Below are 144,179 nucleotides of genomic sequence, written 5' to 3'. Positions count from 1 at the left end.
TATCACAGTATTGACAAAGGCCAAATAAGTTTCAAGGCCTTATTAAAGTTGATCTGTACACAGAGTTAGTAGAAAGACAATACCTGACTTAAAGAGCTTGCAATCTAATCAAAGGCTTATTATGAGAAAGCTTTTCCGCAAGGGGATGAAAAACCACAAATGGATACATAGGGGCAAATAGAGACAGCTTGTCTGCTCAATTAGATGTTGATTCAACATTCTCAAACCAGCCCTGAGTGAGACAAACAATGCTGGCATGGGGCCACTCTTGCTTGTGGCCAAGAATCAGATGAGAATGATGAAACAGTTTCTAAAATGAGGCCAAAAATGGAATGGACTTAGCAAATTTGTTGCAAGACCAAAGCAAGTGGTTGGTGGTTATGGCCAAATGTTTTAAACATCATATAACATCAAGGATCCAGTAAGCAGACTGCTTGCCGGTACAGTGGTGGTAGACAGAGTAATTATTTCCTCTGTTGAGGAGAACTGTGTCATTTGGCTAAATGACAGAATTTACTGTAAAAAAAGACTCTGGCATTCTTATTTTGCTACGTAGCTTGCAAATGCAACTACACTGGCTTGAACAACAGCTTGTCAGATTTATTTCATGATAACTAACTACGATTTGCACTTTAGGAACTTCTGATAAGTACCCGAAGCAATAGAAGCAATGCTGTGAAAATAAAAAGATTATACATTTTTCTGTACTGTGATAGAAATTGTAGCTCAATTAGAGCCCACATTCTTTCTTAAACTTCTTGGAAAATATTCATGGTAACTGTTTATGGAGAGCACTCCTTTCTTCTCTGGCTTACTTGAAAAACTAACTGAAACTGCAATGAAAACTAACCTGCTTTAAATGAATTAATGTTAATTGGCAGGTTGACATGATATTGAAGGAAACCTGAAAACTCAATTGACTACTTCATGAAATATCAAGAATTTCTAATTTTGCTACGTAAAATATAAATTTTGCAACTCACATTTTTAAAAGGTAAAGCTCTTTTACAAGCATATACTTGCGTATTGACATATTTGTTACAGTCATTCAAACTGATCTTTACCACTCTTTTTTGTGTGCTAAATACCTAGTGTGTTATAGAACAGCAGCGGATGTTTCTCCCCCTCTTGCCATAGTATTTTAAACATTTGTGTGTGTATATGAAAAAAATTAAGCTTTTTACTAGTCAATTATAATTCAGAACTCATCTAAGGACTGAAAAAGACAAAATTATTAGCAAGAGAACTGGGCATGCCCAAGGCTGATGTCCTGGTGAGGAGGGAATTATTTTAATAAGTGTGAGAAAGAGGTTTAAGAATCTAGCTGTCCCACTGGGAAAAGAACTGAGCACAGTATGAATCAAAGTTCTAAAGTAAACTAAGCAAGATAGACTGTTACACCATTCGGCAGGCCAGCTCCTTAAGTTATATTATCCAAGCTTTCAGAATGTAAAGGACCTTTCTTCAGGGATGAATTATGGATATCATGTTAAATTTATAACCCACATCCATTACAAAGACCTATTTTAGCCTCTTGTCTAATTATGATTTAGAAAATTGGTTTGGCCTGAAAATTGTCTGATTTACTCTAAAGGCAAAGGAGAATGTTTCCACAGAGTGCAAAGATAATTTATGGCACAGTTTTTCAGGCAGAGGTCATTCAATTATTTCCCTGATTTAAAATTTTGTCTTTCTTCTAACATTTCTTGGCTCCACCTAGGTCAAGAATAGCTTATTTTTAATCTCTTCAAGTCTACTTCTTTTTTATTGTTTGTTTTCTTTTAAAGTAGGAAGCTATTGAAAAATTGCAAATTATAGTTCATAAAATAATAATACATATTCATCATTATGTTTTTGTAGGTTGCGGTTTTCTATCACGATTCTACAGACCAGGGAAAGAAACCTCCAAGGAGAAGGGTTAGAATGAGGTTTTTGTAAAGAACAATGTGTATGTGTATGTTTTTCTATTATCTTATTGAAAATCAGAGGAACATACGAGCTGAAAATTACTCCAGTGCATCATGCAATTGCACACACTTTTATTTCTAGCTTTAGAAAATTTAGTCACATTTTAATACAGCAGCAGACATAATTATTCTGAAAAATTTTTGATAAAGGTAGTTATTTTAATGTGAGAAAAAAAATTCAGCTCTGCCTGAGGGGATCTGAGCTGTGTTCTTGAGCAGTAAGACTACATGTGGAAAGGTTTTCAGTGCCTGCTGTTGAATGAGTTCCTTATTTAAGGGACTAGGTTTTTTCCATCCAGTTAGAAAGAAAGGAACCCACAGGAGGAGGATAAGAAGACTGCTGGAAAAGAAGGAGAAGATTCAGACACAGAAGGGCGAATAGGTTCAAATTCCTGTTCTAGTAAGGTAACAATATGTATATATATACATATATATATACCTTAAATCTAGAAACAATCTGTCTCTCATCCACAGGAGGAGGATGAGAAGACTCTTGGGAAAGAAGAACATTCAGACAGAGAAGGGCAAATAGGCTCAAATTCCTACTCTAGTAAGGTAATAATATATATATATACACATACCTTAAATCTGGAAACAATCTGTTTTTATTTCTAGCTCAGTGGCTTTACAAGTTTAAAAGCTAGTTAATTATTATATATAATATTAAAATATTCTGACACATTAAACATGACATTTTTGCATGTGTAATGGAAAGAAAGAATTTGGGATACCACTGAAAGGTTATAAAAAAAACCTTAAGAATTTTTCTTTGTTTGGTTTTTGTTTTTTTTTTCAATCCTGCCCAGAATAAGAGAGCAACATACATTTTGGGAACTCTGGAAGCAGACAGCTTCTATCTGATTGGTAATTGTGAAGTTATGTGGATAAGATATTCTCAGATGTATGCAATGGAATTTTCATTTTATAAAATTAAATACTTCTATAAAGTGGGAGGAGTAGACCAGTACTATACACTTTATACAAAAAGAATTTGGAGCAAATTTTATGATATGAAAATTATCTATCTCCTTTAGGTGCTTCCTATACCAATACCAATCTTGCTCCAAACATGAAGCATGAGTTTGTTCCTCATTTTCAATCCTCCAAATTTGGATTGCATCTTCATGATTTCTCCAATCATTAGCAAAATCATTCTTCACCTGGGACCTCAGTACTCCACTGACAATGCTGAGACAAATGTTGTCAGAGAGGCTCCCAAAGAGAAATTCAGACTCTCTTAAAAGGCAAATTACAAATTGGAGACAACCACAAACTAACAAAAATGTAACAGGAAAATAGTTTTTCTCTGGTCTGTGTTTGTCTATGCAGCTAATCTAAGCTTGATTCAATAATAATACGTTCTATTTCTTATGGACAGTCGTTACTTGAAGCTATTTTTTGGGTGAACTCTGTCACAACTACAAAAAAAAAAAAAAAAGATAAAAAGAAAAATGTCTCTAAGGCTCTTAAACATAGTCTGCCAAGCAACCTAAGATGACAGATAGAAGAGCAGTCTTTCTACATAGGTGAAACCATACCATTTAATGCTTATATATACAGATATTCATGATGTCAGGTAGAATGTGAATTTACAGTATAATCTCTTTTAAGCTACTCCCATTAACAATCTCCCATCAAATTTCTGCTTGTAACCTCTTAGTCTGCTCTGCCTTTGAGTGATATATTGGAACATATAGGCATAAAAAGCACCTTTAGAATTGCTTAGAATGTCTGTAATAGGAGGTGGTGGATAGAGTTAGGACCTGCATTTACATCTTTCCCATGTTTTCCCTTAGAAAACTGTCTTTTCAACATTCCTCGCAAAAGGAATTTCTTTTCCAACAATCATTCCCATTATTCACACAGCTGCTGTCAAATTGTGAATGTTGGATATGAGTGACTTGAATCAACGTATAAGTGAGGCTGAAATCTGGGGGAGAGTGTTCACTGATTGAATTCATACTTTATAAATAATATAAGAATATTTGCAGGAAAAAATAAATTGTCAAGTAAATTAGAATTAAAAAAACCTCAGCCATGTCCTAAGGAGCAAGCATTTTTAATTATTATTTTTCCCTTGGTTTCCTTGCTTGTGGTGCCTCTGTGATAGTCACGATAAAAGTTTCTTCTAAAACGGAAAGTGTGAATGCTAAACACTTTATAGACTAAAAAGCACTGCTATAGTCCCCTTTTACAGCACAGCTGCCATCCCTTCTCTCTTAGTTCTTTCTCTCTTTTCTCTTAATCCCGTGCAGCATTACTCAGTGTAGGATCTGCCAAACAAGAGGTGAGAGATGATGGACCCCCTGAGGAATGAGAAAATGGAGAGGTTGACTGCACACATTGCACATGAATAGTAGGAGGAGATGCTATTCTACTCTGGTTCCTTTCTGCCATCTAAAGGTATCCTCTAAAGTAACTTAGCATTACATAGTGCTTTGAGCAATGAACTGTGAGTCGGGAAACCTGGGTTCTATCCCTCACTGCATAATTTTGAATAAATCACTTCCCTGGACTCAGTTTCTCAATCTGTAGAACACTCATTACGACTATCTTTTGAAAGCTACTTTATGATGTGTGGCTGGAAAGCAACCTAGAAGTGTAAAAATTCTTTAAATCATCTCTTCACTAATGCAGCAATGAAAAGCTGGGGTAACTGATGTGAGGGAAAAATGCATATAATTACAGTGCTTGAAGACTAGCACTGCTCCACATGAGAGTTAACTTGGACATCTCTCTAACCATTACACAGCTGCACATAACCAGCTTATCTGCACATTATAATGAATAGTTAATTATAGGTAGCTATGACTAACAAAATAAAGGGTGAAGGGAGAGGAGAGAGGAACAAGAACAGTTGCATTTTCTAAATCATGAGGGGAGTCAGGAACAGAAGTTTTGCTTGAATTTTGTACCTAACACAGTGCTTCTGTACTTCTGCTTCAGCAGTGGATACTGGACTCAATGACCAAGCAGTTTTTCTGGTCCCTATTTCCCTGAATCCCAAAATTTACACAGCCTCTAATCTACTAATTTTACTACTAATAAAGGTCTGCTACAGCATGTTCTTCTTCTAGGTTCATACAATTCTAGGATAGTGTAACGGAACACAGAACTCCTTACAGGTAAATGTATGCCTTAATGAGTAAAGCTAGGAGTGTGCACACAGAGGCTGCACAAAATTTGGGACTTAAGAAACAGCAGTGACTGAAAAGACAACTTTTCTGTCAAGCCCAGTACCAATTTCATCAGGGCAGAAAAAAAAAGAGTGTAATTCCAAGTCTGGGGAAGTCATGATGTCTTTAATTTTTGTCTTGGGTATCTAATTGATTGTTACTATTTCAAGTTAAATACAGTACCTAACTCCTTCTTTGGACTTTACTATTAGTCTCTCTGGCTACATCTGTTCTTGGATAAATCCACCCTACTGATCCCCTGGCCATGTGGCAGCCTGGCTCAGATCCATGCTACTCAAGTTTTTGTGCCCTACAAAAAGAATGCTTAAGGTTTACTGTGTCTTTACTGCATAACAGCAGGAATTTGTCATGCTGTTATAACTACCTCATTATCCTTTACTTGGCAATAGAGGTCCTTCTCTATACGCTCCTCAGTGACTCAGCTGGCAGGACAGCAAAGCCTGTGAAGACGTTGTTTAAGGAATCAAGTTCCCTCAGAGTGCCAAATATGGCATAGCTCATACCTACACTGTATGCTGGGTACACCATCTGGCAGACTGACCTCTGAACCATGCCTGGCAACTACTCTGAATGGGCTGCCTGATCCAAGCTAGACTGGAGCTGTAATGCTAGCATGTATGTCGACAAAGACACATGCATTAGAGGATTAGGCTCCTGGTGCAAAATGTACAATGAATAAACTTAACAGCATGCATGCATTTGCACTGACCCAGTGTCCCATTTCTGTAGCAATATAATAGTGCCTTCCTTTCTGATATGCTTGTTGGGGGGGGAGAAAACCTTGAATGGCACTGAAATGCTCAGAAGTCAATAACTTTGATTGCTAGTTTCATTGGGTTTTGGATTATAGATTAAAGGGTCAATGGAAGAAAACTAAGAAAGGTCAGTTTATTGTAAATGTCTTCCTAGCTATTATGAAGGGATCTGGTCCAGATCAAGAAGATTCTGCTCAAAAAGACAGAAAACTAGTACATAATATAGACTTGAGCTGAAAGCAGTGCAAACCCACACATAAGAAGAGTCTTAACTAATTTGAGAAAGGTGGAAATTAATAATAACTCAAAGAAGAAGCAGTAAGAATAACAGCTAGCTAGTTACAGTGTAATATTTTTATATATAATATTTTAAAAACAGTAATATTCAGTAAAAAATTCCCCCATAGACAACCTAACCATCACTTTCTCACTCATTTTTACTAAGAGATACAGCAGAGGTGGCTATTAGACAGTGGTACCTCCTTTTTTGATAAGTTTCATAAGAGTATTCCAAACAGAAACAGGAAGAAATTTAGCCTAAAATTTTTAAAACAAAGAAATGGCTTGTCTGTTTAACACACATGTAAGCAACACATATGCAAAAGCTCTAAAGCAGAGAAGAAAATATAAGAAGAGACAATCAGCCATAGAATCATAGAATCATAGAATAGTTAGGGTAGGAAAGGACCTTAAGATCATCTAGTTCCAACCACCTTGCTATGGGCAGGGACACCTCACACTAAATCATGCCACCCAAGGCTTCATCCAACCTGGCCTTGAACACCACCAAGGACGGAGCATTCACAACCTCCCTGGGCAACCCATTCCAGTGCCTCACCACCCTCTCAGTAAAGAATTTCTTCCTTATATCCAATCTAAACTTCCCCTGTTTAAGTTTGAACCCGTTACCTCTTGTCCTGTCACTACAGTCCCTGATGAATAGTCCATCCCCAGCATCCTTGTAGGCCCCCTTCAGATACTGGAAGGCTGCTATGATGTCCCCACACAGCCTTCTCTTCTCCAGGCTGAACAGCCCCAACTTTCTCAGCCTGTCTTCATACGGGAGGTGCTCCAGTCCCCTGATCATCCTTGTGGCCCTCCTCTGGACTTGTTCCAACACTTCCATGCCCCTTTTATGTTGAGGACACCAGAACCGTACACAATACTCCAAGTGAGGTCTCACAAGAGCAGAGTAGAGGGGCAGGATCACCTCCTTCGACCTGCTGCTCACACTCCTTTTGATGCAGCCCAAGATACGGTTGGCTTTCTGGGCTGCGAGCGCACACTGCCAGCTCATGTTCATTTTCTTATCGACCAACACCCCCAAGTCCTTCTCCACAGGGCTGCTCTGAATCTCTTCTCTGCCCAACCTGTAGCTGTGCCTGGGATTGCTCCAACCCAGGTGTAGGACCTTGCACTTGGCATGGTTAAACTTCATAAGGTTGGCATCAGCCCACCTCACAAGCGTGTCTAGATCCCTCTGGATGGCATCCCTTCCCTCCAGCATATCAACCGAACCACACAGCTTGGTGTCATTGGCAAACTTGCTGAGGGCACACTCAATCCCACTGTCCCTGTCACTAACAAAGATGCTGAACAAAAATAAACAGATAAAACAGATGAACTTCTATGGCCTTACAAATTATACCAAGATTATTTATACTTGGACACTGAGAAAAAGGTGGAAGAGGGATTTGACAGTGAGGTTAAACTGGCTGGGGAAGCAATGAGGAAGATGCCTTCATCAGATGTATCAGTAACTATGCACTATGCACGATATCAAAAAAGTGCAACAAAGAACAGTGAGTGGATTGTAATTCACCCAGATGAGAATAATAATTTGGTCCAAGTTTTACTGGCATGTGAAGGATGCAAAAAAATAGAAAATATTGTGGGAAGATAAAGGGAGAGAAAAGAGTATCCTCAAACAGCTTAAATGTTCAGGGGAAATGTCTGAGAGGAGATCTACTGTTTTTGCCAAAACAGAAGGAACAGAAGTGGTGGCCAGTGTCACAAAGAAACAGGAAGATTATAAAGGAAAACATAGATTATATTAAAACTTTTATTATGTTTATGCAAACTGGATGATAGAAGTGAAAAGAAACCTTTACTGAGTAGATGTTAAGATTTATTTGGATTACCAGACTGCAGATGTTCTGTAAAGTCAAGAGATTCTGATTGTCTCTTTAGTCTCTAGAGGAAAAGCTGAAAAGTGTTGCTAAAACAGATTATTGTATTCCTCTTTCAAGTCAGGATGGGAGAATATAAAATTTATAAGCACAGAATTGTTCTAATAACAAGAACTCGAATGATTGCAGAAAAATAAACTGTCGATGGTTCCCTTGCAATCACATCTGTTCTGGAGGTGGTGCTTATGACACTTCAGAAAAAAATCAAAATTCTAGCATCGCCATTCACAATGTAAGCCCTCTAGAAAGGATGAATATCTGAAAAATTACTAATGTGATTCTCCATACGGAACTATCCTCTGACACTGCTGGGAACAAGAAAAAAATTTACAGGTTTGAATTATTACACAAACAGTAAGTTATGAAGCTTTAAACATGGGTAGGATTTTAATCACAAAGTTTCGGTTCAGACCACATTCACCAAAATATTTTCAGTCTTTAAAAGACCCTAATAACAGCTTTACACAAACCTGAGTGGTTTATAGTGTAGTCAGAAATCTCCAGAAACATGTTTTGATGTACAGTCAAATAAAAATCAGCAATTTTAGTTATTTTTTAATCACGATAAACCTGAAACTCAAAGAAAAACTCAGGCTGAAATATTATAAAATTAGATACTTACACACTTCTTCTTTTCCTTTCTATCTCAGATGCTATTTCAGACTACAGTAGGAAATAATCAATGGTCATTACAGAAAAGGACTGCCACCTGTTGTTTTTATGTATAGTGACCAAAATACACAAGCAAATCAATTAATGTAGTGATGATGGATTAGGTTATCAGGTATGGTTTTCTGTAAAATAGGATAAAGGTGTTTCCTCACTTTTCTGAGGTGTCAAAAGGAAGACTGAAGCATCACAGGCTAATAGGGGTTAAACAATCACCTAAAAGAAGGTAGATTAATCCCTAATCTCAAAAGTGCTCTGTACAGGTGGCCCCTATGATCAGACTGAGTATCATGGATTTTAATGTTCCATATAACTGCATAATGGTAGGTACTAACTATAGGTGGAAATCTTTAAGATACAGGCCAGACTGTAGGCTGATTTATTCAGATCTTGCCTTCGTTAAGGTTACCTAGTCCACTGACATTCATATTGTTACTAATTAGGCCAAGTAACAATCAGCAACTATGCATAAAGCAATGATCCTATGTTTGGTTCCTGTTGAGCTGCATAACTTTTTACATGACACTTTTACTGTAGTGTGAAAGTTTTATGTGTATTCTTCTTGTGTGTGCCAAAGTTGAACTGACTTTCTCAAAGTTTATCAATGAGAAACAGCTTGTTTAGCAAATGGAGCATCCTCTTCCAGATTATTTTAGTGTTGTACTGTGACTAGTGCTATGACATCCTTTAATTCTTATTTCATGCATAAAATTTAAAATTAGATATGCTCAGGAAGTTGGCAAGAATTTTTCATTTTAAATGTTCTCTGGATTTCCTTCTGATAAGCATAGTAAACTTGCAGTTGGGACTGCATCTTAAATGGCTAGAGGGCACACTTTCAACATTTGACTGAATTTGCTGCTAGGATAAGGAATGGCCCAGCAGCAATTATGAAAGCCACATTTCAGTATCCTGGGGGAAAGGAACATGTCTGGTCATCTCCATTTTTGTTGTAACTGGTGAAAGTAGAACCATTTCCATCAGCTGGCATGTACAGCTTTTATGTTATGCAATAATAAGTAGTGCAGAGAACATATAATAGATGTTTATATCTTTATTTACCTTCAAATAAGGAAAATATACTCATAGTACCATATTAAAAAGTTCATTTTGTGAATTTATTCTCTAAAACGAACTTTCAATTAGAGTAGTCAGTAAATGCCACTGAGGTACTCAACGAAGTTTCAGTTATAAATACTTTGTTTCTTTCTCATTACATAGGTACTTAAGCATTACAGCGGGTGGGCAAAACATACTAATTACTTTTGTTCCCTATTATAAAGTATGTCTAAAGAAGAAACAGTTTGTTAGTCATGATTCTCATGAAAATGTCAGAATCAACTGATACACAAATGAAACATTCTGTTACCTACAAGCACTGATTTTTCAGTTGATGGCTATAGGAAAAGAACCTTGTAATAAATTTTTGACCTTACAGATTTAAAACCATTACATTTACCTTGAATGATAATTTTAATCTTTGGTGTGTTTTGAAAAATGAAGAAATATTAATACCTGGGGAATTATGTAACCACACTCACTAACATTATTATTAGCCTTAGTCATTCAAACATCATTGCTGTCTTCATGTGGGTATTGCCTCCAATAGCCAAGCCTTTACTCATACCTGTTTGTGTCCATCTAACAGCCCACAGCTGTCTCCACAGAACTGCCCAGTGCTAGTCTGCACTGCACAAGGGGAGTGAGGTGCTGGTATTTCTAAAGTAACAAAGGCTGCCCTAGTTCTGGAAGCAGGTGTTGCAGAAGCACCATACTGCACCAGAACTAATCAGCCATTTTAAAAGATGAGTGGCTATACAGCCTTGAATTCAGTGCCTCATTGGTATGGGAAAATATTTCTCTGAAATATGGGAGCTGAGTAGCTTTGAGGGCATCAATGCAGAGTTTTCACACGCTCGTATGCTGCCTACAGAGCTATTTGGGAAAAGGAGAGAGGCTCCAATCTCACAGTAGGCTGCTGGAGAAAATCGAGTCATCTGGACCAGCACTAAGTCAATTCTCCCACATACCATACTGGAAACATAAGGAAAGATTATTTAATACTGTCTGAGTTTAGACATAAGGGTAGACATGGGGCCTTAAGGAATCAAACATTATGAAAAGCAGTGAAATTCTGTTTGTACACAGAGGTAGAAGATTAGGCTTCCAAAGCATGTGATTTTACACACAGTGGCATGGCCAGTTAATAAGCTCCTGCCCACAGACCTCCTCCCGCTCAGATGTTGCCTTTTCTGTGTCAGCATAGCTGTGTGCGCATCACATGGAAATGCAGTGTGAGGAAAAGGCATGGGCAAAAAACAGTCTTCCCTTGTATCCCTCTGTCTTCAGCTCCAGCTTCCTAAGCTAACACTGTTGCTTGTGGGAGAGCAAAAAAATCATTCCTTTCATATGGCTAGCAAACCATTTGATAAATATCTTACCAGAAATGAGTTCATTAGAAGTCAGAAATAATTGTTAACTCTTACCTTGTGAATTCACTCCCACAACGCAGCAGAGAGAGGAAGTGAATAAACTTGTTTTAGAACACAAACCTCCTTCTGTGCTTCCCAGCTGCTCACAGCAGGGGTTTCTGCTCCTTGAAACTACTTAGTACTGTCTACTTTTAGAGGCTAGTGGCTCAAATCACCTTTTCCTCTCATGGATATGGATGGGTTTTGAGTCAAATGAATTAACTGTCTTTCAAAGCAATTGAAAAGCTTGCAGACCCCTGGTGATCTGCAATGCATGGTACGTTTGTTACTGGCTAATCTTATTTTAATGGACTTTAATGGTTCTTGCTCTTTATTTTAGTGAAATTACTTATTTTGTAATTATGCTAATTGTTATGTTTTTTAACAAAATGGAAGTCATCATTTTACCTTGCACTGATATTATGTTCTGTTTATCCTGTTCAAATCAAGAACTTATTAATCAAACCTGATGAGACAATGGTATGTTTTTTTCTATTTACTTTCCCAAATCTGTTTGCACTAGCAGGAATTCTTTTTTTTCTTTCCCATTTCTGGAAATAGCACAAATATAAGCCAAAACCACACACAAACAATAAAAGAAGATATGCAAAGGACTTACAGCAAGTTCTTTAAATACATTCTTTTGATAATATACAGCCTTCCTTTCTCCTTCATTTATGCTGTATGTCACCTCTTGAAACATTCTCTCCTGAGTATTGAATGCTTTTTAATGTTTTCATATGGCAATCAATAATTATCAATTATACACTTAGTCATATAGTGCCAAACCCTTTCATTTAATACTTGGTTCATCAATTGTTCATATATACATTCTGTCAAGCAGCTTAATGATATGATTGAATTGTCTGCTATTGATTTTCTATCTGTCAAGTTTATGCAGGGATTTGGAAATACTGGGCCTATACACTGATGTAATTTCCTTGACTTCAATAGAGTCATTATTCTGCTGGTGTAAGGGACTTGATAATCAGATTGCCAAACATCAGGGATGAAAGACCTTTTTGGTGAGGGTATAATATTGCCCTCTACAGTCTCTTCACCTAGCAAGGTTAGGTTCTTGTTCCTTTTAAAACGAAAGGGATTATTTTGGCTATACTTGATTACATTTACACTATTTACACATGTAATCTAATCGTAAACTAATCTATATGAGCCTTCATTGTTTATATATATATACATTAATCATGAGAGATGGGCATGCTGGGATTCTGTTAAAAAGATTACATAATCTTTAAAAAAAGAAAATAAATCACAACCTGGACAGGGACAGCGAACTGAAAACGTGCAGATCACTGTGCTTGCACACGGTATTTGCAGTGGACCTGAGATGATACACTGGATTAAAGCTAGTCAGTTCACTCATTTGATACCTATTACAAGGAAATTAGTGAGGTCAGTTAGACATTACCTAGACAGCAAATGTAAGACTAATGAGACTTCGGAACAGTCCACACTTCTTACAGCTCTATATTCCTAGTGCTGTTGAAGTATTTCCTTAATAGAATGCTCTGAAATAGTACCTTTCAAAAATAATACAATGTTTCTTTCCCTCCTGCATTGTGAATTTTCTTAAGAAAAGTCAAAAAATGGTAAATATAAACTCAAGTAACTGAAAAAGTAATGTAAATACTAAAAAAACAGAGGAAAAACGCTGAACATCATAGCTATTCAATGGTGTCTTGCACACATATATTCTAACAAAACTAAAAATAATTTCTTTCTTGGATACCTCTTTATTGCCTGACTTGTTAACCTTCTCCCTTCCTCCTGCCAGGAAGAAAAACCTACAACAGAAGAAAAAAAAAAAAAGGCAACAAAACCCAAAACAAAACAAAAAAGAACCCACAAAAAAAAACCCACCTCAAACAAACATAAAGAACCCCTCAACCTCTACATAACTGACAACAAATTTGAATGACAGCATGTGGAGCAAAGGATATATATTCAATCATATTCAAATAAATGCCCACTAATAAATACCAGAATCATAAATGCATCCCACAGGAAATCTCATTAAAACTTATTCATCCCATCCTTCTATGTCCTCTCCAAATGTCAAAGATAAGATCAGCTTTATAGTACTCCTGGAAGATTAACAAGAATAATTTTTTTTTGAAGCAGTTGGGCAAGTAAATCTTAGTCAGGAGACTTTCCTAACAAGACCTCCTTCTTATTTAGATTATAGAAACTAGAACTTAACTAGCAGCTTAAGTATTTTCATCTTCATAGGGTGATGCATATAGAAATGAAATCTCTCAGCCTGATAACAAGCTATTAAAGGGCTACAAAAATCAGGGTTGCCACATACCTCAACTGACTATATTTCTTCAATGGAAATGGGAGAAGGGGGAAGTTATTCCTGAAACTAACAAAAAGAAGAAACTTTCTGAAGAATCTCCACAGACTGTATATACCAGGGAGACCTATTTAAGGACTGAGGAAATAGTCTGACCTCATAAACATTTACACAGCTGAAGGGGAAGCTTTAGAGAAAAGGTGCAATTCCACTGAAGTATAGAATCAAGTATATATTTAAAGGCAGAAATTCTCTATGAGGCAAAGTTAACAAAATAATACAACCTGAAAAACTGTGGATTCAAACTCCAAGCTCCCTTTCTTTTTGTTTTCTCTTGACAGATTATAAAGCAGAGCCCAAACTGTTTATTAAGACCACAACCACTTGTATGTTATTTTAATTTCTCTTAAGTAATTTATACCCTATCTGCATGAGTTAGGCATATCAAGGGGGATACGGGATTAGAGGTGGTCTACCAGATCTTGTATGTTAAATTGTCACTGATTTATCAGTATAGTAGATTTATTTCTAAAGACAGACAGTTTAAGCAGGTAATGTAATATGGCAGCACCAAATAGTGTCAATAAAGGTTGAAGGGATTTTGGAAGTGAAGAATTTAATTGACCTTTGAAAATATTACTGAATCATTGCTTTTTTTTTTATGTATGTAATTAGCTAATTTATGTCACTGGTATTTTACTAGTCACTTTCAACAATAAACATGTATACCCAGGACAAAGGGCATTCCCAAACTGCTGTCAGCATTATAAATAAAGTTATATAATTTGCTTTGAAATATAGTGAACATAACTGCCTGAAATTAGAATGCAAATCTCCTAATAAAGTCTATCCTATTGTTAGAAGTATTGGCTAATTGTAGCTGGATCAAAAGAAAAATTTTCCTGCTTTTTGCTCCTGTCTGTGTCTTAAGCCAAGATATGTAGTAATTGCAAAAAGGAAAAAAAATCCCTGGTTTTCAAAAGAGTAAAATAATGGTTTTGAAAGGCAATGACTTGGCGGATCTAAAAATTGATATTCCTTTCATAAAGCATCGTGTCTTTTAAGAGTCTAAATTCACTGCAAGTAGGTAACAGATACTTTCATGAATCCAGGACTATGTATATAGGAATTCCAATACACCCGTGCAAGTTTCGCAGTTTTACCTTAACTATGAGTCAGAAGTGGCTGCCTCCAGAGCAGCAAGGAAAGTCTGCTTCACTGTGGTAGGAATTCTGAAATAGAGACATGCAGTACTGTGGCATCTCTGAGTTGAGGCTACAATAAACAGCAAAAGCTTTCGGTCTCTAGCTGTTCAGTAACAATTTTAAATCAAAGCTCTAATCCCATATCATCTCCATGCTATCACTTGACTCCTTGCCCTATAATGTAGAATAAGTTAATTAATTCTAGAAATGTCATATCCTGTGGCAAGAAATACAGTAAAACTACACCATTTCCAGTTCTGGTCTTTCACTAAACTTTCTGACACTTCCAAGAAACTTTTGCTTGGTTTCATCCCTCCTGCCCCATGTTTAAAATCTCTTGTTACAGAGTATCATCAATCAGAACTTGCATCATGTTGAAATATGGGAACAAATCATGGCAAAGCTATAGAATTTCTAGCAACTTCAATTAAAATGTAATATCATGTCATCTAACTTGAAATATTTACAGCTAACATCTATATACGTCCACTGAAATGCATGTTAACATCTTTCATTGCTTCTAAAGCGTTACAAACATGAAACATGCTTCCAATCATGGTCGCTGCATGATTATATATAAAAGCTGTGCTTGTGATAGGCATCTCAATTTTAAATGTCTCCAAGAATTCAGCATTTGAATAGCACTTGAAAAATACGTGTGGAAGTCTAGAAAAATCATTCAGAGTGCTGACACTGAGGATTACTTGAATACGTATCATTGCTAGACACATATCTTCACTAGAACTCTCCATTTATGTCTAGAGAACACCTCACACAATACAAACTCGAAAGAAAGTTGTAATTCGCTAGTTTCATAAAACCAGCTTATCTCTTGCGCAAAATAAAAGTGTAAAATTTAGCCAAATTTTGTAAATGAGAATGCTGAAATGCTTAAAAGCTTAGGTCTGTGAAGAACATAGGTCCAAGTAACAAAACCACTAACCTTTACTAGTATACTCTCACTTAAAATATCTACAGATATCACTAGCAGGAATTTAAATACCAGGGAATGTTTTTGACTTGAAAACTCAATTCAGCCCCTTTTCAAGGTGATATATGAACAAATAAATGCCATATAAATATCTCTGTCAGTTGATTAACTGTTCCCTGTAGCTGCAATACAACATTTGTCTCTGGTATTAATGTACTTAATCTATCTATCCAGTCTATCTATAGATTTTTTTTGTAATTATTCATTGCAGATTTTCTGCAACATTGGCATGAGATTTTTAAATTTGAGAGTTTCCTGTAAACACGTGGCTTATATAGTGTTCCAAGCCAAATGCACTGTTAAGTGCCAGCTGAAAGCACTATTGGGAAATCTTGTTCACCGGGACAAAAAGATGAAAGTTAAAAATCACTAGCAACATAGACAAGCTAATTCAAAATCTTTTAGTTTCTTTCAGAGCTTTTTTTTTTATTTTATTCTAATTTTCCTGCTTGTAACTCAATGTGTAGAAAACAATTTGTAGAGTTGTGTTATCTTCAGACAAAGTAATTAGAGTAATGATGATGGTGAGAATTTAAAGAAAAGATCTGTTGCATTAAGGTTACATAATGGCACTATACCATTCCATCTATTTACCGAAGAGAATCTTAGAAGTGCTTGCCATGCAGTGAGTCTGCAGGTCTTTGGGCTTTACCTGGAGCTGTGCAAGTAAAGATCTAGTCCCAGAGCTTGTTTTTTGATCCCAGCTATTGAAATGCAAATAGCGTGGTAAGGAATGCCTCTAGAGTACTCTCATACAAATAAGATGTTGTTCATTTTTTGAAAGAACAGGCAACATTTCCATAGATTGGTGTACTTGAATCAGATTACTGGCAAATTAGATAGTTTGTTGCAATAGGCAAGATAATGCAATAGTTTCTCCCCACTTTGCCTTAGATTTGTTGTCATCCATAGAGGAAGTGGGAACTGGAGGATCATCTCTGATTTCTTCTTTGCACTACTCTTTGTTTTCTTTCTTTTCATTGTGACTAGGTCATGAAGGTGGTACTAAAACTAGTATTTGATCCCAGTCATGTTCAGTCACCTGATACTGCAACGAATACTTGTTCAAGGTCAGCCCCAGAACACATCCTTGTGCAGGAGATGCTGGGTTGCGTTATCAGGGCTGATCACATCTATACTTCTTCCACCCAGTACCAAACCACCTTGTAAAGTGGCATGCTTCATTTTACTAGCTACTTGAGTGTATATGATTACTGAACCAGCACAGGCAAACACAGAACCAAGATGTGTTCTTACTAAAAACTGAAGACCTACTGCATCATTTTTCTAATCTATCATCTAAATCAGACAACTTCCTTGTATGTATTTCTATGATGTCCAGTTTTCATGTAGGCCTTCTGTTTCATATGCAGTGTTTTTAACTGAATTATTGACATTGAGGTTGAAATCATAGGACAAATTGTGCATTAGAGCTATGCACTATGGTTTTTGCCAATATTAATTTAAAAAACATCTGCCCCATCTTCTCTGAAGAATGCCTCCTTTTGTAGATGTTACTTCAATGAAAAGATGTTCTGTTTGGCTGTGGTTTTGAATTGCTCATTTCTTTAGTCAGCTGCAGAATAGAGTTACCAGTACTTAGTTACAATATCAACTGCAACTTGATAACTGTTTTTTTTTTTTTTAACTTTCCTAATAGTGGCTCACATTTATTTGTAATGTTTCAACACCTTACAGAGTTACGTAAATCCCTTAGTGACTAAAAGGCACTACCAAACAAGAGAGGCTCAATTTCCCATGAAACAGGTTAAGTTTGTTTCTCATGAGGCACTCTGAGCTAATTAATACCTTTAAGGATCACTCAAGAAATGAAAGTGTCAGAATGTACACAGAAATTGAAAAAAAAAAAAAAAAAAAAAGAAAACCACATTTAGATTTGAAGCTGAAGAGAAGGCTGAAGAAATGTCTGTTGCTCATTCTGTACCTGCTCACTAACACAGTAGAAGATTTCTGTCTCTAGAACTCTGTCAACTTTCATGAACAAACTTCGCTTTTAAAAACTGAGCTACGTATTGCAAAGAGTTTCCTATACTATGCAGAGGAAAACAGCTTCTATTGCTAGCACTTCCAAAAATTTAAGTAAGAATATCTCTCATGAGTTGAATACAAACTTTTACCTAATTTCCTATAAAATTTAAAATTAGGGACATGATAATCTGATGACTGGCTACCATTTCTGTAGTTAATTTTTATTGAACCAGTTTCCTGGAGAAGCTGTGCCTAGTCAGTACAAGATCATTATTTATATTTTGCACAGAAGCACAAAGGAACAAGCCTTCAAGAAATGCTTGAATAGTACAGTAAATTTCCTTTAAAATGAAATCATACTAATATAAATAATATTGGCCATGTTCAAACTCAGACCTCCTGTATCTGGATGAAGATAGTCGGCTAGATGGCAAGTTTGACTTTATGTAAATTATACTGTAAATATGAAATATATCTATTAAGGGTTTTTAGTAATGGACTTGGTTTTCCACTGGTGTTGTGCTAGTGACTTCTAATGCTACAGAACTCATTATAGGCTGGTTTTCTAAACCCAGGATAGCTTGGCAGCTGGAGCGCAGCGGTACAAAAGAGTTGTAGTAACAAAATCTTAAATAAAAGAAGAAATTTTCATATTGGTCAGCCATGTCGTAAATCCCAAGATAACTGAAAGCAGTTTCCTTTATAGACTCTAGTGTTAATTGAAGCTGAAAACCTGTGAAAAGAGAGTATGTCTTACAGAATTTCCTGTGACTTCTACAGCAAATTCAGACTTGAAAGGGTATGATAATACAACATAATTCATATTCATATGAGCTTGACAGAATCCTGTATGTTGGTTTGAATGGACGTGTATTTCTGGTGTGAACCTACCAGAATACTAAGGAGAAAGTAACCATTTATTAAAAATAAAAAAATCTTAATAGCTTTATCTTGAAAAAACCTAATACGAGAACATTGTCTTAAATATATTTTGCCTCTTTATAACTTCCCTTATTTCCACCCCTTTCAGCTTCAGGTGAGTTTCTACTCAGTTACCATTTTTGCCTGCTGTATTTACTTTTATTCCAGAACAGAAGGTATTCTCAGTATTAAGACTTTGATGCTGTGACTGGAAAGACTATAGACATACAGAGTTGATCCTAAAGGAAGCAATCTCAAAACCTGGATCTTATCAACTTAAACTCTGTAGCTGCAGTAAGAAGAGCCTTCCAACCTGAGCTCATCCTGCCTGTTTTAAACTCAGAATCTGCATTCACATTAACTTGGAATTAATTGATAATTAGGTAATTCTAGATCATTTATCTATGAAAGCAACAGCGACCAAAACACACAGAATCATAGAATTGGTTTGCACTGAAAAGGGAACTTAAAGATCATTTAGTTCCAACACACCTGCCGTAGGCACGGACACCTTTTCACCAGAGCAGATTGCCAAAACCCCCATCTAACCTGGCCTTATAATATCCAGTTCTGGAAAATACTTTCTAATCCATCAATCAGCTGGCATTTTTGTTTACTGAGGAGACTGTATTGCTGAAGATATTGTTTTATTTGGACTGCCATAAACAAACCAACTAGAAATGATTAATTGAATCAATCTATATAATATTCATCAGGTAACTGCATAGAACAGACAACTGTTTTCATTCCCTTCATCAAAGTAGCATTTGGTTGATAAGGGTATTGGCAAAGGGTTGTTAAGTTTACTTCCTGGAAATGAGTTTGAGAATGGATACACAAAGTAAATTACAAAGCAAAGTAAGGATGACATTATTAAAAAAGTTTTAATATCCATTTGGCTTCCAATCCATGTATTAGATCTCAATTTAAAGTATACTAATTACCTGAACAACAATTTTCCAAAGTATAGTAAGAAAATTATGACAAAATCTCACCATAATAGGTTTTGGGGAAACAGATCGAAAAGCAGATGAAACAATACTAATAGAAAGTTTAGATGGAAACTTTTGAAAAGGGTTTCCAGGAGACTGTTAGGAAGCAGGCAGTGAAAAAATCTTGAAGAAATTACTTGGGGGACTGATCTTTCATCTCAGTTGACTTTTCATGGAAAGTTATAAGAAAGGATTATCCTGAATATCTTGAGCTCTTCACATGGCATCCATCAAATCTTTACTTCTTCCTTGGCATCTACACATTTTATCTGTACAATTTAACTCATTTTAAAGTATCTGACCATTAGAAAGACTAGTTTATGATTGATGTATCAAGCTACAATATTACTTTGCAAAGGCTGTTTCAATGTTTCTCATGTATCTTTGATAATATAAGGATCTTCATGCTATCATTATCAAAATATAAACTACAAAAACATTCTGAAAACTGGTCCCCAAAACTAGACCGTCAAATAGCTTTACTACCATGAACACCTTCCACTGAGAGAAGTTGAATAAAAGAATTTTATGTGATTCACTGTATTGGCTTGTTTTCTTGAGAAGAAATTTGAATGAAGACTTGATGCACATCAAGCAAACAGATTTGGTTAATATTATTGTATTACTACTGACAGAATAGAATGGCCTCAGTAAAGTATTAGTTGTGACAATCCATTCATTTTGTATTTGGTGTCTCAGATAATCTAATAACTTTATCCACTTTTATTCTCCCATGATTCAGTGTAGAAGTGATAATTCTTTGATGTCAGAACTCCTTTTCTTTTAATTTCAGGTCCTTCAGTATCACTGAGGTGAAAACATTTTTTTGTTGCTGTTTTAAGACAGAATGACCATTTGGTTCAATGTTTTATTTCATTTTCTCTTCTTTGAAATAAAAGTTTTCTACATGGCTTTATTTACATAAAAGTAAGAACCCTTTGTGATTATTTTCTGTGACTTAGTATCTACTCAACCTAGAACTGCTACTTTTAAATTAGGTTTTATACAGGTCGTTCTCTAGTACTAGCGAATAAACCATATTTTCCACATATTTCTCATTTAAAATGTAACCCAGAGTAACAGAAGAGCTCTAAGCAAAATATAACATAATAATATAATTACAGCCATTTTCAACAAGTCAGCACTTCTTTTAGTTTTTGTTTTCCCTTCTGAACAAAAGCAAAGCAGGCAATTATTTTAAACAAGGTTACATGAGAATATTATTTGTGCAACAAAAAGAGGACTTTTATTGTAATTAAGTTTAATGGATCTTGCTCTGGAGATGAACAGAATCACGTCCAAAAATACCAGGAACTCCAACTGCAGGTACGTTTGTAGGTTGAATGGCTACAGTAATTAAGTCTGCTGGTCAAGCGATAAGGGTAAGATGAGGCAGTAGTTCCTTACAGCTTTTTCACCTATATTTGAAAAAAAGGTGAAAATCTCCACAACCTCCTGTCTTTACCAAAATTACTTTTGGAAAAACTTTGATCAACTTGAATCATTGTGTTAAAACGGTATAAATCCAGCTGATTTGGTTTCTGAAGGGAAGAGGTTTATACAGGTTAAGTATAACTCTTTAAAATCTCTTTCTTCAGATAAAGATTATGTCTATATATGTTTCAGAATTTGTGTTTATTTTTTGAGTTTTTCAACTTCATTAATCCACTTCCTCTTTCTTCTTTGCTTTGGACAAATGTTTCAATGTATTAAATGCTGCTGCATCAAAGACATTTGACTGAAAAATTGCCACACTGACAAGGAACAATGAGTTCTGTATAAGATCACCAACACATAGTGAGTCAGGGGAAGCTGTAAGAGTATCTTACATAGAAAATATATGTAAGAGGATCTGGGCATTGTCTGCGTAACAGTGATAAACTGTGAACGTCCACCACAATACATAAACTGGACACAAGAAATATGATTCCCTTTATAGAAAGTGTCGGTAAAAATAAGAGATCAGGACAAGGATTTGAAAATAAGGCCCTAGGGACCATATCTGACAACTTACTATTTTTGCTGCCATAGTTCTGATACTTGATGTTCTTCTTTAAACTCAGCCTCTTCCTACTGAGCCATTCACTTTGCACATTTCTTGATGCTAAGTAAAAATAAATACAGCTAATTAAAACATAAAAAAAAAAAAGTCTCTTAACAAATTAAACAATCCCAGATATACTGGTTTTAAAATTTCCTTTATAACCTAGGTTCATCTGAACCCAGGACACTTTACCTTAAAATAATCTTATAATTGGAATGGCTCGTGGCTCTTTAATATGTTTCCATTTGGTAGTGCTAGTATCAGTAAAATGGAGTAAATGAAGCTCACGGAAAAAGAAATGTTAAAACACGAGGAAAAAATGAAAAACAAGCAAAAAAAGAACAGCTGGAGATGTTTTAGAGGGGAGGGATCCGTTGACTTAAACAGTATGAATTTTGGTGTGAGACAATAGAAACTGAGCAGGATGGTTAAGAAAAGGAAGAAAGAGAGAGCGGGAATTACAAAAATACATACACAGAAAAAAAAAAAAAGAAAAAGATGAGTAAGTAGGTACAGGTGATGAGGCTCAGAAAGAGGGCAAAGAATTAAACTGCATTTCTGGTAATGTTCTCTTTTCCCTTTGCAAAAAGCATGGTGAGGTAAAGGTAGAAAACAAACAAAAAAATTAACTTAAAATTTCAGTAAACAAACAGGGGAACAAACACAGACAAAGTTTCCAATATATCCAGGACATATCCAATAGAACTGATTAATCTAACTAGTATGTAAACGTGCCCCAGTCTGATCACAGAAAAAGAGTAAAAAATATTGACATGAAGGTAACTTTAAAGTCAGGCAGAACTTTAATGAATTGTGTTTAGAAGGTGCCTTTGGGAGCTATCATTGAAAATTTCTTTCTTATTGCTAAGCATTATTTTGCTTTTGTGCATAGGTATACTCAGGTCTTCTTTCACCCAAGAGATTCAGGCTCAATCTTCAAGGTGACAATCTGCGCTAGCTGCAGGGAAACAGAGATACTCATTCTAACTGATCAGGTTCACAAACCAGAAGTATACTCACATTATCATGGACCATTTAGCCGTATCATCTTAGTCCTGATGGAGCTGTGCTTTACTTATGATAGTACCTACATTGTCCAGGTAAAGCTAAAGCACGCATCTTTACTTGCCTTGTATATATGCCCTTAGAAAGCCCCTCCCAGGACCTGCATTTAGCATGGTTGCTATTAATCGCAGTTGCCATTAACTGATTTTATGTCACTGAAGAATCTTGCAGAATACTTCAGTAACACTTGCAAGGGTCATATTTTTTCTTATTCTGATCTAACTTTATTGATGCTCTCCTGAGAGGAACAGCACCCCTTGCAGCTTTATGGGACCATTCAAACAATCTAAGAATGATTTATATTAGCCTTAAGGAAAAAGACATCAAAAATTGTTACATGCTGAGATTTTCTCTGTGATCTCAAGCTGTCAAAATACTAAACACAAATCAGGATATTCCTGAGTAATGGAAAGCACTGCAAAACTTCATAGCATTATTAGGCTTCATGTCATAATTGGGTGATGCTTCCACTTAACATGCAATTTATTTTATTCAATATTGATAAGATTTAATGGATGATGTATTTAATTCAAGGCTTTGATAAAAATGTAGAGTCTTAATTAACAAGTGATATATATGATGCAGTGAATAATGCATCTGATTTAATAGAGGATGCACTATGTCTGCAGCTGAAGGTGATTGGTCTTTTTAGTGAGAGATTAATTCATTTCAGAAGATGATGTATCACTTTCAATATGAACTAAATCAAATTTATAATACTTTTTTTTTTCCGTTCAGTGTGCAAAGTAGCACAAGGAACAAGTTTGCCCTCAAGTGGACTTCAAAGGCAGATCATACCTCCAAGGCATCAGGAAGGTCAAATCAGTGGTTAATGCATTCATGCTGTCATAGGGGTGGAACCAAGTTTTAATAAGCCACTACCTTCTCAATCATATTTTGCTTTATTTCTAAGTAAAATCATACTGAAGTTATGTAATTAGAGATCCCCAAAAGTGTAGTAAACTTTGTATTAATAAGAACTGACAATAATACTTGAAAAATTCAGGGCACAAAAGCTATTTGAACTTGAGACATTGATAAGGTAATAGAAAAAGGAATGGCATCTTTACTTATTTTTTTTAGATCACAGAAAAAAAAAAAAAAGGCAAATTTGACAGTATGTGCTTTTATTTTATAAATTCATCTCGCAAATACCACTGGTTTTACACCTTGTAAAATTGGGAAACTGTTACTTATTTGCTAAATCATCAGAAAGAGTTGGTGGGAGAGCTTCAGTTTAGATCACTAGAGTTTTCAGCTCTTGTATACAGACAACTAGCCAGGCTTATATCATTGAAAACATAGGAAGGCTATGTGGAGTTGATATTTCATTTCCACTTTCTGTAATGTGAAACCTCTGTGTTCACATATTATTCTATCAAGCCTTTATTTTTCTGTTCACAGCTCCATAAATTCAATACTCTATGCTTTTAATCTAATTTGTTGACAAGTGAAAATGACCCAGGTTCAAGACACCACCAGCTAGTTTTTTTTAAATTACATATTTAGAACAAAAAAATTATTGACATGCATATATAACCCAATGACTACATAATGGCTGTCACACTAGTATATAATGTCGCTAGTAATTTAATTATAAACATCTGACTGTTTGGTGTTTAAACAGAAAATGAATGTTTGAGTACTATCCAGTTAAAGAATAATAAACCTTCTGGCATATTCTTCATTCACAATGTTACACTCAAAAAAAAAAAAAAAAAATAAGAGATTCACCAGCAATGAAAAACTACTCTGAAGTGAACTGATTTTATGCTTCTAAAGACACGATGATCTTACTGTTGCGTTTAGTGTGCATCAAAATTACAACCTAGAAGTAAACCAAGGAAAAATATTTTATCTTTGTTTCAATTTTTCACCCAAAAGTAAAACTTTCCTATTGATTCACAACAATGAATAGAACAGCCCTGATAAAAGATTATGATGACTTAAAAATATAACTTAAAATGAAAACACGGATAGTATTAAATTAGGTTTTCTACAACAAAAAGAAAATAAGTACATCTTAGAAAACAAAGGATAGTGTGAGAAGGAGGAAATATTTACAGGTCAGTTTTTGACAGTCTCTGCAACCCAAAGATCTGTTTTGTGAGATAAATCATTGAAAAGTAATTATAAAATTGTGTCTGTCTGGCCCATTTTAACACTTAACAGGTGATTTCAGATCATAAGAAACTGTGAGCTATCCACAACTTAGCTGCCTGTAAGTACAGATTCAAGCTATTACGCTCCCCTTTTCAGCGATCAAAAATATTAACAGCAAAGTTCTGAAGAATACTATGCAATGACAAATATATTTTCTCTATATCATACATGGTAAATGACTCGAGTGCTAGAAATTTAGAGTTAAGCATGTCTTCTTCCATTTCCCAATCCATGCTGGCAAATGTCACTGCAGGACTAAAAATGCGAAAAGATGGTATAGTAATATCTACTCTCCACTGTATGAGACACATAATATGAAAAAAGTAAATAAAGGTAACAATGTTTCCTGAAGGGTGATTTAGTCTTTCAATCTTGCACAAAGTGCTATTTGTTGTCTTTGTGTGGATAGGGAAGCACAAATACACTACTCTACACTGCAGATGATGTAGCCTAGTTTTATTTATCTGTGGGAGCCATCTACACAACTGCTCTTCTTGTGGTTCTGAACGACATTTTACTTTGGTGACGGATTACGAAAGTATGTTGAAATCTACAGCAACCATCTCTCATACCTTCATGCTGGAAGTTGCCCAACTAGTAGGCAGCTGCTAGAGCTCATAATTTCAAGTCACTGTTTAAGGTGATAATCCATCAGAAGTTAAGATGCAGTAGTTTTCCAGATACTGACTACAGAATCATAGAATCATTGAATAGTTAACTGTTGGAAAGGACCTTAAGATCATCTAGTTCCAACCACCTTGCCATGGGCAGGGACACCTCACACTAAACCATGTCATCCAAGGCTCTGTCCAACCTGGCCTTGAACACCGCCAAGGATGGAGCATTCAAAACTTCCTTGGGCAATCCATTCCAGTGCCTCACCATCCTCACAGTAAAGAATTTCTTTCTTATATCCAATCTAAACTTCCCCTGTTTAAGTTTTAACCTGTTACCCCTTGTCCTATCACTACAGTCCCTAATGAATGGTCCATCCCCAGCATCCCTATAGCTCCCCTTCAGATACTGGAAGGCTGCTATGGGGTCTTCACGCAGGCTTCTCTACTCCAGGCTGAACAGCCCCAACTTTATCAGCCTATCTTCATACGGAAGGTGCTTCAGTTGCCTGATCATCCTCGTGGCCCTCCTCTGGACTTGTTCCAACAGTTCCATGTCCTTTTTACATTGAGGACACCAGAACTGTACACAATACTCCAAGTGAGGTCTCACGAGAGCAAAGTAGAGAGGCAGGATCACCTCCTTCGACCTGCTGGTCATGCTGCTTTTGATGCAGCCCAGGATACAGTTGGCTTTCTGGGCTGTAAGCCCACGCTGCCAGCTCATGTTCATGTTCTCATCAACCAGCACCCCCAAGTCCTTCTCTGCAGGGCTGCTATGAATCTCTTCTTTGCCCAATCTGTAGCTGTGCCTGGGATTGCTCAGATCCAGGTGCAAGGACCTTACACTTGGCATGGTTAAACTTCATAAGGCTGGCGTCAGCCCACCTCACAAGCGTGTCGAGGTCCCTCTGGATGGCATCCCTTCCCTCCAGTGTATCAACCAAACCACACAGCTTGGTGTCATTGGCAAACTTGCTGAGAGCGCACCCAATCCCACTGTCCATGTCACCAACAAAGATGTTGAACAAGACCGGTCTCCAACACCGATCCCTGACGGACACCACTCATTACTGGTCTCCAGCCGGACATCGAGCCATTGACCACAACTCTTTGCGTGCGGCCATCCAGCCCGTTCTTTATCCACTGAGTGGTCAATCCATCCAATTGATGTCTCTCCAATTTAGAGACAAGGATGTCATGCGGGACAGTGTCGAACACTCTGCACAAGTCCAGGTAGATGACGTCAACTGCTCTACACCTGTGCATGATTTTGGTAGCCCCATCACAGAAGGCCACCAAATTGGTCAGGCAGGATTTCCACTTAGTTAAGCCATGCTGGCTGTCACCAACCACCTCCTTGTTTTTCATGTGCCTTAGCATGCCTTCCAGGAGAATCTGCTCCAAGAGTTTGCCAGGCACAGAGGTGGGACTGACTGGTCTGTAATTCCCCACGTCATCCATTTTCCCCTTCTTGAAAATGGGGGTTATATTTCCCTTCTTCCAGTCATCAGGAACTTCACCTGACTGCCATGACTTTTCAAATATGATGGCCAGTGGCTTAGCAACTTCATTTGTCAGCTCCTTCAGGACCCATGGATGGATTTCATCAGGTCCCATGGACTTGTGTATGTTCAGGTTTTTAAGATGCTCTCGAACCAGATCCTCTCCTACAGTGAGCCTAGGGTCTTCATTCTCACAGTCCCTGTGTCTGCCTTCCAAGACTTGGGTGGTGTGGTCAGAGCATTTGCCAGTGAAGACCGAGGCAAAGAAGTCATGAAGAACCTCAGCCTCCTCCAAATCCCGGGTAGCCAGTTCTCTCAATAGCTTCCGGAGGGGGACTACGTTGTCCCTAGTCTGTCTTTTATTCACTACATACCTATAGAACCCCCTTCTGTTATCCTTAACATCCCTAGCCAACTTTAATGCTAACTGGGCCTTAGCTTTCCTAACCTGGTCCCTAGCTTCCTAGACAACATCCCTGTATTCTTCCCAAGCCGCCTGTCCTTGCTTCCACCTTTTATAAGCCTCTTTTTTCCTTCTAAGTTTCCTGAGCAGCTTCTTATCCATCCAAGGAGGTCTCCTGGCCCTCCTGCTGCACTTCTAGTTGGGATGCAACACTCCTGAGCTTGTAGCAGGTGATCCTTGAATAACAACCAACAGTCTTGGGACCCCTTGCCCTCTAGGGCTATACCCCATGGAACCTTACTGAGCAGGCTCCTGAAGAGGCCAAAGTCTGCTCTCTTGAAGTCCAGGGAAGTGAGCTTGCTGCTCGCCCTCCTCACTGTCCCGAGGATCTTGAATTCAACCATCTCATGATCTCTGCAACCAAGGCTGCCCTGGAGCATCACATTTCCAACGAGCCCCTCCCTGTTGGTGAGCACAAGATCAAGCATGGCACCTCTCCTTGTCGGCTCCTCTATTACTTGCAGAAGGAAGTTGTCTTCCACGCAATCAAGGAACCTCCTGGATTGCTTGTGCTGGGCCGTACCATCGCTCCAACAGATATCAAGGAGGTTGAAGTCCCACATGAGAACAAGGGCCTGCAAACGTGAGGCTGTTCCTATCTGCCTATAGAGCGTTTCATCCACAGATTCCTCTTGATCAGGCACTCTGTAACAGATCCCTACAATAATGTCCCTCATAACTGTTCTCCCTTTAACCCTGATCCACAAACTCTCTGTCGACTGCTCACCCGTCCCCAGACAGAGTTCCATACTCTCCAGCCTATCCCTAACATAAATAGCAACTCCCCCTCCCCGCCTGCCAGGCCTGTCTTCTCTAAAGAGCCTGTAACCTTCCATTCCAACACTCCAGTCACAGGAGCCATCCCACCATGTTTCTGTGATGCCTATCATATCATACCCCTGTAGATGTGCACACATCTCTAATTCCTCTTTTTCATCCCCATGCTACGGGCATTTGTATAGAGGCATCTGAGCCACGCTCCAAATGAAGCTGGCTCATTGGCTGGAGCAGCTGCAATATCTCTGCATTGCTCCAAGCATTTATTATAGGTGCTGGGAACTGACTGGGTGTGTTGGGATGGAACGATGCTGCCCTCCCCCAACACATCTAGTTTTAAAGCATCCTTTACCAGTCTGGCAAGTCTCCTATCAAAGCCGCTCTCCCCGTTCCTTGTCAGAGCAGCTCCATCAGCCCCCAGCAGACCTGGCCTACTAACTTGGGTCCCGTGTTCAAGATACCCAAACCCCTGACCATGGCACCAGACTATGGAGCAACAGTAAGTTTTTAACGGTTACAAAGAAATCCCACTTACCACAGGATGCGTGCAAGGATTCCTGGATATGTGATCCTCTGCGTTGGTTCAGAACAACCCTCTCATATCATGAAAGGAAGTAATTTTTTTTTGATCCAAAACTGGCATCTCCTGAGAATATGCCTGACATCTCCTGCAATATGCCACATTTCTTAATTCTCAATAAGCTTGATAGGACTACTTACTTCTGAAACAAGATTAGTCATGAAAATGGCAGATATTCTCTTCTCTAATTGTCATTTTTTAATGATACTGATAGGATTTGAATTCGCCAGAAACTTTGTAAGTGAAGGTAGGCTATAGGCCACAAATCAACACATATATTTGAGTCCTATCTGGCGCCAATGGATGTTTGAATGACAGAGCTTGATGTCAAAGGCAAGACCAGGAGGCAGAGGAACCAAAAGACAAATTAAAACCAGAAAATGCATCTCTTATTTGAAAATGCATCTCTTATTTGAAAATGCATCTGTGATTTTTTGAAGTTACATACAGATCTAACACAACAGTATATGCCCCGAGGTGTTACATTTGAAGACAACTAGGGACATGAGATCTGCTGCCATAAAAGGCTGATGATTGTCACAGGTAGAATCCTGGCATACCCGATATCTACCTCATGCATTAGGAGCTGATAAAAAAGGCCAAAAGCCCCTAAGTTTTCTATCCAAAACTGACTAGTTGACTCACTCCACAAGGAAACCCATAATGAATTAGTGTATGCATAATCTGTATTATTAGTAGTAGAATATAGTTATATTATTATATATTTATATATAATTATATTATTATATATATTATAGTAGAATATACCTATATTAACAGTAGTGTATTGGGACTTGGGTGCAATACAGGGAACATGCCAAAGTGACACTACAAAAATACACGTAAAACCGACAGATTCAGCAAAACAGATACAGTATGTAACAAGAGATGTGGCCAAAAACAGAGTAACAGTGATCACACTAACTATGAACTAATTTGCCCTTGCTGATTTCTACCAGAAAGAAAAGTGAAAGAGATGAGATAAAAAAAGAGAACATGGGTTAATGAAGAAAAAAAGTCATCATGAAGAGGAAATGAGGGGAAGGAAAAAAGCTAGTCTGGTAATGCTCTTACATAGAGGCAGATGAACAGAATTCACTACTTCTATTTGATTTCTGTATTATTTTACCCCTCTCATTTCTCCAGACAGAGGGGCCAGAACACTTCATTGTGTGAAATCTATCAGTATTGCTTTTTTTTAACTGCCACTGTCTTGAAAAAGAAAGAGAAGAATATGTAACATATGCAAAACATAAGCCATTTATTTTCCTTTTTCTACAATTTTTTTTTTAGTTAAATAAGACTTTGCTTGAAGAATGTGTTTAGAGTGTGAGACTGATTGATTGATTGATTGATTGATTTGAGGGAAGGAAGGATTAGTTTATCCTTTTAAAAACATACATGAAAAATTCAAACTGAAAGTAACTTTTTTTAAGATTTATTTTAATAATCTAAAATTACACCAGGAAATGCAAATTAACTTTGTGTAGTGACCCATAGAATCATATTCAGCTTTTTCAAACAATACAGTGTTTAACAGAATAATTTAACCCAATCTCATGGTCATCTTCTGTTGATTTTAACTCCAAAAATCACAGGACCAGGGAAATGCATTTGAAGTCTGGGCAGAAAAGAAAAGCAACAGTTGTGGAAATAGAAAAGAAAGAAACTCCATATTTACCACAATGTGGGGGGTGTGGTAAGGAAAGTTGGCAGTAAAAGAGTACACGTACTTTTATTGGCTTCCCAAACTTTATACTTCTTTTGCCAAGAACTAAGCAGTGTTGGAATTTTTCAAGGGTAACTCCAATTTCTATGTCAGGTGTTTTTGAAGAGGAAAATAAAAATTGGCCTCAGGTCAGAGCTTTGAAAAAGGTCTGTTTAAGTTACTGAGGTATTGCATGGAGTCATTTCTGATGTTGAAGACTTAAGGGCAGCTGCAGAATGAGGTTCTACCTTCCTGAAGCTGTAAAACAAAAAAACCAACAAAATCCCAAAAGACTATATATCAAACTGTACCAGAGCAGATACAGCCAAAGGTCTTGGATGCAGCCTACTGACCTCCAGCAAAAGTTATTAAATACAGGATATGGCATGCTGGAACTGCAGAAATAGAAGCAGCATCATGAACATCCAGCAGTGGAAGTTCTACACAGTGATGAGTTCCTCTGCTTTGTGGACTTTGTTTCCTTTTTTTTCTTTAAACTGCTAGCTTACACTACAAACATTAAACCCAAACCAAAACAAACAACCCCCCTGCCTCATGCTCCTCTAGATCTTCTATTAAGGTTTTTTTTCTTCCTAAAGAAATAGTTAAGGTTTATGTTACGTTCATAATAACCAATCATGTAGTCCTTTACAGAAATAACTTTTCAATTAATACATTATCTGGTAAGTACTACAAGGAGTTAAAGAAAATTCATTAAATGAATGACATAGAAAAAAAGGATTCAAACATACAGAGACTTAGATGCATAAAATCTCAATGCAGTATGAATTAAATATTTCTTCTGAGTTCCTGCATACGGTCTATCCAGTAGAATTCTGCTATTTTGAAATGAGCTTTCCAACAACTGGTTTTCCATTTTTAAAATCCTTTATGCTGTGAACGGTTATAGGGAAAATTAACATCTTGATTGTGATTTTGATGAGAAGAAGGTTTCACAGAAAAACTTCCAAGTAGGCTGCTTGAGCAAAACCCATGCTGAAATTTCCAGTCAAGAAAACACATAAACACACATGCCTTTGGCAAAAATTAAAGTCCTTTTATGAAACCAGTTTGGTTTTGTAAATAATGTGAAAATATATTCTAAATAAGTCTTTTAGGATTTTATATAATATTTTAATATTAATTCTAAATCAGATCTTGTATTCATTGCAAAGAAATTAATAAAAATCTTAACAGTTTAATAAAAATTTAACAGTATTTTCTGATTTTTGTTCAGTTAGACTACAAACAGCAAAAAATACCTTACCATGAGGAAATGCCAAAACCATATCACGTTCTCCTCACTAAAGATCAGATAAGAAAACTACCTGTGCCATGAAACATAGGCAATTAGTAAAACTAGATTAAAAAAAAAAAAAAAAAGAGGTTTGTGGATAGTAGTATAACCTTCATGATTTTGTGTCTTCAAAGGAGTCATCAGCAGAGGCTCTCAGGCATACGGGAATCCTGTTTTATAAAACAAGATTAAAGTTATGTTAGGTGAAATGTTTTTAGAACAGGGTTACTAAGGGGCCTAAAAGTCTACGGTACCAGAAAATAGAAAAAAATAATTACTAAACCTAGAAAATAGTAACACTGGCAGAGAAAAATTAGAGTGGAAAAGATGGTCAGAGTGACCTGATGTTAAACAGAAAAGAAGGATAAGATTTACTTTAATTAATGCCATGCTTTCTTCAAGATAAAGGTTATGTAACATCATTAGGAACTCCTAATCCATAACTGTTGAATAGAAATGCTACAAAAACTGCTTTACTATTATTTTTATGGAGTTCACTTGATACATTTAGTTCCTACCTCAGGTGTCCCCGTCTGCCTTCAAAGTGAAATTAAGAAAACTGACACATTCCTCTTGACTTAGTCTTTCTTCTTTATTTAAAGAGGTAAAATACTACATCTACTTCCCCAGCCAAAGGGGGAACTTTGTTGCTATAGTTCATTGTGATTTCTTGGCAATCCACCAAAGCTGAGCCCCTCTCTGTAATCTTATTTTGTATTTGTTGAATAAACTCATTATTGCAACTGATACTGAGTATCAGAAATTATAGCAGGGCAGGACAACCAGGCAGTAACAAACAAATGAGAAACAAAATGCTGTGTGAAGAATACTGAGAAGAGTAAAGGTCCCTGATAGAAATTATTTGCTCTTGAAAGTACTATGATTATTGAAAACAGCCTGAACCAAATCCTCTCAAAGCAGACAAAATATTGCAACTCATTAATAATACTAATTATGAAATGAAAAAAAAGATAATTTTATCTTAAACTAAAACAACAGCCCTCTTCAAAAATGTATTGTAATCAATCTCTTTTGTGGATTAGACCATATGAGATAAAAACAGGCATGAAGACAGCCCTTCTAACTGCAACTGATGACTTCAATAAGCAGCAATTCATCAAGTAAACTTGGATGTGAACATCAACATAGAAGGATAGCAAAGCATTGGGAAATTTTATAAAAACTTCATGAGAGGCTCACATATTTATTTCAGTGTAGAATAAACACTAAACCTTTCTTTCCAAGAGCTATCTATTATCTTGATTGAGATTCATGCTGTCAAATTTAATCACCATTCCACACTATATGGACCTGAGATTATTCATCTGGTTGTACCTGATCTAACTGTAGTTTGATCCAGATTATCACTAGTTCATAGATTTTTATAGTCAAGTGTCACTAGACTTTCCTCTTTGTTTCTGTGGAAAATTTTGCTTTAACCATGTTGCCCCATTCCTCTACCAAAGAGAATTTGCTAGTTATTTTATCCAAAACATAAGTAACAGTCTACATGAACTTAAACAAAAAGGCTGTATTAAGAAATACTTATTTAGCTGATTACTCTCTCAGTGCTAATCAATTTGCTCCACTTAGGTATTTATTTATTCTCACATATGCATTTGCTCATTATCATACCACAATGAAGTCTTGAACCACTAAACTGAAATGAGGAGTCCAGGAAACTGATGATTTACAACCATCTTAAGGATCTCAATGTCTCTATAAAAATCCACTAAGAATTCTTATACAAACAGGTGAATAATGTTATGTACTACTATGTATGCAGTAATTCACTGTCTGACACATTCTTATGATCTGAATCAGACGACTTATTACATTGCAGCCCTTACTGAAACAACAACAACAACAAAAAAGAAAGGTTGGGGTGGGGCAAGGGGAAAGAGGGAGGGACGAAGAAAGAATCCATTAAATGGAATCAAAGGCAATGTCTCCAGGGTCTTGACATATAGAGCCAATTTTTGTTTCACTCTGGCAAAATTTGCTAAAATTTGTCTTATGAAAAAAAACTTTCCTCAGAAATTCTATTGTTTTCATTCAGTGTAATTTCTTTTGTCTCCCATGAATTTCAGATGACATATTTGAAATTTAAATCAAAAGTAAAAATGGATTAACAATTTATTGTTATATTTTTTTTTCATAGGAGTCATCTTAGACATTATAGTCTAGTCAAAATAAATCTTAAAAGATGTGTCTTTTTTCCATGCCTTCTGACAAATTCCATGACATTCTATTCTGGATTTTTTTTTCACATTCTATAATTTCTTGATGCTAAATAACCACATGGTGTGAAATACTCAAGTCTAAGAAATGTTATAATGGACAATTAAAATTTCACACTTCAATCCTGAAGGACAAAAAAAAAATACCCTCCTTTTGACATTATAAGAATCTTGTCCTCTCTTCCATGTATAACTGCAAGTTTTAGAGTTTATGGTGTAAGAAGTGCTACAGTAAGTGAGGTTTTATCACTGTTTAATTATGCTAAAGTATCCCAAATGCTTCAGTCTTTCAGGTATTAGCATGTGCTCATCATTACAATAATCTCACAAGTATTCATTTAATTATATTATTTAGGAATCTTAATGTTATTTAAAATTCTAATGTTTATAATCCTGCTACCTACAATTATTTTTAATAAAAACAGGAAATGAAATTTTAGACTTAAAATTGTAACAACGTTTTTTCTTGAGAAAGAAATGAGAGATTTTATAAGGAAGGACATTTCATTGTTAATGATTTCATAGCTAGAAAGGATAAAGTTGTGTTCTTCTTCTATTAGCTTTCCTTATTCAATTTCCCCAAACCTTGTGTCTACACTAGTGACCTGAACTATGAGAGGTTACTTAAAATAGAATTATCAATACTCTTGAAATTTAAAAAATTCAGAACTCGGTGAATGGCAAAGTCTTATGATCTCATGATATGTTTTATATGGTATTTTTTACTGGATGCTATAGAACTCGCAGACACAAAGCTTTAAGCTCAAGTTAAGACTTTGATTTTTATCGAGCATCAGCAGAGAAGTTATAAAGAACACCATAGTTTAAAGGCAGAAAAATGGCCTTTCAGTAGGAAAGTGCCTACTGGACTTCTAATTCCCAGCTGTCTCCCTGATATCTTGCACACCCTAAAACAAGCCAAACTTTTTCTAAGGAGAATGATCAATATAACTCAATAGAAAGGCATCAGGCTAAGATTCTTGCACTATTGTCATGATCTGTAGCCATGAGTTATCACATGAGAAATTTGGTGGCTTCTGATTTTACCTTCATTATTTTAGGGAAATAATTGTGACAAACAGCTAGTATGATCAATTTCCATTTTAAAAATAACTTTACAGTTGGAAGAATGACAGACCTATGCCTTGGGTTTTGATTCTGTTTTCAAAGTCCTGGGCATCCGTTTCTCATGTGAAATTTGATATTTGAAAAGATGGCAGGCTACGCTCTGATGTCTCTCAGCCTGTCCTTTATCTTGGTTTTGCATCTCCAAGGTAGTATTTTAACCATACGTTTCAGTTGCTCATTAATAGGGTAGCACAGTTATGTAATCCAGCGACACCCCAACTGTGAGAAATGAGGATGTCATTTAGAATTGCCTGTGCCAAAGGCATAATCGCAATGATATTGGACAAAGGCAGCAAACAATTAGAAATATTGATGATTACAAATGAAAGATCCGGATAAATAGAGTCAAATAGGCACCTATAAAAAGCCTAAATTTTCTGACCCCAGAATCAGCAATGATACCTCATCAACTGTAGAGGTTGTTCTTTACAGTCAGTTGGAAATTCTTCTCTAGAGACAAAGTGAGTCTCATGTTACAATAAGATGAAAGATCTCCTCTTATCTCTTCTTGGTCATGAATAAATCATGTTTCACTGTCCTCTTTGAGCAGATTCAATTGAGTGACCAGGTCAGAGGCTAGAAGGTGGCAGAAAAGCTTCATGAAGATAGGCTGAGAAAGTTGGGGCTGTTCAGCCTGGAGAAGAGAAGGCTGCGTGCAGACCTCATGGCAGCCTTCCAGTATCTGAAGGGGGCTTACAAGGATGCTGGAGAGGGACTCTTCATTACAGACTGCAGTGATAGGACGAGGGGGAATGGGTTAAAACTTAAACAGGGGAAGTTTAGGTTGGATATAAGGAAGAAGTTCTTTACTGTAAGGATGGTGAGGTACTGGAATGCGCTGCCCAGGGAAGTTGTGAATGCTCCATCCCTAGTGGTGTCCAAGGCCAGGTTGGATCGAGCCTTGGGTGACATGGTTTACCAGGAGGTATCCCTGCCCGTGGCAGGGGGGTTTGGACTAGATGATCTTAAGGTCCTTTCCAACCCTAACTATTCTACGATTCTATGATTCAATGTATTTTGTTAACACATCTAAGAGAATTTATTTTCTAATGATCCACATAAAAGTTCCTAAGATGCTTTTCATGTTTCCAGTATGGAGAACAAAAGTCTCTCATTCATTTTAATTAATCTACATTCTACATAGAAAAAGAGAGTTATATCCATTCAAGATCTCATAATTTCATGAAGACAGCAGAAGAATGAACATGTTTTATGGCCCAGTTTATCATCTATGATTTTGACTATTACCTTCTTTGAGTTTTAGGTTCACAATGTAAATCTGTACTATTGTAATAAATTATTCATTTCAGACATGTGTAGATGAGCATGAAAGCTTCGTATCCATTACTGAAAAACACCCAATGAGAGATGAGCAAATTATCATTTTGTCAAGTTCCAGAGCTCACTACTTGTTCCCAGGTTGAATTTCCTGAAATAGCCACTTGCTTGAAAATGTATCCTTAGTATGCATGATAGGAAGAAATAGCAATTGACAGCAAAGTATAGAAATTGCCACTCTTCCTTTACGCTATTGCTGCTGTTTGGCAGGCATGTACAACTGCTGGGCCAGACAGCTTTTTGAAGGGTTTGTAATTCCAGTGCACTACCGCTTCTCAGTATGACAGGTTTGTATCAATCATAAATTAAATTAAGTATCTTTAACTTACACCAGGTTAAGAGTAGCCTTCTTGGTTCACTAACTCTGGGTAAATCACTGAAAATATTTCCATGCCATATTCATATTGAAGCATTTGAATAATAATTTGTTCTAGCTCCAATATCCTAGATATCAAAATGTGACTTCCAAGCAAAATCTGCCAGCTTTGTTTTGGGCTAAGATTAGTATTTCCTCCTCATTGGCTTCCAGCAATAGCTCTATCTGGCCTTTATGTTCCTTCATACATAAAGAGATCCCAAAGTATTCCACAGACATCTTATACTTTAAGACCTAGAAGCTCCTGCTAAACAGAGGAAGAGATTCCTACTTGACTGGCAGCATTGGGTATTATTTCCCACTCTCTGAATTTTAATGTGACTATGTCCAGGTGGAACAACAAGTTTCAGTGTTACAAAGTCTAGTAATTGACAACTGCAGATAATGTCTGCTTGGTCTGATGAATAAAAATAAAATAAAATAAACGTTGTTGGGTCTTTTTTTAAAAAGAAAAGTGTGATTTTAGTGTAACCATAATCAAGACAATTATATGCTTCCACTGATGCGAACAAAGAGAAGCCAGTCACAAAAAACCGACTACCTAAATTTCATCACATCCACGCGAATGTGTAAATTTTCAATTAAAAAAAACACCCTAGGTTTAACTTCTGACAATCTCTGCTCATCCTTGGAAATACCATCTAAGGGATTTACAAGATTCTAATGTTTACATCATCTATAAAATTTAAAAAATAAATGGCTGATAAAATTGCTGCTATAAAACTTACCTGTCTTCTCTGAAATAAATGTTACTAACATCTCCAGTTGTTCTTTACTGCTGCTAATGCTAATTTGATACTTCAAATTGATAGTGAACTGTATTACCATTTAAAAAGACAAAGGCCAGTGGATTACCAATACTTGTATACATTTAGATGCAGTATATTTAGGACTGATTTCTCCCCCTACTGAATTTACCCGTTTATGAAAATTTACTTCCATGTATCAGACCAAAATATTAAGGTGGGGGGCGGGGGAGTGGGAGGACGGTGGACAGGGGGAGCTGGGGTTTAGACAGATATATATAGAGTAGAAACTCTAAACAAAGACCTGTGAAATTACAAACTATGTCAGGCACCTAGAAGTCAAGTGTAACCTCAGTTCCTTCACCTACCAAATTTTCCCAAAATTGTGCTAGAACGAGAGGGAGTCTGCTTTATTGTTTTTTGGTTTTGTTTTGGGGTTTATTTTTTTAAATAGAAGCTGTTCAATTACTCCTATGTGCCATTATTTGCAGTCTAAGGCTACATGAAGCAGCTTTGAAACACCTCCCTTAGCGTACTTTGGAAAACCAAATCTCCTGTATTTGGAATATGATTTCCATTTTATTAAATTATTAATTTATTAATAAAATTATTAATATTATTAATATTATTAAATCCTGTTCAATCCAATAAAAGAACAGTAGCACATGCCTGTGGACATATTTTTTTGTCCAAGTAATATTTGGAAAAAAAATTATTTCTTGGTCTTCTGCCTTTCAAAATTGAATACTTTTTTTTTTCCCTTGAATTTGGCCTGGAACAGAAAAATAACTAAGATTACTTTGATATTTTTTCTTACTAGCAAAGTGAGCAGCTGCAGCCTGCACAGGTACTCACAAGGCAGAGGTCTTTGCGTTTGCTGCCCACCCGCCCTGAGGGAACTTTCAGAGAACTTTTTACAGTGAACTTTCATGAACTGCAGCCTCTACCAGCCAGAATAGGAACGAGAACCCTTCAGAATCAGGCATTCTGTGCCCAACCCTGTAAACGGACCACGGTCATGTGCAGCAGCAGCACTTACAGTATCAACTAGTTTGGAAAAGACCTTTAAGAACATCAAGTCCAATCATTACCCCAAGACTGTCAAGACCACCACTAAACCCTGTCTCAGAGGGCTTCATCTACACCTTTTTTCAACACTTCCAGGAACAGTGATTCCACCACTTCCCTGGGCAGCCTGTTCCAATGCCTGAGCACCCTCTCTGTGAAGAATTTTTTCCTAATTTCCACTCTAAACCTCCCCTGGTGCAGCTCGAGGCTGCTATCTCTTGTCCTATTGCTTGTTATTTGGGAGAAGACACCGACCCCACCCCACCACAACCTCCTTTGAGGTAGCTGTAGAGAGGTCCCTATGAGCCTACTCGAAACTAAACACCCCCAAGTTCCCCCAGTGATTCCTCATCAGACCTGTTCTCCAGACCCTTCACCAGCTTTGCTGCCCTTTCCTGGACCCGCTCCAGCACCTCAGTGTCATGAGAACTAGCAGCAGAGCATGCCCAGCCAAGAGCACTGCACCCGCCTCACGGCTGTCTCAGACCCTGCCACGCAGCAAAGAAATCGTGGAAAACTGTGGTGTTAGCCTACCTAGCTTCTCTCGCAGAACAGGGAACAAAACATCCTGTCCTCGACAACTGTGACGGAAACTCCACCTCCTTGTAAGGACGGCCCAGGGAACGGCAGTGCTGCACACGGCACATCTGAGTCATAGGGGGCGGTGCCAGCAGTCACGACCACCACTGCCCCTGGCACCGTGGCACGTCAGCGTGTGTGCGGGACGGCGCTGTGTGCGGGCGGGACGAGCGGTGTGGTATACTTTCACCTCAGGGCTGTGGCCCGGCCTGGGAGGTCTGTGGTGGCTACTGTCACCAACCAGGCGGAGCTGACAGGGAAGGCTACAGTGCAGACCTCATGTTGTAGGAAGTGCCTCAACGATTCCCTTGAGACAAGAATAAACGGTGGACCGGGTGGTACGTGGTGCACCCTGGTGCAGAACCTCCTGCAGCAGGTGGTCAAAAGACTACAGGGGGAGCAGGGAAGATTAGAGGGAGCTGGATTGCTGGCTCCAAGCTCAAACTGTGAGGTATCTGCAGGCCACTGTGCAGAGGCTACAGGCATCCCCCTAGCACACCCAAGAAGGAAGGAGGGTATTAATTCAGGATGTTAGAAATTTCTCATGCAAAGAAAACAACAAAGGAGAAGGAAACAGACAAATAAAAGCAAGGGGCTTCCTTCAGTGCCTGATGGCTGCACCCAGAACTGCTTCACAGCTCTGCTGAGAGGGAGCTAATGAGGTAGCAACCACCCCAATGGAAGAACAACCAGTTGCCACACCAATAAAGAGGATAACTACTAGTGCATCCAAGAAGAAGCATCGGGTGATACTAATAGGAGACTCTACTTCGAAAGGTGGAGGCACCCATCTGTCAGCCTGACATACTCTTGAGGAATGTATGTTGCCTACCAGGAGTTCAGATCGAAGATGTTGATGAGGAGCTGCCGGGTCTAGTAAGTCCCACTGACCATCATCTGATTCTAGTGCTCTATTTGGATACCAGTGATATAGCCAGCAGCAGCCTGGGAAGAATTAAGAAAGACTAGAGAGCTTTGGGAAAGGTGGTTAGGAGCTCTGGAGCTCAAATAGCTTTTTCATTGATCCTCCAGGTAAAGGGGAGGACTCCAAAATGGCTAGTTGAATCTGGCAAATTAGCAAGTGGTTAGAGGGTTGGTGCCATAGTCAGGGTTTTGGTTACTTAGACCATGGGATTTGCATTGGGAAGCTGAGTCTATGGAGGCTGATGGGACCTGCCCGGCAAAGGGAAAGAGCTGCTTTGGTCAGAGACTTGCCAGGTTGGTCAAGGCAGCTTTAAACTAGGCTTGTTGGGGGAGGAGAGGCATAGATCCATCCCAATCCTACAAGTCAGATACCAGCACCTGTAATGAATGTTCAGAGAGATGCAGAGCTGCTCCAGCCAAGGAGTCGGCCTTATTCAGAGCTTGGTTCAGATGCCTCTGCACAAACACATAGTATGGGGAATAAACAGGAGGCATTAGAGATGTGCTCACATTTGCAGGGATATATCATTGGCATCATGGAAGTATGGTGGGAGGGCTCCTATGACTGGAGTGTTGGAATGGAAGGTTATAGGCTTTTTAGGAAAGTCAGGCCAGGCAGACAGGGAGGGGATGTAGCTGTTTATGTCAATGACCAACTGGAATATGGAACTCTGCCTGGGCTCTGCTAGAGCTTAGTATTTAAACTGAATTTATGATATAATGTCAATTATATCATTGATAAATAACATCAATTATTATGTAGAGTACTTATATAGTACATAATATATAAAGACTTAAATGAGACAGGAAACTTAGAAGAAAAACATTTTTTCCTGTCGAAGGGTTTCATTGTTTGTTTTTTGTTTTGTCTTTCCCCAGAGTGTATTACCTTAGTCATGCTGGAAATGTAGGATAGGCCTCCATGCAGCAGTAACTTCAGGATGTTAGTACGTTGACACATGCAGTTTTTTCTCGTAATAGTGAAGGATGAAGACTTCTTAGGAGAATAGTTTCCTTCATCTATGAATATTTCAACATCAACACTTGAAATCAGATCTACCATGATACTCAAATTTTATGCAGGTGCTGGTGAAGTTTTAGACACTGGTTTGGGAATTCTCCATCTTCCATTTCCAACCACCTGTGCTGGCTGGGATCATGCTCAGCCCAGCTGTATCCAGGCTGAGCTGGCAAAAGATAATTGCCTGAACTGAGGTCTTGCACTCACTCCTATCAAACTCCCTGCTCTCAGCAGGATACCTGCAATACTGGCAAGGTAGTTGCTGTGGAGCCCCTGCTGTGCTCAACAGCTTTAACCCAACAGTCCAAGGCAGGTACTTTGGTGGTTGTGAGGATGCTTTGAGAGTTCCCTTTGAGTCACTTATCTGTGAGATCAGGTATTTTCCACAAAGAGTAATTTCCCTCGAGTGACTTCAGTAACTTCAGTTCTTATGAAAAGTGAGCAGTGGGCCTCTCTATCTGAATGTGGGTTTGGACTATCGTGAGGCAATGCTTTCAAGTTGCATTACTCAGGTCCTTTATTCTGCCTGCAGTGTTCTTAAGAAGACTAAATTTTGTATGCCTACATGAAAGCACCATTTGTATTTATTTTAAATAGATCAAGGTCTGCATAAATGCTTTATTTAATTTATTAAAGATAGTTTAATTTATTGCTATAAAATTATGTTTGTATGGCTATCAGACTCTGTCTTCTCATGATCTGCCCTATTGTGTAGTCAGAGGATCAGGTTTACGTTCCTCCAGACATCTTTCATCACTCCAGACAGCTTAAAATCCAACAATCTTATGACACAGTCGTAAGATTGCTTGTGTTCTTTTTATGTTTTGTAATGCTGCATAACTTCTGGGAAGATTGTTTTCTGAGACTATCACTATAGTGATACTTTTTGTGAATACGGAAATCATATGTTAATTTATTCCAGGGTTGTTTTTTTATCTGCATGTTGTAAATTAAAGTTGTATGTTCCTGAGAGCACCATCTGAGGAATAAGACTAGTTTCTCCTTGTTGGGTTGCTTAAACTTAGTATCTATATCTTACTTAAATATTAGTCAATTTATTTACCCTTGATTAGATTGAAGGGACTATATTTGTGTTGCAGAAAGAGTAGACAATTGCTGATAATTTTATTGTAGCTGTGATGCCACAGGTACCTGCTGTAATCCCTGTGCTGTTGCAGTAATGATACTCCAGGTGATAATTTTGGTTTATTTCAACATTTAGTGGTAATATTTAAAGGATGCTGTGTTTTTTTAGCTTTATAGAGGGCAACAGAATATGGTCTTTTCTACCACTGCTACAGAATTTCAAATTTATAGCAAAGAAAGGTGTCAGCAAGTGGCAGACTGGATGTGGTCCAAAAGAGAAGGTGAACTGGGGCTGCGAGTTGCGCAGCATGGGTGGGATTGTGCCAGCCTGACAGGCACAGCTTCTACGTGTGCAAGCAGGGCAGAGCTGGTGGTGCTAAAGGATCAAGGCAAACAGTATACTCAGAGGGCCCTGCCAGAAGGTGTTCAATTAGAGAGATTCTAGGTTATGACTAGTTTGGGTTTTTGGTGGGTTTTTTTGGTGTTGTTTTTTTTTTTTTTTTTAATTAAGGGATTTAAGTTGGAACGACCTACAATGATTATCTAGTCCAAGTGGGGCTGACCAAAAGTTAGATTATATTAAGGGCACTGTCCAAATACCACTAAACTACTGATGCCTTAGGGCATTGATCACCTCTCTAGGGAGCCTGTTCCAGTGTTTGACCACTTTCTCTGTGAAGAAATGTTTCCTGATATAAAGTCCGAGGCTCCCTGATGCAGCTTTGAACCATTCTTAAATAATTAATTGTAGTTATTATCTCAGCATTTTATTGGTGCAAGCTAAGTGGCTGGATGGGAAATTTCTCATATCACTCACTCATGCAGTAAACAAATAGCCACAATATTAACTCAGTGCATTTCTTGTCTTGGACATTTCTGTGAATTCATGAGTTGATGTAATTTTGGTGGTTTCGCGTTTGTTTTTTCGGTTTCGTATCTACAGTGAGGTAGAGCTCTCAAAAACATTGTTTGTCTTCTGAAAGGAAAATTGGTGGCAGAGAATACAACTTCTTCAGTCTTCCTCCCAGTGCACACACATTGAGAGAAACCACAGACTGATTAGGAGACTTATTTTATAATGCCTATATTCTTGCAAGGTTTATCTCTTATCTAAGCCAACAGGGTACAGAGCAATAATCTAGGTAGCTTAGATCCAGAATGTTGTGTTAACCTTAAATTTATTCATTACATTATAAAGGAAAAGTCAAATTGTATCCATGCCCTTAGGGATTATTTTTTTTTCCCCTTTCTCCCATTTGAAAATTTTGTGGCAAACAGATTCCACCATCTGCTTTTGCTTATTTTAACTAATCATCAGGGAGATGTTGCAGTAGACTCCAACAGAATAATCAGTAAAGAAGGCCTAGATGGTCAAGCATGTGGCATGCTGGCTAAGAGCCAATTTCTTTCCTTATTAACACAAATAGTCTTTGGATTTCATATTAAGCCCCCTTGAGAACTAGCTTTGGGGAAGAGCTTGTGAGGATACTAATTTTTGCTGAAACTGGTCTCAGGAAAAAAAAGCATACTATGAAAACCATTATTTAGCAGTCTTCTAGGTTGGGAAAAAGTTGTCCTGTATTGTCATAGAAGGTACATTTTGTATCCCAGTCATGACTCCTAGATTAGACAATGCTGAGACTTGATGTGCACAGAAATTGTTCAAAAACTGAAGTTGATATAAATTACAGTAAACTTCAGTGCATCAAAATAATTGCCTAATCAATACTAGTTCCTCTGATATCTTTTAAACAGCATTAATCACCATGAAATCATTTGGTATTAATGCAAATGTTGCAAGTGCTTCAATTGGATTTCTGCTGTAACTGAAGATTAATTACTCTGACTAGACATTTGTGTTAAATTCTTACCCAGTATGCATGCATATAGGAACAAAAATAATTAAAAACGGAACAATAATTCCATATAAAAGTAAAAAAGGTTTTGCTTTACCAGTTAGACAGTATTGATAAAGATGCATTTTGCAAATGAACCTGGAAAATTTATCTTCATTTAAGCATATAGCAAATGCCTAACTCCATCTCTTCTTACTATGATAGCATTGCTGTCAAGGTATTAATTCTTTACATTTACCAAAAACGCTGCCAGAAAAGCTACGTATAAATTAATGTTACTGAATATTTTACTATCTTTCCTCTGCCCTAGATGGGTACTTAATAATAGCAACTATATTTAAGATTCCAGAATGCTGATTAATAAATCCCAAAATACTGTTTCCTGCATTTGCCTGACCAGAGACATGTCAGCTGAATATCCTTTCATTAAAAGGAAAGAAAGAAGAAGCTTAAAGAACATTACAATATTTGCACATATTAAAGAACACCTTTGAAAATTATCTGAAGACACTCTCAAATTTTAAATACTCAACTGGTAAATTTTGTGCCACTATACATATACTAAATTTCAAATAAAAATGCTTGGTGAACCATCAGACAATTTTTGTGAATGGGAAACATAGCTCAAAAATACTTAGGGGCTGACTTTGTAAGCAGGCTAGTCTTCATGGTAATTGCAAAATTTTTCCTTAAAAAGATGATACTATTTGTTAACCTCATTAATTTCATTTAGAACTGCTATTGAAAATTCCTGTGTAGTATTAAGAATAATATGAAAAGTCCAACACAAAAGTTATTCTGTGAAAAATGTTGGGGTTTAATTAGTATCATATATCAAAAATTGTATTTCATTTTTAAGTTCCCAACAAATCTGCTTTGACTAATTCTAGCTTGATATTGCTTTTCATCTAGCTGGATCTTTCAGTGACATTTGATGCTATTAAATGATCCTTCTTGATTGGTATTTTCTGATCCTCTGTCATGCAATTTTAAATCTGATTTGATTCCTAGCTATCACTTCTCTCCCTAAGGTTTCTGTTCATATTTATATCTGATCAGGTCTTTCTCTTTCATTATGCTATTCCATTTACTTTTTTTTCCCCCTCAATACACCCTATTCTTTCTGTGCATAATGCTTCCTAAACTCAAATTGTAAAAGTTTTGCATCTTGGCTATTTCTTCCATAACAGTCATTTTGAATATTTTCATGAGCAGAATAATTAGCTAAATAGCTAAAGCTATTCTTAAATTCCAGAAATACACATCTTTCAACTTTGAAATGTGGATAGTTGAAGTTTGTCTGGAAATCAAAATAGAGATTCTATGAGGAACAGCACATAAGAAAGACAAAAAATACTCAGAATTTTAAATGAGGTAGTTTTAGAGGGCTTAGTTGATTTCAGATCGTTGCAATTGTTTTCTCTAAGTACTCTTGCTACTTGAATTGCTTCAATGCTTTCAAAAAGCATTTTCCTTATAATTTTATAATATTGTTATATAAGGCCCCCACAAGCACTTTAAAGGTAAAAAAATACCTGCATTGATTTGGTTTGACAACGCTCATTCTGGTTTTGTTTTTTTTTTTTTTTTTGGGTTCCCTCTCTGTACATACTAAGCACAAGGGTTTGGGGGCAAAAATGGTTTAGAAAATTAGCAGTGTTTATGGACTGTTAGAAGATACTCATAATGATCAAATTCTGAGCTTGTACATGTAAATATTCATCCTGAAAACCTGATTTTTAAGGGCTCCAATCAAAGAGCAAACATCCTGTGTAATTCATGTATCTAATCAAAGCTAACCAACACAGCCTGAATTTGAAATGTCAAATGTTTGCAATAGGCAAACAAGACACATAATTCTTCATCTGTGCATATTCAAGGAATCTGTGTGACTCAAACACAAGTTACAAAAAGAAGTGGTATTCATCAGTGTTTACTTAGCTCTTGTGAGCAACATGGGCAGCCATAATTCCAGGTTTCCAATGATGTTTTCAGTTGATCAATATTGCGTTACCAATTTCTCTTAACACTTTTCTTGTTAATGTCTCATAAAGAATATTATCCTGATGGGCGTAAGTACAAGAAAAGAAATCTTTCTCATGTAGATTTTTCTGTCAATTCTCCATGATTTGGATAATCACAGTTCTCACACTTTTCAACTATAGAATCATAGGGTCATAGAATAGACCTTGATAATTAAATAGAATTAGGGTCGGAAAGGACCTTGAGATCGTCTAGTTCCAACCCCCCTGCCATGGGCAGGGGCACCTCACACTAAACCATATTTTGGTTTTCATCTGATGTATTGAAGTTTTACCGATACCAGTGTAGTTTAGGTGGTTTGATGGTTTGGGGTTTTTTTTCTTCTCATTTCAGGTTAGTTTTCTTAGTTTATGAACATTATCTCTACAGTGTTTTGTGTCCTTTTACAGTCTAATTTTGATGTCAGCCTGTATCATTATTACACTACCCCTTAAATCTCTCTATTGGCTCTTGGTAAAATACCCCATTGATTTAAAGATCTCCTTACTTACCGGAATATGTTCTGATTCTCTGACCTCTTCACACTTCTTGGTGGTGACTTCAGTTAATTGCATGATTATCAGCTGATAATGTGGAAGCATTAAAATGAATTAGCATGTAATTACTGTTGTTCCCAAGGGAGATAGCTTACTTAATATAAAACAGTGCATGTTAATTCATGAAGAGCACAAAGCAGTGTATTTCCTCTGGTACATGCAGATTTCCACAACTCTTGCCTTCTACAGTGTGTACATGGTACAGAATCCTAGAGGACATTTGGAAATAGAATCATAGAATAGTTAGGGTTGGAAAGGACCTTAAGATCATCTAGTTCTAAACCCCCTGCCATGGGCAGGGACACCTCACACTAAACCATGCTACGCAAGGCTCTGTCCAGCCTGACCTTGAACACTGCCAAGGATGGAGCATTCACAACTTCCCTGGCCAACCCATTACAGTGTTTCACCACCCTTACAGAAAAGAACTTCTTTATATCCAATCTAAACTTCCCCTGTTTAAGTTTTAACCCATTACCCCTTGTCCTGTCACTACCGTCCCTAATGAAGAGTCCCTCCCCAGCATCCTCATAGCCCCCCTTCAGATACTGGAAGGCTGCCATGAGGTCTCCACACAGCCTTCTCTTCTCCAGGCTGAACAGCCCCAGCTTTCTCAGCCTGTCTTCGTACGGGAGGTGCTCCCATTCCCTGGTCATCCTCGTGGTCCTCCTCTGGACTTGTTCCAACAGTTCCATGGCCTGTTTGTGTTGAGGACACCAGAACTGCACACAATACTCCAAGTGAGGTCTCATGAGAGGAGAGAAGAGAGGCAGGACCACCTCCTTTGACCTGCTGCTCACGCTCCTCTTGATGCAGTCCAGGATACAGTTGGCTTTCTGGGCTGCAAGCGCACACTGCCAGCTCATGTTAAGTTTCTCATTGACCAACACCCCAAAGTCCTTCTCCACAGGGCTGCTCTGAATCTCTTCTCTGCCCAACCTGTAGCTCTGCCTGGGATTGTTCTGACCCAGGTGTAGGACCTTGCACTTATAATAGGTGATCAACATCTGAGTTGGCATCTCAGGTTATTCATGTCTATGTAAAAATACTTAATTTTTACACGTGCATAAGAAAGTGATTTCATATGATCTCATTTGGGTTCTCTCATTTGTATTGGCATTTATTTATGATAAATAATAATGAGGTTTAATATTGGAGACACTAGTAGTGAGTCAAAAGAGAATTATTCTAACTAATCAAAATTAAGTTAAATATTAATATTTAAAAGTACTAATGTTTCAGATCATGAGCTATGAAGTTATGAGCAGAAAAATGCTTAACATATGGGCTATATTGTTAATTATATCCCCTTTGTTCATCTGAAGAATTTACCTTTTCGGAGTCCCAGTGTCAAGGTATTCTTATGCACGTCCAGCTGAATGCAGTTCCTTCTGTCGTGGAAGTTGTGTACTTACGTTAGTTGCGTTGGCGAGCCTGCACAGGAAAGCAGGAAACTAAATGGAAAAAAAAGTTTCTCTTTCAGATTTGATTAATTTTCTAAATATCACATTTTACTGTTCAGAACTCTTTTCTAAAGAATGGTTTTGATTGTGGTTTTTTGGGGGGGGGTGGTTTTTTTTTTTCAGTTGGTAACAGCATTTAGGGATTAAAAGTGCATGTAAATTGGAAAATGATTGATAAATAGTAGTGCTAATCCCAACTGTCTTCTTTTTGAGAGGAAGTCCATAGAATCACGACATTAGGTTCTATAACAAGGTGAAAATAATAAAAAATAAGTGAGCAACAAAAAAGAGTTTACTTGCACTACCCTGTTGTGCAATGCATCATTGGAAAAGCACTAAAGATTCAGCTCCCAAGTCTCATAGCTTCAGTGTTGATTGTCTGCTTGAGCAGGAGGTGGTTTCTTCATCATAGAGCCTAGTACAGCTACATTTAGGGCACACTTTGGAAGCATACAAAGCTAAATGTTTTCAGCACCTAATTTGAAATAGTTACTCTCCAGAAAATCTGAGCCCTTAGTCTGTAAAAATATTTTGTGGCTATTATAGGAAAATATTATAAATTCTAAACTGTTAAAGAACACAGTTGTGTGCTATTACAGTTAATGTACATGAAATGCAGAGTGCTAAACTGTTAGTGATAATGGAGCAATCTTCTATCTGATGTTCTTACAGTTACATTACAATTTTTTTGTTATGTCAAAGCAGTTTTTTAAAATTTGTAGTAGCATGCCCAGACGGAAGGGTTTTGGTTTTTTTTCTTGCTATATGAACTTACACAAACATGGCTGAGGAGAATAATAAATATAGCCAAATGCATTCATCCTTTTCATACTGGAAATGCTTATGTGCTTTAAATTTTATGAAACTAAACTTCATTCTAATTTCCTAGACAAGTTTTGTTTGAAGGAGAGAAAAGACTAAACAGCATTTGTTTCTTTTCTACATGTGTTACTTGGGTCCTTAGTTGAATTACATATTGGATTGGTTAAAGTGTTTGTCATGAATGTAGAAGAAGCTACAGGCACATCTACCTATACCTGTCCAGGATTAAATTCAATATTTATATAGAAAGAACAGAATTTTTTTAGGAAGAATTCTGAAGTATATTTATTTTCTATTTTCATTTTTATCTTTCAGTAAAAATTTATACAAGGTGGGTTGATGACTTTTAGAAGCGTGATATTCCCAGATTACAGATTGTTTCTTCTGGGGTGCATGAATTCGTCTGATGATAGCTTTTAACTATTTAGAATCTATGGTTGTTAAAACAAAAATGACAACTGAGTTTCTAGTGATGATATGAGTTTTTTTTTCCTGAATCTCTTTTACTGCTCTTTGAAAGCAAATGTTTTCCTGTGGTTTATTTTTTTCTTTTTTCTGGTTTTATTTTATTTCACAGCCCTTCTCATATTCCCCTTCTTTCCTACCTTGCCTGTAGCTGGGAGGTTGGTTCCTTTCTTCTTTCTCTGGCATGTTATTATACACACATGCTTATAAAAGTGTTACAGATTTTACTTTTCACAAAGTGTATTATTTATTATTTACAATCTCCACAGCACAACAGTACCTGTTTATCCTCTCTTAAGAAATGCTGGGCAAGTTACAGTTTTCTGCTAAAATTATTGGAGTTCTCAGAAGAATGCCAATGTTTGTTACATATCAGAAGTAACTGGAAAAAAGCCCATAAAAACATTTAGTTTTCAGAGATTCCTAATATTGAAAAAGCTGAGAAAAAAGTGGGAAATACTAGGCTTTTTTGGCATAGATCTAGAGATAAATACAAAGGTGTAGAGGGGTTTGACTCAATAAATACTCTTCAGGAGGTAAAATGGGAACTAAATTGCTATTTTTCCCTCTAGAACAAAAGAAAGGGAATTCCATAAAAAGCAAACCAACAAATTCAAAACAGAATGATTTTTAGGCAAACTAAATTATTACTTTGATACAAAGTGCTGAAACAGTGAATAAACCTGATGTTTAGACAATGAACTAATGTTAATTTGTTGAGAAAATTATTCTGCATAACTTTCACAGAAAGGGTATGAAGTTTGTAGGTACTCAAGACTCTATGCTTCAGTCCTATTCCACTATAAAATTAAACTTGATATAAGGTGTCCTGGTTTAGCAGTAGCAGTCATTTTTTCTACTGGTGCAGTGCTGTGTTTTGACTTTTGGCCTGGGAATAATACTGATAAAGCTGATGTTTTCAGTTGCTGATCAGAATGTTTACCCTGACCAAGGACTTTGTGAGTCTCATGCTCTGCCAGGGAGGAGGAGAAGCCGGGAGGAAGCAGGGACAGGACACTTGACCCAAACTAGCCAAAGAGGTATTCCATACCACAGCACATCATGCCCAGGATGTAGAACTGAGAGTTCCCGGAAGGGCTGGATCACTGCAGGCTGGGGTCGAGGTACTGGTTGGTGAGCGGTTGTATTCTCTTCCTTGTTATTTCCTTTATCATTATTACTATTAGTGGTAGCAGTAGTGATTTGTGTTATACCTTAGTTATTAAACTGCTCTTATCTCAACCCGTGGGAGTTGCATTCTTTTGATTCTCCTCCCTGTCCCTTCAGAAGCGGAGAGAAGAAAGGTGGGGGGGGAGGTGGACTGCGTGGTTCTGATTTACGGCCTGGGCTTAAACCACGACATAGGGACATAAATTTTTCATTTTTCCTTTCTTATTTCATCAATTCAAATTAACTTTTTTTTTTTTTTTGAAAAATACAAGAGTTCAACATGACAGAATTTTGCAGTTGTCTTGGATGAACCACTTCTGAGTTAGTTGTTCTTTGATTATTGGCAGAGGTCTTGGGCTGCAGCAGGCTTTTGGAAGCTCTAGTGAAGTTGGTACCGAATTTTGAAAATCAAAAGATGAGGGGTTTTTAAGGAATAAAAGATTTGTGTGTTTAAATAATCAAATCCTCCCCAGTAAGAGGCAAGACCTTAAATAATTGTTTTTTGCATACTGATACAAGTCCTCAAGCTCTGTTCTTTATTCAGAAATAATTTGCTTTGTACCAGCTTAGATCCACAAATACTGTTACACAATTGCTGTGGTGAGTATTGATAAAGTACATACTATGAGCTTGGAGTTTCTGCTCAAGTCCAGGGCTGTAGAAGTTGTTCATAAACATGCCATTGTCGTAGTAGCTATAAGAAAGCATCTTTTCCCCCCCCCCCCCACTAACTGCACAGCGTGAGAAGTAAGTAAGTAAAACTTGCACTAGCCAAGGTCCAACTGAATAGTGTTACTTCAAGTAACACTGAAGTTCATACTGTGGGTTACACTTTAAGAGGAAATGTCTTTGTAGAGAGCTCTGTATCACCTACCTCAGTTAGTTTCTTAGTAAGTGAAATCTGCTGTCTTTGAAATATTCTGAACTTGGGCAAATATGAGTGCAAATTCTGCCAGAACAATGTCAGTCTCACTGATCTAAAGTTTTTACATTCCTTTTAATGAAGTAGTAATTAGGAAGGATGGAGTACATGTGCAAAATACATTTATAAGGAAAATATTAAGGCAGGAAATGTAATTTCTTTGTGTTCATCCAAAAGCAGACACGAGACAAGATTCCTTCCACTGAAGTGTAGTAGGTCCAGTCAGCAAAAACAGTCATTTTGAAAAATTACCAAAGAAGCATCTCCATCTCAGTTTGCTTCACTGAAAACAGGTTTATGTAATATTTCAGTCCTGCATCCTTCTTGGGCCCTAAGTTAGGACTGTAACCATCCGCCCCAGGTAGGTAATATTATTAATCTGATTTTTCATTACTATTTGTTACACACCTGCATGGCATTATGTTCTCCTTGATACTGACTGGGATTCTGGTAATTTAAAGCTCTACGTAATGTTTTCCAATATTATAATAACCTATTTCATGGTATTTTGCAGACTTTACTGACAAACATCTACTGATTTCTCTTCTGATTCCTATGTTCTTAAGCTGTGAGCACTGAGAGCAGTGAGGAGTTTACAAAGCTTTGAGATTATCCCTGAAACCTTCCTTTGTCAGGCATATTTGCTCTCAAGGATTCTTAAAAAAAAAAAGTTTTCACTGCCTTACTACTTTCTTGTCGCATTTTTATTTTTTTCTTTTGCCTGTGACAGTTAGAAATGTTTAACAAGATCTCTCTGAAAAGAAACCAAAATTTAGAGTTTATTTCAATATTAAAATTGTTTTATATCTTCAGATCTAAAGAAATTGTGCCTTGCTTTTGTTTGCTCTTCTGTGTGTATTCATGTTGCATGCATGCATATTTGTACCTTAAACTGCTTCATCTGAATTTAAGAAACCAGGTTTGTAGGATTGTCATGCAATTTTCATAATTATTCGATCAGTGCAGCTTGGGAGAGTTTTATGATAAACACAATCTTTCTGGTTCTTATCACAAACAGTGCAGCTGATGCTGTAATAGTGTATGTATGCCTGAGTGATGTATCATTTTTATCAGTCTCTATACATCAAGAGAAGGAGTTTGAATGTATTTTAGGAGCAGCACAGGTGGAAATTAGCAAAACGTATTTAGAGAAATATCGTAGTGTTTTCTAGGTATAGATTCTTCTGTCATGTCAGAATCTCCCTGGTCCAGTTTTCTCTCCCTGTAGCATAATGATCAGAACAGCCATGCAGATTGAAAGGGCTTTTAAACTAGAAAGGAACAGAGTGGTGTGTTCAGAAGCTGCATCTGTAGCCTCCAGCTCTGTCACTGAACCCACCTGGGATGAACTGGATACCAAACAAGGAAAGCTTTGTTAACTACACAGAACTCAACAGTTGTGCCAGTACCTTAAGGAAGCTAGGAATCAGCTATCAAAGGGCTATCTTGAGAAGTGAATCAATGCAAAGTGCCCTGCTTGCCAACTGTTTATTCTTAGCAAACAAGATTGCTTTGATGACAGGGTTGTTTATGTTGCCACTAATTAAATAACTGTATATGGGATTTTGCTTTTATGCCTTTGTTGAACATTTAGATGTGTAAAAGTAAACATGAGTTGACACTTCACTACTATTATGAGACCATTTGGGCCTGGTGATGTTTGTTAGTGAATTCTGAAAGTCTGATGGAGGGACTAAAGGGAGATTTTTGTTAGATCAGATTTACATGCGTATTTTCTCTTTACACTGTTCAGCTGCTCAGAACGGTGACAAAGGATGTCTGGATGATTTTTTCCTATGGTCATTTTTTTCAGTTTATTGCTTGTCATAAGAAAACATACCTATCTCAATGTATGGGCTTATTTTTTAATCTCACAGTTAAATAATATTCAAGCATATGGAAGGTGTGCATGCTGTTGGCACATTCCATGAGAAACAGAGCTGTCCAGTTTAACAGAACTGATAATGTTCTAAAAATAATTCAATATATCCTTCAGAGATTGCTAGAAAGGTCATTGGTGCTATAGCGTTGTTTTAAATACATGTACCAAAGACATAATTCATGACTAAACATTTTCAAACAATCTTGAAAAAGGCTATCTTATTTCGGAAGAATATAATTATTTTTGGTCCAAATACTGATGAAATGCTTACCCACATGCTTATGTTTAGTATTTGTTGAGTATAACATTAGGGAACAATACAGAATAGTTTGACATATTGTGCCCAGAGACCATCTGCTAAATCCTCAGCTGGATATTTACATGAGGTTTTACCCAGTTTATACACAAAATTTTCAGCAACTCTGCAGACACAGCAGTGAACATTTCCTGTGTCAGTTGAGACAATCTTGCTAAAATCAATCCATTGCTTGGAAATTGCAGCTACCTAGCTGTTTGGTGGGTGAAGAAGAGGTTGCTGTTATGGATTCATTATATCTGCAGTAAAAGGTACATGAAGGCCATGCGATGCATTCTTTCTTCGCTGAGGGAGTATTTCCAGTGCAGCCTATTTTTCCAGTGTTGTATTTTGTTAGTTCAAAATGCCACATACAAGGCAGATTTACTCTATAAAAGGGGGAAAAGGTAACAAACTTAATGACAACAACATTGAGCTGAAAATCCATTTTTGATCAAAGAAACACAGAAAGAAAGCAAAAAAATACCCAATGGAGGCAAGCAGTAATATGAAGTTCAAAAATTTGAGGTTAATACACCTGCAGGCAATAGCCCACTTACGGATTTTGAAGATTGACAGGCCCAAATGTTGCTGCTCATCATAGTAACTACCAGAGATAATGTCAGAATTCTGTAACAGGCACTGTATAGGAAAAGAACCATGGAAAGCAGATAGAAGAAATAGAAAATTGCTTTACAATTTCAAAAATTTTTCATACAGATACCATAAAGTGCTGCTGCAGTATAAAATTTCAGAGGTGATAGAATGGTTAAAAGAAGATATGTTTAGAGTAGAGAGACCAAAGGGATATGCTATCTCATTCTGAGTTGGTTTTCCATGGGCCATGTAGAAGGCAATGAAAGGATATTTTAACAAGCTTGTAAATACTGCATATATTCTGTATATTTTCAGACTACCTGGATCTGCTCTGAACTTTGAAGAAAAATTAATTTTTTTTATTTCCTACTTGTTATTCCCTTCATGTGATACAAATATTACATCTTAATTATACTTCTGCTATGATAAAGAATAGAAAGAAGATGCAACCAAGTAAGATTTTTTTTTTTTTTAAATCTGTGTCAGGTTGTTTTGCTTTAGTCTATATCAAATCTCAGACACTAATCTTTAATTCTCCTAGGCTTGCATGTGGATAATACTGACACTTTCTTTGTCTGTATACCTAGAAAAGACAGGTCTCAGTCGCCTGAGGCAAAGCTGGGATGCAGATGATTGCTTATATTCCAGTCCTCAATTTTTTTAAGCTTGCTTTTTCTCATTACAGTCTCCTAGCAGCTTCTTTATTCCCATCAGGAGTCAAGTCTAAATCCATCAGATTCCATAAAGTTGGTGCTAGTTTTAGCATGCATTATCAGGGAAAAGCTGATAATACCTTTAGGACTGAACCCACTGCTGTAATGGGTGTTTTTTAGCGAATACTTGATGCTTCTTGAATATCTGCTTTATTGTGAGTTACTTGCAGCAGCTAAGAATATTGTCTTATGTAGTTAAGCCTGCTCAGTTATTAAAATAAAAATGTACATGAAGAAGAATATGCAAGTGAACTACTAAAGCAATATGGAAAGATTTATGACTTTCAAAGGCTTAATATATGTGTTGTCCAAGAAGGTGAAAGTGGATGGATTCTGTCCTGGAAGCATTTTTTCTGAGGCAGTACATTTCTTTCCTGAATAGAGGATTCTGAAGCCCATAGATCTTCTGATCCCCTAAATCTCTCTGCAAAGCATTTGAATATTTGAGAAATTATTTCTCTGTCTATTAAATGACCCTCTCAAGCTCCACTGTCACCCTCAGCTCTATGAGAAATATTATCGATGTCATTTTTGCATGCATCATCTGAACTTGGAAAAATGAAAACCACAGCAAAAGGATCTTTCTGTCTTTTTAATGATTTTGTTTGCCCTAGTAACACATAAGGCAACTGCAATAGCAAGATATGAGTTCCTGATTTAAAACTGCGTCAGTAAAGAAATTCTTCAGCAAAGTCTTGTGCTGTATGTACTTCATTGTCCTGAAAGGTTAAACTATAAATTAAAATTCCTGTTGAGTGTGAAGTTCTGAGAAGAACAGCCTTGAGCAAAAACAGTGTCTCATGAAATAAAGACCCAAACTGCTGGGGCCACTAATTACTACTAGAAGTGCCAATAGCCAGTCTTCCAGGGAACAGTAACCCTGGCTCGTGACTTCACCAGGAAGTGGAGCAGGCAAGGGATGCTTAGAAAGATCTGACATCTGATGAATGAATCCCAGACCAGCAAAGTACTGAACATATTTAAAAGGAAAAATCATCCAGCACCAGGATTGTCCTGCTCTGAAAGGTGTTTGGTAAAATACTTCACAATGCAATAAACATGTTTAAGAATATTTTCTTTCAAGACTATGGTATTAAAAAAAAATAATAGTGTTTCAAGAGTTGTATAAAATATGTTTAAAAAACCTAGGAGGCTTTAAATCACTGCCAAAGGTTACTTTCCAAAAAACTCAAGCAAAATCTTTTTGTTGTGTAATGTTAAGAGCTTTGCGTAAGTTCAAACTCCCAGACCTTTTACACTAGCTCTCACTAAAAGCATATAGGTGAATCCAGTGCTTCCAACAGAAAGGGCTTTTATTTTTCTGCTAGGATTCTAATGTCTCACCAACAGATCTAGAAAGAGGTATATACCGTTACAACCCTATAATCTGTCTCCTTTAAAATAATTGTGTTTCTGTAAACATCATAAAAGAGGTTTCTACTTGTTCAAAAGTTTGCTTTTTTCATCCCCTCTTATCAGTGAGTTTTAAGAACTAAAAACATGGTTCAAGTATGAAATACAGTAACAAAGCTGTAATTTTAGCAGGAAAGGCATTGATGTTAAATACAGGTAAGTTAGGCAAACCATTCACTTTAAAATTGTTTAACTAATTAAAATACTTGGAGATAAAATCTGTAGTAGTACTGGTACTGTTTTCTTTCTCTTCCATTCTTTCAAAAGAAGAAAAATTATTCAATGATTTTGCTTCTGGTTAATTTATTATCACAATATGTTTTGCAAAAGCCTTCTGCCCTTCATTCCAGGTATATGTTCCTTATTAGTACACTGCAGAGGAATTTTACAGAAAATACTATGCTTGCATAGCACCTGTCACTTGGAATTCTGTAATATGAATCCTACAGATTCTGATGGAAACCTAAACAGAATACAAATTTGCCAATGCAGGAAGCATTTTTAATAATCTGTAGAGTTTGTAAGTTTTCAATGTTACCAAAATGTCTTTCACCCTTTTAACCGAGAAGAGACTTCACTGCAAGAAATCGGATGCAGGTTGAAATTGAAAAATTTCCCTAGAACATAGGCTCTCATATTAAAATACCTTATTCACCAAATAGTCTTAATTTTTCCCATTCATTCTAATGCTAAAAACCTGTAAAAATCAAACTTCATATTATCTGTGTGACTCAAATTTGATTAAGTTTTGACCACTGTGGCTCCTAAGTCGCAAAGTAATCAATTGTGCCTCCTGTAAAATGAACTGAGAGAAGTTTGCCATTTTATGAGCTCATTGCCTGTGTTAAGACATCTCGTTTAGAGCACTTAGTAAACTTCACTGTAATAAAATTTAGCATTTGAAACCTGGACTGGCTGTTAATGATCCAAAAATAGACCAGTCCCTTCTGGAGTACGTTTGCCTACAAAATGCTATCTATTGATGTTTTCTTGAAGCAACTGCTTGTCTTTGTCTATCAGAAATATCAGATGTCAGTTTGGGAGGAATAATTACAAGAAATATTGCGTTTATAAAATTACAGTGTTAACCCTGTAGATTAACTGTCAATGTATATATTCTGAACTTGTGCCAAATAAGCTTTAATGGGATATATGCAAATTCCCAGAATGCAAAACTGAAACTGTCAGATTGCCGATGTTATTTCAAACCTCCTTCCTATTCTTTCATAATTTTGAGTCAAGGGGAAGCAGCTCTTTGCAAATCAAGACAGTCTCAAGGGGCATACAGGGGGATGGAATACAGCCGGCATTTGCATGGCACCACAGTGAAGCATCTTTTCTATGCCAGTGTGTTATATAAGTGACAACTAAGAAATAATGAAGCAGAGAGAGGTGACATTAAAGGGGAAAGCATGTTGTGTAGGCTTATGAAATGAATATAGTATTGTCAAAAGAGAATAGGGACTGATTATGCTCAAATACTGAAAACGAAGTAGGATTCCAAATTAAGAAATGTTTAATATGAAATTCCTAAGGTACAAAAGCATACATAACACTGAAGAACTCTTTACAGTAAAACCATTTAGAATTTATTACTGAATATAAGCATCTTATGATTCAGTTCAGCCTGAGAAGTATTCAGTTTTTTTCTCCATGAACTGTTGAGATTTCACATTTGACACTCTGGAATTAAAAGGCCAGCTGATAAACTGTTTTAAGCCACCGGAATTCTGTCTGTTTTCAGAAAGTTGTAGTAGTTGAAGGACACAGTTCAAAATGTCTTGGCTCAGACTATGTCTCAGGCTCTCAGGAAACTTGAAATGATGAATGAGTTTTCCATTATGATAGTATATTTTACAGAGTGTTTTTAGGAGGAGTTAGTAGCACTAACTTGCTACTAACTAAACTCTTACTTGTCCTGACTTTGCTCTGACATATGCAAAGTCATACATCTGACATGTTCTGTGTCTAAAGTAATAGAGTGAACCATAATGTTATTCTCAAAGCAACATGTATTGATTATATACAGTATAAATGTCTCATTTTAACTTCTAGAAACCATTCATCTTGACTGTGAAGCTCTGCTGAATGTCCGGATATGAAGTTGTCCCTGCCACAATTTACAACCAGGTATACTCTTTTTAAAGGGTGTCATATGTTTGGACCTTAACTGAACATTCAAGTCTGGAAGAGGTATGCTAGTTAGCAGAAATCCCACTGCCCCCCATTCCTGATTTCCCAGTCATTCTGTAACCTGCTTGTCTCTGCCATACATACATAGAAGCAAAAAACACAAAAACTATTGCCTGTAATTGGCTTTGCAAAGGAATTTGGATCATTCTCAGAAAAACATGGAGAAAACAGAAGAGTTTTGGAGTAAGTTTCTAAGTATAAAACTGCAGTGGAAGGACTGACTGTACAGTAATATATAGCCTCAGAGCTAGCCCTAAACAGTGTCTGAAGTGGAACTGAAATGGTAATTTCAGAGTTCAGTTTTTTTGAAATATAGTATATATATAAAATACCCCAGATAATGATCATCTGGCATAAAATCTTGACCTGGTTATCTTTAGACTAGTCCTCCATTAACACAGTGTTTTTATGGTCATCCATGTCTGTAAATTTTGTTCTCGGATGTCTTTTAGGTTGGTAGACCATACAGGGCTGGAGAAGGACTTGTCTTATATAATTGCAACATATTATTATTTAATCTTTTGGAATCTTACTGATATAGAGAAAAATTCTTCTTCTTGCCTTAGTACCTATCTGACATCTCATCAGCTTGTAAACTGGGACACCAATACAGGATTGTGTTAGCATTGTATGAATGCCAGATTTACCAAGCTACCTAATAACAGTTGCAAATCAAAAAACCAGGCTGAACATACTGCAGCTTTCTCTGAAAACCTTATTAAACCCTCCACTGTAAAACTCTCTCCATTGTAAACTTCCTCCAAGGTCATGTTTTGAAGCACAAGGTGCTGTTTCATTACTAAAATATTCAGTAAAAAGTAAAGCCTCAGAAAACTGATGGCAGTTGTTTTTGAAAGCTATGTGAACTTTTCTCATAATTGTACTTAAGTCTATCTTAAAATAGTCTTAAATTGCAACCTACCCTTTGTTATTTTATCCTTGGAATTTCAAGTTTCTTGAACACCTGATTTTGCAGCTATATCTTTATTATTAAAGACAACCATTTTTCATTTCAATCCTTCTAGTTTAGTCTTTTCAGTGACCATTACTGGTATTCTTCTGGGTTATTTAAGCCTGACAGTTTGAAAACATCTACTTTAAATTGGCACGGTTCATACATGTTAAATTATGCAATGCTTAAGGTGCAATTATTTGTGCAGTCTACCATTTTGCCAGTGTAAGTTTCATGCTGAGATAAACCTGGAACTGGTTGCCCACAGAAGCTGTGGATGCCCAGTCTCTGGAAGTGTTCAAGACCAGGTTGTATGGGGCATTTTTAAGAGCATCTTAAAAAATCCTAAACCAACCCAGAGCCACTAAAGCTGCTGAACTTTTTAAACATGGATTCATACTGTGCAAGTCCTAAAAATCCTTGCAAGGACTATGTTTCAAGAGTAAATAAGCACCCTCACCACCTGTGGTTGCACCATCATGCACACTATTTGCCACATAAAAAACCCCTTCTCTTTCACATCAAACTTAAATTGTAAGCAATTGTTCTCTCTGTCTTACACATAACGGGATATGTTACCTAACACAATACATAGGTTTTGTATACATCTCACTGTTCTGCTGTTGTTGCAAATTACTGTGTTCTTGGGACTCATCAATATGGAACTTTGGTTTTGTTATGTTATTGAATTCCAACAGTTACTGTATTTCCATTGTCCAGGAACTTACACCTGTCAAAAATGTTCAATTTCAATGCACAGAAACACCCTTTAAGTATATTTTCACTGTTGCTGCCACCCTAAGTTTGGACATCTGAAAGAAACATCTACCAAGAAAGAGGTCAAAACAAAATTTCTCACAAGATGGTTTGTCCGAACACACATGAAAAGATCAGAGCATCAAAAGATGTTTTTCGCCAGTTCCCTGTGAATTTTTCTAGGGTACTTGGTTTTGGAAAAGTGCCAAATGTTACAGCAGCTTGAGAATATAAGCATATTCCCAGCCTGAAATACTTCAGGTATTTGATTGTGATCAAGTAACTTTTAATTTGTTAAGTAAACAGTAGCAGAGACAAAAATAAAATGAGGGAATCTGTGATTCTAACCCTCTTCTGCAACTTCTGGATAGCATTCCTGAATTTAGTTTAAAATGAAAACTGGTAGAATACTTTCTTGTATGAGTCCATAAAGTAAATTTTTCCACCATCTTCAAAATCCATACAGTTTATGTCATGCATTTGCTACTTATCTTGCAATAAATCCTTCGCATATATGATTGAGAGAAGTCCTTTCCTCATCCATTTTTCTTTCCTGTACCCCAGCTCCCCTTCTTTGATATGCCCCAGTATCTGATTAATTTTGAAACTGTTTCTGTGGATCGTGTGGAATGTTGCTTTTGTAAAGTCTTGGAAATTAATGAAAACATTCTGCAATCTGCAGAACTTTAGATATACTTTGAAATGTTTTTATATCTTGTTTTTCTTTTGAATACTCATGACTTTGACTGTTGCCACTGACAGGAAGAAATACACTTTACAGGTCTCTAGATCCCATGTCTCTAAATTGCACTTTCTGAAAAACTGGCAATTTCTGTGCGCAACACAGAGATTGAATGCAAGGCTATAATTCAGCTTTGGTTTTCTGCTGATGACATAAACCACAAGAGCTTGTTGGTTTATGAACAGCAACAACAACAATACACAGAGACTAAATTACTGCTTGTGTATTAGCGGTAAAGTGGTGTTGCCTACAATCCAAAAATAATATGTATTTGTGCTTTCCAATTTAATTGTAAGCAGGAAAATGAAGACTACTAAATAAATATAATATATAAATATAATTATATAAATAAAATAAAAAATAGCTGACCAGTCTTCATAAGTCTGTGACATACAAAACCAGATGTGTGGCTATGTTAGACAGAAAAATATTAAAATGGTATTTTAATAAGTTTTCTATTGACACCTTCTTTCCCTCTGTTCTCTCTTCAGCTAGAAGAGACATTCCAAAAAGAAATTGTTATAACTGACTTGCATTGTATATAGCTGGTGCTGAACTACCCTTCCTCTAAATGTCTTTGAGACAACTAGTGACATCACTAGCTAAAATTAGAATCATCTCTGTAACTGCATGGAAATTAATGTTATTTTTCCAAGTTCTTTTTGTAACTGTTCTGGGTCTTAGCACTCCTGCACAGATTTCTGAACCACTAAGGTAGGAAATAAGTGATGTTTGCCAAATAGAACCAAATTCTTAGCCCACTCATATTTTATAGATCCTGGCAGCAGAGAGGGGAAAAATATCTTGCTTGGATTGGATCTTATCTTCCACTTAGAGAGGTGACAAATATGCAACAGGCTTAGCAGGGTGATCCTAGCAGAAATTCATCTTGTAGTAGAATTTCAGTGGGAAAATGAATGTTACATGATTAATGCAGCTTAACCATTAGTTTTTCTTAGTGTCATGTGACTTTTGGTATAGTCGCTATTCATGCTTGAAAATGTCTTCTTTCATTGTTATTTGCTTAGTTTTTCTTAGTGTCATGTGACTTTTGGTATAGTCGCTATTCATGCTTGAAAATGTCTTCTTTCATTGTTATTTGCATGACCACACTGTAACAGATCCTTTGAATCTTCCTCTGTTATATGCCATATTATAGTGTATATTTTATATGCTATATGCTAAGGTGCTCTTGTTTGCCACTAGTCCCTATGATATCAGCTACCGAACAGGCAATGAAGCTGGTATGGGAACATGCAAGGTTACCAACTGATATATATCATAGAATCAACTAGGTTGGAAAAGACCTTTAAGATCATCAAGTCCTAGGAACCCCAGGATCTGGCATATATGTGTATACAAAATGAGCACCTCAGTCACCTGAATATGGGTTCATGACATGCTTGATTACTAGTAACAGGTTTTTGATTACTAGTATCAGATTTTTAATCAGTTGCTTTGAACCCCACCTCTAGTCAAATAAATAAATGGAAATAATGTGTCTATTTATAATATGTAAAATAAACTATATGCCAAGAAAAATATATGACAGACAATTGAAGAAATAAAAAAAACCAACCCTAGTTTTACCACTTATTCAGTTAAGTTATATCTGTATCACCGTGTTTACTTCCTTTGTCAAGCTGACTTTTCTGCAGTATCTAGACACTTGATCACATATTCTGTCTTTTTGCCCACCTAGGCTCCATTCATTAGAGTAGGACACTTCCTGGAGGAACACTTTAGCTTTTATAGCTAATGATGTTTTGGGACTCTTCCAGGAAGTCTGGAAACTTAACTAAAATAAGCATTCTTTTCACTGCTTGGGTGGTGCAAACATCATTTTGCTCAGCAAGTTGTCATCTCACGAATCTGACTGATCATTTATCATTTGCCTGAAAGAGCAGCAGTACTCTCCGTGCATCTCCTGATGAGTTATAGTGAAGTGTCTCACTAAGCTTTAGATTTTATATGTACTGTTACCTTAACAGACATACTTGAGATGAACATTTAAATGGAATAATGCATATAGTTCACTCTTCACTGAAACTAGACATGACAGTAATCAGCAACTTCTTGAGGCAACCACAAGCTTTAAGTGCTTTACCCTCAGAGACCTTTCATCTAGGCATTGTGACACCTAAAAGCCACAGTCCCGACGAAAGTGCTGTGTGAGTTGCTGTAAACAGCATCAGCAAAGAAGGATAACAATCTAAATGGAAATTAATATCTTCTTGGATACAGACAAAAAGACATCTTAATGAAACAGTGCTATAGCTCTTCAGCACTAGGACAGAAAGTGTTATAGTTAATGAGAAGATGCTGTCAATATTTGATATCTCATAGAAAAGAAGAGCTTGAGCAGGTACCATGAGGTGGTTTTTCACAAAACAAAGGACCACAAAGTAGAAAGTTAGCAAGGCAGAAAGCCTGAAAAAGATCTTCTCAAAAATTAAAAGTGAGGATGGAGGCCAGTATATGTTGTGATGAGAGGAAGTCAGTACCTCAGTATCAAATGTGTGATGGCAGACTCTGCAAGGTAAGCAGAGAAAAGGAGCTAGTAGGAGGATGCAAAGAGAGCTGAAATGGTCAAAGTAGCAAAGCATTAAAAGGATCTTTACAGCGTACAAGTGGGACAAGATTATATTTTTCAAGAAGGGAAAAGGATATTGCTGTAATTGAGACGAAAGATGTTGAACATCTGAATGGGAGTATTGCCTGTTTAAATTGAAAAGAAAGGCCATACCTCAAAAATGTTATGCAGAAAACATAGCCTAGATAGTCTAGTGACAGCATTGTGGTGTTATAAGTGAAAAGGAAGATAGTGGGGAAAAGGAGCGAGCTTGTGTGATGGAGAGAAGTATAGATGGATTCAAAGTTTTTTTTTATTTACATGAGGGCAGAAACAGCCCAGTGAAGATGGGAAAAAATGTCTGTAGTTGTAACAGCACCACATAACAGGAGAGAGCATTGTGCTTGAAGAAAGTTCTTCAGTTCTGGATTGCCTCTCCTTCATTAAAGTTACACATAATAACAGCAGGTACATCAAAACATTTTTTTAGCATTACATAAACAAATGGTGTTGGTACACTTGTAGACTAACCAAAAATGTTACATGAAAAATGTAATAGAAAAGCATGAATGTATTTGTGTAGGAAATAGAGGGTACATGTTCTCTATCACCTGCAGGTTGAATACTGGCCATTTATTTTCATTCAGAAATTAAGTCAGTAAAATCACTTTCCCCAACACTCACCAATCAAATGTAACCTGCTGGAAGTGATTCTTGAATCAAAGTATTCAAAAGAACACTACAAATTTTAGAAAGCATTGTCACTCTTACAATAGAACACAACAATTCAGGAGTATTACATACATAAGAGACATGACTTTCAGAGGAGCAAGGATTAGAATCTGGGTGCCTGAAGTCTGAGGGAAACAGCATGCCTCATTTTTGTTTAAATATTTTTGAATACACTTTTTCATAGCAATCATGCTAACATTACTTTAGTAGTTTGGTAGCATTATATTGTTGATCTTTGCACAAACAGATGAGTTATGCAATATTATTTTCCTAATATGTTTCAATCAGCGCTAGTTCTCTCTCAGAGTGTTAGTCACATCGATTGATGGCTAATTATTAAGGTTTTCACAACATATACAGAATCCATAAAGAGTTTATTTTGGTTTGGGTTTGTTTAGTTGGTTGTTTAAGTGGAACCTTAGAAAATGCTGGACTTCATGTAAAATAGTTTCCATAATTTATTTTTGAGAAACCTGTGATTTTGGCATTAATCTCCTTAGTTTTTAATAAGGGACGTTTGTTTCATAGGGCCTAACAAAAAGACGTTTTGGAAATGTCAGAACACATTTGAAAACAACCAGATTGTTTTCTGCTGCAAATGGTGAGAACAGTCAGGGAACACTCAGATTTAACTTCTCTCTTAGAAAACAGACTTTTTTTCCAAGACAAAACTTGTGATTTTCTAGTGCAGTACCCACTTTTAAAGTAAATCCTAGATTTGCAGGTTTTGTGAATGCTTAGCTTACCTTCTATATAAAGACATTTTTGTGAACATGCAATTTTGCTTGAAATTGCTGGAAGCACTCAACTGCTCAACCTGTTCTTCCGTCAAGTGCCAATCACAGAACATTATTTTAGACATAAACACAGATAACAGAATGAATAATACTAAATCTCAATGGGTATTATAGAACTGTAATTCTTTCCAAGGCACATGTAAAGTTGTATGTTATAGGAGCCAATTCTCAAGCAGTTTGTTCATAAGAATTCTGACTTGAAATGATGAAATGATAGACTTTGTAATATGAAAGGATTTTTTTCTTTTTTCTTTTATATCATAGGGATAGTAACATTTTAGCTATTCCCTTCCTTATGCCCCACATCAGTTCTCATTAGAAAACTGGAAAACATTATGCAGCAGTTTGGAAAATGAATGGAAGAGGAGGCAGGAAAAACCATGGTATTATACCAAGTCATTATAGCATCAGCTAGGCAAGGCACTTTTCATCAAGTCCAGAATTACAGCAGATGCCTTTATAATCTGAATCAAGAGATAAATTTTTGGAGGTGTGAATAAAAAGACTCTAAAATATAGATTAGCAGAACCGAGTCATCATCCCCGTAAGTATGTGGTAGCTCTTTCTAACTAGATGTAAAAGATGTATTCCATGTATTAAATGTCATAGTGGCTAAACAAGCTAATGCAACTGAATAACAAAGAATAAAAGTAAATGTCAGGGGAAACTGTAAAGCTGCTATTTATTTTTTCCCAGGGCTTCTGTAATGTCATAATTGTAAAAGTAAACTTGAGAAGGTTAGCTGATAGAAACCCTGAGGAGAAATAAGAGCTCTTACAATAGTCTTTAGTGTGTATAAGTTATATAGAACACATTGTTGTCCTTTAACCTGAAATAACCAGAAATAACCTAGTAACCATTAGAATATTGAAAACTACCACAGAATTTTGGTAGTATTTTTCCTCCTTAAAAGTCTTATATATGATATAAATAGCACAGGGTATATTTGGTTAAACATTGACATTCATGGCAAGGTCGTGTATCAGGGTGACTTTGGCTAAAAGACAACTGAAGTGGACCTTTCATAAGGTGCTTAAAAGGATTATCTTCACAATTGGCTTCTAAAACAACCATTGCTTTAATTTTTGTAACAAATAGCATTTACAAAAGTAATTTTCATCTTCTGCTGATTCTGTAAATATTAATTAATATTTGACAAGGACATGTATTTATGATGAATGCTGTTGAGGCCTGTTGACTACAAGCAGGAAACTTCTTCCCTATAGTACATAGTTTTCCTATTGGGTAGCGTACACCATGTTAATGACAACCTGAAGAAGGATATACATGGTTTTTCAGAGTTGCGACTTTTGAGTCTTGAAAAATTTGATGAGAATTTGTAAAACTCAAGAACTCTAAAAATTCTGTTCAAAAGTAATCTAATTGGGCTTAGATGTGTATTTATAGATTCCAAGGTTTAATCTTTCAGAAGTAGTAATTGCTTGAAACATCTCTTAATTGTTATTAACTTTGACATCATGTTTTCAGTTGTCTGCAGTTAATTAACAGTTGACCTAATGACCACTAACTTCCACTGGATTGATATTTAAAATCCATCTGTTTCAGTGCTAGCAGAGATCATGAATCTCTAACATTAAAAAGCTAGTGTATATACTGCGTCCTTGAAACACTGAGTGCAACTACATAGCTTCGTAGAACAAAGACATGAAATTTCAGATGTACTTGCAAGTTCTCAGCCAGGCTTGTGTGGTAGCAGGTGGGTACCTAAGAAATAAATTATAGGAGCAAGACAAGGAGAGTACAGGCTGCCTTTTGCATTTGGGGCTGCCACTTTTTTAAAAGGCTGAAGGGAAGGAAAAAAGATCAAGACATTCTAGATAATTGTTTTAAAATGTGATTATTCAGTCTGTAATTATTTTAATTCAACAGATTTATGAATCCTTTATCACAATTCTATTTTTTGAAGGAAACAGAGTATGTACCTGTTTTTGCATATTTTTGCATTTGCATATTTTTAATAGAATACATTCAGTGGGAAGTCAAGAGGTTTTGACCGTGAAGGGAATAAATTGGTGTGAATACCTATTTTTCATTTTACAAGACCCAAGATTTATTTGTGATAAATATGATAGATTGTGAAAAATAAAATTTATTCCTCACAGACTGACATACTGTAGGTTTAATTTCATTTAAGTTTTAAAGTCCAATATTTGAAACCTTAGTAGTTATGTTTTAATATATCTGCTTGAAATTGTTCATTTAGGATTTGATGTAGTACCATTATATCACTGAATGCTATATGAAGTGTGTTGGAGTTCACTGTAAAAGGATCAAGAGTTTTTTTCTGTGAAAGATTTTAAGGTAGTCAAGCTAGCAATTAGCTGACATTATGAGGGACTATAATGGAAATTCATTTTAGTTGCCCTTTCTGAGGCAGATCTGTTGTAAAGTTCACACCGAACTGATGTTTCTATTTGTCTTCATGGACATTACTCACTGTATTGGCATTAGCAAATACATTGCAGATCAGCCAGTCTCCAATGTGAGAAAAGTAAGAAATTACTAATGCTCTGCAGGTCATCTACAGGGTATTATTATCCACAAAATGTCCAGTAGTAAACTTGCATCTTCTTAAAGAATGACAGATGTCATTAAAATAAAGTTAAAAAGATAAAATGGCTACAACATGCTGATTTACTCTCATGCTTGGAAAAAAAATGAGACGTCTCAGAGCTTCTTGGCCAAAGGAATTATTTCATTACTTCTGAGAGACTGTCTGAATTTTTACTGGCAAGTGTTAACTAGAAATCAGTATTTTCACTGCAGATTTAAAAGGTATTAGGCAAATTTAGCAATTGGATGGCTACTTGTCGGTTTTCTGTAAGGACTCCAGCAGTACAATTCAAAATCAGTTCAGCCAGAAATGTAATACATTGTAACAGCACTTCGAAAATCATTTCAGAGAACTGACCTGGGTAATAGAGGGATAGAATGAAAGATTTCTTTCTATAGAAGCTTTATATGAAATATACGTGGTTTAATATTTTGAATCCTGCATGTCACTCAGGCACATGGATAACTACAGCTACAGTCATATTGATTTCAGAAGTTAATATGCTTCCTTTAACTGGCTTATCTAGTTGACTGTCTCCTATGGAATCAAAATTTAGAGGAAGTTTGAATGTCCTGGAAATGCAGTCTCCTCTTATCCTTATGGAAGTTCATATTTTTGTATTAATAATGTGGCAATAGTAAATTGAATTCATTGTGATTTATTTCCAATTTTCTATTATTTATAAATTTAATGTAGTAATTCCATTTTCTTTCTATTGGAAAATTTTTTTTCCTGTTTGTGTTCATGTTCAAACTACTTATTTTCTTAGATTAGTGAAAAATAATGATGAATAAGGGAGATGAAAAAATTAAGGTGATCATTGGCTTATACTACAATACTAAAGATTTTATTTATTTCTAGTTTATAAAGGTTTAGTATATGATGTATAGTTTAAGTAGTAGACATATAAATAGTATGAGCTACAAATTGCATAAAAGCATGTGATTAAAAGCCATGACTCATGAGAAACCCATTCATCTCCTGCATTTTATTATACTAAATAACACTTACCAGTCCTTTTTTAACCCCTTATAAATTGTGTGCACCTGAAAAGGTCATATACATGGAATATATAGCCCTGTAAATGTTAGAAGTTTTTTCATCATAATTATGTTAAAATTTCTATTTAATTGGTTTGTGACTTATATGATCATGGCATTTTATACTCATGCTATTCTATTACGTATAACTTCATGCTAAGCCATGAAAAAAGATAAACTCTGACTTTGCCAGAGAGAGATGAGTAAAACTGCAGCATCTCAGCCTTTGTTCAGATGCCTCAACAGAATTTTACTGGAATTAAATGCAGTGGAGTTCTGACTTTTGTACTTAGGCCAATTTTATTAACCATTAAGTGGAAGCAAACTTCATTACCTTTTAATCTTTTACAGACTGCTACTAAAGTAACTGTAAAATGAGGGCCAAGATATTTTAAAAAGTAATACTAATGTATAACATTGCATGAGCTAACTTTTTGGTCCTGTACTCCAATTCATGTGGACACATACATACGTACACACACACGATATGTTTGTATATTTTTTCCTTCTGAGAGTTGCCCATCGTTTATGGCATTCATTGAGAATTCACCACAGTGGTTGACTGAAACTGCCACAATATCTTTATATGATTCTAAAGAGTTTATGGAATTTATCTGATTCTGAAATTATACAAGCTTTACAATGCCAATAACCCTTTGATTCAATTATGGTCATATGTAATTAATACTGACACACAATGAAAAAAAACAAGGACAACGTATCAGGATATAAATTATAATTAAGAAAGCTATATTTTGCTTGAGAGAAAGAGTTTCACTATTTTGATTGATCAATTGAAATTATAGAAAATTGCGTTCTCTAAATTACTATAATGGTCACATATAACTAATGTTATCTATTCCAAAGATAACCTTAATTTATGAATCCTTTTTTTAAAGAAAAAATATCTTCTTTTCTCTTATTTTTTGCCCTGAGTAAGTCAGCATTAGATGCTTTCAGACTGAGAATACTAGTTTTTTCACTTTTGTCCTTGTATACCCTTCAGGTTCCAGACAGATAGATTATTGCTTCTATCAGAATAGGGATTTGATTAATCACCAGATCATATGTTTTATTCAAAACCAATGCCCTCCATACTTCATCCAGAGTAAATTAATGAAAAATTCACATAATTTGTTCAGAATAGTTTATTAAATGCTTTTTTTTAGTTTTGTTTGCAGCCTCAGAATAAAAGCTAAAAGTCAGAAAAAAGGGAACTACATTTAGGGTCTTGATTCTTGAAGAGTGGGTTGAAAGGAAGTTAAATTTCCTCAGATTCTCTTAGAGAATTAACTAACTATGCAAATCAGCTTTCACTAGCAAAGCACTTGGGGATTTGGACCCCCTTTCTTGATTTTCCTATCCCCACGCTGTCTTCTACTGAACAATATGTCTTTTGGGGTGCAAGAGTTACATAGTAACCTGTTACTAAGGTACGTCATATTGGCAAAGCATTGAGATTTCAGGAATCAGGGTTATGGATGCTCCTGTTTTATAAGTGCATGAAGCATGAATTTGGAGTCCTTGGCAGGGTATATGTTGAACAGTGGGAGAAATATGGCGAAAATACTCCTTTGTAGCTATGTGTTAATGCTTATTTTATGTAACGTGCTCACTTTTCATTATAGCAATGTCAAGTGAATTCACCTACCACAGAAAAAAAACTAAATATTAATACGAATGTCTAAGAAAAAAAATAATATTCTTAAGTAGCAGCAATGCCTTTCAGCTTAATCTGTCACACCTTTTCCTTTTGATAAATTATTGAAATATTTTATCTGTCCATGTTCAATTTACCTGTATCCTGAAGTCAAACAACTCGATTATATGTTGACACCTGAATCAGCCAGCAGCCTGTCTAAACAGAAACAAAGGAGTATAGGGTTAAATTGGGTTAAAGGTTCCTCTGCTCTCAACATCCACTTTGAAGCTGCACACATCCAACAGTGAACATATAACATCTTGGTAAGCAATACTTGAGGCTATGTCCTTTTGAACCAAATGTATTTGATTTGCTCCAAGGTAGCCAAAAAAGCTATAGTTTTCAAGATATTTGCTTTTAATAGTTTATAGGGTTTTATAGATTTTATAGTTTTTTATAGTTTTATATTTTTTAGATCTTATAGTTTTTAAGATATTTAAGATATTTGCTAAGGTGTGTATATGCTAAGTGCTCAGATCAGCCCAGCAAAACATGTTGAAACACCCAAAGCTACTAGGATCTTCAAAACTGTATTCATGAAATAAGTATGCTGTTGAGTTGGACAGCTACAATTTACTAGAGTAAAAAGAGGATGACACACCATGAATGAGATTGAGTGTTTGAACACTCAATTGAAATAGATAAAGTACTGCTCGTTATGTATTATTTTGAACAAAAGGTCTACATCACTGTTCTGTTTATCTTTTAATTAGAAATTAAATGTTCCTATATAAAACATTGGCATTCATGGGTTAAAAGCACTTACATAAAAAATAAGTATTCCTTAGAAATCAATATTTAGCTTGCAAACATTTCAAACTTTTCAAATGCCACCTACTGAACTTGGAGTTTATTCATCCTTTTTTGCTGTAGCAGCTATACCCATTGCAAACATAGAACAATTGCTCTTAGCCTTGTACTTAAGATAGTAAAGGAGACTTACGTCCAATCCACAGAAGAGGAGCTATCACCCTGAGAAGTGGTTCAAATTTGCACAGGTGTGCCTGTGAGTCAGTTGCATTAAGTGTCACCATTCTTTGCTTTAAAATGAATCTCAGCTTTACCCCTGTGTCTGCTTTTCGAACAATTAGATTTGGAAAGTGGAGTAATACTGGAAAATCTTTTGAATACCAGCAAATAATACAGGTCACTAGTGATAGTGAATGTGTAATAATAATAATAATGATATTGTATGGATGTTGTGTGAAAGTCTTTGAATTATTTTCCTACATTTGTTGGACTGGAACTATTGAAATATAGAATAATTAATAAGAATTACTAATAAGTTTTTCCTCACATTACACAATTGTCTTGAGTAAAAAAAAAGAAAAAATCACTAAAATTAGGTATGGATGTCACTACCAGGAGCTATGGAATGAAGGAAGTATTTGATATTATAAGGCAGAACAATTGGGAAGACACCTTGATGGCAGAGTATGATAAGGCAGGTATATCAAAAGAGCTGATTTCTGGTATGGGCTTGAATGATAGGGCCTAGCGGAAGGTAAAAGGAACAAAAGAGTGAGAAGGAAGAAGCTATCTCTGGGTGAGCCAACAAAAGAGGGTCAGGAAATGGATTGATTTCAGGAGACAGATGATTTTCTTTACATTTTAATGTAATTAAATATCAGTTATTGAATATATATTTAATATATTATTTGAATTCATATTTTTTACTCAAGTGGCTTTTAGTATTTCTGCATTTTCTGTATTTTAAAGACTCTTTTGATATGTGCATTTACAGAGTATTCTCTCAAAGAAAGCAAAACATTCCCTATGACCTGAGAAAAGATTAAAAAAGATGAATTTTAATTATATATAGCAACTTACCCAGTTGAGGGGAATAAGAGAAGTCTTCTTTTAAAATAGGAGGCTAAAAGGATGATACCCAAACAGAAATATTACGGCCCGTTTTCCACAGCTTTTGTAGAAGCACAGTAGAAAATGAAAACTTATTTGACTAAAATTTTGTTTAGGTGGCTAATCTTAATTGGATAATGTGTTTTTAAAACGCTTTAAAAATCGCACAGTACGATACAAATCAATCTGTGATTATCAGTATATCTGTGCATAAAATAAAAGTTCTGTCTGCAAAAAATTTAAAAATGTGTGTGTCCAAATTGAAAAAAAAAAAAAAAAAGTTAAAATTAAGCTTGCTTAAAAATACAAACATTTGAGGTCTGTACATTTGGGGGTTTGCATTATCATATATAAAGATCATAGAATCATAGAATCATAGAATAGTTAGGGTTGGAAAGGACCTTAAGATCATCTAGTTCCAACCCCCCTGCCATGTCTACTACACTAAACCATGTCACCCAAGGCCTCATCCAACCTGGCCTTGAACACCGCCAAGGATGGAGCATTCACAAGATGTGCAGAGTTTTAAAAATCAAATTCAAAGGTAATTTTAAAATTAAAAAAAATAAAATATTCTATTTGGTAAGTGTCCAAAAGTGATGTTTCAACACTGTCATTATTTGGAGTCTTATTTGAAAACAAAATATAAAGAAAATACTGAATTTCAGCAAGGAGTTTCATTTTAATACAATTTAATAATGTCAGATACCCTGGAAATTTCACTTATTGGGATCGAAGGCTTTAGGGAACCAACACTTGAGATGAAGATTTATACCTAAATTGGCTTTCATTCTTGGAGAAGAGACTAGGCATGCGGACACCAGTCTTAGAAGATTTCTATAAAGAGAGCTTATGAATGTCATTCGTCAGTCCTGCTCCCTACTCTAAACTGGCTTTTTCACCCTTTGGGGAAGTCACTTCTCTTCTGTCAGTACATATTAGTAAGACAGAATCAAAAAGCAATAATAGAAATGAACACAGCATTGACCAATTAGTAACTCATGGGTAAAATTGTAATGTGATGTAAATTCATTCCATCAGTTCTGCCAAATCATTTCTATCCTGATTGCTACAAATAATATGACTGTAAGGCTCATTATTATTAAGAGGCAGAATTATGAGCAGCCAGAGGCATAGTGTGTTTGTACTAGGTACCAGAGAAATATCTGTTGCTCTCTAAAGCTTGTTATAATTAGTACCCCAATGACCGCAGAAATCAGTTAATAGAGATTTCCCTCAGAATACACAGAATATGCCTTTATGCAAGTATTTCAACACTTTTCTCTAGAAAGAAAACAAAATTTTAAAATTCTTTAAATATTCAGTGATTGCTCTCCATAAAGAAAATAGTAAATTGTTCTATTTCTTCTAATCCTAGGATGTTGGTATTTCCTGAGGTTTTAGCCCCCCCCCCCCAACTAGCTAAAACCTGGTTTTAAAAATTAAAAGTAAAATCTGTTTAGCCATGAATTTAACTGTCTTTTTTCAAATACATTGAAACTATGGCTTGTGTTTGATGCCTTAATAAATGAGATGTTGTTGAGTTTTTTATTCTGTTGCTGTTTTGGGGTGGTGCTGTGTGTGTGTGTTTAGTTACTTGTTTTTCCATAAAGTCCTAATTCACATGAAAGAGAGGAACAGATTGCCAAATACATATGCTTTTTACTCTTGATTATTAGCATATTCTACCTTTAAAAAATCACTTAGCTAAAAAGAAAACAGTTTCAAAGAAAGATGCTGTTGCTCTCGCTGAATTAACAATTAGGTTGCATTTGGTTTCACCAATGCAGAAGTAGATCCATATTTATCTAACTGATCAGTTAAAACCTACTAGCACCTGCACAAATAACAGGTGAGATGTAGAGTAAACTTTCTTCTATCTGTTGACAAAATAGAAGAATTATACTGCAACAAATTTTCATTATCCTGTGTACATTTGTGGTCATATAGCTGAGCAAAACCACCTCTTCTGCTTCACTGGGCCCTTCACACCAAATAAGTTATTCAGTTTAATAGTGAGATATGAAGAAACATTGCTGTTTGTATAAAAAAAAAAAAAAAAAAAAAAAAAAAAAAAACAGAAAAAAACCAAAAAGCCAACAACAAAATAAGCACACAAAACCCCCAAACATTTCAACCCAGTAGAAACTGATAAAGTTTACTTCTTTGATCATTAGTGCTTTTACAGCTCTTTGAATTAAAAAGATTTGTAAGAAAAAAAAAAAATCAAGTATTTAAAATTAAAAAATATCCAAACCTATCATTTTGAAAAAGTTAAAATTACTATTTCATCCAAATAGTCAAATTGACACACATATGGGAATCATTTTAATACTGAGCAATCTTGAGCACTGTTTTGAAAACTTTGCCCTGCTGTATTCTGAGACGCTGTACACAAATAATACTTCCATTTTCTGTAACTGTTGTTATGCCTTTACACAACAGCTTATACTGTTTCACTTTGAATAGGTTTTCTAAATTCATGTGCAAATTCTCACCCATTTCATAGTTTCTAATTTGATGTTCAAATTCTCACCCAGGTGGAAAACTGGCACCTTAGAGAAGCTAAAAGAAGACAGAAGTTTAGTATTTTCTGCAATTCTAAAAGGGACAAAAATAATAAGGGACTTATTCTTTGTCTTGGCTTAGTCTTTGACCATCTGCAAAGAAGAGTGTAGAAACATGGCTTTGCAGGACACTTCTCTCTGTTGCAAGTTGTCTCTCTCAGAGGAGGCTGTGTGTAATTTATCCATGTTACACAGGCAGCACAAAACCTAGACTCTTAGCAGCTGTGGATCATTTTCGCCTGAAGTACTTTAGAAGAATTCTGTCTGTGTACAATCAGAATGAATTCTAAATAAGCCAGCTTGTTATTGTGTTTCTGCCAAGCACATAAGGCTTGCTATTCTGTGTCAGATAGGAAGTATCATTTGGAGACCAGCAAATTTTTTGTGTCATTTATTCACTTTTGCAATATTGCACAGATTTTTTAAAGGGAGGATTATAAAATGCAGCTGTGAAACCTCTTGTTTGTGGAATTTAGGGTGGGCTGTCTTCATAACTTTTTGGTTTGGTTTGGTTTTGACTGATGTTTCACAAACTTCCCAAAATTAAATGAAATTTCTAAACGAGTAATTCTATTCAGTTAATTGTGAGGAGGCCCTCTGGTACTGGATTTCTCCATTGGGAAATACACTTGCTTGTAATCAAAACCACATTTTTATAATCAAAGATAATGTGACATAAATTCATAAAAGTACTGTAATGAGCCAGAAAAATGGTTTGGATAAGTGAGCTTTTCTGAACCAAAATTATTATTAGGAGTATTTTTTACTTCTACTGTTTCATATCCTTTCAGTTTTCCAGACTTTTTCATATGTCTGTCATTAAGATAGTATCAAAAAGATTAATCTGGTGGCAGTGAAGAATCATCTTCACAACAGAGGCAAGATATGTCCAAGAAGATCATATACGGTAGTTTGCATCTGTGCAAAGTAGCATCTCCCACTTCCACTTGAATCCACTTGAAGCAGGAAGTGCTCTTGTCTGCACAGCAAGGCAGATCAACTGTGCAAGATACTTCCCATGCAAATCACCCATTTGACATGCTGGATGCATGTCAGCATTGATACCTGTTTACGTATACAACACATATACCCTCATTTCCAGGAAGGGAAATTTCAGTACATTTCTGCACCTTTCCCAGGCATGCAGAAATATTTTAAGCAACTTACGTAAAGCTTAGATGAATTATGACAGAAACCTTCTTCATGTAAATATGTTTTGAATATTCTTTGAATTTGACTTGGCCATCCTGCTACACTCCAGTCTCAAACTGAAGTTTTGATATAATGGGGGTTTTTTTCAAAATAAGTAAGGAAACAAACTCATACCTTCCACTTTTTACTCCTAAACTATGTCTAGTTCCTTTGTTTTCTCTGGTTTTGGTGCTATGTCTGGGTTTACACCGCCTGTTCTTCCAGCCTGCTATCTCATTGTTTGGAACCATGCTTCTTTGATGTGTACAGTGGAAATTAATGAGCTCTCCCAGTACTTACTGGTCTGTGAAATTCTTGTAGACTATGAGGAAGCTGGTTTTAACCACATGTGGAGTGGGGATCTTCTGAAGACATAAAACAAACATTATGTATATATATATATATTATTTTTTTTATTTGTAACCCTGGAAGCTGTTATAAAGCATTATCTTTTCAAAGTGACATTTCTACGCAAGCAGTTCTATACAGTATTTTCTTCTCTGTCACTATCTGAGGCTGACAGAATACATAGCTCTATTCCATGCCAAAGGAACTGAGTTTTTTTTCATTTTAGAAAAGGCTTTTTTCTTTGATTTCACCATGATCTTCCTTATCTTCTCCTAGCTCTCATTTTTTTCTGGCTTACTTTGGTATAACTGCTACTTTTCATCATCTGAAATCTTTTACTGGTTAACTTCCCTCAGTTCCTGTTTCTCTGCCTTGTTCTTGTTTTACTACTGTTTTGTTTTTGTGTTTCCTGCTGCTTAGCTTTTCTAGCAGTTGCTTTTCTGGCTTATTTTTTCTCACTGCTATTTGTGATTTCTGTTAAAAGTCTCCTACTGTTTAACTTTCTCAAGCAGTTGTTTCTGGGTTTATTTTTTCCACTTCTTGAATTTGCTGTTAAAAGTCTCCTGCTGTTTATCTTTTTCTAAGTGTTGCTTCTATAGACCATTCTCTTTTGCCAAGCATTCAATAGATTCAATCTCTGGACCAAATTCAGGGGTGAATTCAGAGATTTTTTGTATATCCAGGCTGGGCATGAAGAAGAGAGAGATCTGGTTCAGTCCTTAAGTGTTTGCTATCAAGTATATTTTAAAATAGAATACTGATGTCCCTGCAATGGAAAGTGGCCTTTCTTGGGCTTTTAGGTTGATTCCAGAAAAGAACTTTCCATTGATGGACTTCTCCTTCTTAATAAAGTAGCATGCTTATTCTTTGTAAAATATCTTAGAAAGTTGTGAGTTTTCAAGATACGAATCCCAAGCTTCCATAATTTCAAATCACAACTGATGTTTTATTTTTGAGATTTTAAGCAATTTTGAACTTTACTGAAAGTTAACAGAAGAACATTCATGCAGGGTCAAATGTTCACTCTTCATTTTACCAAAGCATCAGACAGAGACAGTGTGGCTCAGAATTTCTTAACAACTCTTCCTGGTGCTATTCCATCTTCGGTAGCTTACTGACTTGGCCAAAGAGCAGCGTGTTCAAGAGCCAATATTCAAGGCACTCACTTGGAAAGAGGAAGTCAGTAGTTTAGTCTTTGCTCCAATAAACATTTAATTATTGATATGAAGTGGAACAGTTCCAGCTGGAAATGCCGAGAAATACTCAACTCGGAAAACCTTGTAACCTACTACATTATGAAGTACAGCTGAAAATTCACCAGGAGTTTCCACATCTGAAGCAATTAACAGTTTAGTTATCTGAATTGGGCCTCACTGCCATCATTTATTTTACAAAATATTTCAGAAGGCTCTGATTGAATCCCATTGGGTAACAAGGCATGAAAAATACACATTTTTTTTCATAGAATATTTCTAACTTCCTCCAGTTGGCTTCATTACAGGTTCTAGTCTCTTCTTGGCCTAGCTGGTTTACAGTTAGCTTGTGATGTGACTAGTAGTATACTAATTTCTCAATGATATTTGACTAGTTTGATACTCTAGTAAATTAAGGACCAATTAAGGCTTCTTATATTCCAAGGACCTTTATGAATCTTAAATGAAAGGAAGTACTTTATGTCACAAGAAAACATTTATATTACTTATATCTTTCCAATATGAATGACACTTGCCTAGCACTTTATGAAATACTTATTCTAGGAAAGATTCCGAAACTTATTTGGATTAGTTACATACACTATAAAGTAGTTGCAGAAACTGCTAAACTGTTATGGAAATCTTTAACATAACCATATGATTATAAAATGTAAAAGCTAGAAAAGTATTGAATACTTTTAAAAATTATACAATAAAAGTATGGCATTCTCCTTATATGTAGTTTTCATTATTAATGTCTTCTCCCTGAAACCCTAAAATCATTTGTTATCATCACTAGAACTTCACCAAAATGGTAATTTTCAATTTTGCTTCTAGTTTGAGGACTTCAGCAGAATGTTGCAAGATCATCATATTCATTTGTATGGACTTTTTTAGGTCAGTCCAGTCTCGTTTACTGTGACCACAAATAGAACACACTGAGCTAAGGGAAATATTATCTACTGTTCGCTGTGCAATACCAGACACCTTCTCAAGTTTAAGGTGTGCTAGCAGAGTAGAAGTAGCAGTCACCCCATTGCATTCCACTTTAGAGACCAATCTTCCGCAGAATCAGTCTACATAAAAATAGTGTCAAACTTTGCCTTTTTCATAATTGCATAATTTTATAACTGTTAATGGAGACATTAAGCATCCTAATTTCCCAAGAGGTACGTGGCTGTAAACTCACAGTTTAGGCAATGGCTTGTTAAAAGGGATTTTAAAACCAGAAAAATAATTAATAGATGTTATTCGTTGCCCCAGATTTCCTTGAAGAAACCCACACAAAGGGAAGTGGGGAGGGGAAGTGATATAAGGAAAGAAGATTCTGCACTTCTAATGTAATTGTATTACCTTACTAATAGCATACTAGCAACCAGATCCGAGTAAGGAGTGAGAAGTTGTGAGCAGGTGCTGAATGTGTTAATACCTACAATTTGGTATTCTGTGATGCAGGGAGATCCAAAATGTTATTTTGATTAGGAAGGTAAACAGGGAGGATGAAGAGAGAAAGAAGAAAGATAATCTGTTTTCAGGGTGTGTTAGAGTGGGGAAAAAAAGAAACAAACCTGAAACCAAGCGACAAAACAACAAAGGAAATTCAAGAAACCCAAAGCAACATGTATATCACTGTGCCTTTATATTAATATCCGAATGACTATTATTATAACTTTTTATTAAAAAAAACCCAAAACCCACCCTGTGTTTTAAATAAACTATATGAAAACTCTTCTCTGCTGAGGAAGGCAGTGTAAGACAAACCAATAAACTCTTGGAGTCTTCCAACACCCTGATATGAAACGGTCAAATGTTAGAAGCATTTTTCCAAAATGTGTATTTCCCAAAAAACAGAGTGACAAAGGTTTAACATGCATGCATTCTGGAATCATGTTGTTTCTTCAAGAACCTTTGTCAGGATCTGGCACTGGACTGGTCACAATGGTTTACAGGATTATTGATCCCTGGCTCCATTTAGGGAGATTCAGTCTCTCAATTTTTCATGAATAAAAAATAAATCCAAATTTTTTTCCCCTAGCTTTTCCTAGATCGAGGCATATGTATGTAAATCAGCATTTTTACAAAGATAGACACTAAAAATAATTATTTCCAACACAACTAGTGCTTATCTATTGTTCAGAAACTCCTTGCAAACACTTAAAAAAAAAAAAAAAATTTACCTTTTTACTCTTTACCTTACAGAAAAAAGAAGCAGAGAAAAAGTGTCCTAGCAAGCTTCTCCTTATTCCAAGAGTATGTTTTTTAAAGTCTGATCCTGTTAAGTGGATTTTCAGTGTTTGAGAGAAAATCCATTGTGTCAGAGTTCTGTGGATTCTTTTGATGAATTGTTAGCCCAATCAATTATTCCCATTTTAAGTCTGCTTGTTTAGTTTCCAGATTGCACTCAGTGATTCCCTACCTTTAAGCTTGTAAAGATGCAACCAGCTTTACCTACAGGGAAATTCATATTTAGTTAATCTTTTGGCCCTAAGGTGTGTCTTGGTTTTCTTGGCATAGATTTCACTTGATCTCCTAAAGAAACCAGCTTCTGAGCCTGACATTTGTGAAAGAGCAGTAGTAAAGCAAGAGGAGTTCCACAGCGGAAGTGATCATCATCTCAGCTGACCAGAAGCAGCTTTTTTAATTTTTTTTTTGTTTTCTCCAGTTTTTCTCCAAATTCTCTGACCTTCCTTTTTTATGTCTTGTTTTTTAAAATGGAAAATTGGGGTAGTGTTGGGGTAGAGAGGAGGAGAAAGAAGGGTATTCAGGACAACTTTTTTATTATTTTTAATTAGATTTTTTTTTTTTCTACTGTGTCAGCTTTGTCCTTTTTTATTTATTATTTTAAAACCAGAATTGTTTTCATTAGGAGAAAAGATTTTTCAAATAAAAAAATGCCTGCTCACAGTATGAACATTGTTAACATGCCTGTTCTCTGAAGCAAAACTGTATTTAAGACATCTTGAGCCAGCTGCACCTTGTAGAAGTAGAAAGGGAACTGATTTCTCGGTAGCTTATAATTTACTAATGCAGGAATATAAGAACAACTGACTGGCTTCAAAATTCAGGCCTGCCTTCTGAGATACTTACCATCCAATTTCAGCAATGTGTGCCCAAGGCATTCACAAAGGCTATTTGCATAATCAATGTGGCACTGGATCCACCTTATAAAAGAGAGGCTTTTACTCGCTTGCAACTAACAGCACAAATGAATCTACACTTCCAAAGATGAATTCTTTAGCTGTCAAGATTTTAGACAGCATCACAAACAAAATGTGTATATATTTTCTTGTTAAAGGCACAACCACACAGACTGATACAGTTATGGCTTGAAAGCATGTTCTTAACTATTGAAAAGGTCTTTGAATGAGAAAATTGTGAAGTTTTCAGTTTTAATAATGCCCTGGTAAAGAATGAAGCAAAGAACTAAAATCACTCAAAAAACTCATTTCTTATAGCCCTAAGTGTCAAGGGCATTCATTGTGTTCTTGATAACCACAAACATTGACATCACTGGTGTTCCAGATCAACAGCAGTATATTTACTTGCTATGCTATTTCTGCTGCTATGAGTGAAAGCAGTGTGAAAAGGTCATATAAAGTAAGCTACTGCAGATGTTGACTATTTTTGTTGGCTTCAGAAAAATAGAAAAAGTCTCTTTTTTTACTCCCATTGCTTTAAATGTTTTTCTATTTCTATACTAAGAAAAGAAGATTGGCCAAAGGAAATGAAGCTAAAAGTTATGAGCAAAGGGAGTGAAATTGCATAAAATAATCAAGCACCCGACTCCTACAAACTTTGCGTAGTAACTGTGTACTCAATTGTCCCTACTTCATTTGAAAACCTCTCCATTTGCTGTAATATTTCCTCAATTTTAATGAATAAGGAAGAATGGGAATGTCATCAACTTGAACAGAAAGATAAATTAGAATGGGTTTAGAAGCTGTGAAGGAAACTGAGGACTGATAGGGTGAGGCTTAAAAGTTGTCTTGAGAGGAGAAATATTACAATGGTCTAAATTTTTCTACCTAAATATATGTCTTAATTTTTGTCCAAAAATGTTATCCAGCTTATCTTTGGTAATTTCAGAATTCGTTATTCATAGTTCTCTAGATTCATTTAGCATTTCTAGTCTGGTGCTGAATGTTCCTGATACCTTTTGACAACTTCGAGTAATTAGCAGCAAAAAGGACCAGGTTCAAATATAAAGAAACATAAATGCCATTGTGAGTCCTAACCTAGAAATCTCAGACTTTCTGGTGCTCAGCAGGGTAATTCTCCCCACTCGAACCTGAATTAAACGCTGCAATAGATTTTTTTGGTGGTGTTTTTTTTTGTTTGTTTGTTTGTGTTTTTTTTTGTTTTTTTTTTTTAGTTTAGTTTAGTTAAAAAAAAAAAAAAAATCCAAGAAGGTAGATCAACAGGAATAACTTAAAAATACAACTGCATTTACAGCCAAGTTTGGTGAAGTTAGCTGAGCAGCTACAGGACACCTGGTTGCTTCTCCCCCTTCTGCAGCAACATCTTACTCACAGCATGGGATTGTCAAGTCTTGAGGTCCTGTCACCTTTCCTGCTGGGTGGCAAGGTGCAATTCAAGCTGCCACAGGTCATGTGAAATCAGCTGCTTCCTCATTTCACTAGCCATTCATTAGTCTGCTTTATTAGAGCATTTTGCTAAAGTTTTTGTTGTTTCAGCTTTTATGATTAGTTCATGCTGAAAACTAACACAGTTGTAAGATTCTTAAGCTATTTCTTCAGCCCTCTATGTGGGTTTTTTGGTTTTTTTGTTTTGGTTTGGTTTTTAGGTTTTTTGTTTTTGGGGTGTTTTTTTGACATGCCTGTTGCCTTCAGTTGAAATGCTTCCCCAAAACAATCAGGTAAAAATGCAAAACCAAGCAGGAGGAATGCATGAGTTCCATGTTTTTGAATGGGGTTGATCTAAATATCTTACAAACAACAGGCAACTATAAAGAGCCCAACAGAAGGAGCAGTTCCTCAAATCACCTAATGGTGATTTTCATCACAAATTATAGGAATTATTGAGGCCACTTACTGAATGATATGAGTGGTAACAGGTCTTACAAAACCTAAGTTCTAGATTCTGTGAAGTTTGAGCCATTCGAGCACATTTCTCATTTTTGGAAGAGAAGCATAACTACTAGCTAGCAATAGATCACCTATGAGTGGAGACACATCCAAGCTCCCTTCTTAAAACTAACGCACTCTATAACTGAGCATTGAAAGATGCACCACATAGACAAGAATATATAAGACAAACACTGTAACTGAACACTTGAAACAGTTCAGCTGGGAAAAGATCAAGGCTTTGTTTCTGACTTATCTTCAGTTAGATTGATATTTAATATGAAATTCAAATAAGCCAGACAGTAGAAGCCAGCTCCCATCTCTTTCATGAGGTCAAGCAGCCAAAACCCTATTCCAACTGAAATTCATTTAGACTAACTGGAATAACTTTAGCAGTAGAATTACCGTATTAGTCGCATACCAAATCTGAAATAATTTCTTAGGAGGTGAGACACCTGTATTTCTATCTGTCTAGATCATGCAGATTGAGAATCTGAAAGGCAGCTAACAATATTTCAAGTCAGATTTCCAAGATCTGAACTAGTAGAGAGGCTTTTTCCTTAGAGATGTGGAGAATTATGTTAACATCCAGCTTCAGAAGAGCTAAATGCTCCTGAGCAGAGTCAGGTGTCTTACTGGTTTTGAGATTAGTTTGGCTTTCTAGCTTCTAAAGTCAGTTTATAGATATTTTCTCTCTTCACATGTTTTTTGAGCCAGCCTGTGGATCTGATTATCAGGGAAGTGACATAAAGCATAGGTATTCCTATGAGAATTTCCTCAGGGTGTTCAGTACCCATATATCTTTTAAAATCTGGCCCTAATATGAGTCTACAAGATCTGCAGGGATCTTTCTGAATTAATATAAGAGGTTAGATAAGCTGTGGGCTATCTTGTTTTCTTCCAGCGATTATAAAAGCTTCCCTCAAGTATAGAGGCAGTGGTAGCTGAAGTTTTATTTTAGAGAGGTAGCTGCTAGGAGCACTTTTGTCAAGAACATTTTCTTGAGGCGTATTGCTTCACCATGGGCTTCCTCTAAACAAACTTTTTTTCTGGCTATATTGTGACTTAGATTCTGGCTGTGGAGATGCTTTAGAAATTATTACTATGTTAAGTGGGTGGGTTGTGACTGGTAGTCTTATTTCGAATGGGGGGCAGCAGGTGTGCCTGTAAATGCAATAGTGGCAGGCAGTTATAATTTTAGGTTGACCGTCTTCCATAGCACAGCATTTCTGGGAAAATAAAGGCTGCTTTTAAAAATATAAACATATCTGTTTTCTGACTCTATGTATTACACGTATTCAAACTTAAAGCATTTTTTTCTGAAGGAAATCTCCATACAGAGTTCCACAGTACTTCTATCTATATAGGTTACAACTAATCTTATAAATATGAAAGTTAAGATATTGTAGATAATTCGAGAGCATGATTTCTATTCACCATGTATAGCAATACCTTCTGCAGTTTCACACATGTATGGTATATTGCAGAAATGGACATACTTCGTATAACAGGAACTTTTAATCCTAACGAGGGCTTGAACTTACCTTACATGTCCGACACATAATGCAGCTTTTAGTGTTTTCTTGTGGGTTTGGGTTTTGGGTTCCCTTTCCCCCAACCACCCAATTTTCTTTATGAATCAAGAGCAATTGCTAAAGCAATATTTATTTGTATTCAAAATTCTAACTGCCTCTAGTGAAAAAAGTACATCCTTCTATTTTAAACTTTTCTACTTCAACAAATACTTAACATGTGGAGTCTAGATTTTTCTTTGTCATACACAAAGTTGTTTACTGAAGCCCAATTAGTTACACTGAGATAAACCGACAAGACTGATGTCACTGTAAACTGCTGGATAAAAGTAGTTTTGATGTCACTTTTCGGAATGTTTTTCTTAAAAATCATACTTTAAACAACACGGTTTTCAAACCTAATAGACAAATAATAAATTAATAAAAATAATTAAATAGCAACAGAATATCAGATTTTTGCCTATCAGGCAGTTATTTAAATTATATTATTCCATTACTAGAATGAATTTACCTGAGAGCTCTGATTCTATACCAACTCTTTTGTTATTTTTTTAGGCCATTATTTCTGCAACTAAACATTAAGTGGCTAAATATTTTCATGCAGCTTTAAAGAAAAGTCGTGCCTAAGATACTGTCAGTAAGTGTGGAGATATGACCATAAGTTAAGGCTCATCAGGTATTTAAAGTTAGTTTGTTCTAGTGCACAGGGAAGGGAAACAATTGCAAGTCTGGTTTTGGGGTTTTTTGGGTTTGGATTTTTTTTTTTTTTTTTGATACAGGAAATAAAACATCTTTTTTTTAAGTGCCTAAGAAAAGCTTATGCCTGAGATATGTTGCCTTTTAGTTTGTACTATTACAATTCTACTATGAAGTTTAGTTGATGTATTTAAGCCATTTTTCTAAGAAAGGATCTATGAAAAAATAATCACCTCTCTGGAGAAAAACCATCTGCACTTTGATTGGCATTTCTACTTTGTCTTAAAAGAGCTTGCAACTCTGCCCTTGAGGGTTATCCTTCACCTTGTCTTCTGAAAAAATGTTGTTCAGATGCTACACCAAAATGTATTCACACTGCAGAAAGTATGCATAAGCTTCAAAATACTTTCTGCTTATAAGTTCCCAAGTTAACTAGCTTAATCCTGATATTTATTTTTTTTATGAACTTTATTTAGTTTTTTTACTTTTTGTGCTAATCATTTGTTGCAGGACTTGATTCTTAATTGGAAAATTATTTGCATAAGCCTGAACGTTATTTCTTATTCTTCCTTAGACAGCTGTCATATTGATCAGGGAACTCACGGAGGCTGCTTTGACAAATTTGATGTTACAAGTAGACTTTCAATAGCAAAGTTATAGTCCAACTATGAACTCATCTTGGCTACTGGCCTCTTCAAGCCTGGAGATTTTCCTGCCAAAGACAGCATCATTATGTTTAAATTTGATCTTGAGATGCATAAGTGTCGTGGTTTAAGCCCCGGCCATAAATCAGAACCACGCAGTCTACTTCCCCCCCCCCCCACCTTTCTTCCCTCCGCTTCTGGAAGGACGGGGAGGAGAATCAAAAGAATGCAGCTCCCACAGGTTGAGATAAGAACAGTTTAATAACTAAGGTATAACACAAATCACTACTGCTACCACTAATAGTAATAATGATAAAGGAAATAACAAGGAAGAGAATACAACCGCTCACCAACCGGTATCTCGCCCCCACCCTGCCGTGATCTAGCCCTTCCCGGAACTCTCAGTTCTACATCCTGGACATGACGTGCTGTGGTATGGAATACCTCTTTGGCTATTTTGGGTCAGGTGTCCTGTCCCTGCTTCCTCCCGGCTTCTCCTCCCTGGCAGAGCATGAGACTCACAAAGTCCTTGGTCAGGGTAAACATTCTGACCAGCAACTGAAAACATCGGCTTTATCAGTATTATTCCCGGGTCAAAAGTCAAAACACAGCACTGCACCAGTAGAAAAAATGACCGCTACTGCTAAACCAGGACAATAAGATTATTAAAAGCCATATTAGTTCCCCTCAGTTTTGTGGTCAACTGGGAAGTAGTTCACTTATTTTGTCATGTGAATGAATGTGCAAGGACACCACAAGATCTTATGCCTACCCTAGTCTCCTGGTGAAGGTGATGGCTATGAGGAAAGATGCATTTATGCAAGCCTGCAATGATCAGATTGGTTTTAGTCCATAGCACAGCATTGTCTAAATAATTCTGGGCCTTCCTAATTTATCAGGGTGAGGGATCCTTAGGCCAAAGACTATCAGATTGTTTTATAAGGCAGCTTATTTTGTTGTATGGCTACAATAAGTTCTATTATTATTATTATTATTATATTGTATTATTATTTAAATCTATATTTTAGTTGTTTTAAAAACTTTTTGAATCATTGAATATGCCAATAAAACCCCCTGATACTTGTTGATGAGTGAAATAAGAACTTTCTAGGCTTTGAAGTGAATTCCAAAAGGAATTTCACACTTCTGGGCTTTACTAAAGTAGACCTCAGAACAAACTTTCTTCAAGGTTTGTTTTTCTTCCAGTTTTAACATACCATTAGATAAAAATATTTCACAAAGCAAGAATAAGTTGCAGTATATGTGTTAGGAAAGTTGCATCTAACAGATGTTGTAGGGCATAAAAAAAGTCTGAATTTTAAAATTTCATCATTGCAGTAACTTTTTTATTCCTCCTCTTTCTACTGAAAGTTAGGCACAATCAGCATAGCCAGTTTTGTATGCTTCCTGTACCTTTCCTGTTTAAAAGGCAATTGATTTGTTCATGTGCACATGCCTAATCTGGTTAACAAACACCTTAGCCAAATTAATCCAGGCTGATTATCCATGGAAAGTGGGTTGATTGAATAATAGTCATTGATGCAAATGGCTAGTAGATATTTTACTATATGTACAGAAGTTGACATATTTTGCTGCAAAATAAAACAGTAAAAACAAGTGTATTGATTCACATTAAAGTTGACTAATCTATTTGTTAGTGCAATTTAATTGTCTGTAAAATTAGTTGCTAAACAGTAGGAAAAAATAGCCATTTATTATAATTGTTTGTGTTAGAGTGAAGGAATGATTTTATTGAGTGTTATACAAATAAATCCCGATTTCCCAGATACACGTATTAGAATAAAGGGTGGTGTCATTTGCAATCATGGGAAATACTGTGAAATTATAACAAACAGCTATTTTCACGTTATCATTCTAGTTAATTATCAGACTTACTGTGTTCAGCAGTCCATGTTATAGAGCAGTTTAAAGTGAAAGCCACATAAAAGAATTCATTATCAATAGGCAAAAAAAAAGGACCCAATTGAGAAATGCCAGCCAGTGTCTGTATTCTCAATAGAAGAAAAATGGACCCTATCACAAAATGCCAACTGTGGCCATGTTCTCTAATTTTCTTTTCGAGGACACTGAGGAGTAGATTGGATTAAAAAGGAACTGCCAAAGCCATTATCTTTCACTTTCAATAAAAATGCACTGTGTCCAAATGAAAAATGCCAGACTTCATCCCTCCTTTCTTGAAGAAAATAGTAGAACCAATTAAAAAAAGCCTGGTCTGTACATCCTTTACATTTTATGCTTTCTAGGAAAGAACAGTAGGACATTAAGTCGTTAAAAAAACTGCAATAGCAACAGAAAGTTTTCATGAACTGCAAATGGAAAATGGAATGTGGGAACAGGATATGGAAACGAAATTAAAGATTGAAAATACAGCCACTCCCAATAGGTATGATGCACATATTTGACTAGGCTTGGTGTTCCTCCTACATGTAAAATGCTTTTTTTCTTCTGAAAGAGAGGAGAACAGAGGAACATCAGAACCTAAAATAATTGGTTTGTTTCACAGAATTTCAAAGTAGGAATAGCCATATCATATAGTTTCTTAAGGCAACCAAAGATCATTTTGCCCTACTATCTGTAGGTTCTTGCACTCCCTAAAGTGAAGGTGAAATGACACATAAGATTGTTTATTTTCTTTATTCAGCAAAATCCAGAAGCTTTTGCTGGCTACAAGTTGTAAGTGTGGCAGTATCGAAGTAGAGATACTTTGTCGGCAGTGCTCATCACACACATTTTCCTTCCAGAGAGGTTCTTAAAACCAGGCGCTAATCCGTGGTCTGATGTCACAGGTTAAGATTGTGACTATTCTACTTCTGTTTGTAATTCATGCTACGTAGAGGAAATTCCCAGCCTCTGGGCATCATTTGGGAGGAGAATGCCCTAACAGCAGTTTTTTGTTACCAACTGACTCAGACAATTTTCATTATGCATTGAGATTTCATACAGGAAGACTGATATCACGGTGTGTCCCAGGCCCTATACAATCACAAGTTCCAGACCAGTTTTGTGGTTTATTTACTGTCAGCTGCCAACATCACCTGACAGGGTGGTGCATTCTGCACAAATTTAATTTGCCACCTCAGTTTAGATGTATCTAAATGGACAGTTTATCACTTTACAATCACACTACTAAGGTGTAAGTCAGAGAAACAGAATTCACCTCTGAAAGAAATGCTGCTAAGTCGTTGGCTAGATGTCATGAAATGAAAGGCACACTGCTCTGTGCTCATCCAATATCAGCTGGGAAGCAAGGATATTTGCAGATTGTAAAGTTGAAGGGACTTTATCTGAGAGGTTATTCAACAGATGCTGTGTTTAAAAACCAAAAATGTCTTTTGTGATCTCAGCAGTCTGCCACCCCCTCTTTGAGTGAAAACAATACCTAGCTGAATATGCCTGCAGCCTTACTCTGCCATTCCACAGCAGAGCAGTGACAAGGAATTACAGATTACTCTTGACCGCATTGCTTCTCATAATGACATTGATCCCTTGTTGCTGTCCTTTTCTTAACTTATTGTATGTGTACCAATCCACAAAGTATATAAGAAATACTGTCACTGAAAGGCAAGGGGTTTTATGAGTCAACAGGTATGAACTGTTGTAAAATAAGGTCATACCTTTGCCAAACAGATACTGTCTCCTTTCCTAAGCCCTCAAAATCACAATTTGTTAATGAAAGTTTTGAAGTAGCAACAAAGAGATGCCCAGTCATGCCACTGTGAAATTACATTCTCTCTCACTTGATGTCAAGAAGTCATAGCAATGACGCCATGTCTTACTAATGGCATATAACCAGTGGACATGCACTGCATACACTACAGAACTCTTCACTCTCATAACAGCTGGTTTACACTCTTAAAAGAACAAATAAATAAATAAATCCTTTTGTTGGTGATAATTACGCAGTTGTGGTAATATGTTTGTGATAGAGAGATTGTTTTGTTTATGCTAATTGTTTAGTTGGGGCTCATGCATATATCATCTACAGTGAATCCTCTTCAATCTGTTGCTAAGGAGTTATTGTCACTCTGGATATTGTGAAATGGTAACTATTTGAAATAAATAAGCCAGAAAAAATGATACCTTCTTGAATTGCAACTAAGATTTCACACACATTGTATTTTCTCTTCTTTGCATATTTATCTCAATATCTATTTTTAAAACTTAGATCTTCTATAGAAAAACTGCAGGATATAAAGGTCTAATATCTATCTATTAATCTTTTCATAGGTTTCTAATGTTGGGTGGGCGGCTTGTGTGTAAGAGAGAATTCATGCTGACATATTCAAAGACTACTTGTTCCCAGACAGTTCTTTTTTTGATCCACGTATACAATAAACACAGAAGAAAGGAATTTTTGAAGTTCAAATTTCTCTCGGAACTGACAGTTTAATAATAAACTATGGTTCTCAGTTACCTCCCTATTATAATTTATACAATACAAGTCTTTGAAATGTGGACTGAAAAGCACAGACGGGCTTCACAGCCTCTTAAGGCTATCATCTTCATTTAATCAATACTACAAAGACAAAAGATCACAAAAATTGTATTCTGTAAATGCCCCTGTGTGGTGTTGGAATAAAGTTAATTTCATGAATGGAGGTCATTTCACATGCATGTTTGTTTGAATAACTGATAAAAAGATAAGTTAGTATGTATTAGGAAGGAAAATTCTTGTGACTGGGGGAAAGTAGCAGTGTTTTGCTTTCTACAAACTCTGTTCACACGGTTGCCTATCTACTAATTGATTAATTGACCATCTATTAGACTTTACTATTGTACTCTACTTTCCAACAAATTAAATAAACCTGATCTCAAATTGTTGCTTGTGGCAGTAGAGGTTCTGTCTATTTCAGAAACATTGTAGTCTAAGGGGAGCTATAAATAGTGGCAGATGATTTTTTATGAAGCCTTACAATAAGTATCATAAATATCTGATGATTTTAATTAAGACTTATTAAGATATTTAATTTCTACTGATTACATGGCAAATAATAAAATTGTATCTATTTAACAGCTGTGAAAGACAAAGTAGGTATTTATTACATAGGTTTCAACATTAAGTAAATACATACAGTAACACCTTGGGGTTTATATATTTAACACAAAATTTTTGCATTTTACATGTTTTTCCTCAGCTCAAAAACATTAGAAGAGATATTTCAAACAGCCACTAGTTACAGTGTGGGTTAAAGATCAACAGAATACCCAAAATTATACTAAGTGAAATTTTGAACCCATCACATTGATATGTATCTGTTATCATCAGTGAGTAGTTTATTTAAATATTGTTAATCATGAGCATTTAACATTCAACAGATGGGTGCTGTCTTAATGAAAAATTAAATGCTTCTTTGAGACTCTGAATTCAGTGCAAAGAATTACTACATATATTTTATGTTAGAAATATCTATGTTAATATAGGGACAGATTAATATTGCAAATAACTAGTTATCTTAATCTTGAGCCTTCTGAAATTCACATCAGAATGGTGATTTTAGATAGGTTTAAATTATAAAAATTAGAGCTATAAAAATATGCAGTTTGCATAAACCTTGATCAAGCATGAGTGCTGACTGTGGTTTATTGGTTATACCTCTGGCTGAGTAGAATGACACTCCTTGCAAATGTGGAGAGTAAATATACTAATATATATCTTGTGTAATTGTCTGAACACTTTGATTTGTCATTTAAAACTTTGTGGTTAAAATATAATGCTCATCTATTGCTTTGTGTTAGTATCCCGGCATTCTACAAATCTGTGTAATACAGCATTATGTTTGAACAACTGCAATCAAATGACTGGAGAACTTGAACAAGAGTACACTTAGTTTATGGGCCCAGAAAGGGATTAGCATGATATGTAATCTGTTCACTGCTAGTAAAAAAGCACACTACTAGACATGAAAGACTAAGTCAGATGATCTGCTTAAATCTAGTGTTACACAGTTCAGCAATGGCTTTCAGGATTGTGATTTAGTGAAATATTTGCAAACTTAGGAACTTCGCTGCAAATGATACAAAACAATGAGAAGATCTTTAAATCTCCAAATATCAGATACGGAGGTATTAAACAGGGAAAGTTTAGATTGGATATAAGGAGGAAGTTCTTTACTGTGAGGGTGGTGAGGCACTGGAATGGGTTGCCCAGGGAAGCTGGGAATGCTCCATCCCTGGCGGTGTTCAAGGCCAGGTTGGACAGAGCCTTGGGTGACATGGTTTAGTGTGAGGTGTCCCTGCCCATGGCAGGCAGGTTGGAACTAGAGGTCCTTTCCAACCCTAACTATTCTATGATTCTATGATTATGAAGGAATCAATGTATTATCTAGATGGATGGAGCAAACTGTACCCTAGGACCGAAAGGCAGATTTAGAAGAGCAGATTTAGAAGAGGTCAGAAAAGGTTAAAAAAAGTTGCAGAAAGTAAAATAATTGTGCATATGACTTGAAATCTAGTTTGAGTTCCTGTGCATATTTTTCCTGATAAAGAGCTGGCTGTCCTTACTGTATTCCCAGTGTTGAATTTGTTCTGTGAGGACAGACGCAGTTTAGAGGTTTCAAACTCTTGCACTGGTGAACTACTGTAACTGGACCTTGTTCTCATTCTGATTGAATGAACTGTGGGTATTTTCTCACTTTGTTTTGGTTGAAACCAGAATTCACTTGGAGGAGTTTGTTCAAGATGAAATTTGATAGTGTACCATTCTTGTGGTTTAGCATTTAGTTTTGATTTACAGATACTAATAAAAAGCTCCTGACTTCCTTGCAGAAGTGCTAAACTTTGTGTAAGGGAGTACATTCCCTCAGCTCTTAAGCTGTTATTTTTCAGGAGTGAGAATAGACTTAGTTTCTTTCCTGATAACCCCAGTACTAATAATGAGTACTTTCACACTTCAGGCCAAAGACAGAGGAGCACTGGCGTGGAACTCTTGTAGGATTAGATGCTTAGAGGGCTGGGGCTAAGAATCCAGACTTCCTTGATCGAGGCTTGTTAGGGATTCAAAGTAACATTTTGATAGAGTGTTTCATGATACGGGGATTTAGGGAAGTGCTTTCACTTAACTGCCACTTATTTCTTGTTCTCTCCTCCAAAGCATGCTCCTGGTTCAAGGGGGACATCTCTTTTTTGATCAGCTATGCAGGTGGCTTATATATCAAGCACAGCATAGGTTAATAAATATGATTTTTGAAATGGTTACAAAGTTTCCTGGAGTTTGAAGCCAGAAGGGACCCTCAGATCATCTATATCAGGTCATTAAGTTTTACCAAGGCTCTATTCTAAACTTACAGGTGTTCATTAGACCAAGGAATTTTAGACCTCATGAGGTTTAACTATGCTATAGGCAAAGACTGGAACTAATCCCTAATGCCCTTGCAATGGCAGGAAATTAATTAGGTGAAATATGCCTGGATGATCCTAGAAAATAATATTCGCTTATGCACTATGAAGAAGGCAAAATAAAAAAAAAAGGTCCAGCTTCAAATACTAATCCTTGGATTTTGTTATGTCTTTATCATGAAAGATAGAAAGCTCTCCATTACTGGAAATCTTTTCCTTCTGTAGCTACCTATAAACAGTGATAGCATTGCTTTAATTTTTTATTTTTATTTATAAACCAACCGAACACATCAAAATCCTTAGTCTTACGTAGCAAAGTTTATTTTCCAGTGACAAGATCATATTGGTACCTCATTTTGAAAGCCTTTCTAGGCTTGCCACCTGCCTTGTGAGCTAGATTTTTGCTGTGATCTTAGTATAGCCAGTTCAAGTACCTTATTTGACAGAGTTGCATGCAAAGGAAATAAAACTTCTCTCTTTTTACCTTATTTTCTCCTCTGTATGTCCTCTTGGATCATATTTGCTGGTTATGTGACCACTGCACTTTATTTATTATGACCCCTAAATACCTATTGAAGACACAAAAAGAGGTAAGCATTTGCCTAAGGAAACTTCTCCAGTAATAACTTTAAATTCTGTAATGAAGGAAATAAACATAAACCTCCCCTTTGCTAAGACAACTGTACCAGTGACAAGTGTAGCAAAACTAAGCATCTGACAGTTGTAGACACTTTAGAAATCTGCTTGGTTCGATGCATTTTAGTTCTACATTTCTCAGTAGATTTCTTGTTTGATCTATTCTGGTAATTGTCTGTGTTCCTTGGTTGTGCACATTGCAATTTTCATTTCACAGCTAACTTTTCCAACTGCCACAATCTCTGATGTCAGCCACATGTTGATTGACTTCAATATCTGGTAATAATATTTCTTATTTATTTGATTTTCCTCATTCAGAATCATAAATGGTATTTTATAGGCTTTGTTATTTTTGTGAATGTGTGGGTGTTTTACTGTGGGCTTTCTGAAGATGTCATAAGGATTTTGTCCTTTAGTGTAAGCTGATTTGTTGCGTCTTTCCCTTAATGTTAATTGCATGTTTCATTGTCACTGCTTAAATGGATGCACTCCTTTCTGTTTCCTGCTAATGGTTAGGGTCAGAATACATTTCTAAAGATTCAGTCTGTCTTTTGAGATCTTTGTGAAAAGGGATGTAGAGAGGAGCTGCTGATAGTGATACTGAATTGAAACTTTGGAAGGAATTCTGAATAAACCTGAAATGAAGCCAAGGCTGAAACACATTCTAAACACATTCATATGCATGTAACAGGCTCTGAGTATTCTGCAGCAGTCTGAATCTAAGGTCTGGTGCCTTTGTTTTTTTCCTTTGTGTACCACATGTTTACTTGGAGATATGCCACCAGAAGCAGAATCTCATTTGATGTCCTAAGATAAGCAATATCCAGTTAGGGTGGTACTTGAAAAGGTGGTATCCCTGGGAAATCTTAGCTCTTTGTTGAGAGTGGCATATTTCTGTATGTGCCATTCTTGCTGAAAATTGAACCTGGCTTTGGTCATATATTTTAAAAACATGATCTGAATTTGAGTTCCTAGAGATTTTTAAGTCCAGGTGAGTCTCATGGGAGTGGGGATTTTTGTGATGCATAGTTCTGTGCTCAGTAGGCAACATCTTGGAATTGATTCAGGGAGTGTCAGTGTCAGTCACACTCTGATTGATGCTGGCATTGGATAACTGCATGTGTACCCAATTTTGATTAGCTTTGAAGCAGAATAGAAGGCATACTGCCTTTGATAATCCTTCTAATCCACTCAGACTTCATGTGAGTGACAGGGCAGCTGTTAAAAGTGTGAGAAGCAAACTTGAAATGGTGATAGAAACTTTCTGCTGTATCTCAGCCTTTGTTCACTCCAGTTCAGATCCTCAGTGTGTTCTAATTGCATTCTTAGTGTTTCCAAGTTGCAGTCCTTTGCAAATGTCGCTTGAAGGAGATACTTGGTCAGTGATCTTGTTTGTACCATCTGGAATTCTTTCCTTTTTGTACTGCAGTCTCTTCCCTTCCACAAGCTTTGAAATATTTCTTAAAATAGAGAAGATTTAACTCCACCCATTTGGTTTGCAAAGAAGTCAGTATTTGTCTCTGAAGCAATAAATGTATTTCACCAAAGGATGGTTCGGCAAGGTTCAGCAAAGATCAGCAAGCTTGCATAGCTATCAGCACAGATATATAAAGTTTATACCATGGAGCAGTGAATAACTTAGTGATTTTGGTTTTGGGGTTTTTTTATGCTTAGTCAATATCCATACGTTTCATCAAAACTTTCAGGCTGAGATCTATTGGGTATAGCGCTATTTTAAAGAAGATATAAGACCTGGGGAAAGTAAAGGGAAATGAGAAGCCATGAGATTGTGAAGTCATTTTCACTGTTGTTAAATAGAGATTGTTCTGGTGTAGAAGACATCTGTTTCACTTTCACCTACAGGAATTTTACCCATTCACAATGTCATTCATGGATGTGTTGATTTCACTGAAAAATCTGTTAGAAAGCTGTTGTGAGAAAGCAATTGACCACCTCTCTGTCCCAGGTGGTAGACAGGGGTGCAAGCTTTAAGTTCAAGCTCCATGCTAAAATAGGCCCATTTTGACTTTGAATACTAATTCTAGGTCTGTTCTGACAAGGTGCTGGCAAAAGATCACAGATATGCTCTGAGTGCAAAAATCCATCCTGAATTGCTAAGGTCAACAAACAAATAAGAGAATGTGATCTCACTTCTTTTTCTCAGAAAACTGCAAATTTTATCAGAAAGTTGAAATTAAATATGTTTAGTTAACATAGGGACCTACAGGGAGCTGCCACAAAATAGAATTTTTGATTTATGCTTCATTCTTTAAAAGAATTCAAAGATCATGTGCTACTTAAAGTGTTACCCTTATTGGTGAAACATAACTAATAGGTATCAAACATAGAATAATTGCCATCAGTGCCTAGAAAAGAAAAGGAAGAGATTTACATCTGGTGTTCTTACTCTTGAAAACAGAAATATAAAAAGAATAGGTGAGGCATTTATGACTTACAGCTGGTGTGTTTGCAAACCCACGCAAAATTGATGTTACAAAATAATTAATGACTAGCAATCTAGTTCCACTTTTATGCATCTTCACTACCTTTATAAGTGAGATTAGTGAATCTTCAGTTTCACGTTAATGGGTTTAGGGAAAATTTCAGTATAAGCCTGTTTTTACCTCAGGTGAGTGAGCTGTCTATGCCAAGTGAAATAATAGTTTGGAATTTCAAACCAGTGGCAGAGGAAGAGCTCAACCAACTGACCTATTTGCAAATGAAGAAACAAGATTTATAAATCGTTAATAATGCTGAGATAACGCTTTGAGCATATTGCTGTTCTTTAGAGTTTATATAATAAAGCTGTGTCTATTGGAAAGTTCAAAAACCAGTTAATTATTCTCACTTCATACTCTAGTTCCTAAGTATAGGTATGCTTCCAGATTAGATTGTCCTGTTTGAAAGAGCATCCTGACAGTATTAAAATATGCAAGATCATGCTCTTTGTACAGTTACTGTGTATTTCAATCAAGTAATGGTGGGGATCTTTTCTCCAACATTAATTCATAAACTCAGTGTTCCCTTCATTACCTCACCATGATGGGAATATAGAAAAATTACTTGCATTATACAGAGCCTTACAAACCCAATCCCATCTCAAGGATTACAACATGGAAATGAGCTATCCATAAATATTAAAAATTATCTGCTTCTCACAGATGTTCCTTTTGCCTATTATCTGCAAAATTTCTGGATCAAATGTTCAATATGAATATGTTAGTATCCACCAAAGATTGCTTTTGGCAGCATATGTGTTGATATCAGCAGGACATAAATAGGAAAACATTAAAAGGTATAAAACTTTAAAACAATAGCTTAAAGGTGTTTTACAAACTACAGATGGCTTATATCGTTCAAGTGGATGTCTGGTGTAGAATGAGAAACAGAGAAAACTGGAAAAAAAGTGGAAATTACTGGAAATAATGGGTCCCATGCAATATGTTGTATTTAGAGATAAGCAAAATGAAAGTTGCTGCTCTTTTGTTGCATAGAGTGAGACTACTTTAGTGTCTGTAAATGAGTGTGGTTCACCACTTTTTAACATCATACTGTATAGAATGAAACTTGTCACTCTGGATTCTCTCCAAAATTGTGACACTATCAACAATAGATAGATCATTTTCTGTGCTCACTCACAACTCTCAGTCACTTGCTTTACATAAATAAAGTGTTCATGTCATGTAGAACTCTTGATCTCTATTAATAAAATGGGAACTAGATGAAGCAAACTTTCTTTTGTCAAATCATTAGCACCATTTGTAGCACCAAAGCTACTTTCTGTCTTTGAGCCAGACTTAATAGGCAAAATCTCTTTGCAGAAGTCCCATTCATAACTGTTTATTCAGAAGCTAAATATTGTTAAACATGGATAGAGCTTCCAAGTTGCAACATTACTCTTCTAAAACACCTCAGCAATATGAACTCATAACTGCTGGCAATGAGAATGGCAAAGGAATTACCACAGCCAGAGAAAAGGAGTATCACTGAAAGAGCTAAGAGGAAAGCAAATCACTGGCATTTTAATAGGCATGCTGGTAAAAGCAGGATGGGAAGGCTGATCAGTTACAGTGTTGATAACTTACAGATACCCAGGACTGCATTAATGACAGAAACAACAGCTAGAAGCTGCAAAACAAGACATACAGACTAGAGATTTCTCTCTAACAAAACCTAGCTGATGGCCCAACATTAAAAAAAAAAAAAAAAAAAAAAAAAAGAGATTAATTAATTTTCTTGGGTTTTTAAAAAAAATTATTAAAAAATATATTCACTTTTTCGGTCATTAAACCTCTGCCATCTATCTAGAGAATGAAGAGCATCTGCTGCATTCTCTCTATAAAATTGTGACAGTAGTAATTAGCATCTTGTTACTTTCCATTTTCATGTTTTCATTTCCTTTTAGTAAACTGTTGTGCACCTTATAACAGCTGCTTTGTTTCACTGTATTAGTAAGTGAGATGAAGTCCATCCAGTGTTTAGTCCACAATTTAGTATACAGTTAGATTGATTAAAAAGAATTGCAGAGTGGTTAAATGACCAACAGCAAAGAGGACCTTGATGGTCATCACTGAACTTGAGAAGTTTGTGTTAGGATTCAATGTGACCTCTGCACCTTAAACTTTTTTTTTTTTTCTGTATTTAGAAAGTCAAATGCCATTTCCATGGAAGAACTCAATGACGTCTGTCACAGAGTGAAGTAGCAACCATTCTCCCTGCTCTCCCCCTCAAGGACCAGACATTTAATGAACAATTTATGAAGACCACACTCTTGTCTGCTGAGTGCTCCTCCAGTGCAAACAAAAGCTGAGAATCTGAGCTGCAGATTTTGGTATTTTATAACCATTTCCCTGGGATTTTTGAGCAAGGTTTTTCCATTTTTTTCAGCATTCTTTGAATCCAACCTTATGAACAGAAGCAGTTTAGGTGTCTCAGTGATGGTGACGTTAGCATTACTGACTGAATTTACTTCTGTAGAAAATCCTCTAGCAGCTGTACTGAGAGAATTTCCTTTAATAGCTGACAATATGTCACGTCTCCTCCAGTTGCTACAGAGAGACAACAGTTTACTTTCCTCACATTAACGAAGTATTCTGCTGTTAACTAAATATGACAATCAGCCTTTTATACATCCCAGAAAATATACTTTTGACCAAGTGCATAAAGCCAGTGAAAGGATGTGGAGTCAGTCATTCATGTGCCCCTGAAGTCTCACTGTGCCATCAAAATGATGTCTTTTACCTGGTGTCTAATAGTTGCCTTCTATTGGGAATCAGTCTCACTGTAATAAGACCTCTTCCCAGTGTGCAGTCTGCTTACCTTTCTGTATCAAAGGTTTCAGTAGTTTGCAGGGTCACTCAGGGAAAAAAGTAGGAACTCTATACTAGGTGCATATATGACATAGAGTGCTCAAACCCTGGTATTCGACTGTTAGGACAGGCTCTTCGGATTGGAGCCTCTTAACCCAAGGCTTCACTGTAGAAATGCCAGAAAGCAACCAAGCTGCATGCTCAGCACTAGAACAATTGTTACGTAGGCATTAACAAGCACAAACCGCTCAAATAAAGATCCCTATATTGGAAACTGTGCTACAGGTATTTAAGAGAGACCAATTGAAATATACACAGGGATATGCAGTATACACCTAACCTGCTTCTAGAAGACAATTGAAATTGCAGCTTCAAAGAAATGAAAATGCCCAAAGGATTTCATCTTTAATTATGCTTTGGACAGGTGATACCTTTAACAGTACCAGTGTCCAAGTGGTGGGTTTACTAAATTCCACTGGTAGAAACAGTACAAGCAAAGCACATGTTTGTCAATATAAAGCTTTTGCAAATGTTATCCAGAGAAAGGCCTTTGGGTCAGTTTATTCAGGCAAAGCAGTGAGTGGATTTTATGGGAAGGCACTAAATTCCATATTTTACCATTGGGAAAAAAAATATTTGAAAGTAAGACAAAGGTGCAAATGAGAGATATAGAAAAGAAGTTTCATTTTTAAAATAGTGTAAAAGTTATTATTAATGCTGCTGTCCTGGGTTCAGCAGTAGCAGTTTTTCTCCTTCTTAGTAGCTGTTGCAGCACTGTGTTTCTGACTTTTGGCCTAGGAACAGCTGATAACACTGATGTTTAGACTGACCAAGGACTTTGTGAGTCTCATGCTCTGCCAGGGAGGAGGAGGGGCCGGGAGGAAGCAGGGACAGGACGCCTGACCCAAACTAGCCAAAGAGGTATTCCATACCACAGCACGTCATGCCCGGGGATGTAAGTGGGAGCTACCCGGAAGGGCACGTCCTCTTTTCGGTCGGGCTCTTTTCCGGCGAGCGGTATCATATTTTCTTCCCTTGTTATTTCTCTTATCATTATTATTATTGGTGGCAGCAGTAGTGATTTGTGTTATACCTGAGTTACTGGACTGTTTTTATCTCAACCCGTGGGAGTTACATTCTTTCGATTCTCCTCCCCATCCCCCTGGGGAGTGGGGGGGGGGAAGTAGACTGCGTGGTTCTAATTTACAGCCGGGGCTTAAACCACGACAGCTGCTTTGAAAACGCCCCATGTTTGCTTTCAAGAGTCCTAGGTTGCTAGTCTGTGACTATATACTGCGATGCAGGTGCTTTTATTAAATCCCAGTCCCAATATCCCAATATCCCAAATAGTACAGACAAGTAGACTTGCTATAAGGCTCCATGACTTCTTGCTGGTCTGTATGCCTGCATTCTCTGCTGAAGGAAAGCCATGGTGGGAATTGGACCATGCCCCTTTGCAGTTAAACATAGCTGAGATTGTACATCTGGACCCAGGAGTTTATGAGCTCTCTCTGCACTGCTGTTTAGATCAAGTGAATCAAATAGCCACGCTTATAATTATTTTTCTCTATTCATAGGTCTTATACAACCCATGAGTGATAAAAGTCACTGAATACTATATTTAATATTGTACTTTGTTTTGTTTTCACATGCTACTCAAAAAAGAGATTTCTCTACAGGTAATTGATCTAAAAGTATATGGCAAATACAGGATAATGTAAATGTTCCATTCCTTGTCATAGGCAAGATATACAGTAGACTGGTTAAAAATGCCAAACTGTGATCTTTGAAATAACAATAATTTTATGCAGTTAGTAAGGTTTTCAAAATGCTGAACAAAAAGGATGAGTTAACAAAAAATCATGTACAAGTTGCCTTACATTATTTAATTGTCTTACTAATTTCATGTTTACAGCCAGTTCAATGCACAATACTACATTCTCTGAAATGCTTTTCCTGGAATTCAGTCTAAAGGCTTACAGATGTATTGTTTTGATGGCAATTAATGTTATATTATGCATGGCTCGCTATCATCTGGGTTCCAGTTTTCTAACTGCAGTTTGTGCAAGCACAGAACTGTGGCTTTTTAAACCTTACAAAGTAAAAAAAAAAAAAAAAAAAAAAGAAAAAGTAGAAGGCTTTTATTTAAGTGGAATGAAGGTTAGAGGGACCTATTTCTGTAACAAGAACAAGTGGAGGATACAGACAATGTAGACTGACCTTGCTTATTCAACATGTAGTTAAAGCACAGACCTGTAGACAAAGAACTAGAGTGTCTTATGGTAAATGCCTCTGTTACGAGATTTTTACTGTCAGTCATTACTTTTCTATTCTCAGATTCAAGGCGCCTTATGCCTCCAGGCACTTAAGGGAGAATCCCGATGTTCCCAAATCTGTGACCATCTTTAACTTCACTATCTCACAAAACACAGCTTAAAACGTGACACATATACTTTCTTGTACAGCTTTTGATTCATACTTTAACAAAAGCTTCCTCTCATTTTTTGATTGTTAGGACTTTTGGGGACAGATTCTAAACCCTTCTCCTGCCTGCAGCACTGCTTTAGCAGAATAAAGAACAAGGAAAGCTCTTCCTATTAAACTGTAGGGCACAAACCCATCAGAGCTGTGTTTAGCCTCTGAACTGAACCTGTTTCCAGTGTCATTATCCTCCTTGCGGCCAGTGAGGAAGTATGGATGGCTCCAAAGATCCATTCAGATCCAAAGAATGATGCATCAGCACTTGGTAACATCTCCATCTACTCACTGATTTTAGAGGCATACCGTGACAAATTGACAACTTAGGAGCCCAAAGTTTAAGATCTATCTATGTCTAGTATGATGAGATATGAGGCAAAAAGCACCATAGCATGTTAACTGCAAAAGTCTTTGTAGAGCAATTGTAGTTGGTACCATTTGAAACAGCCATGTATGGTTTATACTCTAAAGCATTTCATGCTCCAGCCAGATTCAGGAGAACATTTTGAAATCTCAATATCTTGGAGCACAAATGCAACAGTTATCACATGATTATAATTTGATCCTATCTCAGCTAGCATTTATTTTCAAAATATCACAAAACTTTCATTCAAAGTCTTCTTAAAGTTTCTAATTCAGTTTATTCACTTTTAGTCATATTAAAACCTTGCCAAAAATAGCTCTGTGCATGTTGTAGGTACCATGAAATCTGATAAATCTTATTGTCATGATATTATAACACTGCTATGAAGACAGAGTTTGAACATCTGTGATTGTTAAATTGTGTTATTTTGAAAGTGTTCTGGATAACATTTACGAGTGTTACAGAACTGCACCAAATTGAAACACCCTCAAGCTGAAAAATTGATTTCCTTGGAGCTACTGCACGGAAACAAGAGACTATAGCACATTAAATGTTGACAATTTATTCCAGCACCTACAATAAATGCTCGGAGCAATGCAGAGATATTCCAGCCGCTCCAGCCAATGAGCCGACTTCATTTGGAACTTGGCTCAGATGCCTCTATGCAAACGCCCGTAGCATGGGAAACAAACAAGAGGAATTAGAGATGTGTGCACGACTACGGGAGTATGATATAGTAGGCATCACAGAAACATGGTGGAATGGCTCCTATGACTGGAGTGTTGGAATGGAAGGTTACAGGCTCTTTAGAAAAGACAGGCCTGGCAGGCGGGGAGGAGGAGTTGCTATTTACGTTAGGGATAGGCTGGAGAGTATGGAACTCTGTCTGGGGACGGGTGAGCAGTTAACAGAGAGTTTGTGGGTCAGGGTTAAAGGGAGAACAGCAATAGGAGACATTACTGTGGGGATCTGTTACAGACAGCCTGATCAAGAGGAATCTGTGGATGAAACGCTCTATAGGCAGATAGGAACAGCCTCACGCTCACAGGCCCTTGTTCTCAGGGGAGACTTCAACCACCCTGACATCTGTTGGAGTGAAGGTACGGCCCAGCATAAGCAATCCAGGAAGTTCCTCGATTGTGTGAAAGACAACTTCCTTCTGCAAGTAATAGAGGAGCCGACAAGGAGAGGTGCCATGCTTGACCTCGTGCTCACTAACAGGGAAGGGCTGGTTGGAAATGTGACGCTCCAGGGCAGCCTTGGTTACAGCGACCACGAGATGGTCGAATTCGAGATCCTCGGGACAGTGAGAAGAGCGAGCAGCAAGCTCACTGCCCTGGACTTCAAGAGAGCAGACTTTGGCCTCTTCAGGAGCCTGCTTAGTAAGGTTCCATGGGATACAGCCCTAGAGGGCAGGGGGGCCCAAGACTCTTGGTTGTTATTCAAGGATCATCTGCTCAAAGCTGAGAAGTGTTGCATCCCAACTAGAAGGAAGGCAGCAGGAGGGCCAGGAGACCTCCTTGGATGGATAAGGAGCTGCTCAGGAAAATTCAAAGGAAAAAAGAGGCTTACAGAAGGTAGAAGCAGGGACAGGCGGCCTGAGAAGAATACAGGGATGTTGTCCAGGAAGCTAGGGACCAGGTGAGGAAACTTAAGGCCCAGTTAGAATTGAACTTGGCTAGGGATGTTAAGGATAACAGGAAGGGATTCTATAGGTACGTAGCGAGTAAAAGATAGACTAGGGACAACATAGGCCCCCTCCAGAAGATAACGGGAGAACTGGCTACCCTGGATTTGGAGAAGGCTGAGGTTCTTAATGACTTCTTTGCCTTGGTCTTTACTGGCAAAGGCTCTGAATGCACCACCCAAGTCTTGGAAGGCGAACGCAGGGACTGTGAGAATGAAGACCCTAGGCCCACTGTAGGAGAGGACCTGGTTCGAGACCATCTTAAAAACCTGAATGTACACAAGTCCATGGGACCTGATGAAATCCATCCACGGGTCCTGAAGGAGCTGGCAAATGAAGTTGCTAAGCCACTGGCCATCATATTTGAAAAATCATGGCAGTCAGGTGAAGTTCCCGATGACTGGAAAAAGGGAAATATAACCCCCATTTTCAAGAAGGGGAAAATGGATGACGTGGGGAATTACAGACCAGTCAGTCTCACCTCTGTGCCTGGCAAACTCTTGGAGCAGATTCTCCTGGAAGGCATGCTAAGGCACATGAAAAACAAGGAGGTGGTTGGTGACAGCCAGCATGGCTTCACTAAGGGCAAATCCTGCCTGACCAATTTGGTGGCCTTCTATGATGGGGCTACGGAACTGATGGACAGGGGCAGAGCAGTTGACATCATCTACCTGGACTTCTGTGAAGCATCCGACGCTGTTCCACACGACATCCTTGTCTCTAAATTGGAGAGACATCAATTTGATGGGTGGGCCACTTGGTGGATAAAGAACTGGCTGGATGGCCACACGCAAAGAGTTGTGGTCAATGGCTCGATGTCCGGCTGGAGACCAGTAACGAGTGGTGTCCCTCAGGGATCGGTGTTGGGACCGGTCTTGTTCAACATCTTTGTTGGTGACATGGACAGTGGGATTGAGTGCGCCCTCAGCAAGTTTGCCAATGACACCAAGCTGCGTGGTTCAGTTGATACGCTGGAGGGAAGGGATGCCATCCAGAGGGACCTCGACATGCTTGTGAGGTGGGCTGATGCCAACCTTATGAAGTTTAACCATGCCAAATGCATGGTCCTACACCTGGGTCGGAGCAATCCCAGGCACGGCTACAGGTTGGGCAGAGAAGAGATTCAGAGTAGCCCTGTGGAGAAGGACTTGGGGGTGTTGGTTGATGAGAAAATGAACATGAGCCAGCAGTTTGCGCTCACAGCCCAGAAAGCCAACCGTATCCTGGGCTGCATCAAAGGGAGCGTGAGCAGCAGGTCGAAGGAGGTGATCCTGCCCCTCTACTCTGCTCTCGTGAGACCTCACTTGGAGTATTGTGTACAGTTCTGGTGTCCTCAACATAAAAAGGACATGAAACTGTTGGAACAAGTCCAGAGGAGGGCCACGAGGATGATCAGGCAACTGAAGCACCTCCCCTATGAAGAGAGGCTGAGAAAGTTGGGGCTGTTCAGCCTGGAGAAGAGAAGGCTGCTTGGAGGCCTCGTAGCAGCCTTCCAGTGTCTGAAGGGGGCCTACAAGGATGCTGGGGATGGACTATTCATCAGGGACTGTAGTGACAGGACAAGGGGTAACGGATTAAAATTTAAACAGGGGAAGTTTAGATTGGATCTAAGGAAGAAATTCTTTACTGAGAGGGTGGTGAGGCACTGGAATGGGTTGCCCAGGGAGGTTGTGAATGCTCCATCCTTGGCGGTGTTCAAGGCCAGGTTGGATGAGGCCTTGGGTGGCATGGTTTAGTGTGAGGTGTCCCTGCCCATGGCAAGGGGGTTGGAACTAGATGATCTTAAGGTCCTTTCCAACCCTAACTATTCTATGATTCTATGATTCTATGGCTTTCATGTATTAGACTGGTTTTCAGGGATTCATAGGCTCCTGATAACAGCTGATGTTTTCTTATAAATACTTTGAGAATTTTAAAAGATAACATTTTAAATGTGATTCTTCATGTGTATTGTAATCAAAGATTGGCTTTGTCCTCCAAAATAAGGTACTCAAAAAGCATTTCACTGTCAAAACCCATGAAAAAAAGTGTTGCGTCCCATGTATGGAAAAAATATCGATTTCACATTTGTTGTATTACTGCACAATTCAGACAACACAGATAGTAACACACATTTCAAAAGCTTCAGAATCTATTTTAAATTCATATAAATTGGACAAGTATTTCATCCTGCTTTTATGTAAGAGATATTTTTTCTAAATAGAAATGGAATGAAGCATGTCTTAGTATACTCTAAGTAGCTGTAAACCCCAGAGTTCAGCTCAATTCTGTCTCCTGATCCAGAAGATACCATGCCAAGACATAATTAAACTAAGCAGCCCATGGTAGTTTTCCAGGCACTGTGCTGCTTTTTCTGATTAAAGACGAAAGTAAGATCATTGTACTGTGATAAGGTGGCTAAGGAGCTTGATTTTTGACTGCTAATCCAGTGGGAAGTGTCCCCCATAAATTCCGCAATTCTGGGTGAAAAAATTAATTTTATCATTAAAAATATGATTTTGTCTTTGCTCATTGCTGCAGTCATTAAAAATTACAACTGGATGGAAAGGTATTTTCCAGTTTCACAAGGATTTTTGAGGACTCAGGTTTTTCTGGCTTTTTAGAACAAAAGGTGGGACTGAATTTTCCATAAATCAAGCATTTAAAAAGCAATTAAAATTAACTCAGTCAAGGTAGTTTAGATAGTTTGACAATTTCCGTTTTTTGATTTCCCCATTTTGCCTTTAACTAAGCTATTTCTTAAACTTATAACAGAAATAAAGCTTTCAAATAATTACAGTACTTCATTTTTTGCCTAAGTAAATTTACTTACACATGTGTAAAAACAGCAAAAAGTTGATTTTTAAAAATGCAGACCAGACAAAACCATCATAAAGATATACTGACAGGCTTGAGTCATTTATTTCTAATCCTACAATAAATTGTCAAATGTTCTTTTGCACTGCTATAGAAAAAGTGGTATCAGAGATGACTACATTTCAGCAGAATGAGGGAGATGGTACATAAGATTCAGTCTGAAGAATAATCAGTAGATTAAGATGTATGCTTTGTGATGAATGCATTTGTAAAAATGGTATTACATTATCTGTGCTTCTCCCATGTTGTCTTGAGTGCAACCTGATATTTTTAAATAATAAGCTTCTGCAAGGCAATTCTTCTCAGTTACTGAAGACACAATTTCTGATAGCAGAATCCCAGAGTTACATTAGCAGCCCTCAAGGAAAGAAAAGCCTTGTTGTTACTCCATCCATAGTAAAGAAAAATTCCTATCCAGTACACTGGCGACTTTAATGATACTGTCCTTAAATTATGCCCTTAAAAATATCCTCATGTATCTCCAAAATTATTCTTTAATTAAATCAGGAAAAAAAGAGTCGTTAGTTACCATTTTCTGTTCCTGCTCTGTCTGGATTCATCCCATAACAGTATCGTATATAGCTGCTGTCCCAGCTATATATGTCACAATGGGTCTTTTTATAACAACTTAAACCTAAACATCTGTTCATCGGTTACCCTGGAGCAGTGCCCTTGACATGTTTTCCTGGTTTTTGTCAAACAAATGCATTGGGTTCACCAGCATGCATCGCACAGGCAAGCAGAAACATGCTTTTGTACTTTCCCATATGCAATGGCACAAATTGGCACAGATTTGTGCATATTTTAATGTATAGAGCAAGAACAGTGTAAGTATACAACAGAAAACTTCCTCTCAGTTTACAGCATTTCCTGCTTTGAGGCAAGATACCTATCTGTTGTGGTTTAAACCCAGACGGGAACTAAGTACCACACAGCTTCTCACTCACCTCCACCAAACCCTCCCAAACCAGAACACTCTTATGCCAAGATTCCTTTTGCCTCACTGAATTTTGATTTATTTTTGCAAGATGGTAGGGCAATATTCTTGGCTAGAAACACAAACACACTTTCTAGATTGTATCTCTGTTGAACTGATACAATTCTTTAAATCCTGAGACAGAAGAGTTTGCCTGTTTGTTTTCTCAAGTTTCACAACAAAGAACCATACAAACATGGATGTTTCTGGTGAACTAAACCTGTATTGATTGCATTTGATTAAGCAATACTACTTTTACCCTAAGACTGGGACAATTTTTCTTTAGGTACGTCTCACCTCTGTGCCTGGCAAAATCTTGGAGCAGATTCTCCTGGAAGGCATGCTAAGGCACATGAAAAACAACGAGGTGGTTGGTGACAGCCAGCATGGCTTCACTAAAGGGAAATCCTGCCTGACAAATTTGGTGGCCTTCTATGACGGGGCTACGGAACTGATGGAGCAGTTGTTATCTACCTGGACTTGTGCAAAGCGTTAGACGCTGTCTGACATGACACAGAATCATAGAAGAGAATCATAGAATAGAATCATAGAATACTTAGGGTTCGAAAAGACCTTAAGATCATCTAGCTCCAACCCCCTTGCCATCAGCAGGGACACCTCACACTAAACCATGCCACCCAAGGCCTCATCCAACCTGGCCTTAAACACCGCCAAGGATGGAGCATTTACAACCTCCCTGGGCAACCCATTCCAGTGCCTCACCACCCTCTCAGTAAAGAATTTCTTCCTTATATCCAATCTAAACTTCCCCTGTTTAAATTTTAACCCATTACCCCTTGTCCTGTCACTACAGTCCCTGATGAATAGTCCCTCCCCAGCATCCTTGTAGGCCCCCTTCAGATACTGGAAGGCTGCTATGAGGTCTCCACGCAGCCTTCTCTTCTCCAGGCTGAACAGCTCCAACTTTCTCAGCTTGTCTTCATACAGGAGGTGCTTCAGTCGCCTGATCATCCTTGTGGCTCTCCTCTGGACTTGTTCCAACAGTTCCACATCCTTTTTATGTTGAGGACACCAGAACTGTACACAATACTCCAAGTGAGGTCTCATGAGAGCAGAGTAGAGGGGCAGGATCACCTCCTTCGACCTGCTGGTCACGCTTCTTTTAATGCAGCCCAGGATACGGTTGGCTTTCTGGACTGCGAGCGCACACTGCCAGCTCATGTTCATTTTCTCATCAACCAACACCCCCAAGTCCTTCTCCACAGGGCTGCTGTGAATCTCTTCTCTGTCCAACCTGTAGCCGTGCCTGGGATTGCTCCGACCCAGGTGTAGGACCATGCATTTGGCATGGTTAAACTTCATAAGGTTGGCATTAGCCCACCTCACAAGCATGTCAGGGTCCCTCTGGATGGCATCCCTTCCCTCCAGCGTATCAACCGAATCACACAGCTTGGTGTCATTGGCAAACTTGCTGAGGGCGCACTCAATCCCACTGTCCATGGCACTGACAAAGATGTTGAACAAGACCGGTCTCCAACACCAATCCCTGAGGGACACCACTCGTTACTGGTCTCCAGCCGGACATTGAGCCATTGACCACAGTCCTGGGCTGCATCAAGAGGAGCGTGACCCGCAGGTCGAAGGAGGTGATCCTGCCCCTCTACTCTGCTCTTGTGAGACCTCACTTGGAGTATTGTGTGCAGTTCTGGTGTCCTCAACATAAAAAGGATATGGAACTGTTGGAACGAGTCCAGAGGAGGGCCACGAGGATGATCAGGGGACTGGAGCACCTCCCGTATGAAGACAGGCTGAGAAAGTTGGGGCTGTTCAGCCTGGAGAAGAGAAGGCTGTGTGGAGACCTCATAGCAGCCTTCCAGCATCTGAAGGGGGCCTACAAGGATGCTGGGGAGGGACTCTTCATTAGGGACGGTAGTGATAGGACAAGGGATAACGTGTTCAAACTTAAACAGGGGAAGTTTAGATTAGATATAAGGACAAAGTTCTTTACTGAAAGGTGGTGAGGCACTGGAATGGGTTGCCCAGGGAGGTTGTGAATGCTCCATCCTTGGCGGTGTTTAAGGCCAGGTTGGATGAGGCCTTGGGTGGCATGGTTTGGTGTGAGGTGTCCCTGCTGATGGCAAGGGGGTTGGAACTAGATGATCTTAAGGTCTTTTCGAACCCTAACTATTCTGTGATTTTGTGATTCTATGTGAGGACAGGACATAAGTTGCTGTTTGTAATGAGCATAAAGGGCAGTAACAGTCACAACAGTGGTGAAAATAATCATGTGAGAAATTATAGAGGATGAAATAAAATGTTCCAAATTATTCTTGGTTCATCTTAACCTCCTGATCTTCCTTTTGTGTGTTAACATCATTCCCCTTGAACTTAAAGCAAGATTGCAACTTCTTAGCAATTTAAAGTTACTTTTTAAAGCAATTCAGTCAATATGTTTCTCCCCCTTTTCTAAAAGCTTCAGTCTCTTCACAAAATGTGTGCATGTTCCAGGACAGAAACAGATGATGCTGTGGGATCGTCCAGTCTCTTTATCTTAAACCCATTTGGGTTTAAAATGGCATCTTTGCATCTCTGGAAATGGATCATTACCAGGCTTTCACTAGGGATATTGCACTTTGAAAATTGGCATTTCTGATAAACAGAAGATATTTTAGATTACATTTAGAGGGATACTTGTATGTCCTATTTTATCACTACTTCTTTACCCTTGCATAAAAGTAGAAAAATTACAGTTCTTATATTAGAGCCAGGACTTGTAAAAATATGTTTGAATTCAAATTAAACTAGCAAGTTCCTTCTCCCTAAAAATCTAGTGAGAAACCATATGTAAATCATTATCATTATGATTTATAGGTTTTTATTTCACATATTAAGTATGGTGTTAATTTCTGTTCTTCAGAACTGGTACATACAAATTAAAATTTGCGTCACTAAAAGCCTGTATTATTGTCTACTAGAAAATCATAGCTTGTGTACTGGTGATATCCTTATGATAAAGTCAGCCATTTGATCTATACTCTTCTATTGTCTATTTTTAACACTTCTACTCTGTTCAATATTATTTTTTGAACTGGAGGTCAGAAATGGATGGTGGTTTTGTGGTATTTCACAATTATCCTTCGTGTTCATGAAGAGAAATAATTACAAGAAAAAATTTGTCCAAATGAAGAACATTACTAGAAAAATAGGTGAGGCTACTTAAGTGCAGATTCCTAAAAAGGAACAATGGCTAACATAAATTTTATTACTGAAGGATTCTATGACACCTTAACCTGAAATTGGAAATTATTATCTGTACATTAGCTTTTAAAATATCTGGCCCTTTGCAGTGGAACTTGTGCTTAACATAAAAGTTGCTTAAAATGTGATATCTGGTTGAATACTTGTAAGTGGAGATACTAGCATTCTTAGGATGAAGATTTCCGTACCAGATGACATTTTAAAAAAATTTCAATTATGTTACAATGAGATCAAGAAAACAAAAGGAAGGAGAACGAGAAAGAGGGGAAGAAGACAGAGAAAAAATTATTATAAACCACAAAATGGCAGGTACTCAGAATAATTAGAAAATGCCCATGGGACATAATGCATCAATGTCTTTTTATGTTTAAACTGGGAATTGTACTGCAATTTCTCAGTCTCACATGAGCCATCTCACTACCATATATCATATATTCTTGTCCATATGTAGGGCCAGAAAAAGAAGAAGCATTTTCTTCCATTTATGGCTGATATATTTAAATTCATCTGACTTCAGTCTTGCATGAACACTTTGTGTAATGTAGGGATGTTTTCTACTGAAGAATTCCAAGAATTCCAAGGTATATGCGGGCCTATCCTCAATAAAGCATAGTTCAGCAGTTTATCTTAGAGATAGGTGACCTGACCTTTATGTTGGTGGTAATATGTCTAAAAACTACACAACAGCTTCTTAATGACTCAGATTTAAAGTCAGTAGCCACTGGTGCAAGAAGCACAGAAACAAACAGCTTGGTGGAATGCTATGATAGGGCAATACCAACCTACAGGGAAATGCTGAAAGTGAAAGAACAGTATAAATAAGCTGAAAGCTTTCTCACAAGCCTAATTAAGAGGAACGAAAAAAGGGAAGAAAGAAAAAAAGAAAAAAAAAAAAGAAAGAGAGAAAATAAAATTAAAAAGAAAAGAAAAAGAACAAGAAGAGGGAAAAAAAAAGAGAAAGACAGATGTTCAGTTGGCTAATTTTCTACCTGACTGCCTGGATAAAAAACAGAGATATATTGACCTTGTCCATCTGTATTTCTTAGAAACTCAATTAGTCAATCAGCTCCGGTTAACCAAAAAGCTTAGGTTGAATAGTTACTAACTGAACCCTAATCACTCATAAAATGTTTCTTAGTATTACAGAAAGGTCAGAATTGTTTCTTGCAGGTATGGTCCACTATTCATCTTGAAAATATCACTTTCCAATATCAGATGGATAAACAGAGTTAGCTAAAATAAGAACAGAATCTAAATTGTCACCAGAAGCTTACAGTAAACCTTTTTAATTTTTATTATTATTTCCTCCACAAATTTCAAAATAGCTTTGTACCTCATTGACTTGTTTTCATTTTCACACTTAATTTCCTACTTCTGGCCAGGACCAAAGTACAAATATGAACATCTTGAGATCAAAGGTGGTCTTTTAGATTAGAATACCCCAAATAAATTAAGCCTTCAGCTCCTCTTGACTATGAATTTCTTAACCTAAACAAAAAAAGAGAATTACTGGAAATATTATATTTGCAAAGTTCAGGTTTTTTTATTTGATCACATTTTGATAAAAAAAATACTTACTCATTACCAATAATTTAAAACATTTAAAGTTCCTCCACCCTTTAAATGTACTATTAATGCTTATGTAATCATGGAATCATAGAATGGTTTGGATGGGAAAGAACCTAAAGATCATCTAGTTCCAACCTCCCTGCCATGAGCAAGGACGCTTCACACCCTTTGGCTAGTTCAGGTCAGCTGTCCTAGCTGTGCTCCTTCCCAGCTTCTTGTGCCCCTCCTCACTGGCAGAGTGTGAGAGACTGAAAAGTCCTTGATCAGGATAAGCACTACTTAGCAGCAACTAAAACATTGGTGTGTTATCAGCATTGTTCTCACACTGAAGCCAAAACCAGGGCAAGGTGCCAAAGGGGTTTTTCTGAATCTGAGACTGGTTTGGATCATGTCTTCATTACTACTCCTTCCTGAGCTCAGCATGAGTGCAAGCCCATGGAAAGGTACTGCAGATGTGTCATGACACCTCTGAGAGTTGCCACCTTATGCCTCCAGATGATGGAGTTTAAATTGTAAGAGTCACTTATGGCAGACATAAATCCGTGATATTTTCCTGTAGCAAATGTCTGCATCTGCAAAACTTTTAAACTCTGAAAGCCTTTGAAAGCATAGATTTGTTTTGGGTTTTTTGTTTTGTTGTTTTGTTTTGGGGTTTTTTTATCTTTTTTTTTTTTTTTTAATTAAAAAACCAGGGGTATATTCTAATTTATTTCAGTTAAATTAAGAAGGAAAAAAAAAAAAATCTAGACCTTGCACCATGAATATCAAGAGACACTCGACCTCAGTAAGTCTTCCTCACTGTCAGTGAGGAAAAAAAAATATTTCTCATAATTTGCCTGTTTTTCTAGCTGTTCAGGTAGGTCTGGCAGTTCTAGTTTCCTCTGCACCTTTCACTCTTGCCAGGAAGGCTAACAGTATTGGAATAATTCTTTTACCACATGTTCCTTAAATTACTAATGTTCTTCTCAGTGCTCTGAATAGTCCATGCTTCAATGCTGCGCCTTAACTTGTCACGTGTCACTTTGGCAATTCAAGTATTAAGCATGTACCTATCACTCTTGTTTTAGAGATGTATTCCTTTGAGCTATTTATATCTTGGATTTATCAAAGGATTGGGAATAGCCTGATTCCAGCTGCTACTGCTCACTTTCACAAGTTGTTTATTTTCTTGCTTGTTTTCCTGTTTAGGATTCTTGGTCATCTATTGAAGCGAAGGACAGGTCTATGTGTCTTGGCCACCCATGAAGATATTCGTTGTTTTGCCCCTTGAATAGAATTGGTCTGACTTAAGTACTGACGTATAAATTTTAAAGGTATTTGTTTCTACTTCTCTCAGAGCAAACCTATTTTTTGCTGGTTTGGGTTTGTTTGGGATTATTTTTGGCAGCCACCCAATCCTAATATATACATTTTAACTTCTCTTAACTTCCAACAGTAACCTTCTTTGTCTTTATTTATGTTGACTTTTACATAAATAATGGGGGATTTGAAAAATTTTACAAGCTCTGTGCATGTTCTGTGGCATTTCAAATGTAGCTAATGTACCAAAAGAGTAGAAATGTCACTTTTCTCAAAAAGTAAATGACTGTTGCTGGTTTTGCTGCTTTATTTGACGTTTCTGGCATTCAGCTAGTTAATATTACTGATAAAAAAGGGTAGATTTGGACAGTCATGACCACGTTATACCTTATTGTGTCTTCTTAATGTGGAAATGAAGAGATCCACACCACCTAAATGTAGGAAATGGACTTCTGAGGAATGTAGCATTACATATAATGTTGTGCTCCCAGCTGAAAAAATGTAACTGCTCTGTGTTGAAAAGTGGGCAACCTACTGTGTATCTGAGACAGGCAGTGCCCTAGCAGTAAATTCCACCATGTTAGTGTTTGACCATATTTATAGATTGTTCGAATTTATCATATATTGGAAACTAATATTTGCCTTGTTTCCAAGGCAAGACTTCAGAGAAAAAAAATCCAAGAAAACTGGACAGAATATTTAAAAAGATTTAGCACCTTTTTTTCTTCTTTCATTTTTTCGCTTTGGTATTTTTATCCTTATTTCCTTTTGGTCTATCTCAACTTGTGGCAAGCATGACTGATCTGTTTTATTAAAGTCAGAACAATTGTGTTCAGTATAGGCAGATGATTCCTATTTTTTCTGAGACTATTTGGGAATTCTTAGTCTGAAATGACTGTAGATCATGACAGCTTACTCTAAAGTTGAAAGAAGGAAACTTCTAATCATCATCACCATAATGCTCATGATAGTGAACTGTGAGTTCTTTGAGCATCTTCTAATATAGACTTGAAACTGGCTGATTGCCATTTCTGGAAAAAACTTGCCAACAAGGGATTTTATTTTCCCCTTCTTTATTGTGAAATGTATATTTGAATTATCTGGAGTAGAAATTAACTTTTATCTTCAAAACACTATGATAAAATGTTTATAAATGTTAAATGATCACCAGATTTAGTATGAAAATATTTTTCAAGCAATATTAGAAGCTTCTTTTGGAGTAGCAAAGACAGACCTCAAAAATGCTGCAGTAATGCTGATAACAGTGAGATTTTTAGTTCTGCTCACTGAAAAATGAGTCTTGGGCATTTGTGTTGTGTTTTTGCCAGCTCTCCTTCAGGCTTCCCAATGGTTGCAGAACTTGCTGTCCAGTTTTAATAGAGTTTAACAAAAAGATGAAGTTCATCTTTGAAAATTCCTATGAGTAAAATATGGCAAGCAAGACCCACATTATTATTCTGTAGGAAAAGTCACCTTGTTTGGTGCTCTGCTTATTCATAGAATCATAGAATAGTTAGGGTTGGAAAGAACCTTAAGATCATCTAGTTCCAACTCCCTTGCCATGGGCAGGGACGCCTCACACTAAACCATGTCACCAAAGGCTCTGTCCAACCTGGCCTTGAACACTGCCAGGGATGGAACATTCACAGCTTCCCTGGGCAACCTATTACAGTGCCTCACCACCCTTCAGTAAAGAACTTTGTCCTTATATCTAATCTAAACTTCCCCTGTTTAAGTTTTAACCCGTTACCCCTTGTCCTATCACTACCGTCCCTAATGAAGAGTCCCTCCCCAGCATCCTTGTAGGCCCTCTTCAGATACTGGAAGGCTGCTATGAGGTCTCCACGCAGCCTTCTCTTCTCCAGGCTGAACAGCCCCAACTTTCTCAGCTTGTCTTCATAGGGGAGGTGCTCCACTCCCCTGATCATCCTTGTGGCCCTCCTCTGGACTTGTTCCAGCAGTTCCATGTCCTTTTTATGTTGAGGACACCAGAACTGCCCACAATACTCCAAGTGAGGTCTCACAAGCGCTGGTCATGCTCCTCTTGATGCAGCCCAGGATACGGTTGGCTTTCTGGGCTGCGAGCGCACACTGCTGGCTCATGTTCATTTTTTCATCGACCAACACCCCCAAGTCCTTCTCCTCAGGGCTGCTCTGAATCTCTTCTCTACTCAACCTGTAGCTGTGCCTGGGATTGCTCTGACCCAAGTGTAGGACCTTGCACAGTGTTACCTTTATATGTGCATGTTCAGCTTGAAATGAAGCAAAATGTAAACTACCTGTAGTGCAATGTAAGGAGGGAATATGGAGTATTGACAGACAGACAGTATTGACAGAAGGAAGATGCTCTGAATAGGGAGAATGCAGCATCATTGCAAAATAATTTTTGGGATGCAAGACATCTGTAAGAAAACAGACATCCTTGGTCCTACTGCTCGTTGAATACCTCTCTCCCTTCCTTTTTTGAGTTAGTGAAAGCCATGGTTGTGTAAGTCCAGTTATTTGTTTTAAATATAACTAACTATCCAATGGACTTAGTAAGTACAGTTCAATTGTTCTAGGCAAAACACTTTGAGAGCCTCATTAGATGCTCTGTAAAATCCATCAATTAAGTATAAAACCAGAACAATTAACACTGATAGAAAGCCTCTGTCATGGTCAAAGCTTTTTTAGTAACTCCTGGAAGGATTTCTAAATAACTATGTCTGTAACTGAGCCATGTGTATCTAGGGGGTATGCAAAATAAGTGCAACAGAAGCTTAGATGCTGTGTGTGTGGCTTGAACTGTATTAAAGCCATCTCCTAGGGATTTTAGCTAAATGTATATAGTGAAGCTTTTTAGAGCATTATTTCCAATTTGTTGGTGGACAGGAAGGATAAAACATTCAGCTATGTAAAAAGAAATTGAGTGGTTGTCCAGCTCCCGTGAAAATGAGTGTGAATTGGTCATCCAAATTCCCCAAGCAACTTAGAAAACATCAAAGCCATTCCTAATTATGAAAAAAAGTACAGTGGTATCTACAAAGTGTAACTCTTTGAGTTCTAATAGCACCTGGGGCTAAGTTGAGCAGAATTTGGTTAAGTACAGTACAAGTATGATTTTTTATATATAACCACAAGGATTTTTTATATTATTTAAATGTTAAAGGAGAAATAGTTTCAAAGTATATTCATGCTGTCCTAAATTAGGGCCAGGAACCACACAAGTAATGGAGCATATATTAGCATTTTCATCCTAATTCAAGCTACAAGAATCATTTGCATAGTGAAGAAAAAAGGCATTCAGCCAAACTCTTCATTAAAACTCTAAGTCATATTACCTGGCTTAATGTGGATTTCCTGTTGCTGTTTCTCAGTGGTTTCACATGCACTTCCCCTTGAGTCATCTGCCAAACTGCTGAAAGCTCTGGAGTCAGTTTTACAGCAAATTCTAGAGCCATGTCAAGGATTAAATCTCATGCACTTCCCTTGCATTGCATTAATAGGGGAAAAGAAGTGGTTTATGTTTATTCTGTGGAAGGTACAAGATTCCATCAACTAATTTCATTAAAATCTGTCAGTCTGGTGACATTTTTCCTTCAGTGTGTTCCTGTAGCTGCTAGATGTAAGCATAGTAAAGGCTTCCTTCTTTCTGCCTTTCCTCTTTCTTCACTGCCGTCCTCACTCTTCTTTCTCACAAGAGAGGCTGATGAAATGAAAGAAAAAATATCCTTTTTACTTTCAGAAGGGCTCACATCCACTGTTTTAGTTGATCTGGGACAATGAAAGGAAACTGAAATTAGAAAGAAAATCTCAGGAGATATTTTAATGTAAACAGAAAAGGAGTGTGAAATGGGTAAATATGGCAGTGGAAAATTAAAATTGAAAATAGAAAATGAAGGGTTGGTAGAAGACAAAAAAAGACAAGACATAATCTAAATGAGTGAGAATAAAGGGATATGAAAGAAAGGCAAAATTTGGAGGAAGAACAGACAAAGAGGTTTAATGGATCATGTTATTTAATCAAGCAATAGTTCCAAACATTCTTGGAAGCTTCTGGAGAATTTAGCATTTGTTTCATAATGCTGCACAGTTGTGAGCTCCAATGGGAGCATCAGTTATTCAAGTGTCAGTGAGGGTTAGACACGCAACTAAGTAATAAGTAACAGAAGACATTATAATAGGTCTGAACTATTTTTGGCAATCAACATTCTGGAAGGAACAGGTAAAAGATTTAAAGAATTTAATTCCCACTTCTACTGGAAAACTCTACAAATGGTCCTGCTCCCTCTGAAAATCCCAAATCAGATTTGCGGCAAATAGGGAAAATACGTTGTGTCTAATCAGAAGAAAAAATTAAACAGTGGGTTGAAGTCAGGTGTAATGACAAAAATGGATTTTGCTAAATATTGAAAGTAAAAATTTGAAAATAAATACATTTGTAATATGAAAAATTATAAAAAAAAAGCTGGTGTTTTATTTTACCACACATTACATGTTGAAAGTGGATGGAACCATCAAAGCATAATGTCTTGAAGAACTAATTCAAAAAAGACCTTGGAGAAATTGAAATTTTATAAACAGCTACTCAGCATTACTGGGAACTCAGAAAAGTCTTTAAAACCATAAATAGTTGACAGAGGGAGTCATGTAAAGGCTAGAGAATATAACAGCAGATATCTATATATATATATATAGATATATATATATATATAACAGATATAACAGCAGAAACGAAGAAACGGCATGAGTTCATTTTTGGTTTATTGCATGTAAGATTTGGTGCCAAATAGTTACAATAAAATGCAGAATGTTTAAACGCAGTATATAAATTTGAGAAGCTGAGTATGTGAGGCAATGTTTGCTATGGTCTTTTTTATGTATAGTAAATTACAATTCTGCAGTCCTAGCAGAGCACATGCAGTCACTTCTAAAAATAATTTTAGTACTTTTATATGCTCAGTATTGTCCATAATTGCCTCAGTGAAAACAGTTGCACCTCTATTTGCTAATAAAGCAAAGATCACTTCCACTCCAAGATATATTAAGGAGATGTTGCCAACCTAATACCTATACTATTGTCCCATTCAGTGGCCTGTATCTCTACCTGTGACAAGATGGATTTTCTAATTGAGCAGAAGTCTATCAGCAGTGAATTACACTAAAATGCTGTGTTTTGTTCAGAGTCCTGTTTTGTACTTTGCACTTGGTCAATGCAAGAAGATGATTAGCATATTAACAGAGTAATATGATCCTGCAGTCTTTCTTCAGTTCTTCTCTGCTTGAGCCTGCCCTGTATCTGGCTCAATGCTTACCTCCAGTGTGATGCAGGAAAACAGAAAGTCAAGATTTTGATGCTGACTGTTCCATGGAGGGTTTTTTCTCCTAGTTCCTGCCCTTAGTTTTCTATAGGAACTTTCATTTCTCAGTAAAGTGATGTAGGAAGGGGAGAAAGAACAATCTGAAATTATCCTAAGTCACAGTGCAGTTATTTTGAAAGGTATATTGATATTTATCTGAACAGCTTTATCAGAATTGTCAAGTAAAAAAGTAAAATCAAGTCCTGTGAACTTACTCTAGTGTCTTAAAATTAGTTTTTTAGGTTTCTACTTAGCAGTCGTCTGCTAAGTTTTGAAAATTCAGAGATGCTGAAAACAAAGTCCAGCTCAAAACCAAAAACAAAGCAGGAATACTTGCAAAACCACTTTTGGGGGTTTGTTTTTTTTGGTTTGTTTGTTGTTTTTTGTTTTGGGTGTTTTTTTTTTTTTTTTTTTCATTTAGGAGCCAGCAAAAGAGCAAACAAAGGCATCCTGGATCTAACCAACATTGATTTATCTTCTTTTTTTCTCTTCCCCCTCCCCAAGTACATGAAAAGAATATAACTGCATATGCAACAGATGTTAGCCATCCAGAAGAGTACACAAAATTAAAGAAATTAAAGACATTTCTAGTGGCACTCAAGTTTTAGTTAAACCGATAACAATAACTATTCTAATTTATCCTTGCTTGGGGAGTAAGCACACATTACTAAGAACATGATTCCATACACAGCAGGACCATGCCTCAGAAGTTGCAGGATTTTATGAGCAAAAAGTTTCTCATGGCCTTCTAGAAGGTATAAAGCACCTGAAGTGCTTGCACTGAAGGCAGGAGTTAGTACCATACTACTTAGTTTCTCCATAAATAAATAAAAGAAAAATATATTTGGGGACAGATCAATCCAAAATTAATCTCAGTTTCTTGAATTTCATATGGCTGTTTGTGTTTTGACCAGATGGATTTAGCCTTTTATCATTGTAGTGTTAAAAATCTCCTTTTATACATGCATATTCTAATCTTTCACAGTTTTTAAGGAAAAGTCATATTAAGAAATACCTGAAAATATTAGCTAAGATGCAAGAGAACAATTTAGCTGGAGGGAAATATATTGAAAGAGGGTGTCCAGAGCATCCAAAAGTGATTCTAACTTTCACTCTGAAGATTTCAAAGCTTTCAACTCTCTCTACTGTGGGAACAACACTTGTGATGGCTTTTACAGTTTTGACCTCACTTTGCTTTTTCTGTAGCTTTTCTAGGTTGGGGGTAATGGTGGGGGTATTTAGTTTCCTTGCAATACGTTCCCATGTCCCTCTTGGAAACAGTTTTCCATGTATCCAATGTGTAAAACTTACCAGACAAAAATAATTCGCAGCAGTTATTGCAGAAAACATTGCACGTATAACACACTTTACTCCCACCTGCACTGCCACATTACACCAGTGCCTGTTGCCACTCCAGCCAAAGCCAGAAGAAGAGCCTAACAGTACGTTATTTGAGGCCTAATTAACAAAGCTATGATATCTGAGATTGAATCAGTGGGGTTTCAAACTCTGGTAATCAGACCATAAGCCATGTACTGGCAGTGGAATTTTCCCTTAATGTCATTTTAGAAATTCCAAGAAATAGCTTAAAAAAAAAAAAAAAAAGAAAAAATAAAAGGCATTCCACAAAGAAATGATGCAATCCAAAATAAATTTACAAGTAACAAACTCCAAATCCTTCATATTACCCTAGTACCATGAAACAACTTTTATAGACTAGGAAATTCTCAGGTAAGGATTGAATGTGGTATGTAAATAAGTAACAGAATTTGCTGCTTTCATAATATTGGCTTGATCCCCATTGCAACCAAGATTAAAATTTCAGTCCTGGCCCGTGACTTTCATTACTTTTGAGGGTTTGTCTCAGGTTATTAACATCATTATATTGCAGTACTACTATGTAAATTATAGAAACAGTAGAATATGCCAGGTACAATGTAATTATTCCTCCATATTCACAATAAAGCACAACTGAACATATGGCAGACATGGTTAACTGTACTTCATGCTAATCTCTGCATACTATTTAGCTCACCTAATTAACTGTACATGGTATACTACACACTGCCTGCAGCAGAAAATCAGGAAGGAATCCTCTGGATGAAGCATTAAATTCCTAAGAGAAGAGGAAAATCAGTATCATGCTCTATTATGACTTCCCTTCCTCCCAGCTGTCTGCTTTTTTTATTTTTAAACATCTATTCTTTCTTCAGTAGCCAAGACATAGAAACTTTGAGCAAGATCTGGCTTTTTTTATAGTAGAATAATGTCAACTTCTCTAATAATCATATTATTAGAGAATGTTCAAGAAAAACAAATGTTGACGTATTAAAACATTCTATCAGAAATCCATCCAGTAAGGGAAACACAATCAATTCCAATTGACCTATATGTGTACTTGGACCAAATTACAGAATTTTTTTAAGGTAAAAAAAAAAAATAAAATCTGGTTTTGAATTAGATTCAAATGTTGACTTGTAAGTTGTAGGCTTATTATAGAAAATCATCGAATTTAAAATATATGGCCATTGAAAAATAAACTTACTGTTTTCTTAGCTGTTGGAGATTATTAAGAAGTGAAAACTTGCCAAAAGAATATACCTTCTTGGTTTGAACTTAGGTTAAAATCAAATAAAAAGCATTTATTCATCACCAGAAGTCTTCATATGGTTATCAATATACAAATAGCAAATAGTACCCAACTGTCCTTTACATGCACAGCACAAACTGTTACAAGCAACATAGCGGACTCCATGGATAACTATATATCTGCTGACCACATTCAGATGTGTACGGAAAAAATATATCTAACATATGAACCAAGCTGGGGAAGAGCTGTCCTGGATAACAGAGACAGATGGTAAAGTAGCTTCAGAATCAGAGAAACCTTAGGCAGTGTGTCCCTTTCCCATGTACACAAGCTGCTCTTAGCTTGGGCTGCAGTATTGGTTTTAGCTCAGGTTCTGGACCACAACTAGGAAAAGGATCCCTCTTTCTGGTAGCCTGATTTAAGTAATGTTGGTTTAAATTGCTGACAGCCAGTTCAGAGCTTGAATCCATCTTGAATGCATTTGTGGTCTCATCAATTTGTTACTGTTCATATTAATTTTCATTTCTTGGGGCCCCCAAGCTTAACCTTTATCCAGAGATCGCTGCAGTAACACTAGTTTTGGTGGAGCAGATATCCTTAGCCTGAGTGAGAAATCAAAGTCTTGTGCGTACACAATAGAATATATACACTGAATTGCTTGTTGCAGCTGTTGGATCTTCCAGCGTAACAACCACACCCCTTAGGGCAACGTTGATGAGTCAGTGACCAATATACCCATGCAATTAAAGGAGCAAGTATTGTTTTTACCATTTCCTCCAGCCAACCTCAATTGCTTCAGTCTTGTCTAGGGGATGACTCTCCATCTTGTACTCCAACACACGCCAGTGTTGGACCCTTTGGCCAATTTGCCAACACTGTTTCCTTTAGAAACCTTACTGAAAATACCAGACATTCCAGAAACCACTTGTGTGAAATGCTGGAAGGGAGGAGGGAGAAGGAGGAGGGAGAGAGGGGAGGAAATATTATGTTCTTGTTTGGGTTTGTTTTGGCTTTAGGTTTTTTCCTATTAGTAGTGTTTATAATTCAGATAAATTAGATTTTTGCCATGGAGTTCTAGAAGAGTCTTTCTTCACAACAGCATGGTTGAATATAGGAACCCTTCGACAAACATAGCTTTTGTATTCTTGTTGTATAATAGCAATAACCTCACAGAAACCTCACGTTACCAAGATACATTATTGTTTGATTTAACAAACAACTTTTCTTTCCTTTGTTGCCTGCATGCTGAATACACTTGCTCCTTCATGCACTTTATGCTGCTGCTGTAGAGGGTTATGACTTAATTAAATGTCTCTTTTTTTTTCTCAAGATTTTATTTCAGGACCTGTAAAAAAAAAAAAAAGGCAGTCAACTGCTTGCCTCTGATCCACTTTTATCCCTCTCATTTACAATCGGGGGAAAAATGAGCACACTGGATACCTCCTAGTGAGTGGCTGACAACTAAAGATGAGCAAAAACTAATACTTTGTTATTATCTAGCCTAGACAAAAGTTTACAGGATAACCAGCTATTGACCTTTCCAAGTAAACATATTTAAGAATTCAGTGGTTGTGGGGAGCTTAGACAAGCCACAGCATGAACCCTTCAGAAAATGTCCAAATGCTTGTACTTGAAGTGTAAACATATCACTGAAACAATTTTTCTTTCTTACAATTTGTCTAACATTTCAGACATGCAATGGAGCTGAGGTTCCATTTTGCCCATTATATATATTATAAACTAGGTGTACAGTTTGAACATTTCTCAAATGGCACCAGAGCACACTTTATCAGTACCTTTCACTCCCTAAGCTTGCAGAAATTCTGCTGCAGTGCTATGTGAAAGTATACACTGGTGAGGAAATTATGATCACTTCACCTAGTCTCTCTCCTTCCTCCCTTCCTCCTTCCCTCCCTCCCTCCCTCCATCCCTCCCTCCCTTCCTTCCTTCCTTCCTTCCTTCCTTCCTTCCTTCCTCACTTTCTTTCTCACTTCCTTCCTCACTTCCTTCATCCCTCCCTCCCTCCCTTCCTTCCTCACTTCCTTCATCCCTCCCTTCCTCCCTTCCTCACTTCCTTCTTACCTTCATCCCTCCCTTCCCTCCTCCCTTCCCTCCTGCCTGCCTGCCTTTCTGCCTTTCTGCTTGCTTGCTTTCACTTTCTTGCTTTCTTGATTTATCTCCTATCTTTCTATCTTTCTCTCTATCTTCTTTTCATCTTCCTTCTTATTTTTAAATTGTTTTTTCCTCTTTCTCCCTGCCATCTACTTTTCTGTTTATCTCCCTTTTTCTCTTTTCCTTCTTTTCTTTCTTTTGTAAAGGAGAGAGCACATTCAAGTTAACACATTTAAATTAGGTTTCAATTTAATTGACTATGGCCAGGATTAAAGCGGATGGTTTTCTTACAAAATTAAAATAAAAATAAAAAAGTAGAGCTTATTTGTTGATTGCTGCCCATTTGCCATGGTGAGTACTGTGGCTCATGTTGATACCGAGAGAGCAGGGGATTGTTTTCCAACATGAGTAACCAGAACAGATGAGCTTTTCAAGGTTGTTGCTTCCTTTAACACTTCAGGGAAAGAAAAAAAAGGTTGAAAATTCACACAAATCTCATTAACTGTGAACACATTTTCTTAAAGTAAACTTTCATCAGTAGCCTTGAAGTTTTACCACACCTCTCTATTCAAGTTATAAATATGCATTCAAAAATTGAGGATACCTACATTATTTCTTTCTCTAAAATGTTGGACTTGAGGTGTTCTCTTGTCTTCCTGAGGACAGCAACATGCAATAAGATGTGTTATGGCTGATTACATTGGTTTATGTGTTCCCTTTATTCTTGGAGGTTGGCGATTAGTTGTTGGGGTTTTTTAACTACCTCTATTTTTGTCCAAGCTATACTGTAGTGTATTGTTCCTCGTTAATGTTTGCAAACTGAAGCATATATGTGTCACAAATTCTGACAGTAAATAATTAAAGTATTTAAATAAACCTGTGTCTGGATGGTAGTTTTGTGGTTGTTCAAATTTGTAGAGCAAGATCTGATACTGATCTATAATTATAACTGCCACTGACTAGCATGATCCTTACTGAGTCAGATTAATTTACACATTAAGCAGCCATCTGTAGGAATTTTCCTAGTATCTTGTTTGCAATGCCAGGGCTCACACGGGGATTCAAAAACTAACTTGGCCTCTAGGGTTTTTTTTTTAGCACTGCTATTGGATACATTTGCTGTGAACAAATTATTCTAGACACTGACACCTTGTACCCTTTATCACTGTTTTATATCATGATCAGCAGAGGCTTTTTAAGGTTTTGCATATATAATCACATAGCAATTGGTAAGGTAAGAACAGTATTTCATATCTACATATATGTTAATGTGTATCTTTTAAAGTCCTTGATTCTGTGTTAAAAATCTTTGCAATTCTTCTGAACCAGAACAGATTCGCCATCATCTGTAGTCATAACAGATAAACCATAACATATTTTGGCAACAGTAAGAAACACTGCAAGCCTGTTGATGTTAATTCTCTAAAAAAAGGATAACAAATGCAATGTACTGTGTAAGAGCCTTCTTACACCGGAGTGTTTTGTAGGTAAGCACAACTTACGTGCTATAAAGAGGAGACAAAAAAACCCACGTTACCTGACACAAAATTAAATTATAAGAACAAAGTATAAATACAGTTTGTAAACCCAGTTTTGCAAGATGAACAGTGAGTTCTTCAGTTATCTTCAATCAAATGGGTGAACAAGAGAGCAGCTGGAGTTAGAAAATTAAGGTTACAATCCTCATTTCTATCATGAACATGCTCTGTAATGGGGAGCAAGTCACTTCATTGCTCTGCTATGCTTTTTCCTTTCTCACTTTTGTCTGTTTTGCCTGTTCAGACCACCAGCATTTTCAGACAGGAAAGAGTCTCTAGTTCTGCCAAAGTACCTAGCACCATGGGGCTTAAAGCCACATGGGGGCTCTGAGCGTTATTATAATACCAGTAAAAATAACTTTAAAGAAACAGCAAAAGCACAATCACCTGCCAAATTCAGTCACAAAAATGGGCTCTCTAATATGTAGAGAGTGTTCTAGTATGCAATAAAATATTCATGATACTGAGGCCAAGAAAGTCATGGATATTCATGGAATAGATCCAACAATAATATATTAAGTCACTTTCCATCTTAGAACGGGGGTTTTAAACAGAGGTAGAATGATTTAGGGTAAATCTACAACACTTAAGAGATTCTAACTTATGGCAAAACAGAATCCAGTGTGCCCACTTTCTGACTCAACAATATACGAAAAATGGTAGCAGGAGTCCATCCAAGCTAATTAAATCTGATTAACAAACACATTGGAAGAAATCAAGCTAATTTCTACATACATGCACACACAAAAGAGCTTAATGCCAGTTAATAATTGGCTAGCTCTTGCAAGTATTTTTCAAAAATACCAGCTAATCAAAACCTCAAGGATAGTAACAGAGATCCCAGTTACTACATTGAATGGGAGGATCAGACCAAATCAGCCAGCAGCTTTTTCACCACCACTAGTGGTGCTGCAGATTCTTAGAAAAACCATCTAAGAACAGGACAAACAGACCACCTCACAGTAGAGCTTTCTAGGCTGTGATCCTGTACTTCAGCCTTTCTGTTTAACATATTTAACATATTTAACATGTTTAACAGCAACCAGTAGGGATTTCCTTAAAAATAATTCACATCTGTTTCTGAATTAATTAATTTTGAATTTTACTTTATCTACAGCAGCCTGTGTTAGTGAGATTCACAATGATAATGCGTGAAAAAAGTACTCTTTTTCTGGTTTATTTTCTTTCTTTTAAATCTATCATCTGATCATTTAATTAGAATACTATTATTTTTAGTTCATTAGAAATACTGAATAATATTATTTGCTACTCATTTTCTCCCCATCTATGGTCGAATGGGCATCTCAGTCACATTTGACAGAATGAATTCTAAAACTTAGTGTTTTTTAATAAATTTCTTCTCATACAAAAACCAACCCAGTCCTTCAATAATCCTTTTCTTTAACCAACCATTCTTCCATTCCCCTATGTTCTTTATGATGATAGCATAGCCAGGACAGCACACAGTATTTGAGAGGAGTAGCACAAACCTGCAAAATGCCATTGCCATCTTTTCTGGTTTGTAGCCTTTCAATAATTCCTAATCTCCCCAAAATTGTTACATAATGGGGGTTTTCATATTGCTTATGAGCACAGCTATGAAATTTCTGGAGGACCACCGATAGCATTGTCTACTTCAGACTGTTTTATTCCTATATGAATTGAATGCTCTGCTGGAAGTCAGTTTTCAATGTAAATTTTCTGAATGATATTATCAGGAAAAAGTTTTTTACATCACTATACACCCACCTTCCCAGATTGTGTAGAAATTTATTGAATAACTCATGTTCTAGTATCAGTCCCTAGAGGATCCTCTTAGAAAACTCTATTATTAAAAGCACTTATGCACCTTTTTTGTCCCCTTTGAACCGGTATATGAAAACACTTCTTCCTATTCCATAACAGTTTATTTTATTTAGGAAGCTCTGGTGAGAAAGCTGTTGTGAAGAGAGCAGGCAGGTCATTCCTTTTCTTATTAGTTCTCAGTTAATTCTGTGTAGGTGCATAAACCAGGACTTTTTCTATTGGTCTTCCTAGATCATCTAACTCTACATTATTTGCTTTGGCACAAAAAAAAATCAGATATAGCTGATAAATCTGCAGTCGTAGAAGTCATACCTGCAACCTAGATACTGACAATGTTTGATACTTTCCATTTCTGTGACACCAGCATTGATTTAAGCAGCAGGTCAGACACCATAGTTTATTGAACACCTATTTCATACCTGTAGTCCTTAAAACTCCTGAAGAACTTCTGGGAACATGCTACCATTTGTTTTAATGGTTTATTCTTAAAATTCTTCTTCTGGTGCTTCATTCTGAGGCTCGATCTGTCCTTACCATTCTTCCTTCTTTATTGTCCTATTTGCTTGGGCTCCCTTTTTACCTCAGTCATGTATAAAGGCTGATGAGCATTCCATAAAATTTTCTGTGTTAATGTTTCATATTAATATTTGGCTTGTGAGCTTATATTATTTATTACTTTCCTCATGTCGTCATTACTTTCACTTTTGATTTCTAAGAAATTCTGCTATGGAGAAATTCCTTTACTCTGCAGTTTTCCTTCGATTTCTTTCTTTCTTTATTTATTTATTTATTTTAGTAATGCATACATTACTCTTAGCCGCTGGATGCTGAAAACTATGAAATAGTGAACAGAAGAGGCCCCTTACAATATAACTTATGCTTAGTATTGTGACCTGGTAATGCCATGAAATCTTCAGAACTCTGCTTGATAGCCATAAAGTGGTACTAAAGAAACACTTACCAGAATGCGATGGTGGTTAATGGCACTGTCATGTGAGTTTTGCATATTCTGAGCACAGCAGAGTTCCTGTGCCTTCTGATGCTGCAGTCTTTCCTCCCATATAGTTCCCTCCTTGCCTCAGCATTGTGGTTGCAACCAAACAGAATTTTTTGTTTATTTGGAATAAACCTACTCGCAAATCTCAGCAGGATCTTTGAGAAAATCTGTCTAAAGATAGAACATGATGTTTGTGAGAATTTTCTTTTCATCCAGACTCGCATCAAGACTTTCAGTGGGTGTGATAGGTTTCAATTTTTTTTCAGTATTCAATTTATTGCAAGGCAGTTTGCCATATTACCCTTCTTGTTATATGAGATGATGACTGTGCATGTTAAATGTGATGCTAATTTAGAAACAGACTGGGACTAAAAAAGGAACCTAAGTTTCATAAGCATAATATTTACAGGTTACAATTATAATATAAAACCTGAGTAGATTATTATAAAATAGATAGTATATCTTCCTTGAAAATCAACTTCTTACATACTATCTCATTAGGAAATTAATGTTTAAAAGGTCTTTTCATCAAATATCATATGACATGCCTCTTGGCTGGCCATAGGAAATGGTAAAAAGATAAAAGATAAAAAATGGAGTGTGAAAGAAATTCTGTCCATGATTACAAGAAAAATTGGCTGCAAAGGAGAGCTCTATTTCAGTTCAAAAATGAACTGGGACAAAACCTAACAGATGATATAAAAAATTCTTACTAGAACTCTCTCTTCTGCCCAAGCCCATAAGTTAACATAGAGTATAAGGGAAGGTCTGCAAGATCATCTTTTCTTTATAGGAAGAGCTACACGGCAAGGACTAAAATAGCTCCTATCGGTAGGGAACATAGAAAACTTACATATAGTGATCTGACAAGACCAATTTTATGAAGTGTGGCATCCCAGTTTATGCAATTCCAAATAATTTGGGGAAGGTTAAACACTTGTGATATGTGCACCAATAGGTTTAACACACAAAACTGTGGTTACTGTCATTACAAGACTGACAATTACCATCACACTTTCAACACAACTTTCAAAAATTCTATGCTAATTCTAACTACAGGAATAATACCACTTCTGGGTATTCCTACTATTTGATAGTGCTCTTCCGGACTGCTGGTCTGCTATCCTCTATGAGGATTTGGAAATATTCATGTGCATGCTCTAATCATGTATTTTTACACTTGAACAAAAGAATGCTAATAAAAATGTGCACAGTAACATGAAAAGCTTAACAGTTGCCTGGAGAGTTAAGGAACACATTTCCAAATGTACATTAACCTTTGCTTAGGCTGCTTTCCTAAAATAAAACTTGTCATACAAGATTCAGAGGAGCCATAATTTGCAAGACCTTCTTGTAGGATATGGAATAACTATTTACACAGTCCCCAGTCCAAAGCTATCAATGGTTTAGTCTCAAATTCCTCAGAAATAAGTTGTGGCAGGATCAAACAATTGACCCAGGAACTAAATAGGATTTAAATTCATCTAAAATTACAGCCCCCAAGGCCTGTACTCCAACCCACCTCATCTAAGAAATACCCAAATTTATGATGTACCTTCTTAAGGCATTGCATCAAAGCATCCCTTCCAGATCCAACTGCCGTGCCTCAGGAATGACTGTCAGAGTTTGGTGTCTCACTGCAAAAGCAGAGTAAATGTGTACCTCTGCAAAGGCAGACCTGCAGGCCTCAGAAGAACTTGCAGGACAAATGCGTATTGTTAAAGAGTTCAAGTGCTGTTTAGACATTTTGCTGAAGTTTTTACATTGCTATTTTGGACTTACATACCAAACGTCTTTGTTTTGATGAGAGTAGCTTTTTTTTCAATCTGATCTAAAGCCAGTCTCTACTCACTGGAATCCCCAAAATCTCAAAATCAAATCTGCACCAGTATGAGCCAAAACAATTACGTAAATACAGAACAGAGTTTATAGTATTACCTGTATTAAGGATGGCCAAGAGAAGGGAAATATTGTACAGGAAAGATGAATTATCCTCTAACTGGAGGAAAATCATCAAGATTTGAAAGCCCACTTCTCTGCTCCTTTGCCTGGCAAATATCTTCCATGTGATAATATCTGAAACCATGATTTCAGGATTATTAACCACCTCATATGCCAGTAACCATTACTTTTACTGCAAAGTTAAAATATATGGAATGTTTGAAGAGTAAAACTAGAAAAGGCAGTCCTAATCTAGGTAAACTGGGAGGACAAACTGAAATTTTAAAATCTATACAATCTGTAAACCAGATGGTTCAGAGAGGGATTTAATTGTAATACATAAAATCTAATGTGCTGCAGACACAGTCAATCCAGGTTACTAGTTTTCCACTAAAACAAATATTGCAGCAACAGGACATACTGTAAATTGAAATTACAGAAGAACTCTAAGACACAGGAAAGCAATTTTTCCTTAACTAAAAAATATTCTGCAAGACAAATGTACAGGAAAAAAAAAAGGCACTGCAGTCTTCCAGGAACAATCAAATGCTATTATACAGGAAAGCTGGGATAGAAAAGTATGCCTTAATTGTCAGCTGTTTTGCATTAAATCCAAACTTTTTAGACCATTATATTTTTTCATACTGTGCATACATATAAACAGAAAAGTTCAGTTGTGTGACAGTTTGGAGACACAATAAAGAATTGCAATAAAAAGAGAAATATAAAAGGTTGTATGAGGGAGACAATAAGTATTTATTTTCTGGAATAAAATTTAGTTGAGGAAATAAGAGTATGGCTACATGGAAATGTGCAGACAGCCACAGCCTTGCTCAGCCTGTGCTCTAAGCTAGCTGGGAACATGCCAGATTTGGTCCAGCGCTGTGTCACCATACAGTGTGTTTAAGGTAAAAAGTTCTGCTCCAAGATCTGTCTGCAGCCATTTTTGTAGACATGTCCTAAGTGGGGGGAAAAAAAAAATAAAGAAAAAGAAAAAAAATCTCAGTTTGCATACACTCTGTGAAAAATTCCTAGAGCTTGGCAGCTAAACTCTCCAAGGATTCCTCTGCATTAAATAAGCTCTATTCCTGGACTGCGCAGGATTTACTGCAATTTTCTCTACAGTTGTTCCTCCTACCATCTAGAGGCAGTGAAAATACTCCTCCTCCAGGGATCCTGCAGTCTACACTCTTGGTGTTTGAGGAAGGATAAAAAAGGGTGCTGAATCCAGAACTGTTGGAAATAGAGGGATGAGGCACACATGAGACCCTGGAGACCAAAGCTGTGGTGAACACATTAGGTATGGAGAGCAGAAAGTCCGTGTCCATAATGATATGTCAGTGGAGGTGCTTAGCCAGGCTGCCTAAAACCAGGGACCCCAGGAGCTATGGACACCATAGTGCTGTGCAAGGAGCGCAGTCCAGACTCTGGGCATTTCTTTGCCACTAGCAGCTGGGTCTGAAAATTCCTTACACATGTGGACTTCCTCCCCTTGCCTCTGTGCTGTGCAGGTGGTGTTGTTATCCTGCTCAGGCCAGGACTGGGCTTTCCCTGCACCTGCCTTCTGTCTGTCTGGGGCATGGGATGAGCCCTGGCTGCTCTGCCCTGTCCTGTTCCACAAACCACTGCAGGCTGGCAAGCACCATGGCTGTTCTGTGTATTGGAAGGTTCTGAGTGTAAAACCTCTGTATATTGACCCTGCCTGCAGTAGGGTTTTTTCAAACCTCTCAAATCTTGCTCAAAAGTAACCTAGGACTGATCAAGTATTCACAGCACTCTTGTTAATGGGAACTGCTGCTTTCTGGTGTGCCTGGTACAGCCTGCCTGTTAAGCATGCAGCCAGGGTTGTAGCTGCCCACAATCCACCTCATAGATCCTTCAGCCTAAGCAGTGACCTTGGCTGAGCACAGATCGTCCAACAAAACCAGCACCAACACTATAGACACTACAGCTGTAGATTTTCACTCAGACTACAGCCGGAGTCTTGGTAAAGAAGCACAGCCACGGGTGCAGCGCTTAAATGTGCTTTCCACTTACACTGTATAAGGAATCATAAATAGCAAGTAAATGCTTCATTTTCCACTATTCATCTATATTAATATAATTTCTAAGAATCACAGGCATTAGCCAGAAAAGAAAAGACCAAATATTAAACACCGTAAACCCTTTGTAGCATCATCCATCCAATACTGTTTATGAAGATAACGTTTAATTGAAATAATAAACTTATTTAAGTAACAGATGAGGTCAGACTGTTGTCTCTTCTTCAAAACTCTACAGAAAGGAAATATTTTTTCAACTATTTAATTTATGGAAATTTATTGCTAACATTTGCTAAGTAGAAATTTGACAAGAGTTTCCATGTAATTATTTGTCCTGTCTCATGGACTACTATCTGAGGAGCAGCATGCATTGAAAAGCATTCAAGAAGCACATGGAAGAAGCAGACTTACTCATATGGTTCAGGAAGAAGTAATTCAGAAACACTGTTTTCAAGACCATAGAATCATACAATGGTTAGGGCTGGAAAGAACCTTAAGATCATCTAGTTCCAACCCCCCTGCCATGGGCAGGGACACCACACACTAGACCACATCACCCAAGATTCTGTCCAACCTGGCTTTGAACACTGCCAGGGGCCAGGGATGGAGCAGTTATCACTTCTTTGGGCAACCTGTTCCAGTGCCTTGCCACCCAAAATCCAAAAAGGCTATTCAAGAAATGGTCTGAAGTAATAGTACCAATAGTTCCTAAACAGCCACAAAGTAAAACAAAACACATATGAGATATAAAGGGATTCAGATTAATCCTGTCAGATATTTTCCTCTTTCTACTGATTTTTTTAGCCATAACAAATGTCAAATCAGCACTGTTTACCTTTAATAGAAGGTAAGTTAGAGTTTTTTGAGTTCATATGTGCATATGTTTAATTTTTTGATTTAGGTGACTATCCTCAAAGTCTTATCAGTGAGATAAATCTATGGAATTATAGATTTTGGCTGTTCTACTTGTGAGAACAGAGCTGTGATCTGCCACATAGACCTGCACAGAAGTCCAGATTTATTTATCTTAAATTCCTGTACCTGCATTTTCTGCTAGCTGCTTGGACGCCTTCAGGGGCACCTAGCAAGTAGGAAACACTAGATTAAAGAACTTATGTGGAATTGAAGCCATCCAGATCTGGGCCAATGTCTCATCATTACTGCATCTGTAGAAGTGCTTCTCAGGGAATTCATTCTTATTTTTTTCAGCTATTTTGATCATTTGTTTGCACTGGTTCATTCCCCAAATTGCCAATAATATGTAAGAATCACAAAGGCAGCATGGTAAATCACAGCAATGTAGCACAGCTCAAGTCTTCGAAACAAATTCCTGCACATTCATTAAAAATCTTGACAGCCTGTTCCGCGAAGCTGGTAAAGCCAGTAAGGTGGTGCTGTTTATAGCAACATGGCTAATCAATGCACACGCATCTTTTCCTGCAAGGTTGCTCAAAGTAATTAGTAACAGTGATTCAGGGAGTTAGAAAGCAAAACTGAAAAATAACGGGTATCAGCTACAAACCACTCAAACATAAGAACAGCAGGGTACAGAAAATTCTTGGCTAGAAGGTACTTTCTTCATGGGGGATTTTAGCTGCTCATAAATCTGTTTGGAAACAGATAAACCCAAGCGTGCTGTGTCAAAGAGAAAATTTCATCATTTACAAAAAAAAAAAGGCAAAACTGCCCTAGATCTAATTCGTACTGAGAGGGTGGAGTTGCCTGATGATATGAAAATAAAGGGATATCCTACAGCCAAGGACTATAAACTGTTTAAATTTAGTATGGCAATGATGGATCCATTGTAGAGTACAAAGAAAACCAAGCAAACTTGCATTAAAACATCTAAGCTAAGTTCTTAGCCATTTCAAAGTGAATATCAATGTTGTCATTGACTCCAGGGGGGTCCAGAATTTAATTTCTGATTAATAAAATGCATGGAAGGTGACTGATGAGGGATATTCAAATCTTCCTCTTTTCTACTGCTCTTTAAAGAAGCAGTCAATGTTCCTTCAAATGAAAACGACCTGAAATTTGGTGAAATAAATACAAAAATTCTACTGAAATTAGAAGATAATCAAATTAGATTATAGCCAACAAAGCACTCTCACTCCAGGACAAAATTTGTAAGAGAAAAGAATAAAAAAGAAATGTTATGGGGCTGTGAGAACAAAAAAGATTTAAAGTGTTCCTAAAATTCCTAATGAGAAAGTCCTTTCAATAGAAAAGGAAGATTACATTAATAAAAATTCAGAATTATAAATATGATGAATAATTATGTAAAAATATGCCCTTAACAATAATAAAAATGAAAAAGAATGGAAGACAGTAAAGATAAATGCGAACAATTCACAAAGAGGGCTTCATATTAATTGACTCTTGCGAAAGAGTAGATAGGATTACTTTTGCAGATTTGAACACAGCTGAGTCAGCTCTCCTTAATGTTATTGTCCTCTGATATTAAGAGATTCTACAAACATGTTTTGTACGATTGACAAATATTTGCTGAAAAGCTAACTGGAAGAAAGGAGGAAGTTTGTCTACAAAAAAATTGCAGGAAGCCTAGCAATTACCTTCTCTTAGATTAATCACTGAAGTCTTTGTCCTGGAAGTCATGGCTCAGTTTAGATATCCAGAAGCACATCTGCGTCTTTCTGAGAGTCAAGCCTACAGAAAAAAAAAAAAAAAAAAAAAAAACAACAAAAAACCAACCAAACTCTTATCCAGGCAGGAACAGTTAAGAGAATGACTGTAAGAAATAAAACTTGCCAAAGTACTTGATTTAACTTAGAATTGCTAGGTATCTTTGTATGTTAAATTTAGGATCAAATAGAGGATCAGGAGAGTGCCACTTGGGGGGGGATGGGGAGGGAGAGGAGAGGAAGGGGATCAAAATCACAAAGTAAAGCAGCCAATTCCTAGAAACTGAATCTTTCTAGAGAATCCTTTAAATAGAGTTCAATGAGAAACCACGATCCTATCATTTACACGATGATGATGAAAGCTTCTTTCTCTGCTGCCTTTCTGTCTGTAAATATATTTGGTTCCAGCATTTTAACAACAGGAACTGCTGCCTGCCTTGTTTTCTAACAGCCTCTCTTTTCTTATCACTTTAGGCACTAACAGTCAGGAATCTGTTAATCTGCAGAGCATGATCTAGCTTGATTAACATTAACAATGTTTCACTTCTTTACTGGTTGACTTACTGAGAGGAAAATTTAATGACCTCTTCACCTGCTTTGTTATCCACCTTTTGTCTCAGTTTAAAATGTAATGAAAAGCACACAGAATGTTCTTCCACTTTTACAAAGGAGGAGGTTCCTCAGATCTGCATGATCATACGCCACTGTCACAGGAGCAACACTGAACTGAAATGGCAGCAGCTCCTAGCCTTAAGAAAAGCCAATGCAGGTACCGAAGGATATGTACCCTCTATCCCCAGCTTGTCCTCCTCTCCAAGGCCATAACAGGACTATTACTGTGTGACATGGGAAGAGACAGGTATCCATGTATTATATATTATGGAGGCACCTACTCTCTTGCTCTTGCATTCCTCCAGAACAGGCTCTTCCAGTAGCACTAATCAAGCTCTTTTTTTTGGGAACCTCTGCTATAATTTCAGTGCAAATAGAGCAGAAAAAAAATACTCCTACAACTTGAATTTTTAAAATACTGTGATCTGCAAATACAGCAAGCAATTCTGCCGTTCTTAGTCCTCTTCAAGCCTAGTTCATCCAATCCAAATTATAATTACACATAGCCAGGAAAGTCATACTCTACACATATTAACTTGGACTAATCTTGCAAAACATGTCATCATAGAAACACAAATGTTCAGAATGTTGGTTTATATGATGATGTACAGAAGGATTGCTGATAAATAATGTTGGGACTCAAGTAAAGCTCCTCCAGAAATAACCTACAATATGACAAAATGAAGGCTATAGAGTCATTGAGATATTAAATATGAAAGACCTTTCCAGTTTACTTACAGCATTCAGTATAACAGATTTATTAGAAGTTCTTATCTTTATGGTAAATGATGCATAAATGATGGCAAAGGTGTACAAGAGAACTGTATAAAGACTCTTACAGAGTGAATAAATTGGTTGGGTGCCAGCTTTTCTAAGGGTGAATGGTTCCACTGACTTGTTTAGGGCATATCATGCAATGATGGATGTAAAATTACAGCATTTTAGAATGCCAGCAGTTCAAGGGAAGATTCTAAATTTATGAGATACAGCACTCTTATACTAATAAGCCAAACACGTGGCCTCAGCCTCTCCCTGCAGGAGAATTATTTTTCTATTCCAAGGCAGGAGAGGTAGAAAAAAGCACCTAGTATGCACAAAAGCTCAATTTTACTGTATAAAGCTGCAGCTCAGTTGAAGACCAAAGACTTATTTTTTTGTTTTGTTTTCATACTTGTAGCTGTATTTTAAGGCAATCATTTCCACATGTAATAATGTCATTTTGAAATGAGAGCAGCATTCTAGTGAGCTTTCTGCAAAATTCCCACCTTCTTTTGTACCATAGTCCATTGCCGTTTCCACAGAGCTTTTGTAATATACATAGGGAAAATGTCAATTCAAATTCAAAGACAGAGAGTACCTTTTTTGATTAAGCATCCTGTATATCATGTACTAGCTGGAGGTGTTCTCTGCTGCTTGACAGGGAACAATGGCATGACAAGGAGGGAGAGAAGGAGCTTTTAACTAGTTTAATGTGCAAAGAGTTGGCACTCACTGAAAAGTCATTTTCCTGTTTGCTATTTTTTTAAGTATGTCTCTTTCCTTTGACTTGTCATTACTCCTATAATACACAATTTTGTCTTCTGTTTGTAATTTTCTGCTGCAGTGGTTCCAAAGGTTCAAAATAATCTCTTTCTGTCTTACTAGAAACAAGATAAGGGAATGTGTATCTAAATAGTTTGCTTATTCCAAAACCTAAATGATGCCCCATTTAGTGTACCTTTCACTGCTATACTTTTCTTGCTGCTGCTGCAGAGGGCTTACATGGGTGCTTGTGTTCTGTACTTTTTATACATCCTGAAAGTGATTTGGACCAAAGGCATTTTTCATAAAAGAAAATGCTTGAGATTTTTCTAAATGGCAATCTGTTAAGTACTATTCTGTGGACAAAAAACCGTCAGAAAGTCATTGCCTTTTTCTTCTGGGAGAGAGAATTAGTCTATTAAATGCAAGGCAACACAGAATTCTACTTGAAGCTAAATAACGTATTTTGAACTGTTATCAGGCACATTAGATGACATTAAAGATAAAATTTAAGAATTGGTGGAGTTTCTACCATTATTGCATGCAGTTTATTTTTCGAGTTAATCTTTCAAATATTGAAAGTTCACATTCAGTGCCTTGATCAAAAATGATAAATGAACTACTGAATTAGAAGAAGATGCTGCTATTATTTTAACCAGTAAACTAACTCAGGGTTAATCTGGGTGTTATTTAGCCTATTGAAAGTGTTTTGAGTGAACATATGGTTTCTATTGTGAAATCAAGGCACAGTTTTAACTATGAATATAGATAATTACCCTTTGGACTTTAAACATTTATATGTGTCACGTTATGTTGGAGCATTTTTCATGGTCAATAGGTTGAAAGGTTATAGAGTTGAAAATGTAAATTGAGTGTGTTTGAGTAAAACTATCGAGCAAAATGATAGTACAATTCGCTACTGCTCTCTCTTGGAAAGAGGTAGTAATAACACTCAGTGAGCATGAGCAATGTAGCAGGCTATTTATTTAAATACAGATTGTTATGGTAAAAGATTTTAATATGAGAATTACAGGAATTCAACCATATATATTGCTAGAAAATCCCTGGTTACTGGAGCTTAATTTTATATATATACACAGCATATTTGGGGACCTAATTATAATGCTAACAACAAAACCTTTAAATAAACTCTGTGTATGCGCACGCCTTAGAGCCAAGAGTATTGCTCTATCCCCACCAATACATTCTGCTCTTGATTTAGACTTGAAAGTGTGTTTAGCTTTCCTCCCTGAGTGTAGCCCTCAGCAGCATCCCCTTCCAAGGAGCCAGACATTATGTCTGCACTGAGGATGGCTGAAGGACCCAGTAACTATGTGCAAGGAGTACTAATCTCCCTACGGTACAGTGGCTTACTCACAGCAGCCCTACTATCATGCATTTACCAGGGCAACCCCATCAGCCCAGGATACATCCCCATCATATGTAGTCTCTAACAGCCCACATAATAATATAATAATGTAGTTCATAGTGAGAGAAAGCTGAAGGTCCTTCTAGTCCCTGGCCTAAGGAGGCACATTTTCACCCTGCTTTAACAATGGGAAGCATTTCAGGTGAGGTGAGCAGCTTCCCGTTTTGTCCTCATGGATCGCTGTGTTGCTGAGTACTAGGGGACAGCACCTAGCACTGAGTTTATTTCTTCAAGGATAGCATGCATTTCTCTGAACACCAGTTTGGCAGACTCCAGAACGAATGTAGAATACCTGTGTTATGTCTGTTGAACTTCTAGCCATTGACAACCTAGGAAATACATGACCCAAAACACCTTTAATAAAAATTAGTTAACTATTTATTAATAATTCATTATTTTGGACTATGCAATGGACATTAACAAACACAGAATAATGCATTAGCTCACAAACAATTGCTACAAGAAAACCAAGGACTTCCAAGAAACCCCACAAATAAAACATTTATTCTTGTTATTATGCTTTGATATATGTCAATTTTATTATGTTTAAATAGATATTTCTATGCATTGTATCAGATTTTGCAAGAGAATGCAGTCTTTCTCCATGCACACTAAAGAACAATGAAATCCCTTTTTTACCTGCCCACACATGTGCTTTATATAACAGGAGCCATTTTAATTACAGGACATCTCTATTCCTGCTCTCCCATTTTCTGAAACTCACACAAAAAAAGCTTTTTTTTTTTTTGTAATTTCTAGAAGTATGCTTATTCAAAATACCCTTTGATTACTCTTTACACCATTGAACCACATCCAAAACTGCTTCACTTATCTGTTACTTTCCATAGCAACCTGGCTTTTAGCACTTTCCAACATTGTTTTCTAACTTCTGAAGAATTACTTCTTTCCTTCTTTTCCTTCCATCATAGGTGGTCACTCCCTGTCACTGTCAGTCTGAGAACCACACAATGAGTTATTGCTAATATTTACTAACTGTTCCCCAGTAATAGCAATTAGCAAAAATTCATTGTTCTGTGAAAAATCCCAAATACTAACATTTCCAGGCATTATCTTGAAGCAGGAAGATTGTGCTATTTAAAAGATGAATTCCCATGAATCCATGTGCAGTTTCTGAAATGCAGTTTCTGAAATGTTTTGAATCAGTCCAGATAGCAAGCATTTTTATTTTGGATGAGCTGAAATGAAACATGATATTTTCTTCCAGTTTTCATGATAGAAAAATTGAATATTATTGGCCTAGTTAAACTGTGTCAGTGTCACAGAACTGTCATTTGCTATTAAAAGTGCTAAGGTAAAAAATTATTGAGCAGCTTTCCCAACTATTACCATTACTGCTCTTCACAGTTTGTGCTACAGTAATATTAAGAGGCATAAGCTGAGAGCAAGGCTCTATTTTGTTAGACATTGTAAAAATATATAATAGGAGATCTTTCCCAAGAGAGTTTAGAATATCTGTGGAGAAGATAAGATTGAGGAGGGAGAGCAGAAGCAATTGAAGGCTGGTGTAGGCCTCAATTTGCTGTTCACTCGAAATCAGCCTTTTTGCTTCTTTTTATAAATGTATTTTGTTTACTTTTTTCTTGTGTGCCACTTTACCTTTTTGTATGTCCCTCCTTTCCTTCTTTTTCCTTTCTCCCTTCTTTCTAAATTAGTCTGAAAATTATTTTCCCAAAATACTCAGTTGTACCATCTCCTTTAATCTATTCTGTGTCTGTTCTTACATCAGCTCTTGGACCAGTCTCCTCTCTAAGGAAGTGTGTCTTTGTTACTCCACTCCTATATATGCTTTTCAGGTTTGCCTGCTGTTTTTATCTTTATTGTTTGTGTGCAGACAGGAATTTTAGATTCCTTGATTAAAGATCAAATTCTTGGGGAAAAATTAAAAAATAATCCCTGAAGATTTTATAACCCAATGCTAGAGAAAACAAATTACCATGATTTTCTTTTAACAGGGAAAAAGAAGAAAAGAACGACCAGCAGTCTCCAGAAGTTGTGCCTTCCCACCAGCTGGCGTTGGAGGTGAGCCTAGAAAGAGGTGACAATCGCATTTTTCTCTGCACTTTGAATGGGATTTCTGGTGAATACTGCATTTACATAGAAACAACTGCTGCATGGAAATATACTTTCAAATGTGCAGGAAGCCTATTTTGTTTGTGAATTTTCAAGTCACCTAAGAGGCTCGCGGTTTTTAGATCACACCAGAATAGAAAGTCTCCCAGAAGTTGGCTTTGGTGTGCCTGTCGCTATTTGTGTCTCTCTGCAAGACCTCAAGCTGCAGCTGAAAAAATACTTAAATGGGGCCACTACATGTTTTTAATCCCCCTCTTCCTTCCACTGAAAGGATCTAATTTTTTACCATGCAAATATTCATTCCTATTTCTTTTCTAATAAGCTTATCTTGCTGATAGTTCGACTAAACTCATGTTGTATTCAAAACTCAAAGTTTCCTAATTAAAGTCCAATTCCAGTTTTCCTCCTTAGATATTCAGTGCTTCTGCACACTGTGAAGAAAGATATTTTTAGAAAATATGGGCCACTTAATTCCCGTTAAGTTTTCTGTAACAGATGGTATAGTTATTTGATTTATGCATTCACCTTCACGTGGCCCTGCTGACTGCCAGGTTTTTTTAAACCTCCAAAATTCTCTTTTGTTATGCACTGAAACCTCACCCTTTCTCCTGCATGAAATATTAGTTTTACTTAGAAAATCTAACTGCGTGCAATTTTCATGTTACTGAAATTGTGCACGGTCCGGTGATTAATTTTATTGTCTTGATCACAGCCTCAGCCTGATGTTCAGGGCTCATTACAGTGGGAGGAATTCAGCAGAACACGAATCTTAACCAGGTGTGGCTTATTAAAGTGGCAGTGCCCAATTTAAAGACCATAAAGGATTTGTATCAAAATTGATGCTTTTAGCTACTTTCCCCTCCCAGGATTGTAGAGATATAATACAAAAAGGACAGTGTAGCTTGCTCGTGGAAATCATTCACATCCATCATGTGAAAAAGCAGCTCAGATCTGTTCCTCCCTGGAGTGGGAAGAGTTGCAATATACATTTAGTACAGCACGTTCATACCAAACATCTTCAAAACTTTCCTTAGTTTGATACAGATTACAGTTCCTAATGCACAGTTTGCATTATATACTGAATCATGTATTTCTCATATCTCAGAAAGATGTTTTACTTTCCTCTGAAGATGTGCATACTGCATCAGTACAAATATTGAGGAGAGGTAAATGTTGTAGGAAGATACAAACAGCATTTATCTTGAATTCAACCAGGACTTCATATTTTCATTTCATTTTTAATGCAGTCTAATCTGATATGTAAAAACAGCAGGGAGGAACAATACACACACGTGAGCTGGGTAACTTTTTACTACCAGGTGAGCCTATCTTCAGCCTAGTGTGAGTGCTGGTCCCTCACAGCTGACATCAGTATGTTGGTGGTAAGCTGTCAGGTGGCTGGCAGGGCTCATTACCTGCTGGAGAAACAAGGCAGTTTGCTGTTCAGCTTTTGAGAAGCTTTCAAAGCAGAGAAATTTTAAGTGGGATTGTTGCTTTGGATAAGCCATGTAAGTTGGGTGTGCTTTTGTTGCTACTGTTGTGAGGAACTACAGTTTGATATTTCTATGCCTCAGAAATGAGCATAAAACTTTACGCTTTCTCACAGCTATAGAAAATAAATTCTAGGTGAAGGGGTTAAGTTTGAAATTGTAGTTTGTTGCCATTTCATTGTGCCATGTTGGCGTCAGTTGAAAGTATCATATACAGCCATGTATTCATCAGTTCTAGCGTGTAAAGTAGCTGCTCCTCACAGGTCAGTGCTTCTTTGTGCTTCCTTAAACCTAACAAGTGTTTTCCTACCAGTAAGAATGGGACTAAGCATGCTGTGAATCTTTTTGGGGAAAAAAAAAAAGATAAAAAAGACTTCTGAGCCTTCTGTGACATTGCTTGTGACTACGAAGGGTTTGATCTGGTGACTTGATGCCCATTTTCTCATAGCATGTGCCTCTGAAGTGCTTACAATCAGAAAACAGTATGTGAACACCAACACGTCAGTGTAAATATTAGCCATTTAAAGATAGTGACTCATAAAAAGACCAGTTTCCTTGTTATTAAGGAATGAAAGGTATGCTGGTTTTGGCTGGGACAGAATTAACTTTCTTCATGGTAGATAGTATGGGCAATGTTTTGGATTTTTGCTGGAAACTGTTGATAATACAAAGTTGGTTTAGTTATCATTAGGTAGTGTGTACACAGAGCCAAGGCCTTGTCTGCCTCTCACCCCACCCCATAAATGAGTAATCTAGGGGTGCACAAGGAGCTGGGAGGGGACACAGCCAGGCCAGCTGAACCCAGCTGACCAAAGGAATATTTAGAATAGAATCATAGAATAGTTAGGGTTGTAAAAACCCTTAAGATCATCTGGTTCCAACTCCCCTGCCATGGGCAGGGACACCTCACACTAAACCGTGCCACCCAAGGCTCTGTCCAGTCTGGCCTTGAACACTGCCAAGGATGGAGCATTCACAGCTTCCCTGGGCAATCCATTACAGTCCCTCACCACCCTTACAGTAAAAAACTTCCTCCTTATATCCAATCTAAACTTCCCTTGTTTAAGTTTTAATCCGTTACCCCTTGTCCTATCACTACAGTCCCTAATGAATAGTCCATCCCCAGCATCCTTATAGGGCCCCTTCAGATACTGGGAGACTGCTATGAGGTCTCCACGCAGCCTTCTCTTCTCCAGGCTGAACAGCTCCAACTTTCTCAGCCTGTCTTCATACGGGAGGTGCTCCAGTCCCCTGATCATCCTCGTGGCCTCCTCTAGACTTGTTCCAACAGTTCCATGTCCTTTTTATGTTGAGGACACCAGAACTGCACACAATACTCCAAGTGAGGTCTCATGAGAGCAGAGGGGCAGGATCACCTCCTTCGACCTGCTGGTCACACTCCTCTTGATGCAGCCCAGGATACGGTTGGCTTTCTGGGCTGCGAGCGCACACTGCCAGCTCATGTTCATTTTCTCATCAACCAACACCCCCAAGTCCTTCTCCACAGGGCTACTCTGAATAACTTCTCTGCCCAACCTGTAGCTGTGCCTGGGATTGCTCCAACCCAGGTGTAGGACCTTGCACTTGGCATGGTTAAACTTCATAAGGCTGGCATCAGCCCACCTCACAAGCGTGTCGAGGTCCCTCTGGATGGCATCCCTTCCCTCCAGCGTATCAACTGAACCACGCAGCTTGGTGTCATTGGCAAACTTGCTGAGGGCGCACTCAGTCCCACTGTCCATGTCACCAACAAAGATGTTGAACAAGACCTGTCCCAACATCGATTCCTGAGGGACACCACTCGTTACTGGTCTCCAACTGGACATTGAGCCATTGACCACAACTCTTTGCGTGCAGCCATCCAGCCAGTTCTTTATCCACCAAGTGGCCCACCCATCAAATTGATGTCTCTCCAATTTAGAGACAAGGATATCATGTGGAACAGTGTTGGATGCTTCACAGAAGTCCAGGTAGATGATGTCAACTGCTCTGCCCCTGTTCATCAGTTTCGTAGCCCCATCATAGAAGGCCACGAAATTGGTCAGGCAAAATTTCCATTTAGCTGGCTGTCACCAACCACCTCCTTGTTTTTCATGTGCCTTAGCATGCCTTCCAGGAGAATCTGCTCCAAGAGTTTGCCAGGCACAGAGGTGAGACTGACTGGTCTGTAATTCCCCACGTCATCCATTTTCCCCTTCTTGAAAATGGGGGTTATATTTCCCTTTTTCCAGTCCTCAGGAACTTCACCTGACTGCCATGATTTTTCAAATATGATGGCCAGTGGCTTAGCAACTTCATTTGCCAGCTCCTTCAGGACCCGCAGATGGATTTCATCAGGTCCCATGGACCTGTGCACGTTCAGGTTCTTAAGATGCTCTCAAACCAGATCCTCTCCTACAGTAGGACTAGGATCTTCATTCTGATAGTCCGTGTGTCTGCCTTCCAAGACTGGGGTGGTGCATTCATAGCCTTTGCCAGTGAAGACTGAGGCAAAGAAGTCATGAAGAACCTCAGCCTTCTCCAAATCCAGGGTAGCCAGTTC

Source organism: Psittacula echo (genome assembly GCF_963264785.1).
Source record: "Psittacula echo genome assembly, chromosome: 7".
Taxonomy (NCBI): domain Eukaryota; kingdom Metazoa; phylum Chordata; class Aves; order Psittaciformes; family Psittacidae; genus Psittacula; species Psittacula echo.
This window is presented reverse-complemented; position numbering follows the sequence as displayed.